The sequence below is a fragment of the Stenella coeruleoalba genome (assembly GCF_951394435.1).
Source record: "Stenella coeruleoalba genome assembly, chromosome: 2".
Taxonomy (NCBI): Eukaryota; Metazoa; Chordata; class Mammalia; order Artiodactyla; family Delphinidae; genus Stenella; species Stenella coeruleoalba.
The window spans coordinates 16,478,937-16,623,115 of record NC_137147.1 but is presented as its reverse complement, the minus strand read 5'-3'; positions in this window follow the sequence as shown (position 1 = coordinate 16,623,115).

Genomic DNA, 144,179 nt, shown 5'->3' with positions numbered 1-144,179 from the left:
TGCCGATGCAGGGAACACGGGTTCGTGCCCCGGTCTGGGAAGATCTCACATGCCGCGGAGCAGCTAAGCCCATGCGCCATGGCCGCTGAGCCTGCGCGTCTGGAGCCTGTGCTCCGCAACGGGAGAGGCCACAACAGTGAGAGGCCCGCGTACCACTTAAAAAAAAAAAAAAAAATCCCGGTTACCCAGGTGATGCTCATCCACGACACATTTTAAAAATGTGCTGTATTAAAAGATATGTAGATTAAAAGTATAGGTTACATAGAAAAAATATTTTAATACCTGTATGGAGTTAGACCCGAGATGAAAGCGATGGGGGGATATATATTTTATAAAATATATTGATGTTTACACTGAATGCTCCTGGTGTATAATGCAGCTTATTGCTGAAAAAGTTATAAGCATGAACATTACATTCAGGCCACATTCAATTTAGGTTCTGAGAAAACTAGCAAGAACTCAAAGCATTATGAGAACTCAATAAAGTTGACCCATAAAATTAATTATCTAAAATTTCAAAGTCATGTTCTCTCCACTGTGATTGAAACTGTAGTTTGCTTTCTACATTGCTTCTGTGGGAGTATTTTCATTACCTACACCCTGAAATTATTTGTGTGTCTTTTATAGGGTAGGTAGACATATACCTAGTTCTGTCTTGAACTATGTCTAACTCTTCTAACAGGAAAGAACCTACATCCAAAATTCTGTGCATAGCTGACTATTGCTGGGAAATGGATAAAATTGTGCTTCAAGATTTGCTGGTCTCTTCATTAAGTGTTCTTTTTGCCTTGGAATTCTCCTTTCATTCATAGTTATAATTTCATGTACTCTGGATACCTGTCTTGTTGGCCTAAATCCACTAGAAATGTAGTTTGCCCAATATTGGTCGGCTCTGAAGAATTGAATAAATAATAAAATTTACTTGACATGAAGTATTGATAAAGGATGCCCCTCTTTTAGAGGATATTTCCAACTTAATACTGCTAGCAGTGACCTGGACAGTCCTCTTCTCTTCATTCTTCATTCTATTAATATATCTGTCCCCCACAGTCATCAAATGACCCCCAGTTTATGGGATTACAGCCTTATTTCTTAAAACACCTATCTTAGCCATCTCCTGTGAAATTACTCATGGTTCTCCTCACTGACCACAAACCCCAAATGCAATTGTAATAACGCTAACTATGTCTAACCTCTTGTCTTTATCAAATTTAACCATTTCTCAAGCATTCCCCTGGGCTTTTCCTTTGTACAAATATAGTGACTGTATTTTTCTGGACTCTTTGTTTTCCCAGTTGTTTTGTCTTCATGGATACCTCTAAACCAGCCATGTTCTATTTATTGATCTTTCTTTCCTGGAAAGGGGTTCTACAAAACTTTTTAAAAAACAGTAACTCACGGGCTTCCCTGGGGACGCAGTGGTTGAGAGTCCGCCTGCCGATGCAGGGGACATGGGTTCATGCCCCAGTCCGGGAAGATCCCACATGTTGCGGAGCAGCTGGGCCCGTGAGTCATGGCCGCTGAGCCTGCGTGTCCGGAGCCTGTGCTCCGCAACAGGAGAGGCCACAGCAGTGAGAGGCCCACGTACCGCAAAAAAAAAAAAAAAAAAAAAAGGTAACTCATCACAATAGCAATGTCCTATTCATTTATATGGTATTCAATTTTAACCCTTGATCATACTCTGCTTTACCTTGTTATTTACTGTTTTGGGTGTGAGTCTTCTCTTTTCAAAAATATCATGAACTGGTCTTGATCAAGGGCTGTATCTTATACATATCCTTCATGGGGTCCTACACTCTGCACATTTAAGTGTTTAATAAATATCTAGCGAACTCAGTAAATGCAACTCTAAACTATTTTGCATAAAACTCCAGTTCTTTAAGTGAGTCAGGCATCAATAATCACCAAGTGGATCAGAAATTACTCCTGAATACTATCAAATCACAGAACTGAGTCTATTAGTATATTGGCCCTGGATGCTTATATATTATTTTATTTCTTCTATGGCATTAACGCTTCGTGTTTCACATAGGATAGAGCTTTCCATCATTTTTAATTTCTTAGTAGTTAACTTTGTGGTCCAGCTTGAGCCCTTCCTTACTTTTTTTTTTTTTTTTTTTTTGCGGTACGCGGGCCTCTCACTGTTGTGGCCTCTCCCGTTGTGGAGCGCAGGCTCTGGACGCGCAGGCTCAGCGGCCACGGCTCACGGGCCCAGCCGCTCCACGGCATGTGGGATCTTCCCGGACCGGGGCACGAACCCGTGTTCCCTGCATCAGCAGGCAGACTCAACCACTGTGCCACCAGGGAAGCCCCTTCCTTACTTTTTAATATCAGTTGTTTGTGTGCATTTGTATGTGTTTGTGCAGATCACGAAAGATGAGAAGGAGGTGAAAGGGTAGGGCAGTTCAACATCCAGGGGAGGTTCCAGAAATGTCTGGGTTATAAAGGAGAGCCTACAAGACTTTGTCTAATGCAGACTCAGGTTCAGAATTAATGAGATATTTTTCCACCTAGGATGCACTGGCTTTCAGAATCTTGGGGAACTTTATTTCTCAGGCAGTGAATTATCAGACCAAAGATGATTATCAGATTTATTACAAATATTAGCCTACACAAACTTTAGGAATTGGAATGGAACGTCATCTAGTGCTGGATTTCTGCTGATTGGAATGAGAGTGACAATGAAGAGAGTGTTTAGTATTTATTGTGGTATGCTTATCGTCAACGCTTACTGAGCAGAGAGTAACAGGAAATGCTATCCTAGAGCTTCTCCTGTAAATGATTGCTCTGGGGTATTACTTTGGATCCTCAGCATCTATTGGTGGTAAGTTTCTAAAAAAGGAATCAATTTAAGAAGCAGTGTGGTATAGTTTAAAGACCCCTGGCTGGAGTAAGAGTATTTCTTGTACTCAGTGGTGAGTCACCTCATTCCTCGGCATCTGTCTCCTTTCCTGCATTCTGGCACGTCCTAATATAGATCCTGTCAATATCACTCTCCTTCTAGAATAATCGATGACAGTGTCTGTGGCTGTGCAAGGAAAAGTATATTTACTGTTAGCACGCATTCAAAACTGGCCTTTTTATTTTAAATCAGAAAGTAATCTCAGTGGATGAGAAGCTTTGTCAATTTCTAGATACCCTCACCTGCAGTACTCACTGCAGTAAAACAGGCAAGTGATTAAGCAGGGAATCCTCAGGATCCATGAGCGGGGTATTACATGCAATTCAGCCTCTGGGTCTTAATGAATAAAATCCTCTCCCAAGCACAGACTGCCAGGCAGAACCTCTTTTGACACAGTTCTGTTTGGATTTGACAGCCAATTTGAAAGTGACTATCTGAGCATCCCCACCCCAAATTAAATTACCACTGCATCTGTTGTGATGCAGCTTGTGATGAACAAGCTGACACCACTGTGTTGTATTGCGGTTGTTGCCTCCCCTCCTTTATCCTCAGGCAGTGGCTTTGCATGCAGTCCGGCTTGTCATCACACTCAAGCTGTTAGATCCCTGCCATGCTTCAACTAGCAGCAAATGCTGGTCGCTGGCTGAAACAGAAGCTGAGGGAGCAGTTGCTGTTACTGATCTACCAGTCTCCCTGCAGGAGCAGAAAAAGAATGGGAGCAATGACAATTCGGTGACTATGTCCGTGATAGTAACTCACAGAATATGTTCAGTTGTCAGTATAACCCTGAACTCAACCTGAATGTTTTTGCCAATTGCCAGTTTAGTGTCCTGACCTGTGAAAGAATTGGCTCTTTCTCTCTCTCTTTCTTTTATTTCCCTTCTCTCATAGGCAGTTCATTATTTTCTTAATAAATATATGTATATTGAGCAGATATTTAGGGATTGTATTAACCCTTGTTTCACACTTACTGGTGCTATTTTTTTTTTTATTTTACATTAAGGAATACTTGATCCCTTAAACAGTCTAGTGCATAATTTACCTATAGACGTCATACAACTGATCTAGCAAGGCTTTCTTATTCATTTGAAATCAATACCCAATACCAGGGCAAATCTCATTAAAACTGGAGTCCTCATAAGGTTATCCAGAGTTATCATAAGGATCCTTATTTTTAGCCCTCCTCTAAAAACAATTTGAAGCAATGAATCCCAGCATAACACTGTATCAAAATACCAGAAAAATAATAAAATAAAATAAGAAAGAAAAAATGGAAGGAAGGAGGGGAGGGAGAGAGGAAGGGAAGAAGGAAAGAAGGAAGGAAGGAAGGAAGGAAGGAAGGAAGGAAGGACAATAAGCCTTCAGGGCATGAGGTGAAAGTCATTCTCAAGGTAAGTTTGGTACTTACAGAAGTAACTCTGGAAAGTTGTAATTTGGTTGTATATCTATTGTCCTGGTGTCTAAAAGAAGATGAACCATGTGTCAGACATTGATAGTTCCTCTCTGTGTAAAATTTGTATAATCTTCACAGTAAAACACCTTCATGGCATTGATTATCAATTTAGAGAATTGGAAAGTGAAGCTGGAGAAGGAAAACCACTTGCCTGAGTTGACACAGATACACAGATTGCAAATTCATAGCTAGTATGGAGTACAGTTCATCTTTTCTTTCTCTCTCACTGTCTTTCAGGTATTTTACATGCACATTGCAGTGGGGTTGCATATCTGTTCCTGTAAACTAAATTTTCTGTACTCCTTGATCCAAAAATTGTTTTAGTTCAATTTTTGATACATGGAAAACTGAAAATGCTTAGGTGTTCCCCCTTCACTGACAGGATTACAGAGCCAACCAGGAAAGGCCAGGTGTTCAGGGCATGGTAGTCTTTGTTCCTGTGGAGCCACAAACTACACCTCAAACCTTGGACATCAATGTCCATGTGCATCAAGGAAAGTTAGGCAAGGAGGCAAGACCACGCATAAGTCAATTTTTTGCTATTTACAAAAATATGTTGAAAATATGTTTAGTTTTATCAAGGGCCTAGAGGAACAAAAACCTGTATAATTTAGAGAATTTTCTTACCTCTAACAATAGATTGTGTACTCTATTTTCCTTTAGAAATGGGTAGACTCAAAATATTTTTAGATATTTTCCATGTTACCAAATTCTTTCCACCAATGTGTTATGTAGTTTATAAGAATTTACTCATTGTATTTGATATTCTTTCTACACACCAGGAAGTGAAAGGCAATCACATTGCTGCTGGTTTAAATAAAATGTCATGAAATAAAATTAGACCCTACAAGTTTCTTTTTGTTCTCTTATGTTTGTCGAATAAAGTGGTAATGCTCTTTATTTTATCTATGTAGGTGCAGCTTAAATGTTCTGTTTATCTGCTTGTTCTGACAGTCATTTGTTCCCCAGAATATTTTGTAAGTAAAAAAGTATCACCAAGTTTTCAAAATTTCTAACGCCAGAAATATGCTGGCAAAATGCAGTGAAGAACTAAACTAGACTTTTTGTTTGTTTTGTTTTTGTTTTGTTTTATTTAATTTTTAGTCATAACCTCCCCCCCCCCCAAAACTACTGGAAAATTATACCACTTAATAGCTATGGACAAGAAATTTGAAGTCAGGTAGAGTTGGGTTTTAACTCTTGCTCCTGCATTTACTAAGATGTTTCAAGCAAGTTATTTTACCTCTCTATTCAACACTTTGGCATTTGTTGAATAGGGATGTTTCTCCTTTTGTATATGCTGGTTATAAAAATTAAATGAGATAATATAGAGAAAATGCTAAGCAAAGTAAAGTAAGCAATCAATAACTGTTCTTATATAATGATACAATTTTCTTTAATTAGATGACTTTTGGGAATGGGGTAAGACATTTTTTGTTTGAGTGTTGTACAGTTACTAACTAAATATCATTTGTTTTAGTCAAGCAATTTTTATGGCTCAGTAATCTTGATGGTGATTATACTGGTGGGATAAATACCTCTGTCGCTTTATTATGCTTTTGACTTTTCTGTTACATACCTCAAAAGCTATTATCTATCTATGTATTGCTAATTTCATTGTGATACTTATGTGTTTTCTTCTAATATTTCTGCTTACTCATGATAAACATGAGAATATCAGAATACAAAACTAATGACAACAGGAAATATAGAACCAAATAGAGCCTATAAGAGACAGGAGGTTAGAATCTCTGACATCCATTTCTTGATCTGTCATTGAGCTGCTACTGAATGTAGACAAAATCTTTCACTGGACTAAATAAGAACCTGTCTTCCAGAAAAGCTATCCTCATTGTCAGATCCATTTTTAAGCTTACAAAGGCAGTCTTGCAACTTTACTAGTTTATATTTTTACAAGATAACTGCATTGACTGGCATTTCAATTGTATTCTACTACAGTCTCCTTTCCCAACAATAATATGGAAACACTTAAATTATACAGTAGACAGTTAAGTGTAGAGTGAAACTTTGCTATTCAGAGTACCAGAAAATAGGGGCACCAACCTAACAGAACTCAATTTGTTTTTCCTAAGAGATTTGTGAGAAATTTACTGCACATCTCTAAGAATTAGTCATAAGGCATTAAAAATAAAATATTTGTTTAAACTTGAGGCACTTGAAGGATTTTACTAGTATTTTACTTTATATTAGACTTCTTTCTTACAAAAATGAGTCCACACATACAATTATTCAAAATAGTTGATAATGGTGAGTGAAGTGTCCTTGCAAATGATAATGGTACAGATATGAGTTATATTGTTGCAGAAAGATTGAGAAGATCCAAATACTTTGTAAGACAGTTATACCCAAAGGATATTGAATAAATTATAGCCTCGGTGTTCTAAATCTAAAATGGCTGACCGAAAATGTCTCAGCAGACTGAAAGTGCATTGTCTCGTTTTTAAATTGATGGGCCATTTAAAAAATATATTTTGACTGCTGGCTGCCAACTCAACTTGATCTCTTTCTCTTATCTGTACTTAAGTAAACTCTTGACCAACAATATGTCTTTTAGGGTTCAGCTTAAACAAGGCGAGCATGAAGAGATCATAAAGTATGATCATATGGAAGTCATAGCAGTTAATATTGTGTAATGATATAATAATATAAAACATATATAATAAAATATGCTATAATAGTAAATAATTTTGAGCACTTACTAAAACCCAGTGACCATGTTATGAACAGATCGTGTGTTATTTAATTTTATGGTGTAGATGTGAACATAATCACATGTGACACTGGATATTGCAGGAAGCCTTCAGCTTATTTTTTTTTAAAGATTTATTGAGATGTAATTAACGTACCACATGATTCGTCCATTTAAGGTGGTAGCTATTTTAGATAAAGTGATCAGAAAAGATTTTTACATAGAAGAGTTCAGCATATGAGGATATCTTTGAAATACCATAGTGAGAATATCTTTTAGAAGGGCAATCTCAGGAGAGTGAGCAGCAAGCTTATAGCTTGGCTGGAGTGGAGCTCTAGAGAGGAATTTATTTTTTTAATCTTATTACTATGAGCTGTCTTTGGAGAATTTTGAATGGGGTTGACTTGACCAATTAGATTTTATTTTTGCAGTGACTGGGCCAGAGTCAATGGTGGCTTGCACTAGGTTAGGAACACAGGAAGTGTGCAGAATTGCCACATTTGTGCCATACATTAATATGCAGTTGCAACTAATTTTGTACCCACTAATAATTCTTGATGCAGCAAATGTAATTTATATCAGCTGTGTGTGGTTGTTCAGTGTCATGGAACCTGACATCTTACTGACTTGGCCTCCTTGTCCTTTTCTTAAACTTGTTGTTTACTTGGAGCAGTGGTTCCGAAACATTGCCATACATGAGAATCCACTGTAGGGCTTGTTCAAACACAGGTTGAAGGGCCCGTCCGCCAGAGTTACTGATTCAGTAGGTCTTAAGGAGAGCTGAAGAATGTGCTGTATTTCTATTTCCTAGCTTATAATGATGCTTACTGCTCTGGGCACCACGTTTTGAGAACCACTGTTGATATCAGGAATTGACAATTTGTTTCTATAAAGGGCCAGTAGTAAATAATTTTGAGTTTCTGGGTCATAGAGTGTCTGTCACAGCTTCTTAATTCATAGACAACATGTGGACCCATTAATATGTAATAAATAGATAATTTATAAGTGAATGGGCATGGCTGAGTGCCAGTAAAATGTATTTACATAACAGAGGCCATTCTGATCCTTGCTCTAGACAATTTAGTCCTAGTTACCTCCCTCTGCCTAATATTCTAATACATACCTATTAGAAAATATACATATATACTCACATATACCCATGTGAATAGCAACCTTTCCTTAATATCTCATTTTTCTCTAGTTTATTTTTTAATATCTTACAGATGATACAACAAATGAATGTCTCTAATAACATATTATGTAAGTGTGATTATTTTATGTCTTCAGTATTCCACTTGAAAAGTAAGAAGAATAAATGGAAATCATTTTATGAACTGTCAATTCTGAAAAGTCAAAATGCATTACCAAGGTTATCTGTTCCATAATAACAATTTTCCATTATAATTAGTTCTCTTGTATTAAGAATAAGTCCATTACAATGTGCCAAAAAATTATATAGTCTAGGGAGGAGAGAACAATATTAAATAAAGCTAGTATACTATCATTTTGGCAGATTATAAATGTAGATATAATGAGATAACTAATGGGAAATATTTGTGGGAGTTTGCTGAAATGAGTGTGACCTTGGTTTTTCAGATATTTTTTCAAGAATGCAAAAAAAAATCCCCACCTACAGTTCTCAAAAAGACTGATGACAGTTTGGCAGTTTTGCTAGTTATTTATGAATCTACAAAATACATGTCTTATAGCTGCCATGTTTCAAAGTAATAATGCAACTAAAATAGTAAGATAGGCCACAACACAGGAACACTAATTAAACAAACACTGCAGTATTGCACATAATTTGTATTTGCTTGACATTTTATCCTGTTTTGTAGTATTAGATTATCATTACCCAATAGTTTTTATATTTTAAGGTGTGGATACTGAGGCTTTCTCATTTTGCAGATAGCTCTTCTGTACCTACAGGTGCAAGTCAAAGAAAACTAAATTATTAGGCAAGATGACATCGTATGTGTGAGAGTCAGTTCACAAACTCAAGTCCATGGAATCTCAATTTATCCTTTAACTATGTGCTGCTGGTTTCCTGGGTATTTAAGGATGGACTGATGGTAAGAACACAGAGCGACTTCCCCGATGTATAGTAATGTCTCCTATGGGTCATGTAAACCTGAATACGGGTGTGGGCCATGATGTCAGAATGTGGTTTACAGGAAAAAAATATGTTTAAAACATTTTTATTTAAGTACAAGATGTATACATGAAGATGAATTAATATAATGCCCAACTCCACAGATTATCACAGTGACTACACCAATAAAACTATCACGCCCCTTGGTAAACGTCTTTCAAATGTTACATCTAAGTTTCTTGCTTGAGCAAGGAGATTGATAGTGATGTTGGCATATTCTAAGATGCGAAACTTGCAGGAAGAGGAGGTTCACTTAAGGGATACTTACTTCTATTTCTATTATTTTTATTATTTATACAATTGAAAAAATATTATCTTATTGAACTAAAAATTCATCTTTTTATTTATCTGTAATGGAGGTACTATTTAAGTATGCAGTCAATGAAGAGACACTTATGGAATACACTGCCATTTAGTGCAAAGTAATGATGGGGGTCACTAAAAATAAGTAAGCATGTTCTTGCCTTAATGAGACTGCAATCTAGTGGATAAAACAAGGCCAACTAAACATTATGGGAAAATACTAACATCCTCAGGTCTCAACCTTGCTACTGAATGTCTTGGGAGTACTCACTGAGTTTTTCTGTGTTACTAAGGTTCCTATTCTTTTTCTCAACAGTATCTCATATCCTCTTAATTTGAAAACGCTGTAAATCCAGAATTCTATCTGTTTAAAGTAGAAAACTGTACTTGCTAACTGAGTAGTAGAGGGACTATCTGAGACTGTATATTCCAGGAAGGAGTTCAAGGAAGGGATTGTCTGGGATCCAGGTAAGTAATTCATTGATTCTTTCATTCACTTAATGCCTATTTATTGAGCAGCTACTGTGTCCTAAGGTCTTTTTGAATCTAATTGGGAAATCGTAAAAGAAAATGTGAGTTAATATTAGAAACCTGAGGAATTATATGGAGCTGAAGCACTTGAGTGGCAAAGTGATTGTTTTAAAGGACTTAACTAAAATCTTGGCTTTTGACATTATTCAAAAGTTTGTTAAAACTGAAGATATACCAGTATTATGTTGTGTTAAGTATATATACATAGATAATTAAAGTGAAATATTTCCATCTTATAAAAATGGAAGGGAAAAAATCCCTTTCATATTGACTGGCTCTAACAGAACACAAGCATTATCTGAGAGGTGGAATCCCTTTTCAAATCATTATTATGAGCAGAAAATAAGGAATATATTACAAATTACTCTAATTGCTATATAAATGCTAAGTCATATTTATACAATTCCATGAATAGTTTTATATTATAATATATATACACATATATATTTACAGTCTATAGATTATAAAATATAAACTGCATTATATATAGTATTTTCTTTGACCAATTAATCAAATTGTTTTATTTATTTAACATCTTTACTGGAGTATAATTGCTTTACAATCCTGTGTTATTTTCTGCTATATAACAAAGTGAATCAGTTATACATATACATATCTCCCCATATCTCTTCCCTCTTGCGTCTTCCTCCCTCCCACCATCCCGATCCCACCCCTTTGGTGGTCACTAAGCTGATCTCCCTGTGCTATGTGGCTGCTTCCCACTAGCTATCTATTTTAAGTTTGGTAGTGTATATATGTCCATGCCACTCTCTCACTTTGTCCCAGCTTACCCTTCCCCTCCCTGTATCCTCACGTCCATTCTCTAGTAGGTCTGTGTCTTTATCTTTATTCCCGTCTTGCCCCTAGGTTTTTCATGACTTTTTTTTTTAATTCCATATATATGTGTTAGCATATGGTATTTGTTTTTCTCTTTCTGACTTACTTCACTCTGTATGACAGACTCTAGGTCCAACCACCTCACTATAAATAACTCAATTTCTTTTCTTTTTATGGCTAAGTAATATTCCATTGTATATATGTGCCACATCTTCTTTATCTATTCATCTGTTGATGGACATTTAGCTTGCTTCCATGTCCTGGCTATTGTAAATAGAGCTGCAATGAATATTTTTCTGCACAACTCTTTTTGAATTATGGTTTTCTCAGGGTATATGCCCAGTAGTGGGATTGCTGGGTAGTATGGTAGTTCTATTTCTAGTTTTTTAAGGAACCTCCATATTGTTTTCCATAGTGGCTCCATCAACTTACATTCCCACCAATAGTAGAAGAGGGTTCCCTTTTCTCCACACCCTCTCCAGCATTTACTGTTTGTAGATTTTTTGATGATGGCCATTCTGACCGGTGTGAGACGATATCTCATTGTAGTTCTGATTTGCATTTCTCTAATGATTAATGATGTTGAGCATTCTTTCATGTGTTTGTTGGCATTCTGTATATCTTCTTTGGAGAAATGTCTATTTAGGTCTTCTGCCCATTTTTGGATTAGGTTGTTTGTTTTTTTTGATATTGAGCTGCATGAGCTGCTTGTATATTTTGGAGATTAATCCTTTGTCTGTTGTTTCGTTTGCAAATATTTTCTCCCATTCTAAGGGTTGTCTTTTCGTCCTGTTTATGGTTTCCTTTGCTGTGCAAAAGCTTCTAAGTTTCATTAGGTCCCATTTGTTTATTTTTGTTTTTATTTCTATTTCTCTAGGAGGTGGGTCAAAAAGGATCTTGCTGTGATTTATGTCATATTCTGCCTATGTTTTCCTCTAAGAGTTTGATAGTGTCTGGCCTTACATTTAAGTCTTTAATCCATTTTGACTTTATTTTTGTGTATGGTGTTAGGGAGTGTTCTAAATTCATTCTCTTACATGTAGCTGTCCAGTTTTCTCAGCACCACTTATTGAAGAGGGTGTCTTTTCGCCATTGTATATTATTGCCTCCTTTATCAAAGATAAGGTGACCATATGTGCATGGGTTTATCTCTGGGCTTTCTATTCTGTTCCATTGACCTATATTTCTGTTTTTGTGCCAGTAACATACTGTCTTGATTACTGTAGCTTTGTAATATACTCTGAAGTCAGGGATCCTGATTCCTTCAGCTCCATTTTTCTTTTTCAAGATTGCTTTGCCTATTCGGGGTCTTTTATGTTTCCACACAAATTGTGATTTTTTTTGTTCTAGTTCTGTGAAAAATGCCAATGGTAACTTGATAGGGATTGCATTGAATCTGTAGATTGCTTTGGATAGTATGGTAATTTTCACAATGTTGATTCTTCCAATCCAAGTACATGGTATATCTCTCCACCTATTTGTATCATCTTTAATTTATTTCATCAGTGTCTTATAATTTTATGCATACAGGTCTCCTTAGGTAGGTTTATTCCTAAGTATTTTATTATTTTTGTTGCAGTGGAAAATGGGAGTGTTTTCTTAATTGCACTTCCAGATTTTCATCATTAGTGTATAGGAATACAGGAGATTTCTGTGCATTAATTTTTGTATCCTGCTACTTAACCAAATTCATTGATTAGCTCTAGTAGTTTTCTGGTAGCATCTTTAGGGTTCTCTATGTACAGTATCATGTCATCTGCAAACAGTGAAAGCTTTACTTCTTCTTTCCCAATTTGGATTCCTTTTATTTCTTTTTCTTCTCTGATTCCTGTGGCTAAAACTTCCAAAATTATGTTGAATAATGGTGGTGAGATTGGGCAACCTTGTCTTGTTCCTGATCTTAGTGGAAATGGTTTCAGTTTTTCACCATTGAGGACCATGTTGTCTGTGGGTTTGTCATATATGGCCTTTATTATGTTGAGGAAAGTTCCCTGTATGCCTACATTCTGGAGGCTTTTTATTATAAATGGGTGTTGAATTTTGTCAAAAGATGTCCCTGCATCTACTGAGATGATCATATGTCTTTTCTCCTTCAATTTGTTAATATGGTGTATCCCATTGATTGATTTGCATATATTGAAGAATACTTGCATTCCTTGGATAAACCCCATTTGATCATGGTGCATGATCCTTTTAATATGCTGTTGGATTCTGTTTGCTATTATTTTGTTGAGGATTTTTGCATCTATGTTCATCAGTGATATTGGCCTATAGTTTTCTTTCTTTGTGACATCTTTGTCTGGTTTGGATATCAGTGTGATTGTGGCCTCATAGAATGAGTTTGGGAGTGTTCCTCCTTCTGCTGTATTTTGGAAGAGTTTGAGAAGGATAGGTGTTAGCTCTTCTCTAAATGTTTGATAGAATTTGCCTGTGAAGCCATCTGGTCCTGGGCTTTTGTTTGTTGGAAGATTTTTAGTCACAGTTTCAATTTCAGTGCTTGTGATAGGTCTGTTCATATATTCTATTTTTTCCTGATTCAGTCTCGAAGTTTGTGCATTTCTAAGAACTTGTCCATTTCTTCCAGGTTGTCCATTATTGGCATATAGTTGCTGGTAGTAATCTCTCATGATCCTTTGTATTTCTGCAGTGTCAGTTGTTACTTCTCCTTTTTCATTTCTAATTCTATTGATTTGACTCTTCTCCCTTTTTTTCTTGATGACTCTGGCTTATCAATTTTGTTTATCTTCTCAATGAACCAGCTTTTAGTTTTATTGAGCTTTGCTATCATTTCCTTCATTTCTTTTTATTTCTGATCTGATCTTTATGATTTCTTTCCTTCTGCTGTCTTTTTTTTTTTTTTTTTTTTGGTTATTTCTCTAATTGCTTTAGGTGTAAGATTCAGTTGTTTATTTGAGATGTTTCTTGTTTCTTAAAGTAGGATTGTATTGCTATAAACTTCCCTCTTAGAACTGCTTTTGCCACATCCCATAGGTTTTGGATCATCGCGCTTTCATTGTTATTTGTTTCTAGGTATTTTTTGATGTCCTCTTTGATTTATTCAGCAATCTCTTGGTTATTAAGTCGTATATGGTTTAGCCTCCATGTGTTTGTATTTTTTACAGATATTTTCCTGTAATTGATATCTAGTCTCATAGCGTTGTGGTTGGAAAAGATACTTGATATGATTTCAATTTTCCTAAATTTACCTAGGCTTGATTTGTGACCCAAGATATGATCTATCCTGGAGAATGTTCCATGAGCACTTGAGAAGAATGTGTATTCTGTTGTTTTTGGATGGAATGTCCTATAAATATCAATTAAATCCACCTTGTTTAATGTGTCATTTAAAGCTTGTGTTTCCTTATTTATTTTCATTTTGGATGATCTGTCCATTGGTGAAAGTGGGGTGTTAAAGTCCCCTGCTATCAGTGTGTTACTCTCAATTTCACCTTTTATGGCTGTTAACATTTGCCTTATGTATTGAGGTGCTCCTATGTTGGGTGCATAAATGTTTACAATTTTTATATCTTCTTCATGGATTGATCACTTGATTATTATGTAGTGTCCTTGTTTGTCTCTTGTAATAAACATTGTTTTAAAGTCTATTTTGTCTGATATGAGAATTGCTACTCCAGATTTATTTTGATTTCCATTTGCATGGAATGTCTTTTTCCATCCCCTCACTTTCAGTCTGTATGTGTCCCTAGGTCTGAAGTGGGTCTCTTGTAGACAGCATATATAGGCGTCTTGTTATTGTTTCTATTCAGCCAGTCTATGTCTTTTGGGTGGAGCATTTAATCCATTTACATTTAAGGTAATTATCGATATGTATGTTCCTATTACCATTTTCTTAATTGTTTTGTGTTTGTTATTGTAAGTCTTTTCCTGCTCTTGTGTTTCCTGCCTAGAGAAGTTCCTTTAGCATTTGTTGTAAAGCTGGTTTTGTGGTGCTGAATTCTCTTAGCTTTTGCTTGTCTGTAAAAAGTTTTAATTTCTCTGTCAAACTAAATGAGATCCTTGCTTGGTAGTGTAATCTTGGTTGTAGGTTTTTCTCCTTCATCACTTTAAATATGTCCTGCCACTCCCTATGGCTGGCAGGGTTTCTGCTGAAATATCAGCTGTTAACCTTATGGGGATTCCCTTGTGTGTTATTTGTTGTTTTTACCTTGTTGCTTTTACTATTTGTTCTTTGTATTTAATTTTTGATAGTTTGATTAATATGTGTCTTGGCGTGTTTCTCCTTGGATTTATCCTGTATGGGACTCTCTATGCTTCCTGGTCTTAACTATTTCCTTTCCCATATTAGGGAAGTTTTCAACTATAATGTCTTCAAATATTTTCTCAGTCCTTTCTTTTTCTCTTCTTCTTCTGGGACCCGTATAATTTAAGTGTTGGTTCATTTAATGTTGTCCCAGAGGTCTCTGAGACTGTCCTCAATTCTTTTCATTCTTTTTTCTTTATTCTGCTCTGCAGTAGTTATTTCCACTATTTTATCTTCCAGGTCACTTATCCGTTCTTCTGCCTCAGTTATTCTGCTATTGATCCCATCTAGAGTATTTTTAATTTCATTTATTGTGTTGTTCATCCTTGTTTGTTTGCTCTTTAGTTCTTCTAGGTCCTTGTTAAACGTTTCTTGTATTTTCTCCATTCTATTTCCAAAATTTTGGACCATCTTTACTATCATTACTCTGAATTATTTTTCAGGTAGATTGCCTATTTCTTCTTCATTTGTTACATCTGGTGGGTTTTTGCCTTGCTCCTTCATCTGCTGTGTGTTTCTCTGTCTTCTAATTTTGCTTAACTTACTGTGTTTGGGGTCTCCTTTCTCAGGCTGCAGGTTCGTAGTTCCCGTTGTTTTTGGTGTCTGTTCCCAGTGGCTAAGGTTGATTCAGTGGGTTGTGTAGGCTTCCTGGTTGTGGGGACTAGTGCCTGTGTTCTGGTGGATGAGGCTGGATCTTCTCTTTCTGGTGGGCAGGGCCATGTCTGGTGGTGTGTTTTGGGGTGTCTGTGGCCTTATTATGATTTTAGGCAGCCTCTCTGTTAATGGATGGGGTTGTGTTCCTGTCTTCCTAGTTGTTTGGCATAGGCTGTCCAGTCCTGCAGCTTACTGGTCATTGAGTGGATCTGGGTCTTGGCTTTGAGATGGAGATCTCTGGGAGATTTTTGCCATTTGATATTATGTGGAGCTGGGAGGTCTCTTTTGGGCCAGTGGCCTGAACTTTGCTCTCCCACCTGAGAGGCACAGCCCTGACGCCTGGCTGGAGCACCGAGAGCCTGTCATCCACATGGCTCTTAATAAAAGGGAGAAAAAAAGAAAGGAAGAAAGAAGATAAAGTAAAATATAGTAAAATAAAATAATGTTATTAAAATAAAGAAAAATTATTTAAAAATTTAAGTAATAAAGAAAAGAAAGAAAGAAGAGAGCAACCAAACCAAAATACAAATACACTAATTATAACAAGTGCTGAAAAGTATACTAAAGAAAAAAACAGAAAACAAAGAAAAAAAATGGATAGACAGATCTCTAGGACAAATGGTAAAAGCAAAGCTATACAGACAACATCACACACAGAAGCATACACATACACACTCACAAAAAGAGAAAAATGGAAATATATATATACATCCTTGCTCCCAAAGTCTACCTCCTCAATTTGGGATGATTCGTTGTCTATTCAGGCATTCCACAGATGCAGGGTACATCAGGTTGATTGTAGAGATTTAATCCGCTGCTCCTGAGGCTGCTGGGAGAGATTTCCCTTGCTCTTCTTTGTTTGCACAGCTCCCAGGGTCCAGCTTTGGATTTGGCCCCGCCTCTGCATGTAGGTCACCTGAGGGCATCTGTTCTTCGCTCAGACAGGACGGGGTTAAAGGAGCCGCTGATTTGGGGGCTCTGGCTCACTCAGGCCTGGGAGAGGGAGGGGTACGGATGCGGGGCGAGTCTGTGGCAGCAGAGGCCAGCGTGACGTTGCACCAGCCTGAGGCGCGATCACGGTACCCTGGCAGCGGCGGGCGGCAAAGGCTCCCGGGAGGGTAGGTGTGGAGAGTGACCTGTGCGCACACACAGGCTTCTTGGTGGCAGCAGCAGCAGCCTTAGCGTCTCATGCCCGTCTCTGGGGTCCGCGCTGATAGCCGCGGCTCGCATCCATCTCTGGAGCTCCTTTAAGCGGCGCTCTAAATCCCCTCTCCTTGAGCAGCAGGAAACAAAGGGGGAAGAAAAAGTCTCTTGCCTCTTCGGCAGCTCCAGACTCTTTCCCGGACTCCCTCCCGGCTAGTCGTAGTGCACTAACCCCTGCAAGCTGTGTTCACGCAGCCAGCCCCAGTCCTCTCCCAGCGCTCCGACCGAAGCCTAAGCCTCAGCTCCCATCCCCGCCCGCCCCGGCGGGTGAGCAGTCAAGCCTCTCGGGCTGGTGAGTGCCAGTCGGCCCTGATACTCTGTGCGGGAATGTCTCCGCTTTGCCCTCCTCACCCCTGTTGCTGTGCTCTCCTCCGCAGCTCCGAAGCTTTCCCCCTCCGCCACCCGCAGTCTCCGCCCGTGAAGGGGCTTCCTAGTGTGTGGAAACCTTTCCTCTTTCACAGCTCCCTCCCGCTGGTGCAGGTCCCGTCCCTATCCTTTTGTCTCTGTTTATTCTTTTTTCTTTTGCCCTACCCAGGTACGTGGGGGGGTTTCTTGCCTTTGGGGAGGTCTGAGGTCTTCTGCCAGCGTTCAGTAGGTGTTCTATAGGAGTTGTTCCACATGTAGATGTATTTCTGATGTATTTGTGAGAAGGAAGGTGATCACCGCATCTTAGTCTTCCGCCATCTTGAAGCTCCACCCCTCAAATTGTTTTAAAATACAGAATCATTCTTAAATTTTAAGTCATTTTAACTACTACTCTATATAACTAAAATATGAAAGAAAAAAATCATTTAAACAAGAGAGACAAGGATGGAACTACCCAGAAACTCCCTTACAATAAAGAAAGATGTTTTACTTAAATCACAGAGTTAAGAAGAGGTACATATGAAAAAATGTTGCCTTAAGTCCTGCCACGGGAAAAATCATTTTTCACAATGCTTGTTTTGTTGCTTTAATCAGTCTTGTTTAACTGTCTTAAAGAATTGGGTCCAAGCACCTCTCACTTTGCTAAATAATTTACTACCTTACTAGTTTGGACTCTGTAGTGACCTAATCTCACTGGCGAATGATGGAGGCTAATGGGTTTATGCACCATGAATAAAGATAAATTAAGTAGCTTTCATTAGTTCAGCTGGCACTGGTAAGAAAATAAGCACAAACAAGGACATAGTGTTCCAATAATCCATAAAGGTTACTTTTAGATTTTTTTTTCAAAGGAAGGAGAGGTGCTTTAGTATAAACTGAACAGAACATATTCTATAAACTGAACATAAACAGAACATAAACTGAATAGAACATGTTCTATTCAAAGAGCTTTAACACCACATCATCTGCTCTTTTTAGGTCAATACAACCAGAAAGCAGACACTCATGTGGCATCCCTACAGTGTTTCTAAGGATCTGAATATAGTAAGTGGGTATCCCTGCTCTCTCTCTGTCTCTCTGTATGTGTGTGTGTGTGTGTGTGTGTGTGTGGCTTCCTATTGATTCCTTTCCTATGCTAAGCAGCCTTCAAAAGGTGTGCAAGATGAATATTATTAAATCAAGTGAAAAAGGTACATGATTTCATGTTAAGTGAAAATATAGTCTGCAAAACATTTATATAGAATGTGAAACCAACTTTGGAAAAGTATTATATGTATGCATATTTAGACACAAAGAGAAAGTCTACATTAAAAGAGAAATTTTGGAAAAAATATATCCCGTGTAATTACTAGTTATCACCCTTAGGCAATAATGTTATGGGTGATTTTATTTTTAACTGTAGTAAATTCAATTAATGATAGTTCATTTTTTTCTACAATAAACATACTTACTTTCATAATTTAAAAATATTAATTGAATTGCTCCCCAGGAGTATCAACTTGTGGCTATATACAAGAATGACCAAGCTCCCAGAACTTAGACAGTGAGGTGGGATTTTGAAATCAAAGTATCAATACAGTTCTTGAATAAGGCATTAAAGGTAAATGAATAAAAAAATAAATTGCTTAATTATAAATCAACTTTGCTCTGCAAAGAAGAGACATTGAAAATAAGATAGTGCCCAAAAGGCCTCATCAGACATCACAGTACCAGTAGTTAAGTTTAACATCTAGTAATACCTACAGAATAGATGGATTCTATAGTATACATTCACTCAGTTGTGATGATATATAGAGAAAAATGCCCCAAATATAGCATTTTGTCAATAACCAGTGAATTAGAAATATATACCCTTTGTATTGATATTTCAAAGGACAGATCCAATCCCACTTCTTCATGAATATATTTGTTATATTCAAATCAAATTTACTTACTCTAATTTCTGTAAGAAAAAAAATCTCCTGCAGTATTTTGAGACTGTTACCATTTCACGTTTTTCTTTCTTTTTTTTTTTTTTTTTGCGGTACGCGGGCCTCTCACTGTTGTGGCCTCTCCCGTTGCGGAGCACAGGCTCCGGACGCGCAGGCTCAGCAGCCATGGCTCATGGACCCAGCTGCTCCGCAGCATGTGGGATCTTCCCGGACCGGGGCACGAACCTGTGTCCCCTGGCCTGCATCGGCAGGCGGACTCTCAACCACTGCACCACCAGGGAAGCCCACCATTTCACGTTTATACCTAATTTCTTCTTGAGATCTAAACACTCACTGAGAGCAGAGACTAATTTTAACAACTTTTATATCAAAATATAGTATTTTTCATATAAATATTTTCATGCCTGTAGAAGACAGTAGCAATTAAGATTTGGTCCCAAACTGTTTAGGTCCAAGTAGTAGCCTGACACTAATTAGCAGAGTGACCTTGGACTATTTCATGAGACTTTCTGTGCATCAGTGTCCTCATTTGTAAATGGATCCAGCAGGTGTTGTGTTTTGTTTTTTGTTGTTGTTTTGTTTTGTTTTCGTTTTGGCTGGGGAAGGGGTTCCACGTGTGAGACAGTATTTTATATATTTACCATGTATTCACCCTTTGAATCCTTACGACAGTACAATAGGTAATATTATTATTATTTCCATCTTTCAGATGAGGAAGTTGAGACTCAGAGAGTTTCAGTAATGTAACAAAAGTATCACAGCTAACAGGCATAAGAGCTGGGGCTCAGACTAGACAGCCTGTTTCCAGCGTCTACATTCTGAAATTCTGCATTATAAAGCCTTGAACAGAGTAAGTTCACAATAAATATTCGTTGTGGTTATTATGTTTTGTCAGAGGTTTAATTTTACCCACCAGTTTTTAAAAATATATTTACCTTCCTTTAGTCAAGTCATTCCCTGGGCAGTTTGCACAATCCCTCTTACTCCCTATTGTATTCTACTAATATACCTGCTTTGCTTGGACCCTGAAGATTTGGCATCAGTTATTTTGTAAAATATCCCTCCATTTGCATTTTTTAATTTGTCTAATTATATTTGTGTTATACATGTTTGACAAGAATATCACAGAAGTAATGCTGCATTTTCATTGTATCCTATCACATGGCAGACAATTTTGATATGTTCCATTTATGATGATGTTACCTTTGATCTCTTGATTAAGAAGGTGTCTGCCAGGCTTCTCCAATATCAAATTACTATTTTGCCCTTTGTACTTAATAAGTGTGTGTGGAGAGGAATTTGGGAATATATAAATATTCCTCTACTCATTAAACTATTTATTCATATATTAATTTTTTCATTCATTCATTTATTTCAGCATGGATTTAAAAGATTCCTGTATAATTTAACACTTGTAACCCATGTCTATTAATACTTTATCATTGTTAAACTTTTTAGTTTGGAATAACTTTAGATTTACAAAAATCTTGCAAAAATAATAATAACAAAGTTCCTACATATCCACTCACCCAGCTTCCCCTTATATGAACATCTTACATTACCAAGATACATTTCTCAAAACGAAGAAATCAACATTCATACAATTCCATTAACTAAATGATAGACTACATTTTGATTTCATCAATTGCCTTTATTAATACAACATTTTATTCCAGAATCTAATCCAGGATAGGATTTTTAGGTTAGCCAATTTAGTCCTCACGGCTTTTTCGTCTCCTCTGATCTGTGACAGTTTTTAGTCTTTCTTTTTGTTTTATGATCTTCTCACTTTTTAAGAATCCTGGCAAAGTATGTTATAGAAAGGGCCTCAGTTTTAGATTGCCTAATGTCTTCTCATGATTAGACTGGGATTCTGGGTTTTGATGAAAAGTATCACAGAAGAGAAATGACCTTCTGATTGCCTTATATTAGAAGATATGTGATATCAGCATGACTTATTATAGGGGGTTTTAACCTTGATCACTTCGATAAGCTGTTTTCTACACATTTCTTACCACTAAGTTACTGTTTTTCATTTTCCACACTCTATTCATTAGAAGTGAGTGATTAAGTTCATTCCATATTCAAGGGGAAAGAAATTACGAGGACAGAATATCAAGTATATGTAGAGAATCATAACTTAATTTTAAGCATGCAAAAATAGGTCTTTCTCCAAATGAATGCTTTGAATGTTTTTATTTTTTTTTCCTGAGACACATTATTTGATCAATGGCAAAATTTGCTTAGTCATTTCATTATGTATTACAAATTCTTCATACAAATTCATCATATATCCCACTCTCATTTTCACCTCTAACATTTAATTAGTCAACCAGTCACGTAATTTTTACTTCTGAAATAGTTTTCTCCATCATCTTGTATTGATATTAACTGTCACTCTCAAAAAATCCATGTACTCCAATGAGCATGGTTTGGAGCATTAACTATACAAATACATAGGTGAAATGTTATGGTTCTGTGATAAAAAATATTTTGAGAAACAGAGATTAAATAAAATGTGATTACTGTTGAAAGACCTCACAGCCTTTAAAAAATAAATATGCATTGAAATGCTTCGAAGGTAGACATATTAGTAATTCAACACTTAACTGCCAAACCTCCCTCTTTTTTTTTAGGGATGAACCTTTGGAAAAGTGTTCCAGGGAACTTTTTTTGGAAGTACTATACTTAACTTGATTAACTGTCGTCTTCACTGTCTTGCATCTGTGTAATACTCTTCTGCTTGCAGAAAGGGAAAGTTGTCTCTCTGGGAAAGATGGCAGTCTCCAGTCTTCTCTGCTTTGGTGTGCCAAACTAATTACTTGTTCTACTCAACTCTCAAATCACTTATTTGATATCACTTGAGAATAGCTATGTTCATCATTATTTAAAATATGTATTATTCATTCTATAGTTATATAATGTCTTTGCAACTAGATTATCAATGCCTTCATAATAGAACTTATTTTATGTGCCTTTGTGTCCTCTGGCTGAGTGTTTAGAAGGCACTCACTCCACAGTTTGCTGATCACTGAATAACAAATATCTTGCACTGGATAAGATCCCTGCTTCATTTTCAGCAGGGCCTAGCCTGAGATTCAGATGCTCTGAGTCTCAGGTTTGTGCTTGCTCAGATAAATAAAACTTATTCCGATTATAGACAACATGCAGACATGAAATTTCTTTAAGGCCATTTTGACCATGGTAACAATTTTAATATGGCCTATTTCACGCATCACTAACAATTCCAAGAGTATGAACATATTTTCAAACTTCTACATGAAACCAAAAATGTATTTAATTCCAAAAGCAGTCTTTACCTCAAACTTATTTGAAACCACCTGTGAAGGAAAATGAATTAGTCTTTTTCAACCAAAAAAACCTAAATTATGTGGCAATTTGATTTTCATTTGAATTTTCAAGTCCTCTTCATGTTTGTTTGACTCATTTCAACTGTAGCCATCATTTTTAGGCCTTCATTGATGTGTAAAACGTACACTTTCAAATTTTTTTTTTTTCCGGTATGCGGGCCTCTCACTGTTGTGGCCTCTCCCATTGCGGAGCACAAGCTCCGGACGCGCAGGCTCAGCGGCCATGGCTCACGGGCCCAGCCGCTACGCGGAATGTGCGATCTTCCCAGACCGGGGCACAAACCCGTGTCCCCTGCATCGGCAGGCGGACTCTCAACGACTGTACCACCAGGGAAGTCCCACAGTTTCAAATCTTAAATGATGCCTTACAGCTAAAGTATATCTCCAGATATTCTTCCTAGTTGCCAGGAATTTAGTGTGTTCCTAGCATTTAGTGGGTTTAGGCCAGAAATGCTAAGGTAATGCAACACATAAGGTGCTCTAATACAACAAAGCTATTTTCAGTGTTCTGCAGGACTTTCAAATATCTGGCCAGATATAGCTTTTAACAGATTGATTGTGTATAATTGTATACAATAATAGTAATAATTATAATTGTAATAATATTAATTATAACTAAGAGAATGTCATAACTCAGTGAAGCTGGGGGAGAGAGAGAGAGCTGAGCTGTCAGGTATCAGAGTAGCCAATCAAAGCCACAAACCTAAAATGAAACTGTTAAGCCTTTAATCACTCATTGCGAAGACATAAGCAAGAGTATGAACTTGAGAACATGTCAGGTCTTCTGATTCCATACTGGTGGAGAGTCAGGTAGATGAGCAAAGACTTGGAGATCATCTCACTGTCAAGGGAGGCTCCAAACAAAAGGCTTCAGCAGTTTTAGGGACCCTAAGTTTGGGGTATCAGAGGAGGAAGAACCAGGAGTAAAAATGTTCTGGGTACTGAGTCAAAGTGGAGAAAACTGTCTTTGAGGTTTCCTCCTTCGCCTTTCCCTTTGCCTGGAAAGGATCTTTGCCCAGGCTTTGGATAAGGGAACCTGGGAATGAAGACGTCTGGGCTAGGATGCAACTGGTGTAAGAGCATGGCTGGCTAATGGGGCCTGAGTCCTTGACTGCATCTCCTTCAGGAAATGTTAGTATTCTTGCTGTGTACCAAGTCTGGTGTGAGGAAGGCAGCTTTCCCCTGGGATGCCTACCAAGTATAGCCTTTATAATTGCCTATAATCAGGCCTGAGAAAACATACAGGTTTTGAACCAGGAGCCAAAATTCCTAGAGAATGCATCTAGCACTTCGTATGGGCAAGGCACTTTCTAAGTGTTTGACAAATGATGTGATTTAATCCTCATAAAATCCAACTGGACTAATATTACCATTTCCATTTTACAGATGAGAAAACTGAGGCACACAGAGATTTAAGTGATTTGCCCAAAGTCACAAAGCTGGAAAGTAGGAGAGCCATGATTTGAGCCCAAGAAATCTGGCTTAGAAAGTCTCTACTTTAAATCACCACGTGGTACTCATTTTATTTATGAGCCTAGAATTGAATTCTATTCTCATATCAAAACTAAACATTGTTACAGGTTTTAATATACATTGAGTTTTCTAGAAGTGTAACTCCTATATAAAATATGGAAATGTTATCCTTAATTTTTAAGCTTTCCAAGAATTGTCCATCATTGCAGAAAATCAAACCTTTAATGGCAACACTGTTTGTAGTTTTTGAGTTGTCAGTACATCACACCTGTACCACTGCATTTGTAGCAAACTACACAAATATAAGCATCTGACTGTTTAATTGTAGCCCCTAGTGTCATGCTGAGTATTGACATATTGAATTGTGTATTATTTTCTGGTTTACTCTGTTCAGGTTTTTGGTCAGGTTTCTGTCTAGTAATGTTTATTAAAATATAATTTAATACACTATAATTCAGCCTTTTTAGTGTGCACAATTCTATGAATTTTGACAAACACATACTTTTGTATAAGTTTGATATAAAATAGTTCCATCAACCTCCAAAATTACCCTTTTGCCCATTTGTAGATTAGAGCTCCATCCATATAACACACGTACAATACACACATATAAACATTAATTGCATAATTTATAACACTGTTAATCAGTGTGTATCAGTAATCCATTCATTTTTATTGCTGAGGAGCATTCCATTAAACGGACGTACCTCAGTCATTTATTTATCCATTCATCCACTGAAGTCCACTTGGTTTAATTCCAGTTTGGGGTAATTATGAATAAATCCTTTACAAATATTTACATACAATTTATGGTGTGAACATCAATTTTCATTTATGTTGGATAATGACCTAGGAGTGAAATGGCTGGGATGTATGATAACTGTGTATTTAACTTTCAAGAAACTGTCGAATGGTTCTGCAAAGAAGTTGTATCATTTTCCATTTCCACCAGCATGTATGGTAGTTCTACATACTGTACGTCCTCACCAAGACTTCATCTAATCACGACTTTTTCTCTTATTGCATTTTATGAACCTTTTGTGTGTTGTACTGTGGTTTTAATTTGAATTTCTCTATTGACTAATAATGTTTAGCACTTTTTCATAAGCTAATTTTATATCTGTATATCCTCATCTGTCAGCTGTCTGTTCAAAAATTTACCCAATTTATTTTGGGTTGTTTATTTTCTTATACTGATTTCTGAGATTTCTCAATACATTGTCAATTCAAGTTTCATCAAGTACTTGTTTTATCAATATTTTGTCCCAATTGGTGGGTTGTCTCTTCATTTCTTTAACAGTGGCATTTGAAAAGGAGCTTTTAATTTTGATGCACTAATTTTTCTTTTCTTTATAGGCCATGCTTTCAGTACTATGCCTAAGTTATTTTTGCCAAATCCAAGATCAAATATATTTTTCTCCAATGGTTTCTTTCAGTAATTTTATATTTATTATGTTTGTTTAGGTCTTTGAGGTGTGAGATATGAGTAAGGCCATTTTTGCATTTGGATAGTCAATTGTTTCAGAATCATTTGTGGAAAACATTTTTCTTACCCTATAGGATTGCCATGCACCTTTGTCCAAAATGAACTGACCATATTATGTGTGTCTATTTTTGGAGGCTTTATTGTGTCCTATTGATCTCGGTATCTATCCTCTGCCAACATAGCACTGTATGGATTACAGTGGCTTTGTAGTAAGTTTTGGAATCACAATTAGTATGTTTTGGAGTGACAATTAAATAAAAAGATAGATAATGTGATTTTGAAAAGTGTGTAAAACATTTGATTAGGCATTTCACAGAGAATATACCTGAATGATGAATAAGCAAATAAAAAGTTTCTCAACATCATTAGTCAGTTATTAAGAAAATGCAAATTAAAATCTCAGTGAGATACTTCTCTATAATTATCAAGTGACTGATAATTAAAAAAAACAAAAACAAAAAAAATAGATAATAGCACAGGCTGACCTGAATGTGTAATGACAGGAGCACCCATACTATAAGAAGGAATGTAAAATGATACAAGCCCTTTTATTTTTTTTAACATTCATGGACAAGTTTTTTTTGTGGACATATGTTTTTATTTCTCTTGGAACAGAGTGGAATTGCTGGGTTTTAAGATAATCTATGTTTAACATTTGAAGAGCTGAATGATACAATTACTTTTGTAACTCTTTGGAAGTTTCAAAAAAAGTTAAACATATGTTACTTTAAGAACAACTCATTGTAGATTTTTTGATAAAGCAGAAACTAACATACCATTGTAAAACAATTATATTCCAATAAAGATGTTAAAAAAAAAAAAAGAATAACTCATGGGACTCCTAGGTATTTACTCAAGAACAATGAAAACATGTATCTACACAAAGATCTTACTTGAATATTTTTAGCAGTGTTCAAAATAGCCAACTATGAGAAACAATATAAATTTACAAAAGTTTGGGTAAACAATTATGGTATATCCAGACCACAGAATACTGCCTGGCAAAAAATATGGTCAAATTACTGATTTGTGCAACAACATGAAAGCTTCTCAGAGCCAAATAGAATACATACTATCTAATTCATTTACATAAAATTTTAGAAAATTCACATTACTGTATAGTGTCAGACAACAGATCAACAATTTTCTCTATCTATGTGGGAGGAGAAGATGGATTACAAAGGGGCATGAGAAATTTTTAGGAGTGAGAGAAATCTGTATCTTAATTGTGGCAGTGGGTTCATGAGCATACACATTTGTCAAAACTTATTTAATTGTACAATATAAATGGATGCAGTTTATGTAAGTTATACATAAAGTTGATTTAATAAAATGTTGTATCCAATAGGTATGAGAACTTTATGTGTAGATGGAAAACAAGCAAATGAAAGACATTAACTTTGCAATAGAAATATAGGTATTCTTATTCTGACTATTTATTATAGCCCATTAAATCTGTAATATTCACCAAGTAACTGAACCCGCCCACTTTTTTTCTCTCTGTAAAAGGGAGATAGTATCTACCCATCAGAGTTACCCTGTGGCTGAAATGAAACAAAATATGTAAAGCACTTAATACATAGTAGATTGTTGTTTCTTCCATTATTTTTGAAACACTATTATTTTTGTTTTTCTTGAATGTTTCTTGTGTGTTTCCTGTGTGATTCCAACTGCCTGGGACAGTTTTCTTGCTGCATAACCAAACCTTTTAAATCAAAACATTGTTTTTCACTCAATTTAAAACATTACCTTTTCCCATACCATTCACATTTTTATTGACCAAATGTGATTTGCTCATAGCATAATAAGTTGCATTATTTTCATGGTGAGGGGGAATACCTGTTTATCTTTTGAACTGCATTTACTTACCTGGGTTGCAGAAACTGTGACTCTGTTTCCTCTGACTTCCTAAATGCACAATTTCTTTGCCTTCTGCCACCACCAAAATGAATCCTCAAAACAACTTGAAAAGCCAGTTGTTAAAGAGGAAGTAAGTAGTGCAACATGTTGACCTAGAATATGTATGGGAATTAAATCCTCAAAGCCAATCCATTTAGAAAGGAAGTAAATTTATGATTCAGTATCACTCAACCACACTACTAAATGTCATAGTGAAGAGCTACTGTCTGAGAAATTACTCCAGGCTCAGCACCCACAGAAGGAAGACTTCACTATCTTGATTTGTGGACCAAGAAGGGGGACATCAGTAGCTGGGAAGTGCTCCCTTTAGCAAAACAATTTTGGATCTTCTAGCAGATCCTAAGGCATACTCTGTCAGCTGAGTGAGATGTTTCTTTTCTTTTCTTTTTAAACTGTATTTTCATTTTCCCCTTTCCTCTAGAAATGTCTCAATAAGCAAAGTCTTGTTTTGTTGTGCATCACTTTTGAGTGTGTGTCACAATTTATCTGACATGAACATTAAATAAGGATCATAATAACATAGTTTCTATTTATTGACCACTTCCTATATGCCTTAACATATATCACATTTACTTCTCATGGATGTTTTGGGATATAAATATTCCCTATTTCTTTCATCTTACTTATAAAAAAAGTGGAGCTTAGACACTTTTCTCAAGAGCCCACAACTAGCTTGAAGGTTGGAATTTGATTTCAGGAATATTGTCCTTATTTTTGTCCCTGCAGGATCCAGAGGCAAAGGCATTAGGTGAGTACCAGATGATGGAGAAACTGACCAAAGTATGTTTTTACAGTGAACAGTGATAGCTCCCCCAGAAATAAAAATAGTCAAGCATGTGGCTCCTTGGAAATCAATGTTTCTCATTCTAGGCACATATATGGTCTGTGTCCCATTTGCCCAAAGCAAAACTCAAGTAGTGTAAGAGATTAATATTTGCCCAATTATTTCCAGGTTGCATGCCTGCTGTCTACTAATATCCTTTTGACATTTTGATGGATATGGGTCAGAAAACTATTGCAGGTCCATAATTTCATTTAGCCATAGGTGGTTTGAGCTTTTTCTAATTCATTACAAGCACATCTGGGTTGATGGAATACTTTCTCTTGGTGCTCAGTTCTCTTAATATACTTGAGCAAAAGTATATATTTGTGATTCAGGAAAGATACAATTATTCTTCTTTTGAAGTCATAACAAGCTGGGGTGTACAGTAGAAGGACGCTTTAGGACCCTATTCTTTCATTAACTCAGCTTTAGCTAGGCTAAGAAACACTTATTTGAAGTCTCATTATTTCAGTCTACCCAAATATCTAAGTATCCCAGTTAACTCACTGAGACTCTTCACTTCTAGTTGAGAAAATTTACCAAGCTCTTCTTTCACAGGACAGCTGTACAATTTGGGGAAATCAATCTTTTAGGCCCTTCCAATGAATCTCAGTCTCTCCTTCTCTGACATGGGAGGGCTTGAAATAAGGCATGCATCTGGTCATCTTCAACTCTAATGTCCATTGATTCTATATTCACAATTTCAAGTGGAAAAGGGGTGATTTCAATCCTATTGCATCTTCTATGATGATATTATTGTGGTTGCTTCTTTTCAGATAAATAATATGCTTTTTATATGCCTTAGCTCTCCATGAATTAATGTCTCTAGAAAAATTACTAGTATAAGTGCATGTTAACCCAGTGACTTGAAAACTGATAAGAAAAAGAAAAAGAGGGAGAGAGAGGGAGAGACATACATATACTGCCTTGTTAAAAAAGATAAACTACATGTTCACTAAAGCCAAAATTGCCACCTATATCTATCAATTGGTTTATTTTATTTTCTCATAAACTCTAAGGGTTTTAAACAACTGGAAAGTCCTTTTTTATGTTTCTTATCTTTGGTAATTGAATCATAACCATATTATCTGAGTAACTTATGCAATAATCCATCATTATTCAGATAAAAAAGGAATTGGAGCAATACAGAGGTTAAAAGTTTGTTTTGCAGTAAAATAGGCTGTGTTCAAATTTGGTTTCTAACAATTACTAATAATAATGCTTTCTCAACCTTGTTATAAAAAATAAATGAGATTAATGTGTATAAGCTACCTGGTGGCTATTTTCTATTACTCCTACCATATCTTTGAATAAGAGCATTGACTTGGGAAGTCATCAATCCTCTCCTTCCCCAGAGATTTTGATGGACTCAATGAGAAATTCCACAGACTAAGGGGGTAGTAGTGCCATAATTGAGCCAGGTTTTATTTTGATTATTATAAGTATCACCCCATTCCTTTGTCTGGAAGGTAGTAAAATAAATCTCACTTGAGCCACATTATAAGGCAGTGAATTTCTTTCTGGAGACTGCACTCTAGAGACAAAGATCGTAAAAGTCTAACGTGTTTGAGCAGATCATTTTTACTGGCAGAAAACTACTGACAATAATAAATATTCCAAATAGAATTATAATTGTGATATATTCATGAACAAGACACATACATCTTTTCTTCCTCATTCAGCCAGGATAAAAAAAAAAGCAATATCCTATTGCTAGATATGTATTTTGTTTTTTGTACATATTCATTTTTTCATGTAGGATTATGCAATGCTATCCCCACAAACAAGCCCAGTACACATTACTAATCTGATAAATCAGCATAAGTAAATGTGACTACTTAGTAGATAGATCCATAGGTTCTTCTATTTACTGTAGAGAGAGTACATTAATGCTCACTTTCAGAGTCATTAGAGTCATTCACAAATCTCCTCTTTTTCTAGGTAAAGAGTAACATTGTAGGGCTCTGCCCCCTTTGAATTTTGTGTGGGTTTATGACATGCTTTGGCAAATGTGAGAAGAAGTGATGTATCACTTCTGGATGGAAGCTTGAAGAAACAGCATGGCATTTATACTCTGTTGTCTCTCTGCCATGGTAATCATGGGGGCACACATCAAAATGTGTATTTGCTTCACAGCTCAATCTGGTTCTTGCATAACCACTGTGCTCAGAGTCCTCCTGTTGACCCAGTAGAATATAGAACCTGAGGGAGAATTATGTTTTTATGTTAAGCCACTGGGATTCGGGGTAGCAGAGTGGTGTTTTATATAGTCAACAAACTAAATGCTGGTATATTTGACTTTCCTCATCTTCCAGTTTTTACAAGTCCTCCATTTGTTCATCATTGCATGTAGAATAAAATCCATGTTTCTTGTTATGATATATGACACTCTACCTAAACTTCTCTAACCACCTCTCTCCTTTCACATTCTCACTTCGGTCACAGTGGATCTTAATTTTGTCTTTTCCAGTCTAGTACCTTAAAAACAACACCTCAATGTATTGATGGTTTTAACTGGCTTTTCTGTTACTAAGAATAAACTTGATCATCCTTTCATATATTTAAGAACCACTTATCTTTTATTTGCTGTGTGGTTCAAAAGGAAAAGCTTCAACGCTGTGAAGATATCACTCAATTGTCTTCTTGTATTTAGTCTTGTTGTTGACCTGTCTGCTGTCAGTCTTGTTTCTTGTTTATTCATAGGTAATATGCTTTTCATTTTTGTAGGGTTGTAAAAGTTCTGTTTTGATATTCTCAAGTTTTATTGTGATATGCATTGCATGGATGTGTTTCATAACTTCCATGTTTAAATTCTGAGTAAATCTTATTAAATAGTAAATTTTTTTTGATAATTCTGGAAATCCTTGGTCTTTATTTCTTGAAGTGTTTCTCCCTTTGTTTTGATCAACTGTGAAAACTATTCTAAGAATGTTGACTTTTCTAATCTCTATTTTTTTTAACATTTATTTTATATATTCTACCACTTGATTTCTTTCTGATATCTTACAGGAAATTTCTTCAAATAAGTAATTTAACTCACTGATTTGTCCTTCAGCTGTATCAATTCCACTCTTTAATTCTTTATTGATTTCTTTCTGTCAACCATTATAGATTTATTCTGAGTTAAACCATGTGATTCATTGTTCCTGGTTCATCTTTCCAATATTATAATTTCTTGGATGATAATTAATTTGTTTTTATAAAATTTTATTTTATCTTCTACATTAATTCTTCAGAATACCCACCATCCGAATTTTCTATTTTATTAGTTATGGCATTTAGTGATATGTACTTGAGGTAAGATTCTCTAGCCTTAGCTTAAGTCTCTTCTCGTGGATTCCAAGTGTGGTAGTGCATGTCTCAGGGAAGAAGGGCTTTAACATTGCTCTCAGCACCTTATTGTGCCCTAATAATTTTTTAAGAGCTTGCTGCCTCAGTTGTAATTACATAGCTCTTTGAGTATAGAAAAAATATATAAGGAGGGTAAAATTTTCAGGAGATTACTAGCCCTTTTGCCTCAGATGTTAACTGCTTTCATCATACTAGGACCATTGTATTTTCCAGGCTCAAGTTCATGCCAAGACAGTTGCTGTTTCTCTGTCTGCAGTGACCATATTCAAGCACAATTTCAACCAAGCAAAGTGAGAAATTAAGGGCATATCAATAAACCTTCTTCCACCTTATCTTTGGTTAGATGTTCAAGTATTCTTCTATTTGGACCATTGTTTTCTTTCCTGTGTAATTTTACCATCTTGCTAGGTAAACAAGATTTCTCATAGAAATTGTCATGGGCCTCAGCAGCAATTATGTTTGCTAATATATATATTACACTGTCTTAAGTTTCTTCTATAATAATACACCAAAGTTGCTTCTTGTCTTTAGTTTGAGATTGGCTGTGTATATTTAAAGACTTACATGTAATCATTTGTGTGTATTTAGAATTTGTGGGGAATGGTTCTCTTCATCAGTGTAAATTGCCATGTTACCAAATATTTCTTTGACTTTACCAGTTATATTTTTGGAAGTTCCTATGAGAATAGGAATACAGGAAATTAACTACTTGGTATTATTAGTTCAATGTATTACTCCCTACCTATGATTACTTTATCAAAAGACCAAGCTAACAAAAACACATTGTTAAGAGCAGAACTAAATAAAATTAAAACCAGAAAAACAATGGAGTAAATCAATAAAACAAAAAGCTGATTCCTTGAGAAGATCAGGAAAATTGATAAATCACTAGAAGACTAACAAATAAGAGAGAAGTCACAAATTACTAGTATCAGGAATAAAACAGGTGATGCCACTACAGAGCCTACCAACACCAAAAGGATAATAAGTGAATACTACACACAGCTCTACACACAAAATCTGATAAATGAAATGGACGAATTCCTTGAAAGGTACTAAGTACCCATTAAATACAACTCAACAATAAGTTTTTTTCAAAATTTTAGCATCTCTATAACTATCTTAAATGTATGTATTATAAGCTCCTGAAAAGTAAATCTCCAGGACCAGGTTTCACTGGCAAATACTGCCAAAGATTTAAAGAATAAGACTAATTTACAGAAAATAGAAGAGGAGGGAAGACTTTTCAACTCATTTTATGAAACCAGCATTACCTTGGAATGGAAACCAGAGTTAAACACTATAAAAAGCTAAACAAAACAAAACAAGACAAAAACTATTCACCAATATCCATCAGGAATATAGATGAAAAAAAAATTTAATAAAATATTAGGAATTCAGCAATATGTAAAATGGATTATATACCATGACTAAAATGAGGTTTATTTTAAAACTGTAAAAGTAGTTCAATATTTAAAAAATCAATCAATGTAATCTACTATATATTTTAAAATGATTAAATATTAATTAATTAATATATATTAATTATATATTATATATTAATATATAATTAATATATAGATATAAATTAGGAATGAGATTCAGAAAATAGTTACAGATTTAATCTAAATCTGGAGATTTAGGCTGGAGAACTAAGAAGAGTGGAAGGACATCTATTTTCTGTTGCTTGTAGCTGAATGAATGAGGTTTACCAATTTTATGGAAGGTACTCTTCTTTACTCAAAATCCACTAATTTAAATGTTAATCTCATCTAAAAACACCCTCCCAGAACCATCCAGAATAATATTTAACCACATATCTGGGCACTGTGGCCCAGACAAGTTGACACGCAAAATTAACCTTCACAGAACTATTCAAATACATTGTGACAATGCCAAATTTCTGATATTGAACTATCTTTGCAACTTCCTCTAAATCTATAATTATTTCAAAATAAAAAGTTGTTCAAAACCACGTTGGATGTTTACTAATCAAAGAACATAAAGTCCAATTAACAATGACTATTTCTCCATACCCTCATAAAGTTCATATTTGAAATTAAATTGAAAATTGAATTGGATTGCTGCTCAATTTTACAGTGGAACTAAAACTGCTCTAAAAAAATCAAACCTACTCAAAAGGGAAAAAAAAATGGATTGGAAATTCCCAGTTCCTTTTACTCAATATTTCAGTTGGTTAATTCCCTATTGAGGAAATTCACTGGTGTTTCTCCCTTTGCCTATGGAGCTGTATTTTTCTTTATTCAGGCAACTCTTACTTATTGGATTTCAGTTTAAATGTCATTTCCTCAGGAAATATTTCTCTGTCACTCAGATTTGTTCTGCTTTCTTGATTAGTTATTCTCCTTGCACCATATATTTTTCCTTTGTAACAGTTATCATGGTTGTAATTAATTCACAAAAGCTCTTTTTCATAGTATCTTTCTTTGATGGCATAAACTTTATCCATTTTCTTAAGCACCAATTAGTACCAGTCTGGAAATTATAAAACACTTAGTAGGTATGTACTAAATGTTTGTTAAATAAGTTATTCAATCAGAGTTCTTCTTACACAGAATTATATGTGGAAATACTCTGAGAATTTAATAAGAAAACTCTAAGACACTGTTATAGTTACTGATAACCACAAAAATGGAGTACCCTGTTTTTCAATAAGAGTCATGTAGCAAAACAAGAAAGACATAAAAGAGGGCTTATAATATTGCTTTAAAATGATGCCTTTATTGAGTTGGAAATGAGGAAATTCTACAGCCTTATTATCAGGACACAGTTATAGCCAAAACAGTAATTTAGGAATTCTCTTTCACCTTAATATGCAGATGAGAACACAATAATCCTAAAACAAGCTGACCAAGTAGACTTTAAGTTCACTATTATCTAGTTAGTTTCATATTCACAGAAACCTACACCTACATACCTGCACACACGAGGTAATCAATACTTATGTGTTGAATGAATTAATAAGACCATACTTATAGACAAGGCCTGAGGTCTGAGAATTGAATGGGGTACTGGCTGTGAGACTGTATTTGAAGGAAGGGAAGTGTGGGGCAGAATATCAAGTGATTTTTACCAAAGCTCACTGGCCTATGTGCTTTTTTCAGGTAAAATTTGTGCTAAACCAATGATAAATAACCTAGCTTTGTTATAAGTATGATGATCAAAGGTACAGAACTGTTATCATCTACATTGGCTATGGGAAGGGCAAACATCTTTAACTTTAAATTATTGTTAGAGCATCATTCAATATGTGGTAAACAAACAATTTGTTTCCAAAAATGTAACTGTGACTTGCTTTGCTAGTGAGTTTCTGAGAGCAATATAAGTGTTATAAACAGGCTCACACTGCCCAGGAATTTGTCTCACTCTCTGACAAGTGGTTCTTGTTTACTTTTATTTTTTTTTCCAAGATGAGCAAGCCTGTTTTGAAATAAATGAGTGATGCAAAGCTGTGCTTTTAGAAGAAGCCTCTATTTTATTTCCCAAAGAAAGAAAAATAGTAGCTCAGTTCAATAAACCTTTATTTGTATTATTGATATTTTAAAATTTGCCTCTTTCTCCTAAAAGAAAAAAAATGCAAGAAAAATTTCTATTAATTACAGGTATTAGAAATTATAGTTATGGTTTTCATGGTTAAAAAATTTCACAAAAACAAAAATCCAAATAACCAAGAAAATAACACCATAAATTAAAAAGATATATATATATATATATATATATATATATATATATACACACACATACACACACATATATGCCAGTTGTATTTTAAAATAAGAGTAAATAATGAGCTTTAGATAAATAAATTTGAAAACTTAGACCACAGGGGCAATTTTCTAGAAAAGTGACTTACCAAAATGTCACAAAAATAAATGTAAAACTTGAATAGCCCTAGGAGCATCACACAAAATAATTATAGTCAATAAACATTCACTTGTATAGCAAGTCAGGTCCAAATATTTTCCAGTATGTCACAGATAACATGCAAGATATTTCTATCATATATGAACTCTTTTAGAAATTGAAAACAGAGGGGATGATTTCCTCTATTTTGTGAGGCTAGAATAATTTGGGGTCAAACTAAATAAGTATGATACAGAAAAACAAAGTCCCATTTCACTTGTGAACAAAGGTTTTAGAAAAATACTTAAAGCACATATTAGCAAATTAAATTCAGCGATATATAAATAATGTAATATATCATGATGAAGTCAATTCAACTCTAGAAATGGAAGAAAGATTTTTAATAGAACATCACTTAATATAATTTATCACATTAACTTTTAGAAGAAAAAACATGATCATATCAACAGGCAGAAAAACAGTTGAAATAATTATTCCACTGAAGGATGTTTATTGAACAGCTACCTTGTTCCAGACACTCTGAGGTTCTTGAGATATAATGTGAAAACAATGTTTTTGTGGCATGAGACTGTAATGGATTATAAGATTAATAAGATTTAATGACCATTTAAGAAAAAATAATATTTAGTAAAGACGGAATAGAATGGAAAACCCTTAACTGCAAAAAGTGGTCTATCAAAGACATGTAGCAAATATATTTAATTTTGAAATATTGGATACACTTCTTTTAATGAGGAAACCAGGCCAGAGTGACAAATACCATCATTTCTAACCCACATTTCTTTGGAGGTCCTACCAAATTTTATGAGAATAAAAAATAAGGCTTTGAAAAAAAAGCAAAAAAAAAAAAATGTATGCATTAAGATTAGTCAATAAGATAATTCACTAAGATTGTTAAATGTAAGTACAACATAACCAAATAACTTATGTTCTAATCCACCAGCAACAAAAAATAAGGAAAAAAATTAAGGTAAAATATCATTTCCAAAAGATACACACAAAAATTATAAATCACTCAAAACAATATAATAATAAATAATGTTTAATTTTATGGAGAAAATATACATATATTCAAATTATATATTATTAAAATGGGTATATACAGTATTCATAGAAAGGAATATTCAGTATATGTAATGATGTTAATTCTATCTCAATTAAAATCAAATAATTCAATTAAATTTTAATTATTTCTGACACAAGTATTATAGAGTTATAGTACGGTTACTGTTATTATAAAAATTGTTATATGGTTAAATCTGTGAGGCTGGCAAAGGAATAGACAAAGATCAGTGGAACAAAATAGAAACCTCAGAAATAGACCAACGTATATATGAACACTTGATAGATGACAACTTTGATATTTCAGATGAGTGGAGAAAAGAGTGGATATTTGACAAGTGTTACTAGGGCAGAAATTTATGTATAGGGGAACCGTACCTAACAGAAATTAATTCCCAGAATTCTGTGATGATGACAGCTGCATAAGTTCAAATCTCCATGGGCTGAACTATTTAAGAAAAAAAAACAACAACTTTTTAAATCAAAAGCAAACATCTACATTAAACTAGAAATTATGTAATTGGAAAAGGAAGGTTTGCAAAGAAAGCTGACAGTATTTAGGAAAAGACTAATTTTTAAAATCATTTAAGAAATAATTATTTAAGAAATAAGGCTAAAATTGAAGAAACAAGTACAATAGCAAAAAAAAGTAATCACTGCAGATAATACTCTAAGGAAAAAAAGAGAGAGGGAAAGTGAGAAAATGGAATGTGAAATGAGGAGTATCCTGTTTAGATGTAGACTGTAACATGAAACAGTCATTCTCACCCTAACAGCCACAGCAAGCTGGATAATTTGAGAACTGAGGACACAAAGGTTCTCAGTGAACTGAACTCCAGAAAGTGAAGAGACCCTCATAAGAGAGAGATAACAATGCTGCTTTCACTCCTCTTGCAAATGCAAGAGGAGGAGGAATGGAATCTGACATACACAGGGGAGGGAGAAATGAGCTGAATTTTTAATGAAATATTAATAGCCACACGTGGTCAAGTGAGACAGATTATAATAGTGAAGGTTCCCTTTGCCATGGATATTCACAGAATGCCCAAGAAAGGTACCCTGAAAACAAAGCCAGAAGAAGAGAGTGGAGAAAGAGCACCCTGGGATGCATGGGCTGCCAGCAAGGGCAATGCATCCCCTGTCTGCAATCAGAGCAGAACTGAGAGAAATCCATTAGATGCACTCTGGGGTTGATACTGTGGATGAGACAGAATTGCTTAGGGAATCTCCTCCTTTTCCTCACACTCTGATATTTCACCCAAGTAATACTGAGACACAGTACGTGAGAGCTGAGAGAAAGCCTTCCATGGCATATTAGATTGTCACAGTAGCTGGGGCTGCCATCCTGAGAAGGTTCAGGCAGGACTGCAGGACAGAAAGAGACAAGATAGAGGAGAAGGTGGAGAGAATTCCCCAGGGACCAAAGAGTAGGCAGCTAGGTGACAAAGCAGAGAGAGATCTGCAACAGCCCAAGATTGTGCAGGCTCAGCTACAAAGCAGAAGCACCTCTGCCAACCAGCTTTTAGATTTTTAGTCTCTGTTAAAGGGAAGGTCTTGATTCACCCCTCAACATAGTTTAATGCAATCAAACAAGTCAGCAGCACAGTTTGTTAAGACCTACCCTCTATTGCAAATCAAATCTATTTGGCTCCTACTGTAGTGACATGACATAAGAAAGGGTGTGTCCCATTCTGGAGGTAAATATAATTTATGTTGATTTCTATTCTTTTAGACAAAATGACCGTTACAGAATTAAAAATACAATGATTGCCAAAAACAAAGAATATAGCTTCATTTAATGTGCATGTGAAACATTCACCTGTTTCAAGGAAATATTATTTACATAGTTTCTCCAAAGAAGATGTCAATAACTTGAAGGTATAGAAATAATAAAAATACAAAGATGTAGAGAACAAACGTATTGACACCAAGGGGGGAAAGTGGCGGGGGCGCGGTGGTGGGATGAATTGGGAGATTGGGATTGACATATATACACTAATATGTATAAAATGGATAACTAATAAAAACATGCTGTATGAAAAATAAAATAAAATTCAAAAATTCATAAAAGACAGAAATAATAAAAATAGCATTCTTTGATTATAATGAGATAAAAACTAGAAATCAATAAAAAAATTAGAAGGAAATGCTTTTCCATATTGAAATATATATACAAATAATATTAAATAATTCTTAGGTCAAAGGGTACATACAAAGGGGCTTTAGTATTACTTGAAAATAAGAATATAAAAATATGACACAAACGAATTTGTGACATACAGTTAAAACAGTTGTGAGTAAAAAACTATAGCATTAAATACCTATGTAAAAAAAATTAAGACAAAAATTAAATTAAATGAAGTAACTATCCAGTTCAAAAAACTAGGAAAAGAACAAAGTAATTCAAAAGAAAACTGATAGAAAACTTTTTAAAGATAAAACAGAAAGAAATGCATTAGAAAACTAATACACACTAGAACAAAGAAATAAATGCCAAATTTAGTGTGCTGGCAAACGCTATCATGCTTCCAAAGCAAAAATTTAAACCTTGACAAATAGATCATTTTCTTATAAAACTTACAAAAACTAAACAATATACAGAAAATATAACCAGATGAATTACCCTAGAACAAATGCAGAAAGTAACTAAAGAGCCCTTACCAAAAAGCATCACCCCCAGCTGACTTCATTAGGAATTTTACCAACTTTCTAAAGGTCAGGTGATGTTAATGCTACATAAACTATTCCAGAGCATTGAAAAGACCAACCTCCGAACTGCTTGATAACATGAATATAACATTTATGTTAAACACTGCATAAAATTGAATACATTTCACCTATAAATATAAATGCAAAATTATTAAATGTAACAGTAGCAAATAGAATCTAAAGCACATTAGAAAATACAAGATAAACAACTGTAGTTAATTCAGTAATGCAGATATGTTTCAGTTTTACAAAGGGCATAAATATGGTCATAAATAAAATCATATAAATAAATTTTAAAAGAATTACATCCAGAGATTTAGAGAAAGCATTGCCCAAATATCAGCAAACATAACAATAAAAATACATTTAATAAAATAAGACAATTGACATCATTGACATGATAAAGTATATCTCAATCAATAAGCAAGCACTTTATTTAAAAGCAAAACACTATAGGCTTTCCAACTATAGTTGGAATCAACAAATGTATCTTCTTGGCTGTCTCATGGTGCCAAGGAAAACAAGAAAATATCAGAGTATAAGATCCAAGGCTTCAAGTCAGAAACCCTGGGAGTAACACTCTAAGAGTATATATGAACCGGAAATTGAACATATCTTGCAAAAACCACAAAATGGTCTAGCGTCAGCTCAGGCTCCATCTGGATTAAGGTCATATGTTGTCACTTTATGTACCTAGTAGAGAATATGATGCAGCCTCTAGGGAAAGTAATAGAACCTGGAGATGTGGAGATTGCAAATTTTTCCTGCCCTGTGTTTATACACACACACTTACACATACACACACAAAGGGTCAAGTGAAAAAGGAAACAATAGAAACAAATCTTTCCACAGGTATTTGAGTAATTATAGATATCAAACATAGATATTAAAATAAGCGTGATTAAAATATTTGAAAAAATAGATAAAAAATAAAGAATTCATCACATGACAGAGATTCTTTAAAAAGTAAATAGGATAAAAGACCTAGAATTAAAAATACAACTTAATAGATGGCTTTAACAGCATACAGGACAAAATAGAGAAGAGAATTAGTTAAAGGGCTGATAGTTGAATAGAAAACATGCAAGAAGATTCATGAAAAATTTATAAGGTCAGAGAACACAGAAAGGAGTGTGAGAGACACACGTGAAAACACATGATGAAAGATCTGGCATCCCTGGTATCCAGCAAGAAAAAAAGAAGGGGAATAAGGCAGAAACTACATTAGAAGAGATAATGGCTAAGATTTTTCCAAAACTTATATGAGACATTAACGTAGTCAGAAGAATCAGGATAGATAAAAATAAATCCTGTTTGGGTGCACATCAGAACATCACAGTAAAACTTCTAGAAACCAGTTAATAAAAGAAAAACTCAAAAAAAATCTCAAAAACATTACAAGGGAGACATAATTAGAAAAATCAAAACAATATATCAGAAAATAAATTATAATAGATTCAATAAAACAAATAAAGAAACAAAAATAATCTTTGAAAAAGACAAAAATTAGGGACCTCTAGCAAGGCTAATTAAGAGCCAAAGAGAGAAGATACAAATTAAAAATTTCAAAAGGTAGATACATAAAGGAAAAAGAGAAACATCACTATGGATTCTAAAGGCATCAATGATAAGAGCATATTATGAGAATTTCCTCTGATAATAAATTTAAAACTTAGATGAAACAAACACTAGTAAGAAAAAATATTATGTCAATACCGAAAGAAAGAGAAAATGTTAAAGGTCCTATATGTGTTTTAGAAATGAATAAGTTATAAATATTACCACTGTCAAGGAGGAAGAAATGTTCTACCCTTCTAGGTTCTTCTGAATGGACTGAGAATTAAGTTGACATCAGACAGTTTAGCAGGAGAAAATCAAACACAAGTTTATTAACATGTATATATGGGAGAGATCCAGGAAAACTGAGTTAACTCCCAAACCTGGCTGAAATTCTCACCTTAAACATTATCTTCAGCTAAAGACAAAAGAGGATGTTGGGGATAGTGGTTTGGGACTCCAAAGGGGAGGAAGGCAATTTACATGGAGATGTAAAAGCAAGTGTTTTTTAAGCAAATGTTTGCTGGGCAGTCCAGAGACTGGACACAGAAAGGACTCTGATATCTAGGATCCCCATAAAATTTCCCCCACCACACTCAGCCCATATTCTTTGCAGATATCTCTGGTGATATCTTTATTCAGAGGACAGGCCCTTTATCTAAATTCTTTTAGTCAGTAAAGGGGAAGACAATAAGAAAAACCTCCTGAGTCTTCTTTCTCTTAAAAATAATCAGCCTAAATTAATCATCTTGCCAAAGAGACGCATTTGGGGGTGGCACATTTTGCTCACTTACACCACAAAGAAATACTTAAACCTACATGGTTTTGATTGTGAATTCATCTAAAATATAAAGAAAAAAATAATCTTTGAAAAAATATTCCAGAGATTTTAAAAGGATGGAATACTTTGCAACTCATTTTTGAGGCCAACATAAACTTGGTACCAAAGTGTGACAAAGACAGGAGGATGGCTGGACAAACCTTCTTAAGAAAACAGATACAGAATTTTGTTTTAATAGCAAATCAAATCCAGTAATACATAAATAAATTATATGTCACAGCTGAATTGGGCTGACTTCTGTAATTAATGATTGGCTCAGCAATTTTTTTTTTTTTTTTTTTGCGGTACGCGGGCCTCTCACTGTTGTGGCCTCTCCCATTGTAGAGCACAGGCTCCGGACGTGCAGGCTCAGCCGCTCCATGACATGTGGGATCTTCCCGGACCAGGGCACGAACCTGTGTCCCCTGCATCGGCAGACGGACTCTTAACCTCTGCGCCACCAGGGAAGCCCTGGCTCAGCATATTTAAAGTTTAAGATATAAGATTAACAGTAAAAGTAGAAAAATTTCAAAATAAATTAGATAGTCTAAAGCTATGCTGAAAATAATGTTTGATAAAATTCAACACATTCTGGTATAAATATTAGTAGCAAGCTAGAAATACAAGGCTCCTATTTGAGAGAAAACATGAAAATTAATGTTGAAATATTGAAAAATTCCATATGATTTATAATGAATCAAGAGTGGCCTTAAAACTATTTCTATTCAGTGCAATAGATACAAAAAAAGAAAGAAAAAATTGTATCAATGGAAAGTAATGAACTTAATAGTCATTATTTGTCCATGACGCAATTGTATATGCAGAAAATACAAAAGAAAAAACTAAAACATTAGAATTAATAAATGAGAAAATGTCCCTAGGTTCAGGATCATATAAATAAACATAAGAAAATATGTGCAAGGTACCTAAGCTGAAAATTATAAACTTTGACGGAATTTAAAGAAAACTTCAATAAACAAAATCATACATCATGATAAAAAATTAGAGAAGTCGATATTATAAACATGACAGTTTCCCCCGAACTGACCTATGTGAAATCTCATTCAAGATCTAAACTGTATGTGAGTATATGTATGTGTAAATGTTAGTAATGATTCAAAATTTATATGGAGTTTCAAAGGACCAAGAATAGCTAAGAAAATTTTAACAAATAAAACAAAACACAGGACTTTGACTATCAGTTATCACTTCATTATTAAGATAGGAAAAATATGTGCATACAGATCCACACATATACAGTCACTTGATTTATAACAATGGTGACAGTGAGATAAAATTTCTTATCAGTAAGATAAGAAAAAAATCAAAGTTTGGTGACATATTTGTTGTCAAGGCTGTGAGAAATAGACACTCTTGTACATTGGTGATAGGAATAGAAAATAGCAAAACTTAATATGAGGGAAAATTTGGCCATATCGTCTCCAAACAGAAGTTCTTTTACCTTCAGAATGAGAAATATCAGCCCTAGAAATCTTTTCTAGGGTTAAACTGGCAAAAATATGGAAAGGCATATAAAGGGCTATTCAGTGAAGTGCTAGATTTAATAGAATAAGCCACAAAACTACCCGTATGCCTATCAATAGGGGATTTTAAATTAAGTTACAGTGTATAAACAAGTTGATTACTATGCAAACTGCTAAAAACAAAAAGTAATAAAAATATTTAAGAGTCAGAAAAATGGGGTATGTTACATTTAGGGGAACCATAAAAAGAACGATAGCTAACAGAACAAATAACAAAAGCCAGAGGAAGACAAATAATAAAATCAATAATGATAAAAATTAGAATTTTTTGGAAATTGAGTGAGATACATGTAAAAACTCATGAGTGAAAAAGAAACCATTAGTAAAATTGGAAACTATTTTGAACTGAATGATAATAAAAATACATCTTATCAAACTTCATGAATGTTTGCTAAAGCAAAGAATAGAAAGAAATGTATAGTTTTTAAAACCTCATAGAAATATGAAAAAAGTGTAGAATTAATTATCTACACTTTAAATCTTTAATGAAGTATTATCAAATTGATCCAATAATATAGAAAAAAGGAAACTACATCATATCCAATTAGCATTTATCTCATGGATGTAAAGTTGTTTTATTTTTCTAAAATCAATCAATATAATCCATAATCTTAAGGAAAAAAAAGGAGAAAAACGTATATTTTTTTCAATATCTGCAGAAAATCATTTGGTAAAATTCAATACCTGTCCTTCTTAAGAACTCATCAAATCAGGACAAAATGATAATTTCCTGAACCCAATAAAAGGCATCTGGCAAACCCTATAGCTAGCACATGCCTAATGGTGAAAGACTGCACAATGTGTAAGTAATATCAGAAACAGAGCAAGTATTTCTTCTTTTTAACTCCTTCTATTCAATGTTGTCCTGAAGGCCACATTTAGTACAATAAGCCAGAAAAATATATATATAACACATATAATTTGGAAAGGAAAAAGTAAAACTGTAAAGACACTTTTACTTTGCTTTCTGAAAATGTAGAAAATCTTAGCTCTATTCTAGAGAATTTAACAAAAATTAAAAATTGTTAGAATTTATGTCACTCTAACAAGGTTGTAGCATACAAAGTCAGTACATGAAAATCAATAATATTTATGTATATGAGCAAAAATTTAAAATGAAATTTTAAAAACAATTTTATTTATCATAGAAATATAGCAAGTATTTTAAAGGGCACTTCCCCAAAAAGGAAAACTGAATAGTGATAAAAAATAAATATACTAAATCTCAATCATCAGGACACTACATTTTAAAACACTTATGATATTATTACACATCACTAGAGAAACAGAAATGTAAAATTCTGATAACATTCAGTGTTGGTGAAGAACTGAAATAATGGTGACACTCAAAGAATGCTTGAGTGTAAGTTAACTAGAAAAATTACTTTGGAAAATAGTTTAGCATTACCTTAAAAAGCTAAACATGTGCTGTCCATTTCTAGGTATATACACTAGAGAAAATGTTCATATCTGCATATGCTTGTCAGTAGACATTTATAAGCATTTTTAAAAGAGCACTATTTTCATTTGCTTTGGGTATATACCCAGGAGTGGAACTGCTGGATCATAGGTAGCTCTATTTTTGATATTTCAAGGAACCTCCATACTGTTTTCTATAGTGGTTGCACCAATTTACATTCCCATCAACAGTGTAGAAAGGTTGACAGGTCCTTTTTTTCCCACATCCTTGTCAACATTTGTTATTTATGGTCTTTTTGATGATAACCATTCTGACAGGTGTAATGTGATATCTCATCGTGGTTTGATTTGCATTTATCTGATGATTAGAAATGTTGAACATCTTTTCATGTGCCTATTGGCCACCTGTATATCTTCTTTGGAAAAATGTCTATTCAGGTCTTCTGCCCATTTTTTAAATTGGGTCGTTTGCTTTTTTGATATTGAGTTATATGAGCTGTTTATATATTTTGGGTACTAACCCCTTATCAGTAATATCATTTGCAAATATTTTCTCTCATTCAGGAGGTTGTCTTTTCATTTTACCAATGGTTTCCTTTACTGTGCAAAAGCTTTTAACACTAATTCTAAAAGATACATGCACCCCGATGTTCACAGCAGCATTGTTTACAATAGCTATGATATGGAAGCAAGCTAAGTGTCCATCAGCAGATGAATGGATAAATAAGATGTGGTATATACATAAAATGGAATATTACTCAGCCATAAAAATAATGAAATTCTGCCATTTTCAACAATGTGGATGGACCTAGAGAATATTATATTTAGTGAAATAAGTCAGGTAAAGAAAGACAAATGCTCTGTTATCACTTATAAGTAGAATCTAAAAAATAAAACAAACAAATATATATAACACAGCAGAAACACTCACAGATATAGAGTACAGACTAGTACTTACCAGTAGGTTGAACAAAGGGAGTAGGGGCAAGACAGGAGTATGAGATTAAGATATATAAACTGCTATGTATAAAATAGATAAGCAACAAGGGTATATTGTACAGCACAGAGAAATATAGCCATTGTTTGATAATAACTTTAAATGGACCATTGTCTATAAAAATATTGAATCACTATGTTGTACACCTGAAACTAATATAATATTGTAAATCAAATATACTTCAATAAAAATAAATAAAATAAAATCATTGTTTAAAATAGCCCAAAATAAATAAATTAAATGTTAATTAAAAATAAAATAGGTAAATAGATTATCATCTAGTCATATAATTCTAAACAACAATGAAAAAGAATAAATTATAGCTACAACTGCTAACATGAGTTAAACTTATAAATATTATGTTGAGGGAAAGAAATGAGTAATAGGAAAATACATATATACCATCTGACTGTATTTGTTTAAAGTCCCAAACCTAAAGTCCTTTAAAGGGAAATACTAGTATTTCCCTTTAAAGGAATATATAGTAAAATACTATACAAAATAATATATAATATACAGATATATACTTATGTGATAGAATTATAAAGTAAAACACAAAATCAAGAAAGTGATTACCCTGATTGAGAAGGGAAGGGTATGTGACCCAAACACAGCTCACAGAAATCACCTCAGTTACTGGCAATGTCTTAACTTGGGTAATGCTTATGGATCTTTCATTTTGTTAATATTTTTAAAACATTTTATGAACTTTCTATATTCTTTAGAATGCATTTTATTAGAAACATTTCCAAATACAAGATTTTTTCAAATTTAATTTTTATTTTATATTGGAATATGGTTGATTTACAATGTTATGTTAGTTTCAGGTGTACAGCCAAGTGATTCAGTTATACATATACATATATCCATTATTTTTCAGATTCTTTTTCCATATAGGTTATTACAGAATATTGAGTAGAGTTCCCTGTGCTATACAGTAGGTCCTTATTGATTATCTATTTTATATACAGTAGTGTGTATATGTTAATCTCAAACTACTAATTTATCCTTCCCCCCCATCTTTCCTCTTTAGTAACCATAAATTTGTTTTCAAAGTCTGTGAGTCTGTTTCTATTTAGTAAATAAGTTCATTTGTATCATTATTTTAGATTCCAAGTTTTTAAAAAGATTGCTACCTCTAAAAGTTTTATAGTGTCTAGTCTTCCGTTTAGGTTTCTAATCCATTTTGAGTTTATTTTTGGGTATGGTGTTAGGGAGTGTTCTAATTTCATTCTTTTACATGGAGCTGTCCAGTTTTTCCAGAACCACTTATTGTAGAGACTGTCTTTTCTTCATTGTATATCCTTGCCTCCTTTGTCATAGATTAGTTGACCATAGGTGCGTGTGTTTATCTCTGGGCTTTCTATCCTGTTCCATTGATCTATATTTCTGTTTTTGTGCCAGTACCATATTGTCTTGATTACTGTAGCTTTGTAGTAGAGTCTGAAGTCAGGGAGTCTGATTCCTCCAGCTCCGTTTTTTTCCCTCAAGACTGCTTTGGCTATTTGGGGTCTTTTGTGTCTTCATACAAATTTTAAGATTTTTTGTTTCAGTTCTGTAAAAAATGCCATTGGTAATTTGATAGGGATTGCATTGAATGTGTAGATTGCTTTGGGTAGTATAGTCATTTTCACAATATAACCCTTTGACATAAATCACAGCAAGAACTTTTTTAATCCACCTCCTAGAATAATGGAAATAAAAACAAAAATAAACAAATGGAACCTAATGAAACTTAAAAGCTTTTGCAAAGCAAATGAAACTACAAAGAAGACAAAGGACAACTCTCGGAATGAGAGAAAATATTTGCAAATGAAGGAACAGACAAAGGATTAATCTCCAAAATATATAAACAGCTCATGCAGCTCAATATTAAAAAAAAAAAAAACAACAACCCAGTCAACAAATCGGCAGAAGACCTAAATAGACATTTCTCCAAAGAAGACGTAGAAATGGCCAAGAAGCACATGAAAAGCTGCTCATCACTCATTATTAGAGAAATGTAAATCAAAACTACAATGATATATCACCTCACACCAGTTAGAATTGGCATCATCAGAAAATCTACAAACAACAAATGCTGGAGAGGGTGTGGAGAAAAGGGAACCCTCTTGCACTGTTGGTGGGAATGTAAATTGATGCAGCTACTATGGAGAACAGTATGGAGTTTCCTTAAAAAACTAAAAATAGGGCTTCCCTGGTGGCGCAGTGGTTGAGAGTCCGCCTGCTGATGCAGGGGACACGGGTTCATGCCCCGGTCCGGGAAGATCCCACATGCTGTGGAGTGGCTGGGCCCGTGAGCCATGACCACTGAGCCTGCGTGTCCGGAGCCTGTGCTCTACAATGGGAGAGGCCACAACAGTGAGAGGCCCACATACAGAAAAAAAAAAAAATAGAATTATCATATGACCCAGCAATCCCACTACTGGACATATACCCAGAGAAAATCATAATTCAAAAAGACACATGCACTCCAATGTTCATTGCAGCACTATTTTCAATAGCCAGGTCATAGAAACAACCTAAATGCCCATCGACAGATGAATGGGAAAAGAAGATGTGGTACATATATACAATAGAATATTACTCAGCCATAAAAAGGAACGAAATTGGGTCATTTGTAGAGACATGGATTCATCTAGAGACTGTCATACAGAGTGAAGTAAGTCAGAAAGAGAAAAACAAATATCATATATTAATGCATACATGTGGAACCTAGAAAAATGATACAGATGAACCGGTTTGCAGAGCAGAAATAGAGACACGAATGTGGAGAACAAATATATGGACACCAAGGGGGGAAAGTGGCTGAGGGGTGTGGTGGTGGTGTGATTAATTGGGAGATTTGGATTGATATGTATACAGTGATGTATATAAAATTGGTGACTAATAAGAACCTGCTCTACAAAAAAATAAATTAAATAAAATTCAAAGAAAACCTCATACTAAAAAATAAAAATAATGCTACCAGTTTAATTTAATTTATAGATCTGTTTAATTAATATTGAATTTTTTAACTGAATGAAGTAGTTAGTAAATTGTCCCTCTCCTTAGAGTGTAAATAAATAGAATTTAGATATAAAAAATATTTTACATAACAGATTAAAAATCATCTACCTCTGAAACTATGTGACTTTGTGTCTAATTATTCTCTCAAAACTATCAGTGTTAAATAGAACTAATGTTGTGCCAACTCCAACTCAGCAAAGCCCCTATGTTTCTATTTGGGAGAAAGTGTCATATCTAGACAAGAATGAAAGAGGAAATCAACATTTATATAACCATCCCAAGACAAATATCCATCTCACATCAAGAGAATAGAGGTGTTCCATCCAGAACAAGACCATCCCATCCAGTAGCTATATTTTTAACTATTAGAAGGAGAATTTTCTCTTACAGATCACTAAGTCAGGGGAAGAAGCAAAACTGGATTCAAGGTAATTTATTCAAATAAATATTGTTTTTAATTGAAGGAACATTTACTGAGTACCTTTTAGATGCAATGCAGGAAAAGCAGTAATAGCATGCCGTGATCTACACCTCAAGGAGTTCACAAGCTGATCAATTGCAACATATCATTGCAACAACTATAAATACGGAAAATGAAGTACGTACTCCATGCAGGGACACCAGTGATAAGAGGTAATAGACTTTATTCAGAAAGGAAATTTTGAGCCAACCTGAAGAATGATGCATTTGGAGTTTTCTGGGTGGAAGAACATGGTATTGCTTAATAATATTATAAAAATTATTATATAACAAATAGCAAAAGTGACCATGGCATTGTTTAATAATAGTATGAAAGTCATAATATCAAAGATTGCAGAAATACAGTATCATTTTACCTTATTTTTCAGTTATCAATTATCAAAGATAAGTATTACATCCTGAAAAATGCAAACTTTCCATTTATCTATTCACTCAACATATATTGAGGGCCATCTGCATTCTTCAGTTGGGGCACTGACAAAATCATGGCCCCTGGCCAGCTTCCTAGTGCTCACAGATCAGTAGTTATGAGTCCATAGATTTTACTGTCAGTTTCTTCATACTTTTATTTTCTTATTATTCACCCTCACAATCCATTTACATCTTCTCATTTGGAGAAAAGTCTTTTATAAATAGAGCATAGTCACCCTTTTGGTCCTGGGCAGGTTCACAGAGGCTACAAATTATCCTTTCTTTATAGAAAAGCTGGCCTCATAATAATAACTCCCTTTATAGAGGCCTGCAAAGACTTGTTCCTTTCCATGTGGTGTTCAGAGATTAATGGGAATGGTGTCCACATATTTGTGTTCCTGCCAGACTACACCACTTATCTGAAGCCAGTGTCAGGGCCTTATGACTATTAATCACCTCTCCAGTCCCTGAAATAAAATCTGCATTGTATACTGCTTGGACTGAGCAAGGGGAAAGGGAATGGTTTGTTCTGAGGCTGCTTCTCATCATTAATTTTCAATTATGACTGCAAGAACTATCCCAGCTAAGCAGGAAGTAAAACAGCCCTCAGGGAAGACTAATAAAGGTCACATGGAACGGGGGAAAATCTGAGACTTATAAACTCTGTTTTGGAAAACAAAATTAATAAACAATTTATAAAATTCCTCACAGGGAGGTATAAAATATATCCTTGCTAACTGGGAAAAGTCATATAAAGGACAAAACAAGCAGGCCTTTTAAAGGCATAAATAAAAATGACTAAGCCACACCTTTGCTTAGAGCTAAAATTATGAACCCAAGTTTCTTCACTAGTTAAGATAATTGTTCCATTTTTGAAAAATGATTTTATGACGGCTTCTTCAGTTCTACTGACACATCTTTCTCAGCCAAAAGAAAATGTTTCATAGTCTTTAAAGGCCTGTTCAGGAGTCCTTCTGGTGTGAAATGAGCAAGCAAAGAAGATCTATGTTTAAAAGGGAGAAAAAAAAAAAAAGAATCAGCCTCCCTCATTAGACCCAAGAAATCTGAATAATGAAAATTCGCTTTGTGTATGGTGTTTTGTATTTTAGAAATGACTTTAACATAGAATATTCTCATCTCACAACATTCTATGTTGTCACTTTTATATAATCTCATCTTTCACCTAAGGCACCTAAAGATCAAGAAGCAAAATCACATGCTCCAGATCATAGGTTAAAAGTAACGTTGTCAGGATTTCGATTGCAGTCTCCTGACTCTAAACACACACTTTGCCTGACATCTTGAGCCTTTAGGAATTGGATGTCGATATATCTATATGGAGTTATTAGTTTATACAAGCATTCAGACATTATTCTTATGAATAGAAAAAGCCATCGCATACATACACACACACACAACCCTCACATCATTTCAAATATCAGTCATGTTTGCATTGTCCTTCTTCTCATTCCATGCCTATCCCAACTTTCTTATTTCATTTTGTTCTCCTCGAGGAATAATTCCTTATTTTAAATATTTTTGGTGGGGTAGTGCCTTCATCTGACTGCAAAAGCTCTGTAGGTCAATTCATTCTGATCCTATTTGGGTTTAGCTAATCACACATTCACCCTAAGGACCTTGAATCCTGAACGAGGAAAAGAAAGACCTGAGATTTCCTAAAATGTGAGACCTGAGCTCTTGTTCTTACTCCTTAAATTCTAGTGCGAAATCTTGGCTCTTGTCACTTCACCAAGTTTACTGTTCCAGCATCCTATCAATTCAATGAATCCCTCATATTCTTCCAATGTATTCCCTGGTTGTCTGAGAAATCAATCCTCAGTTTTTGTGACTTACAATCAAAGATATGACTGATCCATTCTCTTCTGCAGCCTTGAATATTCATGGATTATGAAGACACTAGTTTGATTCTTACACTGTGATTTCTTTCATATATGAAATTCTTAACTCAAGACATAGACCAAGTAAACTGTTAAAACATCTCTTGGAACTATGATGGAATGCTCACAGACTAAATATTGAAGTGCTGATGTCATTATAACATTTTTATGAAGTGTTTCCTTCTTTATCTCTGTTTGACTCAAGACATAAACAGTTTATGTATGTGTAGAGTAATTCAAATGCACTGTTAAAATTGACCGAGAAAGGTAAAAATTCAAGGGTGAGCAAACATTGAAAGGGTTTAACATTCTTATTTGAAGACGGCAATACATAAAATATAAGATGAACAAATCTATTTCTCAGTATTTTTTATACGTGTCAGACATGAGAAACTTCCCATTTGTGAATTAGACTTACGCATCTTTTTTAACTGCCCGCTAGTTGGAAAATTTTACAATACAAGCTATTACATGTTAATATTTTTATTTATTGTTCTAGGAATAATATCTTTAGAAACACTTTCCCTTGATTAACCTTGAACTTGATTCTAGGACTGAAACTGTCAACTTTATGTGATTTTCCCATTCCAGACTGCGTCTTGATCTAGCTGTCTAATTTCCAAGTAATAATTCTGGCTTGGGAGATAAAAATGGCAACTTTTATGAAAAACAATCCTGTGTTTTGGAATTTTCAGCCTTATTTTCAAGGTTAATTATTACTATTTATATTGCTACGTCTTTGTTACCAAATGGGCTTTTCTAGTAGCATAATACCAAAGTAAAACCTCTGGAGAACAGGAGATTTACGTAGTAAGTGTGTTAGAGGCAATCCCTCACCGAGTGGCAAAAGCACGTGTTAAATTTCAAGTTTGACGAGAGTGACGTTAGCCTTTATTTATAACGACAGCTGCTTATAAGCTGTGGAGACAAAATAGATTAAGAATTTCCTGATGCTTTTGCTCTGAAGATCATGTGGCAGGAAGGACCCTGGATTTGGATATTGAAGGTGAAAATATAAATTTAGTTTCCCACTTACCCCTAGGGGTTAAGAGTAGAGGCTGACTGGCAAAGGCACTTGATTAAGTAAAAATGGGCCTAGATACAAAATCAAGGCAACTTATTCACATGGAGTATGCCCTACCTCCATCTCTGGAGAATATATGTGTCTCTGGAGAATACATCAGTAAGAAGTGACTATATTTTTCTTGAATCTTTAATGTGGATTTGTATTAGCAAGAATTAAGTTCTTCAGTGAGAAGGTGCATATAAAAATAAAAGAAGTTTGTATTTTCTTAGTTTTACTCCTTAAAAATCCTAGGAAAGAAGAAAGGAAGAAAGAAAAAGGAAGAAAACAAGGAAGGAAAGGTATGGAAGATAAGTAGGGAGAGGAAAGGAAAAGAAAGGAAGTAAATGACTAAATGCTTAAGTATCAAACCATGTAGTTCAAAGACTCTGAATCCTCACTGCCTGAATTTAAATCATGATCTGAGTGTGACCCAAAGCAAACTACTTAACCTCCTGGTGATTCAGTTTAATTGCCTGCAATATGGAGTAACATAGTACCTAGTTCATAAGGTTGTATTAAGGATTATAAACATTGAAATAAGTAGAATGCCTAGAACAGTGCTTAGCACACTATAAGAATTACAAGTGCTTATTATTATGAATGTAGTTTCCACAAATCTGATGACTGCCTCAAGAGCTTCCATAGACACTCAAGGCAGTTACAGAGCTGAGTCGAGGCCTCCTGGTGCCCCCTCAAATCCAGTATTTTCACAAGCCAATAGGCTACCTTCATAGCAAAGACAGACAAAAATCCCCCCTCAGTCATTGCTTGCCTATCCACATCTACTGTATTCTTCTGCTTCTTTGAAAAATTGTTCCCTTATAAATTGTATGTCCTTCTTTGAAGAGCTTTGGCCTCTGTTATGGGTTGAATTGTGTCCTCCTGAAGTTCATATGTTCAAGTCTTAACTCCCAGTACCTCAGAATGTCATCTTATTTGGAAACAGGTTTGTTGCAGATATAACTAGTTAAGTCAGGATAAAGTTGTACTGGAGTAAGCTGAGCTCCTAATCCAATATGTCTGGTGACCTTGGACACTGATAGAGACAGAAGGAAAACACCATGTGAAGACTGGACTTATGCTACCACAAGCCAAGGAACAAGAAAAGTTCTGGTAAACCACCAACAGAGGCAGGTAAGAGATTCCTCTTGACAGTCCTCAGAGGGAACCAACCAGGTCAACACATTGACTTCAGACTTCTAGCCTTCAGAATTGTGAGATAATGTACTTCTGCTATTTAACCACTCCATTTGTGGTACTTTGTTGTGGCAGCCCTAGCAAACTAGCAGACCCTCACTGAGGAGAAAATTAGCTTCCTATCCAACTTGCTGAAGTTTGTGCACATTGGAAACCCCCTTGTGTCTGGAAGCTTCTCCTTCTGAAGATGGCATTGAAGCTGTCTTATGGCCCTGGGACACTGACAGAAAGTGTACTGGTGCCTTTTCCTCAGTCTGAGAAAGATTCGTAAGTGAGTGCCACACATCCTCTATCTAGACAAGCTCCTTGTATCGTTGCATGAAATCACTTTATATGGGGAAATAGGAAAAAAAATAATGGGACTTGCAGTTTGAGTTTGTCAGTTTTGCCACTTGTAAAAGTGTAAGCTTGAGCAAATTATTTAATGTCCTCTTTCCCACTCTGACAAGTGAAGATGCAAGTAGCCTCATTATTGCCCAGAAATAAAAAGATAAAGTTATCATTCATGCAAGTAGCAGATATGTATTGAGTATCTACCAATAGACATTAAACAAGACCTTGGGGAAAAAAAATGTGTAAAGCAAAGCCTGTGCTTGAGATATTTGAAATGCAAGAAGAGAGGAAGACACATGGACATGTAATTACAATATACAAAAAATGCTTGACTGGAGCTGAAGCTACAAGTTTCTACACGAACTCAGAGGAGGAAGGTATTGACATTGAGCATAGGTAGAGGACTCAGAAAACACTTAGCAAGTATGTGTGGCTTAGGGAAATCTTGACAGATTCCATGACATTTGAACCAAGCTTGGAAGAATTAATGGCAATTTGCCAAATGGAGAAATGGCAGCAGGGAGTGGGTGCCCAGCATGTGCATGGTGCAGTGATGCTTGTAGAAGCATTGCCTCAGTCTATGTGGCTAAATCTTATGATGCATGTACTGGCAAGTGGATAGAGATAAAGTTATGAAAAAGATAAGCCTCAAGACTTCCTATCTTAAAGGGTTAGATTTTCAGGAATAAAAATTTCCTATCTCCAAGTTCAAGAAAAGGAAAGACTGTCCTTTGGTCATGGCCTCAAGCCTTCATCAGAGATATTTTTAAACCCATTTCAATCTTTTGGTAGCAACTTATCTTCTTAACCTGATTTCTCAGCCAGTCAGCAACTGCCTGGCTCCAGTGACTATGCCTGTAAGAGGCTGAAAGATCAGGCAATCTGTAAACACTTCTGCTTCTGAATGCCTGCAGATGCCTGAACTCCATATTTCCCAAAGCCCAGCTTAAGATAAATTTCTTATTCAGTTCTTTGTTTCTTTGTTCAGAGATATTATACAACTACAGCTTGCTTAGCAAGCAATACATTCAGCTCTGATTTCATATTTTGACACTATTTAATGCTGTTATTATTACACCTCTTCACCTCTTTCATTTTCTAAAATATTTAATAAGGACTGACTCCATGCCTATCTCAGTGTGGCCTGAGGATGCACAAACTTGGTCCATGACATGTGGGAACTGGTCCAAGGATTCACCCAGAGAGGCATACAGATGCTAAAATACTTTAATTAAACGTGCCGCTCCACATATGAGTGGGTACAGGAGAACTAACAGTTGTTGACTGTCTGCAATGAGACATGCATTATATTGCTTGCTGTGTATAGTTTACTTTCATTAAATATCACAGCAATACCTCAAGATGGATGTTTTCATACCTGTTTTCCAGACAAGATCTAGTATGTCAAAAGTTTTAGTCACTTTCTCAAAGTGAGAAAGATCACAGCAATGTGATCTCATTTTGGTATGGTTTGAAAACGTGTGGTCTCGTCCTTATAAGATCTGTTATCTCCAACATCCAAAGGGAAAGGTTCTCAATGAAAGTAGCTTTTCCCAACTCAAGGAGGTACTCTATTGCTAAACACAAAATTTAAACATAGCCACCTAATGCTAAACTACCAGACTGGTAGCTGAAATCAAATCTCACTCTAGAGTATGTGTACGTACATTTGCTGATATTGCAAAAAAACAAAATAGTTTCTCCCTGGTGTTTTTTTCTTTAAAAATTGCTATCTTTTATAGAATTATAGACTATTGTTTTTCACATTTTAATTTGTAAAGAAATATATAAAAATAGCTAAAAGACTACTTACACTGATAAATGTTAAGCACCTACTTAACCTTTATACATTTTAGTCCAATGATATTTTGGGATTTAGAATTATATTATTCCTATTTTACAGATGAGAAAACTGAGACACAAAGAGGTTATGTAAATTTCCCAAGGACATACATCTAGTACACAGCAAAACCAAAATGTGACATTTGCTTTCCATGATTATATTTTTGGTTTAAAAATTAACATCTCATAAAAATACACTTGTGAATGAAATAATAAACAAATAGGTAAAATGAGTTTTGACAAGGTTTTAAACACTTTTCAGTGATATTTCCTTACAGCTAAAAGCAATTGAATTTCTTCTTTTGGTCAAAAATCTCTTGAAAGATGCTAGAGATTTATGTGTATTATCCTCAATTTCATATTGAAAATGTGAGTGTTTTCTCCTTGATGACTTCTCATTGTGATTAAAGATTAAGTAAGCCACATCCAAAATTCCATATGCATATCCCTCAGAGAGGGATCTGAGGATGAGTAAATTAATTTTGATGCTTGATATAGTCACAGAAAATGCTAATTGTTAGGCAGAAAGTGTTTCCTGTAACACTTTCTCTTGAGAAGGTCTAGTAAAATCTGCATAGCTTATAAGATTAGAAAATATGAAGAAAATACAACTATTTTTATAAAGCACTGCATGAAGTTTCTGAATGATGGCAATGAGTTAGTCTTTTTTCTTGTATTATGACTTCTGCTGTTGCATTCTAAAATAACTACTTGCTGACAGACAGGATTAAAGACGCAGACATAGAGAATGGACTTGAGGACATGGGAAGGAGGAAGGGTAAGCTGGGACAAAGTGAGAGAGTGGCATGGACATATATACACTACCAAATGTAAAATAGATATCTAGTGGGAAGCAGCCACATAGCACAGGGAGATCAGCTCGGTGCTTTGTGACCGCCTAGAGAGGTGGGATAGGGAGGGTGGAAGGGAGATGCAAGAGGGAGGAGATACGGGGATATATGTATATGTATACCTGATTCACTTTGTTATAAAGCAGAAACTAATACACCATTGTAAAGCAATTATACTCCAATAAAGATGTTAAAAAATAAATAAATAATAAAATAAATAACTACTTGCTGAAACTTGTAGGAAATAGTACTAAATGGATAACCCCCCAAATAAATATGTAAATAAAATAATTTGTCCCTTTCTTGCTCTGGGTCTTTTGACATAAGTCTTTCGGGACATAGCCTAAAGGAACAACTTTTCAGGCCTTTATTATGACAGTATCAAAGAACTTATTAGAATGAATTACTTGAGAGGAATCAATGATTACATTTCCCTAACCTACAAAAACAAACCAAAAATTTTAAAAAGGCAGAAAACAATCTCTAAATCATATGGGAACATATTAGGAGGTACCATGTCCCTGTTGCTCAATCAAATGATAGGAAAGTATGTTGATAACTATAAGTTCTGACATATACTCTCTGTCATTGAATTGTTAACAAGCCCTCTACATATTTAAACACATTTCATAGCTTTATGAAACAATTTTAACAAATAATGGGAATGCACTTTAAAACACTTTATTTGAAATAATTTTATATTGACAGAAGAATTGCAACAATAATGGAGAGTTGGTTTAATTCTTCATCCAGCTATAGATAATATTGTTATACCTATAACTAGGCATATTCATCAGAGCTAAGAAATGAGAATTAGTATGATATTTATTATTAACTAAACTTCAGGCTTATTTTGAATTTTACCAGATTTTGTACTAATCAATCTAGGATAACATTGTTTATGGATGTCATGTCTCCTCAATCTCCTTCAAATAGTGAGAATTTCTTTCTTCCTTTCTTTTTCTTCTCCTTTGTCTGATGTTTCCCCGTGACTGAATGAGAGTTTTTGAGGAAGAATACCACAGTGAGGTGCCTTTCTCATGGGATATCAGCAAGAACCTGATAATAACTTGACTTACTGCTGTTGTTGTCAACCTTGATCACTTGGATCAAGTGCTGTCTGCCGGGGGCAGTAAGTAGTTACCACTTTCTCCTTTCCATTCTCTAGTCGCCAGTCACTAAATCCAGTCCACACTCAAGGGGAGGGGAATTAAGCTCCCTTTCTGGCGGGAAGAGTGTGAATGAATCTGTAGTCCTATGTTAACACCACCACAGTGGTTAATAAATATTTTGGAGGAAACACTTTGAGACTAGCCAAATACCTTGTTACTCTAAATTTTGCCCACTAATTTTATCATTTATCAATTTACTGGAAGAATTATTACGGTGCTGTTCTTATGGTTATTTTCTATTTCTCTCATCCTTTCTACATTTATTATTTGGAACTCTTCTATAAGGAAGATCTATCTTATTTCTCTCATTTATTCATCCCTCATTTACTCAATCCTGTATTTATGTCAATATGGACATAGAATACTAAACTCATACATTAATTTTGGAATTCTTCATTAGGGACTTGGAATACTTGATTGCTAATATTAACCATTTAAGAAATAGTTATGTTGTACTTAACATTACACATTTTATCCAGAAAAAAAAGCTCTTTTTTTTTTTTTTTTTTTTTTTTTTTTTTTTTTTTTACTGTACGCGGGCCTCTTACTGTTGTGGCCTCTCCCGTTTTGGAGCACAGGTTCCGGACACGCAGGATCAGCGGCCATGGCCCACGGGCCCAGCCGCTCCGCGGCATGTGGGATCTTCCCGGACCGGGGCACAAACCCGTGTCCCCTGCATTGGCAGGCGGACTCTCAACCACTGCACTCTCAACCACTGCACCACCAAACCTGGAAGCTATTCTTTTTAATGAATAGGCAATTTTGGTTTGGAAACAAAAATATCATACCAAGTTATCGTCCACTCCCATTCCAAAGGAAAATTGCCAGTGTTTTGCTGCTTTATAATTTATTTTTAACTCCCTAAAGGCACTTAAATTCTTTTTTTTTCTATATGAAAGGGCTAAGAATCAAAATTTCAGAGTAGGTACACTTGACAAGGTCTAAAGAGAAGAAAGGATTAAAATACAAGGCAGGAAGATGATCAGGATTCATTTCATTTTCTGTATAATGTAAATGTCCAGGAACGGGGAATTTGCTAAATAAATTATGATTACCCATAGGAAGAGATATTACACAGCCATTCTAATAATGTTTTTAAAGAATTTGCAATAGCATTGGAAAGGTCACCAAATAAAATAGAGCAAAAATTGGCAGGATTAAAACTAGACATCCAACATGATCCTGATTTTGTTTTCTAAAAAAACAAACAAAAAAAAAAAAAGAAGAAAGGAATATAAAGAAAATAAATGTATGTAAAAATATGCAAAAATATTCTAAAATTTTAAAAATTACTAAACGATATACAACACCTAGTAGAATATCATAATACCTAATAGCCTACTTGTCATCTACTGAATTAACTATTGAATATAAGAAAATATGAATAGTATCAATAGTTATGGCTGGGCGGTAGAATATCTGATGATACTATTTCTTCTTTCTGTTCTTTGTGTATTTTCCAAGTTTTTTATTCTCAACATGTATTATTGGGTATTGCAATAAGGAATTGCAATTTTAAAATGTCAGATCACAGTTGGTTTTCAACTGTCCTCAAGCCTGCAAAAGTGACCCTTGATAAGAATAATTTTGCTACTGTATCATCTAGAGATTATTTACAGAAAGAAGCAATATTTAGGAAAAAATAAATTAAAACAGGTCTTTTCTAATTAATCAACCCGAGAACTTGGCCGCTCAATATGAGTCGTGTAGGTCGCTTGAAAAGCAAACAGAATAATCATAACTGCTTTAAGAGTCTTTGAAGTTATAGATTAAGCCAGTGGGAAATTAGCCAGATTGCCATTATTGCTGAAAAGTGCCAGAAGGCCGCGGCAGACCGTGTAATTATGCAAATTTTGTGAGCCTTGAAAATTTTGTGATTGTAATGCGTGCTCTCAGCCTTCATAAAGTTCTACACCAAACTGTATTCTTTAAACTGCTGTCTAGCCCAAGGCTGGGTGATAAATTAGCAGAGAAAAACAACTGTCATAGCAAACCCTTCCTTCATATCAGAAGTTTCTTTACCTGTTGTGTTCCTAAATTATGTGCAATAAACTTGTTTCACCCTTCAGTGACTAACACCGCTTGGGTAGGATGGAGAAGCTGCCCTTCCCATGGGATTTTTCTTACTGGGCAGGCACCGGTATACACACAGCTGTGTCTAATTATGGCTGGAATCTCAATTATAAAAGAGGCCAACTGGGTGCAGAGAGGGGTCACCGATAACATTAAGGGCTCATCATAGAGTGGTAAAGTTTCAGGGCACTGTTCTAAGGTATAGGAGAGGTGAGTCTAAAATGATGCTCTGATAATCACCCTAGGTAGATTTTTGGGGGGCTCCCTTGAATATGAATGCTGCTTTCTACTCAAATGCCACTCAAAGACAGAGTGAACTGAAAGAAAAGGAGGTATACTGCCATGTGAATATAAACCTTTACTTAAGTAGTGAAATAATTAAGGGAATGGGTGGAAGGGAGAACAGACAATTAAAATATCTTCACAATTGTACAAGGACAGAACCAGAAGTGATAGGTTAAAGGTGACCCCCAGAAAAAGATTTTCATTCCCATTTGAAGACAAGCCTCTGAAGATAACAGAGGTTGAAGGAGAACTCCAAGGAGGAGTCTCCGCTAAGAACAAGTGCATTCCATCAAACTTAAAGAATAAAACCTTTCTTGTGTGTGACCTTTGATTCTTCTACAGATTCTTTGCCAAAGACAGCATTTCAGACAAGTAGCATCTGGTTTGGAATATCTAACAAAAAATATTGTGTAGGATAGTGGCCTTAACATTTGAGGGGCACAGATCACATTAAGAATTTAGTAAAAACTATCGACTCCTCCCCAATACATATTTCTCCATACATCAAAAAATGCACGATTCTGGATGTTCACAAACACCTCCCCCCACACACACATACACACACTCTACTAAAGCACATGAACCTATAAGCCCTAGATTAATCATCTCTGATGTAGAAGATGATGATATAAAAATTAATGAACAGAAACCTCAATTAAATAGAGTTGGGAGAGCAGAAGGAAGAGCTCTCACACACTATGATAATAGCAGAGCCCAACAAGAAAAAAGACTTCCTCTTCTTTCCTGGCAAGAGCTCAGTCAATGAGAAACTCTCACCACTCAGCCAATGAAAACACATGGACTGTTTGTTTACTACAGCCCTCTCAATGTTCTTTTCCCCTCTATAAAAGCATTCTCTCCATTTTTGCTGGAGACTTGCACATGGCTCACCATTGCTGCAGACTCTGAATTGCAACCTTTTGCTGATCTTGAATAAACCCATTTTGCTGGAGGAATAACTGGCAGACTATTTGTTTTAGGTCAACAATGACGAGTAATTTTTTATAACTTTTCTCCTAGGAATTGAAGAAACACCTCAAATCTTACAACTAACCTAGTTTACTTCTTTAAAAGAAAGATAGTTCTTGTTGGTGGTGGTGTTTTTTCCCCAATGGATTGAGACAAAGGTAAGGCAAATGTCATCGATGGCTATTTGGCTGTGATTCAAGGCTGAGAAATGCAGTCATCTATTTCTTTTTCTATTGTTCGTGCAGCTATTCTTCATGTCCAATCTACCAGTTGGTTTGTGCAAATATTTTGGAGTTGGTGAAAGGAGTTGGTGAAAGTTGCCTCCAGTTGGTGGAGGCAAGGATATTCAGTTCACAAACATGAAATATAGATAAACTATTCCTTAGTGTTTTGACATAACTTCACATAATATGAACACAAAGCTACACAGCTCATTTTAAAACATTTATGTAATTAAAATTATTTGACAACTAAAAATTTTATTCTCAAAATTACAAAAAGAACAATTTATTTTTAAATGGTTGATTTAGTCACATTTAAATTTAATATTTGTGTGAAAAAGAAAATGTAGCTCCCAACTATTTTTAAAAAAACACAAAATCTAAAACAATTAACAAAATTTGATAGGGCTTTCAAAAATAATAGCCCCAAAGCAAATTTTAAAATAATTTAAATATAGTATTCTCATCCTACTCTTTCCACTGCACTCAGTTGTCTCACTTCATAACTGAAGATGAATGCCCATAACAAGTTCCCTAAAATGCTTTTATGTATATTCTTCCCTATCCCCAAAGAAATTGCAGAGTTTACAGAATATCTAATTAACCTTGGAATCTGAGACATTTTATAAAGCTATGTACACAACACACTCACATACCATATGTGTTTCTGTTAATATTGTTATTCAATTTTACCATAATATTTATCATTTTATTCTCTGAGCATTTCATGTTGCTTCATAGACAGCTGGAGAAGAGAAATGGTTCTTGATGTTTATAATAGAGATGATGGTGTCTTTCCCCGAATCCCCACCCAACTTCCCTCTTCACAGCCAAACCCTTCCCCAAACTGCTAAGTGTCAGCTACTGACTTTTCGTAGTTGGGCCCTCATGTAGACTTGCTCAGGATTATGGTTCTCCCAGAAGTAAGCATTAGCCAGTGACTGACTAAAGCAAGAATGCCTCATCTGATAACTCTAAAGGGCCATCACAGTTCCAGAGCTCCAAGTGGGATCAATGCAAGCCTCAACTGCAAGTGGAATTTGATCACCTACTGTCCAACTCAACTTCCTCACTTTTTATTTTGTATCCAATTCACACTTATATACTCTTTTACATGTTATGTTTATGTATCTTTATCTTAATCAATATAAAGCATTTTTAAAAACTAATGTAAAGACTTTACTTGGATTTTATCAGTTTCCACAAATGTCATTTTTCTGTTCCAACATCCAGTCTAGGACACCACATCGCATTCAGTAGCTCTATCTTCTTAGTTTCCTGCAATCTATAACAACTCCTCAGTCTTCGTTTTTCATCATCTTAACAATTTTAAAGACTCGTGGTCAGGTATTTGGTAGAACGTCTTTCACTTTGGTTTGTCTGATATGTTCCCATCATCACACTGGAGTTACTGATGGGGTAAAATTACCTCAGAGGTAAAGCGTTCTTGTCATTGCCTCCCGTGGGGATACCTGATATCAACAAGATGTTACTTGTGGCTCTAACCTTGATTATTTGCAATAAGTAGCATCTGTCAGGCTTCCCATTGTAAAATTGCTATTTTGCCTTCTTCTACTTCTCTCCTGAATAAATAAATTCTCTCCTCACAATAAAACTCCTGCATGTAGCTCTCAGTCTCATAGTCTGTTTCCACAGGATCCAAATTAAGAAAATATTTATTGTAACATTCACTGTAACTTGGAAAAATAAATACTGAATAATTTGGTCCTTGAAATTTAATTTTGTCAATACGTATAGAATAGGGGCAATATAATCAAGTTAATATTAATTTTGCAGCCATACTAATGTTACACCAAGAAGGATATACATTTATAAAGTTTACCAGATAATTTAATAGCTTTTTTTAATGCAATAGCTTTAATTCAAGGAGCTCATAGAAATAAAAATATATATTCAATATTCACATACATATTTTCACATGTATGTTGTTCTTGGCTGTGATTTGATATGCAAAGTATACAAAATTCATATTACATAAAATTGTGGTACAAGGATCTAAACCTCTATCTTTACCAATTGTCCAAACTACTAATTAACCACACCAAAAATTAGCACAGCCCACTCGGAATCCTTTTAAATCACTTCAATGAGACCATATTTTATGAAAATCACTAGCATTAGTAGAACTTACATTGAAAATTATTAGATCCAACATTCTAATCATTGCCACATCAAGTTCTCCACTGGAAAAATCTTTACAAGAAAGCTTAATCAACTATATAAAATCCCTGTCACTTCTGTTTCAATGACTTTTTCTTTATTTTCAGAAGAGAAATACTTTTTTTGAGAAGAATTATGTTATTAATTTTTTTTCTCTAAACTTAATTTATCGAAACTGGAAGTTTTCTAATAAAAACTTTCAAATTATCTCTGGCTCATCTTAGCTCACATGTGGTATTTGAATATATCTGTCAAATTGTTAGGTGTACCATAAATTCTCTATTTTATGCTCATTCACTAAGTTAAATACTTTGTGAAAAGTCATGCATTTTTTCACATATTTTAAAAACACAGTAGTATCTAGCCTCAAAAAAGCCACCTTCCTCCCCCACCACCAAAGGAAGGAACAAGATACTTGGTACTTTTTCTTAAAAAAAAAAAAAGAAAAGCACAAGAGAGGTGATGATTTAGACCATAGGCTTTGATGAGGTTTACTGCAATCACCTCAGAAGACAAAGCATCCTTCATTTTTGTAGGCAGTCTTGAGAAAAGTGTACACTGGTACAGCATATTATGTGTGATCATGATACCAGATTACTCTTCCTTGACAGAAGACACAAATCCTGAATTTTCTCCCCTTGGCATGGCAGGGTCATCCTTGCTATAAATCGAGTCACATATATCAAGTTAAAATAAGTCTCCTTCGGGATTGAACAGAATGATTTCCTTCATAGTTCAATGAAATCATCCTGGATAGCCATGTGGCTTTCCTCACGACACTGCTTTCTTTGGGCCACTGCTCAAATGTGACCTTATCAGTGAGGACTATCAAAAAACTCTGTTTAAAATAACTCACTCTCCCAGCAATTACACCACTTCCTTGCTTATTTTTTTTTCCATAGCACTAATTATTACTATCCTAATTGGCTCTACATTTTGCTTATTTTTAAATGTCTGTCTCCTTGTTCTAGAATGCCAGGTATTGTACATGAAGACAGAGACTCCTTGTCTTGTCCACATTTTATTCGTAGTGCCTACAACAGTGCCTGACATATAGTAGATGCTTAAAAGTTTTTAATGAATACATAAATTAATACATTCGTTTAACAAATATATGTGGATTGTATGCTACTCTAGATCCATACAGGGAAAGGAAACGTCATGTTGACCTTTATGTTACTTTAAAACAAACAAAAAAACAGATATTATCAATTTTAATCTACTTCCAAAGAATTTTTTAGTATTATACTACAAAGAACTTTACTTAAAACTAATAGCTTATCCTTCTCTCCACCTCCTTCACTACATACTATGAATAAAAGAACCAGTGTGACACTGTCTTTGTCAGACTCCTTTTGCTATAGCATTCAAAGTGTCAAATTAATTTCAATAATTCAAATAGTAAACAACTTCTTAGAAGGCCCATTTTTCTTGAGTAAATTCATAGCCTACAAGTAATCTGTTGTGTTTTTCCTTGTCAGAGCCAATATTTTTCAGTATTTCAAGTTAAGCACGTGTATTTCTACATAATTGTGTTGATCATTACCATAGGATTACTTATGGCCTCCAGGGTTATACTGTGTTTTAAATAGCATGTTTTACTCATTCTCTACCCATCTTGTTGCATCTTCCTGAATGTATTGAGGTTAATTCCGTTTGACATTAATTCTTGCAACCTTAAAAAATACAGTAAACAACTGAAAGGAATAAACATTTCTTTATATCTTTTTTCCCAAATAGAAAGTTTGGCTGTGTCACAAGATATGTTCTACAAAGACTGATGTTATCAGGACTATAAAAGATCAGAACCAGAAGGCAAGTCTTCACAATTTTATTCTAGTTACTTATGGTTGTTAGCGGAAATTTATGGAGGAAAATATCATAGTAATATGCATCATCCTCCTTAATACACCAGGTCAGTCTTATGAATGATATTTATATTTGAAAGGTCATTTTCAGGTGAGACAAATAGTATGATGCCACACCAATTTCAGAACCTCATCGTTACTGATACGATTGTGTTGCCAAAACTATCAACTTGCACTACTTTTTTAAAGTTATGATGTAAAGGTTTTCTTTAGGAAATTTGAAACTAGTGAACTTGGCTTTGTCTATAAGTTTGCAAGGGCCATCTCCAAAAGGATGTGTCACAGGTAATAAAATAGACCAGATGGTAAAAGGAAGTTGAAGCGACAGACTTATTCATCTTTTGGGCTATTGGAATAGTTATAGCTATGGCAATTTGTTCCATATATACATTCCCAGTCTCGATATTTCTAATGCTATTATGAAAATTGCCTTCAGACTAGGATGACGCACAGATCTTTCCTGTCACTTTGATAGTAGTCATCACCTGAAGAGATGAATAGCAGCTCTGAATTAGCCCTTGCTGGAAATGTCTTCCTTTTACTTTGGTTATATTATATTTAGTTTACTGTGTTCCCCAAAGTGCCACACATTCTTCCTCTTCCAGGTTCAATAGCTTATTATTTCAATTAGACTTTCTTATTACAGGAAACTTTCCATTAAGGAAGATTTCAATTTGTGAACATTTACTTTTAATATGTTTTTCATCACTTTTCTTGTCACTTTTCTTCATTGTCAAAAGAAACAGAATAACCCTATCTACCCTTTCAAAGGTAATTACTCATAGGACAAGGAGGATGGAATTTATTTCACAATGTTTGAAAATTGTGTCTTTTCTTTGCCAATCCCATGTCCTTTTTCCTACAGTGAAATAATCATATTAAATACAGTCCTAAACATGGGATTATAACTATTTTCATTGTAGTATCCCATCAGCATTAGGGTAAAATATTTTATAACTTGGAAAATTTTACCTTTTACTATAGAAAAATTATTAAAAGTGCTTGTACTATAATTTCTCTTGCAATTATAAAGGTTACTGTATGAAAAAATATCTCAGTTAAAGTGTTACTTTGAGAACTTACCAGGAGATTAACAGAGTGACAATCTCAGCTCCTTTACATAAAACACTTGAAATATCCATCCTAATGAATTCCCTAAAAAAGAAAAGTATTGCCCTTAAAATATTGAAGCTTATCTTTGAGGTGAATTGTTTTAGAAATTCTCCTTTGTTGGGAAATATTGAGAAAAGTTGAATCACTTCTTAGTAGTGTCTCTTTCCGTGTTTTATCAGTTGCAATATAAATTTCACTAGAATAAATCAAATTAGTCCATTTAGGTAGGGGTATTATTTCTCACAGGTACCCTTAGCCCAGATATTTTCCCATTGTCTTACGTATAATAGACATCCAATGAATATTTTATAAAAACATAAGTGAACACTAATTTTCGAATGCACTTTCTAATGTACACACTATAGTAAATAATCCCTGCCTCATGACACATATTCTAAGAAGTCACCCTTGATGAAATTAATTCAATTGAGTAGTCAACACATTTTTCACTGTCACATATCATTCTCTGCAGGGGAGGAGAAGAGTAAGGTGCATCTGGTAGAAAGAGTTCTACATTTTATATAAATACATATATAAAAGTTGGTGGAATACTGTGTACATATGACATACAATATGATCAAATATGGAACTATCATTGAACAAAATATATTTTAGGGAATAGGTGAGAAGAGATGATCCTTTTCTCATGTTAAAGTATCCTCTCAGTCATTAAATACTTTTTTTTTTTTTTTTTTTTGCCGTACACAGGCCTCTCACTGCTGTGGCCTCTCCCATTGCGGAGCACAGGCTCCGGACGCGCAGGCTCAGCGACCATGGCTCACGGGCCCGGCTGCTCCGCGGCATGTGGGATCTTCCTGGACCGGGGCACGAACCTGTGTACCCTGCTTTGGCAGGGGGGAATCTCAACCACTGCGCCACCAGGGAAGCCCAGGTACTATTTTTTAAACATATTTGTAAAGTAGTTGGCTTTCTTTGAATGCTGTCCAACACATTGGTCAGCCTACAGGCTCACCCCCACTTAAATATACATTGGCTGCCATTGACTGGCACCATCTGGAGAGAGCAAAAGGAGGTTATTTTTAACACCTGGAAGCTTTTCCTCTGGGTAATGGGCTATAATAACTATTCTGTCAGGCATATATCTCAAGGTTTCTACCACCTTCTCCAGTGAGTTCCCCTGGGGAGTAGAGTGTCAAGGTAAAATAATTGCAAGTGACTTCCTTTTGTTAACTTTAATCCCAGGAGGCACCAACAAACTGCCTGGTAAAGTGGAATTACACAGGTATAGATTCACAGGCAGTTCTGAGACTTCAATATTCTGAACTATATTTTGCTCTTCTTATGAGTATCTTAAAATTATCTTATTATGTTGCTGTGATGATAAATTCAGATCATCTATCTCAAGTGGTAAGCACAACTAGCATATTATTAAAATGAATAAATATATTAATGTTATTTTACTATATCAATTTTGAGCAAGAGGAGAAGGGAGAAATACTTTAGTTTCACCTCTCTGAAATGATGATACCTGTTGGTTGGAAACAAGAGAATATATAAAAGTGTAAAGATAAAAAGGAAATTACTCTGAATATTCAGTCGTTCACATTTTGATATATTGAATATTTCTACATTTTCTTCAAATAGTATGCTATTTTTAAAAAGTGCAGCAATTAACACCTCATCAAGTAATCTTCATTTGTGTTTCTAATTATGTCCATAGGATAAATTCCTAGATGTAGAATTGATTTTAGTTTTAAAGTTAACATTTTAAAGTCTTTTACTGTATATTATCATATTGCTTTATGGAAAAGTTTTATCAATTTACACTACAGCAATATAGCAATTCCTAGGTGATCTCACCCTGGCTAGTGTCTCTTAATTGTTATCCATTTGGCAAAGGAAAATTGTACTCTGGTGTTTATTTGTTTAATTTTACATTCTCATATTATTAAGGCCATCTTGACTTTGTTTATATTTATTTGAATTACTTTTGACTGAAATATGTTTTTTCTGTTGGAGTTTAAATATTCTTTTTGACTATCTACATGTGCTTCATTTTTATTTTTGGTTCTAATCAGTTTTTTACAACGTTAGTCAAAAAATACATCTTCTAATTTGCTAATTGCTTTTTACTTTTGCTATGTAGGCTTTGATAAACACTCCAATTTTTGGTGGTCAACTTTTTCTTTACTTTCCTTTTGATTTCTTCTATTATACATGTCTTGTAGAAGTCTTTCTGCATAGGAAGATAAAATACATTTCATGCTATATTTTACTCATTTTTTGGTACTCTTTTAACTTTTTCCTACTTAACTTTTTTTTTTTTTTTTTTTTTTTAGCGGTACGCGGACCTCTCACTGTTGTGGCCTCTCCCGTTGCGGAGCACAGGCTCCAGACGCGCAGGCTCAGCGGCCATGGCTCACGGGCCCAGCCGCTCCGCGGCATGTGGGATCTTCCCTGACTGGGGCACGAACCCGTATCCCCTGCATTGGCAGGCGGACTCTCAACCACTGCGCCACCAGGGAAGCCCCTATTTAACTTTTAAATCTAATTGTGTGAACATAAGAGCATGTATATGTGTTCTTGCACCCATTTGTTAGTTAATATGAAAAGAGACTTTAAATTTTTCTAAAAGGCTAAATTTTCCAAAAATGTAGACTTTGTTTTGTTTAATTCTTTCTTCTTCAGTGGCTGAAAGATCTGTTTGTTGTTTTTAAGTCTATTAGTAGTTCTCTTTGTTCTTCATAAATATTCTTGAACTTTCTTTTTTCATCATAACAAAATAATTAAACAGGATACTTTTAAGACTCGTACGATCTGAAACTTAATATCAAATTCACCATTGTCTTTTTTTAATTTGGAGTATTAGATTCTTATTCTGATTAATAAAGTATTATTATTTTTTTTCCTTTTATATCTTCCCTTTCAAATGTATAAACTGGCATTTGTAGTTAGACAATTATCAGTACTGTATTACATAACCAGTTTTAGTACTCAACAGCAAATCTTAAATTTTTAATTTTGATTGATTTTTATTTGTCCATCTTTTATGATTTAAGAAATAGTTTCAAAAGGGTATATGGTAGAAATGATTCCCCATTTCTTTCCTAGACAAATAACCTAGAACATTAATTATAAGCCACATTTCTTGACTTCTTTAAGCATCACATCCCTTCTCTGAGAAAAGGGGGACTGGCCATGTTACCTAACTCATAAACTTGGTGTGGGAATTAAGTGAACTGAAGCTAGCTAACAGTTAACCACTGCATTTGACACTATTCAGTTAATATTATTATCCTGAGATTCTTTTAATTTCTTTAATAAGAGATGTAACTTTGTTAGCAGGAAAAGTCTTTGGCTATAGGATTGATCCCTCAAATATCTAACTTCTCTTTTAGCATTTAATATGCTAGAGAAACCTGAAACTTGCTTGATTTTTATTCCATTTTTAATATTATGTATTTGGTTATTGTGGATCGAGGCTTACTTCTTTTCACATTTGATGGGAGGACAAGTGGCTTTCTCAAGACTGATTTTCCCTGGTTCATGATGAGGCATTTCAATCCACATAGCTACAGTTAGATGTCTTTTTCATCTTTGGAAATTCTTCTTCAATTATATCTGTAAGTATTGTTTCCATTTCAATTGTTCTGTTTTCTGCACTCTTCTCCAGATTCTCCTTTATTTCAAAGGTTGTCTTTCCATTATTATTATTATTATTTAATCACATCTGAACTCTTTGTCCTTCTGGGAGAACTTCTCTTATTTATCATACACCTACTGATTTCATCTCACACTGTATTTTCTTCCTTAGATGCAGCATCTATCTATTTTTGATTTTACCTATTGTAGTGGGTTGAATTTTATTCCCCCAAAAGTTAATTTCAGATATTAAACCCCAGTACCTGTAAATATGAACTTATGTGGAAATAAGGTCTTTACAGATATGATAAATTTAAAGATTTCAAGATGAAATTATCTTGAATTTAAGAATGGATCCTAAATCCAATGACTTGTATTTTTTTTTTAAAGAAAAGAGAGTGATATCTGAGACACAGAGATATAGACAGTGAGATCATGTGAAGAAGGAAACAGAGATATAAACCAAAGAACACCAAGGATCACATCACTGGCAACCAACAGAAGCTAAAAGAGTAGCATGGAAAATATTTTTCCTCAGACCTGTTTGGATACCTCAATTTTGGACTTGTTGTTTTTCAGAATTGTGAGATAATAAATTTCTTTTGTTTTAAGCTGCCAGATTTGTGTTAATTTATTGTGGCAGCACTAGGAAACCCAATTTTTATTTTATATTTTTATAATTCATTTGCATCTGTTTCGTACTAAATGAGTTCTTCCAAGAGTCAGGAAGTAAGTTGTCAGTCCTATTGTTTATTGCCATTTTTTCATTTCTTATTTCCTTACTTATTTTTTCTTTCAAAGATATTTTAGTAGGCAATTATGGAGGTCTCATCAGAGGATAGAAGCCAAATACTATTTTAAACAAAACCTTTACTTATATTGATAATGGAATGCTTACATGCTTAATTATAAATAAGGGATACAGTGAAGACTAAATCACATTGTATAGGAAATGAGAAAAAGAAAATCTAATATACTGCATGATATTTAACATCAACTGCTAGAATAACCCTTTATATTTATAACTCTAAAAGGAAAATCGTATTAAAGATGTGCATCTTTTAAATTCAATGCATAAAAGCTGTCTTAGTTTGGATTTTCCCAGAACAAAATCCTAAAGCAAAGATTAGAGTAGATTTACTTTATTTTGGAGGTGATCCCAAGAAACACTGGTAAAGAAGTGAGACCAGGATGGAAAGTCAGCCAATAAGGGTTGCTATCAAATAATAATATGACTGTAGATATCCAGAGCTTAGCCATGCAGGGAACTCTGGGCACTAGTGTAAACCAAGTTATTTCACTCAAGAAGGAAGTGTTTATACACCAACTGCCTTCTGTCATTGGTTGAGGTCTGCTCTTATAGGTGGAAATGACAGTGTTCCCCTGAACACTTTTGGTTTGCTAATTGGGTGCGAAATTGGGCTCTGATTAACTGAGAAAGCTCTTAGGGAAACAATACAGATTTTGTCAATTAAAATCAAGCCAAGGCATGCTAAAGTGGTAGAGAGCATGGGCAGGGCACAGTCACATCTGCTACAGTGGCATTAAAATACAGGGACTCTCTCAAAATATCTGAAAGCCCAAGATTAGCATTTGCTAGCATTGATTCTATATCAAAAGAGCAATGACACAGTGGGAGCTCTGGATGGCATTTCTGTAGTTCTCTTGACCTTCCTGTCATGGTTGCTAGTTGACTGTAGTATCTCCAAGCTTTGTGTTCTTTTAACTTTAGTCAAAGGAGAAAAAAGAAAAAAAAAGAAAAAGAAAAAGGAGCAATGCTCAGCAGAGATTTTCTCTTTTTTAACAGGAGAGAAAAATCTTCCCCAGAATTCCCCCAGCTGACTTCTTAATACCTCACTGATCTGATGCAAAAAGGGATGGACCTATTTTTCTTCAGATCAAGGACTCTCAATCTAGTATCTGAACAAAACTGAGGTTTGATAGCAAGGAAGATGGAGAAAATAGAGATGGCTTCTGGAACAAACAGCCTAGCCTGCTATAAGATGTAAAAGAAAAAATGAGCCTGAAGATGTTTTAGGTTCAAAAAACACTTGCCTCAGTTTTATTTTGTTAACTATTCTTATATATAATGTTATTACTAGAGGTAACAAAATAACATATACTTACCTACTATACATATACTTACATACTCTCTCTTTCTCTCTCTCTCTCTCTCTCTCTCTAAATATATATATATATACACATATATATGTATATATATGTATATATATATACATATATATGTGTATATATATATATATATATATATATATATAGGTATGTGCATCTTTGAATTAGTTTCAATGTGACAAGTTCAAGTTTTTCAGTGTTCTCAAAATTCAAGAGAGATTATCTCCTACTTTTGCAGTCCCTCAGGTCTCTCTTGTTACTATTTTCTGGCAGTTGGTACTCCATGTAATCACAGAACTTAATCATGATTCCCAACTAAATTTTTAAGTCTCAGAGATGCATAACTAAAATATATACAATGAAAAGACATATATTATTTTGAAGACTTTAAAAGGACAGAGAGTCTCTCTTCTCTATAACTTTTGGTCTCATTTAAATAATAGAAAATGCTGTAAACATGAGTGGCTTCTGTCGTCTTTCAAATATTAGTATTGATGTATGTGCTGTCTTAGAGAGGTCATGTTTTTCCTTTCCACTGCATTTCATTCAGTAGTTCCCCAGAACTTAACAAGATTTATAAGCTTAATTTAAACTTAATTTAAATTATATAAAGAAAAACAAATTGTTCAGAAAATCATGAAGCATTATCCTAGATTCGTATGAACTTACTTTCTAGATCTAAAAAATTCCCATTCCATTTGATTTGGGAATTGTTCACTCTTCTAACAGATAAAACTCCAAATCTCAGAGGCTTGACATGATACAACCATTCTTACCTAATTACTGGTACAAAAGATGTAAATACGCCAACTTTTATGGAGAAATTTCATACTTTATATTTATTCCAAATTGTATTCAATGAAGAGCACAATTTACTATAATTCAATCTAATTCACTCAGAGTTTAAAATTTAGTGCTCATGCAATATAGTCTCAACTTTTGGAAAAAATTTAAAACTGTGCCCTTGGTGAATTGTAAAGACATGAATATTTAAAGCAGACTTATTCTCATGAGTAGCTTTTGTTTATTTTGTTTTTGTTTTATTTACCTGTTTTTTTGTTTTTAATGGCATAAGTCTGTATGGTAAATACTTAGTATTAGCACTAAAACACCTTCACAGAAATTTAATATTACAAAGTTTCTTTCATCACATTCATTTACCTAATGAATTATACCTCTAGTTAGTAGTTGTTGATATTATTTTACTTTGTCATTTTCTTGTTGGAATTGAGAAACAGTGAAGCCTTAAGCCACATAGTGGGGAACTCCACTTATTCCAAGATGTTCCACCTTGATTACCAAACAATCAAAATTCCTGATCCAGATAGAGGCTGTTTCCCCAGAACAAAGAAGATAAAGAATTAAGAATTGCACACACACACACACACACACACACACATACACACACACAAACCTGAAAAATGCAAGAGATAATTTAGGAACAAGGCATAGGCATATGTTTCCTGGTCTCAAGTCAGAATTTTTTTCATTAACCTTCTTTCTGCTAAAAGCAAAGAAGTATCTATTTTATTTTTTCCTGTTAAATGTAAATGGAAACCTCAAACTGACAAGATTTGTTCCCTTGTCCCTTTTTTTTAATTCACAATACTTGAGTAACCGCTCTTGTATGGTCTGCATAACATAAAAAGAGAGATAATTGTTCCTTGGAGAATAGCATCATATATATATATATATATATATATATATATATATATATATAATATATTATATACAATAAATCAATAAGCAGAAAATGTACCTAATTATCTCTCTTTATATTTGTGAAGAACTTTTTGGGAGGGTTGGGACTAGGGGCTACAAATCTATTTATATGTTTATTTTTTAAAGTATGAAGTTAAGAGAAAATGGTTGATGAATTACAGAGTTGGATAGTTCCCATTTTGTAGCAAAGGTATCTGAGGATTATGACACAAATATACGTACACACTCAGAATAATTACCAGCAGCACCTAGCGTGAGGTCAAAAATAACTTACTGACCAAATATTTAAACATTTTGTCAATGCAAGACTCTTCATGTATTGTTTGTAGTCTTATACTGTATTATATATTTGAAAATTAGGCAGTCAGTTCTATATATTTAACAAAAGAGAGTATGAATGGAGTTGAGGGTCCATATTTTGAAAAACTTTCCACCAGACCTACTTAGCATGGAAACCTGATCTGTTAACCCATTGTGATAGCCAGGCTCCAAGATGGTCCATAGTAATTCTCACCATCTGGTATTTATACCACAATGCTATCCCTTTCACAGTTAATATGACTGACCTGTTCAACCAAGAAAATATTGAAGTATTTATGATGTGTGACTTTCTAGGCTAGGTCACAGAAGATAATATTACTTCACATTGCTCTCTACCATATGATTCTTCTATAGGAAGCTAGACACTAAGGCCAGCTCCCAAGCCTTGAAGGTTTTCAAGCAGTCTGTGGAGAGGTACCCATGACAAGGAACTGAAGCCTCCTGTCAATAGCCAGTATCGACTTGTTAGCAATATGTTAGCCATCTTGGAAGAATGTCCTCCAGACTCAGTCAAGCTTTCAGATGCCTGCTTTATTACCTAACATTTTTAAAACAAATAGTTGGACTAGAACCATCCAGCACAAATACATGTGTAAAATCTGGAGTCAAGAAAGAATATTCCAGAACTGAAAGGTATTATATTTGCCTTGGATATAGATTTCACTCTGTAGCTTCAGTTTAAAAACTCCTGGAAAGATTGGAAAAGACATTCTCAATGATTACATAAGAAATAGTCTTGCATACAGTTCAGGTTTCCTAGGCTCTTTAGAAGACAGGACAACAAAGATCCCCATATGTCTCTCCTCTCTTTGACTTGCTTCATCTCATACCCACATGTTTCACACAGATCCATGTTGGATTGTGTCTTTGAGTGGGATGAGATGAGAGATGCATTGCTGTAATATCCACTTCAAATACAGAAATGACTTCATGTGAATTCTCCTCAACTCCCCTCTGTGTCTTCTTTTAGAGGCTGGTCAGTTTGGAAAGATTTTTTTTTTCCTAGTTGAACGTCTGCTTTCTTAATCTCAATGCATTATTCTTTGGTAAGCCTTAGAAATTTAGTTGCTATAAATGATTCTCCATACCGTCACAATTAATTTGTACGCTCAATGTAAGCAAACTTGTGCTAGTTTAAGCAAAAGTGGGAAGCTTATTTTAAGGCATCTAACTGTGGCTAGAAGGGTTAAAATTATTGCATAAACAAGACTTCCAGGTCATTGCTTTTGAGGGTTGTGACAGTTAACAGAATTACTGTTAGCTCAGTAATACTGAATGCTATTATAAATGTAAAGGTTAAATTTTGCAAGAAAGTTTATGACAAAATGTTATAAAGATTACTTTTTTAAACATATATTCACATGAAAATGAATCACTGTAGTTCCAGGAAAGTTATCTGTAAAACTAATAGATATTGGATGAATCTATGTAAATATGATATATTGTTGGTGGTTTTTAACATTAAATTTTTTCTAAAAATAAAACTCAAAGAATTATGAATCTCTGTATTATATTGAGCTGCATTTCCTATACATCCTACTGTTCTATTTGAAATTTAGTATTCTATTAAAATACAATTAATCTATCAGCCTTTTTTCTGCAAATTTCTTAAATCCTAATTGGAAATTTTGGTCAAGCAAGAAGAAAAAAATCTTTATTTATGTTGATAAAATATCTGCACATTTTTAGTTAATGATATCAGAGAATTATAAGGACACTAAATAAGTAAAAGTCCTTTCAAACTGAATGCCAGTAAAGGGTCAAATACATAAAATTCATCTACCTATCAATACAAATATGCATCATTCTATTAATACCATTTTCTCTTATAGTTATCTTAATTCACAAAGTGGGACTCTTCTTTATGGAAAACTCTATAGTTACTGAATATATTAACGGCTCCTAAGATAAAATATTCTTAAGCAAAGGAGTTATGTGATTAATTGGTGATGAGATATGCACACTCTTTCACTAAGACCTAATCAGAAAATGGGATCTCTTTGGATGCATAATTTTAGTAGCCTGGCCTATATTTGAACCAGTGATTTGAGGGATACAACTCTTCATGTTTTAAGTTTAGGAGAGTATATAGGAAGAGGTCAGATTTTTTTCCCCATAGAATATTATCTAAAGGGTTTTTCATGATTTAGGGGAGATTGTCAGGCTGGGAATTATCTCTCTGGGTTAAGGTCTGCGTGTTCACTCTCTAGTCTGTCCTTGCCTGTGATGACTCTACGCATCACTCTATGCATCTGTGACCCATTGTAAGAACTGTATATAATGTATACACACTTCAAATAATTACAATGTGTATATATTGGCTCCTATCTCCTCAGTCTCCCCTGACTTTGCTGTTGATCAGCTTTAGAGATAAGATATTTTTATCCTCTTCCCTTATCTCACAAATCTCCAGGAACACAAGTCCGTAATTTATGAGAGGTTTTGTGAACATTTGGAGGCAATGGAGACTAGAGCATAAACAGCACACAACTTTAAGAAGAATGCCAAATATTATTGCTCCTTGAAAATCTTGATCCATTTCTCACTGCAGGGAACTTCTTGGTGATCATGTCCTTCCTAGGCCCCAGCTGCCAACAGAACATTCGAATCTCAAGATCCTCTCATTTTCTTTTTCAGGTTCCCAACACACTTCTCTGGAAATCAGAGAGAAAGCACAAATCCCTAATACTGGAATATGCCTGAATAAAAAAATACTTTGGGAACTTATTCCATCTAGACTATAACCAGAGACATTTTCTTTCATAGCCATTCGAATTATTTTCTTTAGCAAATGAGTAATTCTCTTTGTAAGAGAATATTATTTATTTATTCAGTGTTTCAAGGCAAGATGACTCAAATTGTAGCCCTGTGTTAATAACATTTACATACCCCTGCTTATACCATACAGAGTGGAGGATAGTGAAGCAGCATGTAACATCAATATGGTTGCCCAGTATCTCCAGGTGGCCAAAATAAAAACATCAAATCTATTTTAGTTCCTAGGGGGAAAATTCAAAATAAATTAAAAAATATTCTTCTTATTCTAGAAGCATCCATCGTTTTTTACAAAAATAGTATTCACTTAATTTGATAAATATAGCCCAGGCTTGAAAAAAATTATTTTCAAGGTGTCTAACATTTCTCAGGTTAGCTGATGGGTTTATGTCACCTGACTTCATAATAATATTTCTATGTAGTCTATGTTTTTCTTGAATATTTGATGAATTTTAATTGTTTTTTTTTTTGTATGACCATCTGAGTGGAATTTTACAAAATGTTAATTTTCTGAGCATTTAAAATGAAAACTTAGTAACTTATTTTGGATAGAATACCCCACTATCTGGGGGCATAAATGGAATTAGATATTAATACAATTGTCTTATTTTTTGTACATAAACACAAGGCCAAAATCATTTGCAGATTTAACTCGAGGAAGCAATTTCTTCCTCAGGGCATTTTGGCATTTTGGCAGGGATCTTGAGTTGCTTTTTCCTCTCCTCTTTGGTCGTTCTCCCCAGGGCTCAGAGCAGGGACTATCCATTAAGATCAGATGCATGTAATCATGATCAATTTCTTGCAAGAGCAGAAGGGGTGGGCACTCGGATGCTTGGCCTCTCATTTTTTATTCTGTTTCCACTGTAGTATTTTTCTATGTGTAATAGCAGCTGGAATCCAGCTATGTAGTGGAGAGGAGAAAAGGGAAAATGAAACTCCTCTTAGTTATGAGTATTCTCCATTTCTCTGTTTTTGTTTTCTTTAAGTGAATTTTCCACAGTTCCAGTTTCTCTACTACATGCAATGTGATGAAAGCTATGGGAACCCAGACTCAACTCAAATGTATACGTATTTGATGCTACAAACCTGAAGGAATGTCACTTTATTTCAAATGTTAGTATCCAGTGTCTCATGGAGAACAAATCCGCCATACAAGTCTCCAAAGTACCTGTAACTGGCTGTTGCTTGCTTAAAGTCTCAGCTGTGAAAAAGTATTTTCATTTTTGTTGGCACTCTATATATTTGCAGCTATAAGGACACCTGGTACATTGGTAAGTTATATAAAGAATAACAAAAAGAGAGCAGAAAGGGCTTTCTCTTGTTGTATAGAACATATATGTGTATGTGTACAAACATACATAACTCTATATATTATATATATACTTTCATATATGAGTTGTGTATTCTATGGTATATACTACTTATTTTATATACTACCTCAGTTTTCTCATGAAAATAAAGATTCTGACTTAAAAAAAAGCTTCCTGAAAAATCAGATATTTCAATACCTTGATGTCATTTTCTTTCAGTTCCCTTCAAACTACTTTCCTAGACCTACAATTTTCTGATTGTACTCTTAGATTCATATCAAGAATAGAGATTTAAAAACATGTCATATGAAGAATATTCTGAATCTTTTATGAAACAGTTCCTTCAGAAATTATTCATTATGATATTCAGTTCCTTTAATATGTAGATCTACACAAGTAGCAGCACTAGGAAAAAGCATCTCTCATTGTGTAATCATTATTATATAAAGAGAGTACATAAAAGAGTTTCCTTCTCGTTTGGCAGGAAGCTCATTGCTAAAGTTTAAGCTTACCTGCAGTTACTCCCTTTAGCTCAGACATCCTGATAAAACTTTCCACCTCATCTTATTATTATTATTATAATAAGAAGTTTACTTCCTTCACCAACTCAGCTAGACCCTGGTATAGCTGGAAAAGTCACGGTTTGCCTTCCATGGTTCCTACTACTTAACAGCTGGACAACAAGAAGGCTTGGTGCAAACAACTGGAAGTCTGATCCCACATAGAGACTGGGTGGTTTACTGGGCCGGTTTCTTAATCCAGGTGATATTAATTTTCCCTCTATAACAGCCCAGTCAGTTGGTGAAGTTTCCAAGGCATTAGAGCTTCTGAGAATGCAAGCAGTTACCTCCTCACGGTAGACTTTCTGTTAGCCAGACTCTTTCTGACACTTTCTGGACAGATGTTTTCATCTCAAAACAATTTACTACTTGAGGCTCCCCATCAGTGAAGTTTCGCAACTCTTCTTCCTTCCTTCCAAGCCTCTCTGGCTTACACACTCACCTCTTATCCCTGCAGACCACAAACCCTCGTGCCGTCTTTACTTAATTGGAAGGTCCCCATGACTGTTCAACATGAACCTTAATTACCTGTGAAAATTAGACCACAAATTATTAGCAACAGAACATTTGCCTCTCCTGTTCTTGAATTCAGAGAGGATGTGGTTTTCAGCAACATAACCAAGTGTCATCTTCCCTGAGGGAATGAATGAATTTTTTATTCAGCATGACAAAAGTGTCTCTCTGCTGTAGGACGGTATAAATCAATTAGCATAAGGGAGCAAATAAAGAAAATAAGTTGAATTTTCATATACAAATAATTTGAAGATTGAAATTCTGCTGATTTCTAATGATCATCAGTGCATTACTCTTCATAATAAGATTTTATACACTTTCCCTTCATCCACATAGAAACATGATTAGTTATTATTATCCTCAATATACCAATGAAGACATAGAGGTTCAGGGAAATTGTAACTTGTCCAGGAGTGCAGGGCAGAGATTTGAAAGCTAAATATCTCAGTCTGTTTTCTTTTTATCACATATCTAAACCATACAGAAGGCTTCTCTTGATAACCCTTCACCATACTCATTTTGTATTACCATTTTTAGTACAGATTTTCTCCTTTCTTTTTGTTTTTATGGAAACTCTTGAAGATTATTTTGAAATAAAATGGAGTAAAAATATTAAGTACAGTAAAGAATGGTGTTTATGTGTAAAAAAAAATGAAAAGTTCACCAATACTTTTAGTCAACTAAACTTCCAAACTTCAAAAGATGATACATTGTTTTGGAGGGAATGGAAATACTATCCAATATGTGCTTTGAATGTTTTAAATATGATTCATGGTTAAAATTTGTCCTAAAGTAATGGTACCTGCAAAACTCACTATACTTTGTAAAGCAGAGAATCAACCTCATGGATACTTCTGAGCTTAATTCTAGCTCTCTCTGAGGATTTTACTCGTTCACTTTAATTGGATGGACTTTTAGACTCCATCATTCACCTTGAGAGACTTATGAGAGGCTCAAATTAAGTAAATGACTAGAAATGTCAGGTAATTAAATGTCTGTTTTTTAATATAAAACAAATCAGTTCATGCCTGTGATCTCTGTCACTTGATCCTTCCCAGGGCTCTCAGTCTTTAAGCTGCTTCTGGCTACATTTAACCTCTTAGTCAAGCCAGACATAACTCCATGTTCCTATAGTTTCTTGGACATTCTTTTCTCCAAGGCCTTTACCTAGGTTTACTGAGTCTGGGGTTCAGGCCTGAGTTTAGAGTCTAATTTCTCTCCTACTCTCCCTAGGTAAAATATAGCTGAAAAAAAACAATACTTATATGTGTTTAACTTAAACTGGTACTTTTAATTTTTCTGAGTGAGCAGAGTAATGGAGGAAACCTCCACCTCCTCCAATCCAACTAGTACCCTTTCTTGGGAACAATACACTCTCATCTGATTTTTGAGATGGTATATTTGTACCTCTTTTCATAGTTTCTTTAAAGCTCTTTAATTGGATACATTTTGGAAGGGTTCCACTATCTGCTAAAAAACAAAATATTTTCTCACTTGTACTTATTACAAATGAGGAAGATTTGGGGCACTTCTTGGATGCACTGTACATAATGAGAGTCAGTGGAGCATGGATTCTTCTCCATGCCACACATCCAAAAGACATCATGCCTAAGAGGTTGACAGCTAAGTTTTGCCCCTGATAGGGAATATTTGTTAATTTTGTCATCCAGGAATCTGTGATTCCTCCTCTGGTTTATGTTTAGAGACCACAGCTCCTTCAATCTCTCTCCATGGGTTCTGTGGGACGATCTCCAACCTTGTTTCAAGGCTAGACCTGTATAATCAACTATTCCATCCCTTGGGCATAGTAACCAGTTCAGTCATGAGAAAGTGAAGAATTAATGCAATTTCAATAAGATTCAATCCTGGGATTTTTCTGGAAAAATTAAGAAGGGGAAGACCTTGTTTTGTTGGACTTGCTGAAAGGAGAGAACACAAGCAAGAAGTTTCTTCTGGTCATTTTTTCTACCAGAGGCAAAAGAATCTTGCTTTAATAACATGAAAAAATAAAACAGACAGGGAAGATTATGCAAAATGGAGTATATTAACTAGACACAACCAGAGCCTCTCTTTATGTGTTTCAATAGAATAAATCAATGCATTCCTTTTTTGTTTAAAACAATTTGATTTGACTTGAAGATATTTTGGTTGTTGTTTTTATTTTTGTCTTTTACAATCAGAAGATTCTTGACCTATATAACTTTATGTCAAACGCTCAGATAATTTTAGTTTAGAGGTAAGCTCCATTTGGGCAATGGTATAAATTGAAGCTTCTGAGTCCTGTTTTGAGCTCACTTTGTTTTTTGGTCTCTATTTTCAAATAAAATGGAGGGGAAGGAGTTAATTAGGCTTTCTGAAACTTCCAACATCCCATGACACTTTGATGCCTCTTTTGTAAGGGATGACTGGGTACAATTTTTCACTCCATCACAAAACCTCTGTTTATAGTGGCTCACCTGGGGTTGCCCATTTGCTTCCCTGATTGTCTAATGTGTAAACTTACCTGATAAAACATAGGCATGGGTCATACTTAAAGATTTATTTGTTGTTTATTTGAAATTCAATGATAACTGGTGTCCTCTATGTTTATTTGTTAAATTTGTCAACTCTACTTATTGTACTAATAAAACCACAGAAAAAGCTATCACTTACTCTGGTTTCATTTGAATTAAATGTTAATATCCTTTAATTATAGATCTAGTTCCACTATTATCTATACTAGCAAGATTTTATCTGACTATTGCTTTTTCTATTTACTGTGTTTTAATCAAGACTTAACTGTGAAGTCTCCAGGGAACTATGAAAGAGATATGGAAAAATGTGAGGCTCTTCAGCATTCTGGGGTTATTTACTTTGGATAAAAGAAAATTAAGGGCTAGTGATGGGGGAGACATTTTCGCCAAATAACCAAATGTGTCTTATGTAAAAGAGGTGGCAAATACAATCCCTATTTCTAAAAAATATGCAGCTCAAATTATAGGGAAAGTTACAGGATAGCATGTTAGATTCTATTGTAATTCCATCTGAAAAGAAAACAAGTGTTAAAGTGGGCATTTGCTATGGAATGAAACAGAATAGATTTCTGCTTATAAAGACTGCCGATGTTTCAGGAAACAGACTGTCAGGACCATTATAGAAAAATGTCCTTTCAGTGTTGTGTTTTGCTGGCAGATCATGGAAAATAGTTTTGGGAAGTCCATGGACCTGAGAAAAAAGAGAGACTGAACATTTCTGGACACAGAGTAGGTGAAAATTGTTCCCACAGAAAGGCATGTGTATGGGATTATGGGGAAAAAATGGACAGTAAAATATTTGTCACAGCTGGATAGCCAGAACTCTTTAAGAAAAAGGCAGACAAATATTCCATTTAAATTGTTTCTTACTATTTGCTGGAATGTGGTTTCCCTCTATTATCTCAAAACCTTCTCTTAATGAGGTGCAAGCACAAGTGTTATGTTAGTGGAATTTTGGGGTATCAGGGGAGAGGAGCAGTAGCTATATGTGGAGTGAAATTCTGAGGAAAGGGGATGGCAGTCATAGGTCTTGAAAAAAAGAAAGGAAATAAGGAAACTGGCAGAGAAGAAAAGTTAGACAGGATGAAGTTAGACAATTCAAGCTGTCATTTGGAACCTCAGAAATTTAAGAAGAAATAACAGATGCTATGGGAGATAGTGTCTCAACACTCTCACCCCATTTTTGAGTATTAAAATGTTTATATTTTTAAGGGAAGAGTGCTTGCAGCTATGCCAATGACATGAGGAAAAGCTTTATAACTTTTAGAACTGTCCATCAAGGTGATGGGCTGCTTTCTATTACAGTGGAAGCCTGTACTTATACTTTCTGGCAAGAACGTTTTAGAAGGCATCCTTGCATTGGGTGGGGAAGTAGATGGAGACCTCTATCATCCTTTATATTCCACAATTCTTTTATTAAATTCCCTGCAATTTTGTATATGCCTACCCTCTGACCATCTACTACACTGTGCTCAAATTCCCAGAGTATCCTCAGATGGATTTCAAGCTTCCTGGAAAACTATATTTTATTATATGTCTCTATAGCACCTATAATACAGTGTTAGAAATCATGTACTAGAAAGTTAATGAACAACTCAATGATTAAATATAAATTCTTACAACTCTGACAACAAATCAAGAAAATCGTAGAGGCAAAATCAAAACAAGAAAAAAATGACAAAATGCTGTGTTCAATTTACTAAAGATTAAGATACATCTATAGGAACATGTAATTCTAGAATAAGCTAATATATTTTTAGAGCAGAATTGTGAAAAAGATAGGAAGATAATTACTTCTTTCTCAAGCTACAAAAACAACATCTAAAATATTATTCTTAGTTTAGCTCCCTTTAATAGTTAGGTAAATTATGTCTTCTAATTAAAAGATATAATGATAAATTGCTAAATGCAGAAATACTAAAATTTGTAAAGAAAAAACTATTCTTATATCCATCTCCTCATTTAGCCAATTTCCACTTACGCATTTCCTCATTTCCTTGAGCTGTTTAATAATCTTCAATACAATTGCAGTGTGTAAAATGAGCTTTTTTTTTGGCCATGCTGCATGACTTGCAGATCTCAGTTCCCTGAACGGGGATGGAACCCCTGGGCCATGTCACTGAAAGCGCCGAGTTCTAACCACTGGACTGCCAGGGAACTCCCTTAATGTTTTATATTGCCTTTGTTCTTGGTTGAATTATTTTTTAAATTGTGCAATTTAAAAATTCTTACCACTTTAATGACTCACTAGTATACCATTGTGTGGATATAATACTATAGTTTAATGATTCCCCTACTCTAAGTTTGTATGTTTTTAATTATAATTACTATGAAAATAAATTCATTTGTAAATCAACTTTTCTATATTTTAAATTATGTTCTTTAGATTTACAAAAGTAGAATTTCTATATAAGTAGAATAAACATCTTAAGGTGAATATAAATATAATCTTACTCTAATTAAATTGCCCATATTAATATATCAGGTATTTTAAAACATATATTATTATTATACATAAATAATATATTATTATTTCTGAGCTTTTAAAATTGAAATGATTTAAAATATAAATTTTCATTTTTTAGGATACTGGTGAGTTTTAAAATTTTCCCCAACGTGTATTAGCTATTCATATTTTCTTATTTCTTAGTTGTTTGTTCAAGTTTTGCATATATATTATTGTGGATTATAATATTTCACATCAGTCTGTAAAATACTTACTTAGAATACATTAATTCTGTATGTTTCAGTTATTTTTTTAACATCTTTATTGGAGTATAATTGCTTTACAATGGTGTGTTAGTTTCTGCTGTATAACAAAAGTGAATCAGCTATACATATACATACATCACCATATCTCCTCCCCCTTGCGTATCCCTTACACCCTCCCTATCCCACCCTTCTGGGTTGTCACAAAGCACCAAACTGATCTCCCTGTACTATGTGGATGATTCCCACTAGCTATTTTACATTTGGTAGTGTATATATGTCCATGCCAATCTCTCACTTTGTCCCAGCTTACACTTTCCCCTCCCCGTGTCAGCAAGTCCATTCTCTATGTCTGCGTCTTTATTCCTATCCTGCCCCTACGTTCTTAGACTCCACATATATGTGTCAGCATACGGTATTTGTTTTTCTCTTTCTGACTTACTTCACTCTGTATGACAGTCTCTACGTACATACACCTCACTACAAATAGCTCAATTTCATTTATTTTTATGGCTGAGTAATACCCCATTGTATATATGTGCCACAGCTTCTTTATCCATTCATCTGTTGATGGACACTTAGGTTGCTTCTATGTCCTGACTATTGTAAATAGAGCTGCAATGAACATTGAGGTACATGACACTTTTTGAATTACGGTTTTCTCAGGGTATATGCCCAGTAGTTGGATTGCTGGGTCGTATGGTAGTTCTATTTTTTGATTTATGAGGAACATCCATATTGTTCACCATAATAGCTGTATCAATATATATTCTCACCAGCAGTGCAAGAGGGTTCTCTTTTCTCCACACCCTCTCCAGCATTTATTGTTTGTAGATTTTTTGATGATGGCCATTCTGACAGGTGTGAAGTGATACCTCATTGTAATTTTGATATGCATTTCTCTAATGATTAGTGATGCTGAGCATCATTTCATTTGGTTGTTGCCAATATGTATATCTTCTTTGGAGAAACGTCTATTTAGTTCTTCTGCCCATATTTGGATTGGATTGTTTGTTTTTTTGATATTGAGCTACATGAGCTGCTTGTATATTTTGGAGATTAATCCCCTGTCAGTTCCTTCATTTGCAAATATTTTCTCCCATCCTAAGGGTTGTCATTTTGTCTTGTTTATGGTTTCCTTTGCTGTGTAAAAGTTTTAAGTTTCATTAGGTCCCATTTGATTATTTTTGTTTTTATTTCCATTTCTCCAGGAGGTGGGTCAAAAAGGATCTTGCTGTGATTTATGTCATAGAGTGTTCTGCATATGGTTTCTTCTAAGAGTTTTATAGGGTCTAGCCTTACATTTAGGTCTTTAATCGATTTTGATTTTATTTTTGTGTATGGTGTTGGGAAGTGTTCTAATTTTATTCTTTTACATGTAGCTGTCAGTTTTCCGAGCACCATTTATTGAAGAGGCTGTCTTTTCTCAATTGTATATTCTTGTCTCCTTTATCAAAGACAAGGTGACTATATATGCATGAGTTTATCTCTGGGCTTTCTATCCTGTTCCATTGATCTATATTTCTGTTTTTGTGCCAGTACCATACCGTGTTGATTACTGTAGTTTGTAGTATAGTCTGAAGTCAGGGAGCCTGATTCATCCAGCTCCATTTTTCTTTCTTAGGATAGTTTGTCTACTTGGGGTCTTTTGTGTTTCCATGCAAATTGTGCAAATTTTTGTTCTACTTCTGTGAAAAATGTCATTGGTAGTTTGATAGAGACTTCATTGAATCTGTAGTTTGCTTTGGGTAGTATAGTCATTTTCACAATGTTGATTCTTCCAATCCAAGAACATGGTATATCTCTCCAATTGCTTTTTTTGTTTTTTTTTTTTTTTTGGTTGTATGTGGGCCTCTCACTGTTGTGGCCTCTCCCATTGTAGAGCACAGGCTCCAGACGAGCAGGCTCAGTGGCCATAGCTCACAGGCCCAGCTGCTCTGTGGCATGTGGGATCTTCCCGGACTGGGGCACGAACCTATGTCCCCTGCATCAGTAGGTGGACTTTCAACCACTGTGCCACCAGGGAAGCCCTCTCTAACTGTTTTTATTGTCTTTAATTTCTTTCATCAGTGTCTTATCAATTTCTGCATACAGGTCTTTTGTCTCCTCAGATAGGTTTTTTCCTAGGTATTTTATTCTTTTTGTTGCAGTGGTAAATGGGAGTGTTTCCTTAATTTCTCTTTCAGATTTTTCATCATTAGTGTATAGGAATGCAAGAGATTTCTGTGCATTAATTTTGTATCCTGCTACTTTACCAAATTCATTGATTAGCTCTAGTAATTTTCTGGTAGCATCTTTATGTATAGTATCATGTCATCTGCAAGCAGTGACAGCTTTACTTCTTCTCTTCCGATTTGGAATCCTTTTATTTCTTTTTCTTCTCTGATTGCTGTGGCTAAAACTTCCAAAACTATGTTGAATAATAGTGGTGAGAGTGGGCAACCTTGTCTTGTTCCTCATATTAGAGGAAATGGTTTCATTTTTTCACCATCAAGAATGATGTTGGCTGTGGGTTTGTCATATATGGCCTTTATCATGTTTAGGTAAGTTCCCTCTATGCTTACTTTCTGGAGAGTTTTCATCATAAATGGGTGTTGAATTTTGTCAAAAGCTTTTTCTGCATCTATTGAGATGATCACATCATTTTTCTCCCTCAATTTTTTAATATGGTTTACCACGTTGATTGATTTGCATATATGGAAGAATCCTTGCATTCCTGGGATAAACCTCAGCTGATCACGGTGCATGATCCTTTCAATGTACTGTTGGATTCTGTTTGCTAGTATTTTGTTGAGGATTTTTCCATCTATGTTCATCAGTGATATTAGCCTGTAGTTTCCATTCTTTGTGACATCTTTGTCTGGTTTTGGTATCAGGGTGTTGGTGTCCTCATAAAATGAGTTTGGAAGTGTTCCTCTCTCTGCCATATTTTGGAAGAGTTTGAGAAGGATAGGTGTTAGCTCTTTAAGTGATTGATAGAATTCATCTGTGAAGCCATCTGGTCCTGGGCTTTTGTTTGTTGGAAGAATTTTAATCACAGTTTCAATTTCAGTGCTTGTGATTGGTCTGTTTATGTTTTTCTATTTCTTCCTTGTTCAATCTCAGAAGTTGTGCATTTCTAAGAATTTGTCCATTTCTTCTAGGTTGTCCATTTTACTGGCGCATAGTTGCTTGTAGTAATCTCTCATAATACTTTGTATTTCTGCAGTGTCAGTTGTTACTTCTCCTTTTTCATTTCTAGTTCTATTGATTTGAGTCTTCTCCCTTTTTTTCTTGATGACTCTGGCTAATGGTTTATCAATTTTGTTTATCTTCTCAAAGAACCAGCTTTCAGTTTTATTGATCTTTGTTATTGTTTCCTTCATTTCTTTTTCATTTATTTCTGATCTGATCTTTATGATTTTGAGGATTTTGTTCTTCTTTCTCTAGTTGCTTTAGGTGTAAGGTTCTGTTGTTTATTTGAGATATTTCTTGTTTCTTTAGGTAGAATTGTATTGCTGTAACCTTCCCTTTTAGAACTGCTTTTGCCGCATCCCATAGATTATGGGTCATCGTGTTTTCATTGTCATTTTTTTCTAGGTAGTTTTCGATTTCCTCTTTGATTTCTTCAGTGATGTTTTAGGTTATTAAGTAGTGTATTGTTTAGCCTCCATGTGTTTGTATTTTTTACAGATTTTTTCCTGTAACTGATATGTAATCTCATCGCATTGTGATCAGAAAAGGTACTTGATACAATTTCAATTTTCTTAAATTTACTAAGCCTTGATTTGTGACCCAAATATGATCTATCCTGGAGAATGTTCCATGAGCACATGAGAAGAGAGTGTAATTTGCTGTTTTTAGATGGAATGTCCTATAACTTTCAATTAAGTCCATCTGGTTTAATGTATCTTTAAGGCTTGCATTTCCGTATTTATTTTCATTTTGGGTGATCTGTCCATTGGTGAAAATGTGGTGTTAAAGTCCCCTACTATGTTATATTACTGTCAAATTCCCCTTTCATATCTGTTAGCATTTTTCATATGTATTGAGTTGCTCCTATGCTGGGTGCATAAATATTTACAATTGTTATACCTTCTTGGCTTGATAACCTGATGATTATATAGTGTCCTTCTTTGTCTCTTGCAATAGTTTTTATTTTAAAGTCTATTTTTTCTGATATGATAATTGCTCCTCCAGCTTTCTTTCAATTTCCATTTGCATGGAATATCTTTTTCCATCCCCTCACTTTCAGTCTTATGTGTCCCTAGGTCTAAAGTGGGTCTCTTGTAGACAGCATATTTTTGTAGACAGCATATTTTGCTTATTTTTGAATCTATTCAGTCAGTCTATGTCTTTTGGTTGGCACATTTAATCCATTTACATTTAAGGTAGTTTTTGATATGCATGTTCCTACTACCATTGTCTTAATTGTTTTGAATTTGTTACTGTAAATCTTTTCCTTCTCTTGTGTTTCCTGCCTAGAGAAGTTCCTTTAGCATTTTTGTAGAGCTGGTTTGGTGGTGCTGAATTATCTTATCTTTTGCTTGTCTGTAGTTTTTAATTTCTCCATTGAAGCGGAATGGGATCCTTGCGGGGTAGAGTAATCTTGGTTGTAGGTTTTTCCCTTTCATCACTTTAGATGATGAAAGGCTTGCAGGGTTTCTGCTGAAAGATCAGCTGTTAACCTTACATGGTTATGTTATAAAACATAACATAAAACATAACATAAAACAAAACAAAACATAAAATAAAACATAAAACAAAACATAAAACACAAAACATAAAACAAAACATAAAATAAAACAAAAACAAAACATAAAACATAACATATAACCTTATGTTATGTTTTATGTTCCCTTCTGGCTTGCAGGGTTTCTGCTGAAAGATCAGCTGTTAACCTTACATGGATTCCCTTTTATGTTAATTCTTGATTTTCCCTTGTTGATTTTAATATTTTTTCTTTGTATTTAATTTTTGATAATTTGATTAATATACGCCTTGGCATGTTTCTCCTTGGATTTATCCTTTATGGGACTCTCTGTGCTTCCTGGACTTGATTGACTACTTCTTTACCCATATTAGGGAAGTTTTCAACTATAATCTCTTCAAATATTTTCTCAGTCCGTGTTTTTTTTTTTTTTGGGAACCCTATAATTCGAATGTTGGTGTGTTTAATGTTGTCCCAGATGTCTCTGAGACTATCCTCAGTTCTTTTCATTATTTTTCCTTTTTTCTGCTCTGCAGTAGTTATTTCTACTCTTTTATCTTCCAGATCACTTATCAGTTCTTCTGTCTCACTTATTCTGCTATTGATTCCTTCTAGAGAATTTTTAATTTCATTTATTGTGTTGTTCATCATTGTTTGTTTGCTCTTTAGTTCTTCTAGGTCCCTGTTAAATATTTTTTTTGTATTTTCTCCATTCTATTTCCAAGATTTTGAATCATCTTTACTGTCATTACTCTGAATTCTTTTTCAGGTAGACTGCTATTTCTTCATTTGTTTTGTCTGCTGGGTTTTTACCTTGTTCTTTCATCAGCTGTGTGTTTCTCTGTCTTCTCATTTTGCTTAACTCACTGTGTTCAGAGTCTCCTTTTTGCAGGCTGCAGGTTCATAATTCCCATTGTTTTGGTGTCTGCTGTCAGTGGGTAAGGTTTGTTCAGTGGGTTGTGTAGACTTCCTTGTGCAGGTGACTGGTGCCTGTGTTCTGGTGCATGAGGCTGTATCTTGTCTTTATGATGGGCAGGACCATGTCTTGTGGTGTGATTTGTGGTGTCTGAGACCTTATTATGATTTTACGCAGCCTCTCTGCTAATGGGTGGTTTTGTGTTCCTGTCTTGCTAGTTGTTTAGCATAGGATGTCCACCAATGTAGCTTGCTGGTCGTTGAGTGGATCTGGGTCTTAGCATTGAGATGGAGAGCTGTGGGACAGCTTTTGCTATTTGATATTATGTGGGGCTGGGAGGTATCTGGTGGACCAATGTCCTGAACTCAGCTCTCCCACCTCAGAGGTTCAGACCTGACACCTGGCCAGAGCACCAAGACCCCGTCAGCCTCACAGCTCAGAAAAGAAAGGAGGAGAAGTACAAATGAAGAAAGAAAGAAAGAAAGAAAGAAAGAAAGAAAGAAAGAAAGAGAGAGAGAGAGAAAGAAAGGGAAAAAAATAAAATAAAAGTTATTAAAGTAGAACAAAATTATTAAGAATAAAAAATTTAAAAAGTAATAGAAATATAAGAGAGAAAGAAAGAATAGAGCAAGGAAACCAAAAAACAAATCCACCAATGATAACGAGCACTAAAAATTATACTAAAAAAAAAAAAAGACAGAACCCTAGGACAAGTGGCAAAAGCAAAGCTATACAGACAAAATCACACAAGAAGCATACACATACAAACTCACAAAAAAAGAGAAAAATGAATAAAATATATATATATAATTTAAAAAAGAAAAGAATAACCAAATCAATAAACAAATCTCCCAATGATAATAAGCTCTAAACACTAAACTAAGATAAACAAAAAAAACAGAAACAAATTAGATGCAGAAAGTGAGCCATAAGTCTACAGTTGTTCCCAAAGTCAATTTTGGGGTGATTTGTTGCCTATTCAGGTATTCCACAGATACAGGGTACATCAAGTTGATTGTGGAGATTTAATCCACTGCCTCTGAGGCTGCTGGGAGTAATTTCCCTTTCTGTTCTTTGTTCACACAGCTCCTGGGGTTCAGCTTTGGATTTGGCCCTGACTCTGTGTGTAGGTCGCTTGAAGATGTCTTTTGGGAAGTCTGAGGTCTTCTGTCAGTGTTCAGTAGGTGTTCTGTAGGAGTTGTTCCACATGTAGATGTAGTTTTGATGTATTTGTGGGGAGGAATGTGCTCTCCATGTCTTACTCCTCCTCCATCTTGAAGGCGCTGCCTATATGTTTCAATTTATCACATTTATTTTGACTCTTTGGCATTTGCATTTTAAGCTCAATAATGTTATAGGGGCACAATTATCAAACCTTTTATGAGCTGAAATTTTTTATCTATTTTTTTGGTATATCTGACATTCAATATAACATTAGATAATTTTTCCTTTCTATGAAACAGTTGGATGTTTTTACTTTTAGAGTTAATTTTTATTTTATCTAATATCATATGGTTAACCTATTATGTTTATGAAGTAGGAGATACAGATCTACACTTATTCTCTTCTAAATGATTAATTAACTGGCCAAGCACTGTTTATTAAATTACCTTTGCCTTCCTTATTTATTCAGGATAAGTTTTTCATCTATTTAGTTATTTAATAAAATTAAATATGTTTCAATCAAACTATTTTTATTACCCTTGAATTTTGAGTCCAGTATTATTATTTTAAATAATTTATTAATTAAAAAATGTAAAGTTCATTAGTATTGAGCTATCTATCATTACTCCTCTATTTCCAAATTCCTGATGCTATTCTCATATCTTTTTTCTCTCCACATTAATTTTTAAATTATTTTATTAATAGAAAAATTACCATTAAGAAATCACACTAGAGCAGGCTTCCCTGGTGGTGCAGTGGTTGAGAGTCCGCCTGCCGATACAGGGGACACGGGTTCACGCCCCAGTCTGGGCCACAGAGCGGCTGGGCCCGTGAGCCGTGGCCACTGAGCCTGCGCGTCCCGAGCCTGTGCTCCGCAACAGGAGAGGTCACAACAGTGAGAGGCCCGCGTACTGCAAAAAAAGAAATCACACTAGAGTAGCTGGTTATCCTCACATTTGGAGCATATTGAAGTCTATAATTTCTAGCTTCCTTGCAGGTAGGCAAGGCAAAGTGAGTAGCTCTGGTCACTGGAATCTGGGCAATGTGACCTGTGTTACCTCTAGACCAAAACATGGGGGAATAAAAAGGAGATCTTCACGGACTTTCTTCCCTAGAAAATTGAAAAAGGAAATCACATTTTCAACATGGAAGTCTCTATCAGCTTAGAGTCCTGAGCATTATGGAAGATATCATTGTCCATAGACCTCCATTGGATATGCACTGTGAATGGAGTTAAGCCTTTTCTATGTGCTAGGACTGATGAATAATTGCTTACTCCAACATAACTAGGTTATCCTGACCTGTGTAGCACTGTTTTTGAATTATATTTATTTATCCTTGAGGAAAGTCCTACAGGCATACTTTTCCTTTCCTTTGATGTAGACTCGCCCTGCTCCCCCCCCCAACCCATAGGCTATCTGTGTTTCTTTTCATTTTACTAATCTTTAAGAGAAAGATCAGTTTTTCCTTTTATAATAATAAGTGAGTAGGAACTCTGACTGGTGCTGCTACTTCATAAAACCAGCTCCCAGATGTGATCTAATTTTAGGGGCATGACTAGGCTCACAACATCAATGTGAGTCAAGAAGTAGGGTCTGTTGGCACCAAGGTGGTCAAGATGTAGTATTCCAATGGCCCAAACTATGCTGGATCCTAGGGAACTGAGGAATTTTAAGCTAGGAATGGGGACAAGAGCAGCTAGGATTTAGAGAACTAAAGAACATAGAACTGGCTTGCATAGGTAGGAGTATAGGTTAAAGAAATTCCTATATCATTATAGTAGTGAAGAATATTGATATTGAAAAAGGAATTAGATAAGGAGCTGAGTCTGAGGCTCTAATCTTTCACTAAAACATTTAAGAAAGGTTAAGGTAGACCTCAATTGGAGTTGTCCTCTGAATACTCTCAGAGTCAGAAGCAAATTCACTTTGTTGTAAGGGTTCTTCATGGAAGGTCCACAATATTCTCACAGATTAACAACAAGCATAATTTTACAAAGATTACTGAATGTATAAGAAGTCAAGCCACTATGCTTGAAGCTCAGGAAAAAAAGAAACAACAATTTTTGTTCTTTGATAACTCAAAATGTTAGTTAAGGTTCAAAATAAATAGTAGATATGTAATTTTTTAAGTAAAATTGCAAATACAAAGATAACCTTAAAAACAGAAACTCTTGGCAATGAACAGACAAACATTAAAAGCAGAACTTAAGAAAATGTAATATATAATTGTTAAATTTAACTGATGGGTTAAGCAGGAGGAATATAAACAGTTGAAGAATAAATTAACAACATTGAAGAGTATGTAGATATATAGTATGTAGTATGTGTTAAAGAATGTTTATGAGGTGGAAAGAATGAAATAGAAGTAAGAGTCATGAACGTCAAAATAAATTCTGACATCTGATGAAGGCTTAGAATGAGAAAGAGAAAGAGACTATAGGAGAAGAAATAGTTTAAGAAATAATGTTGTTAATTTCTAAAAATTGATATAACACATATACAAGAAGCACAAAACATTCCAAGCAAGATTAAAATATACGTATATTTCTACTTATATTGAGAAACCATAGAATATCAAAGAAAAATAAACTATATCACAAGCTCCTAGAAAGAATGAAGAGACTGATTTAAAAAATGATATTAGAATGACAATTGCAATCCATGACACAGTGGGATAATATTTACAAAGTCTTGAGCAAAATTAACTGTTCTTCTAAAATAGTGTACACTGCAAAACAATAAAAATGAAATTAAAATATTTATAATTACTTCAGGGAGTTACCACCAGGAGAATTTCTTAAAATAAAATTCTACAAGGAGAAAATCAAAGATCAAAAAATGATCTTGATCAAATAAATAGAGAAATTCAGACAAATTTTTTTTATAAAATATTAATATTGAGCTTAAGAAAGGACAGTATTTAAAAAATAGGTTACAATACCATGTAAATAGGGATAAAATATTTTAGAGCTAAAGATTTTTCTTTCTCTGGGTGGGATCCTAGACCATCAATAATTTATTAACTTTAAGTCTTAGTTAAGGTCAGTATACTTGACAAAACTATAAGTATGATAATTTAATTGGAAAAATAGTGTAAAGTCTCAAAACTATTAAAATGAAAATGAAAAAAAGGGTGACAGTAGAACAAGAACAAGCTCCAGTACATGCAAAAAAGGAATGAAAAAAAAAATTAAAAAAAGAAAATTAAATGAATGGAACATGAAAAGTCAGATGGTAGCAAAAATTCCAAAAGTATTCATCATTATCAATGTAAATTTGAATGGACAAAATCTGTGAATTAAAAGTCAGGATTGTCAACCAGAGTAAAACAAAAATATGGCTAAATGTTATTTACAGGAGATATAATAAAAGCATAAACTTGGGATGTGAAAATATTTATCAGATAATAGCTTTCAAAATAAAGCTTGAGAAACTATGTTAATTTCAGGTAAAATTTACTTTTTGATAAAAATAACAATCTGTAACAGAGAGAGCAATGAAATAATAGCACAGCACTTAATTTTAGCTTAATGTCAGAAAGTTATAGTAATTTTGAATGAGTGTGTACCTTTTGTATGTGAGCCAGTACTATAAGAAGAATTAGGCAAATTATTCTTATAGTGGAAATTCAACATATTTCAATTTAGATAAGCTAAAAATCATCAAAAATATATAAATAGGGCTTCCCTGGTGGTGCAGTGGTTGAGAGTCCGCCTGCCGATGCAGGGGATGCGGGTTCGTGCCCCGGTCAGGGAAGATCCCACATGCCGCAGAGCGGCTGGACCCGTGAGCCATGGCTGCTGAGCCTGCGCGTCCGGTGCCTGTGCTGCGCAACGGGAGAGGCCACAACAGTGAGAGGCCCACATACCGCAAAAAAAAAAAAAAAAAAAAAAAAAAAATATATATATATATATATATATATAATTTATATATATATATACATATATAAATAGTTAAATTTATATTGAGTTAATTAACATACAGAAAGCTCTACGTCCAAAAATAAGTACATATTTTTTCTCTACATATATGACACATTTACAAAAATTGACTTCATACTAAGCCATAAAGTAAGCCTCAACTTATTTCAAATAATCGGTATCATTCAGAGAACTATTTTGATATAAACTGCTTCCTTCCATGTATCTCACAAGAGAATTTAATCATGTTAGCACAATCATTTAGCAGATATTTCTTATAACTGAAAATATTAAAGAAGCCACTTTTGAAGAAAGGATAATGGGACCTCATTTATCAAAGGCTAGGAAAATTCTGGGTCAAGCAATCAGAATTTCCTGAGCCTTTTATAGCCTAATGTAGGGGGCAAAAGAGGGAAGTTAAAGACCTCATCCCTGGCCTGAACCAAGCTTAAATCCAGCTCTGGCATTCACAGTGCTATAGACACCTGGGACAGGATACTCTACCTCATAGCACCTCAGTTTTTTTATTGATAAAAAGTGAACTCTACTATTACTGTAAAACTTCAGTGTGAAGATACATGTAGAGTCTTTAAAACAGTGCCTGGCCCATATTAAGCAACTTAGAGATCTCAACTTCTGTTATGCATGTTCATATTGACTCTTAGAGAGGATTCAGAGTACCTAACATTCTCCAAAATTGGTTCCACCTGGACTCCTTTTTATTTTTTATTTTACTTATTCCCAGAAGCAGTGTAAGGAAATAGCATACACAACACATTTTGGGAAATGCTCTTGTAGAGGGATCTTTCTCACTTTATGGTTAGGATTCTGCACCCAATTTCAAGATATGTATGTTTCTCCCACACTACCAGGCAATTCTTGAACACCAGCTAGGTGTCCTACAATTCAATTCTGAAACTATCTACCTGGAAACAGCATTAGATCCCACAGATGAAGGACTCAGTCCTACAAGACTGTACCCCCTTTCAGGTGCCAATGGCAATTCCATGTTATTACCTGTGCTTTCAACCAATCAGCTATAGAGTGAAGGTTCCAATGACCCCCTTCTTGCATTCAGTTAATTTGCTAGAGCAACTCACGGAACTAAGAAAAACATTTTATTTACTGGATTACTGGTTTATCATAAAAAGATATGTCAGGAAGAGCCAGATGGAAGACATGCATAGGGCAAGGCATGTGAAAAGGGCACAGGGCTTTCCTGCCCTCTCCTAGAATGCCACTCTCCCAGCACTTCCATGTGTTCACTAACCTAGAAGCTCTCCAAACCCTGTCCTTTTGGAATTTTATGAAGTCTTTATGACTTAGGCATGGTTGACTAAATCATTGGCCATTGGCAATATTTTCTACCTCCAACCCCTCCTTTCCAGGGGGTTGGGACTGAAAGTTTCAAACTTCTAATCACAGGGTTGCTTCTCCTGGCAACCAGCCCCCATCCTTAGGTTCTTTCCAAAAGCACCTCATTAAGGTAGCAAAAGACACCTTTGTAGTTCTTGTCACTAGGAAGTTCCAAAGATTTTAGGAGCTCTATGCCAGAAAAGGGGGACTAAGACCAAATATACATTCTTTTTATAAATCCCAATGTCACAGACTCATTAAATAAAAATTAACTTAGCAAATTTTCCTTCCTCCAACAAATATTTCTTGAGCTCCTACTGTGTACTACATTTGTAGGTGGATCCTACATTGGCAGGTGGGAGTTAAGGTAGAGAAATCTTGTAGTATAGCTAAAGAGCAATACTTTTCGAAGGGTATGTTTCAAAAAATGTCAGAAGTCATTAGCTAATGGTCTCTGAATTCAGAAATTGCAAAGATTTCCTTCTCCTCCTTAGAAATTATTTGATTCCTACATAGAGAATTATGGACTTTTTGTGTTTACTTTTGTTCCTCATGTAGTTTGCTTATGCACTATCCCCATGCTTTTTTGATGTCACACAATTAATACTTTACTCAACAAATATATTTGTGCCTCTGCTATGGCATTGTGCTAGATGCTGTAACTAAAACAGTAAGTATGAATGACACTTCTTCATTCACTGAATTTAAATCTGTTTGGGGAGAAATCTGTCTTAATTAGCAATGCAAATTAATATTTGATTAACTTATATAATCCACATTATTTATTCCAAAAAATACTCAAGAAAAACAAAACCTTTCTTTGACTTTAAACTTACAATGCAATTTGTATTATTGACTAGAATGATCCATCGTTAATTTGAAGACATTACAGATTTAAAAGAAGACAAAATGAAAACTCTGTCAGGGACGTTAACAATTACAAATCTCATTTCCAAGGCAAATACTGGGAGTCTAAGGACATTTGGAAGACATTTCAAAAGTCTTAGGCTTAGAGACACTCATCCAGAAGCACTAGGTTAAAGCAACTGGAAAGCAATACTAAGTATGTGCGTATGCCTATGTGTGCTAGACACACAGGCATTTTCTTTAATGAGGTAGTATTGACAGCTTCCTTACCATCTCTCCATCTGAGACTCTTTAAAAAACTCTTCTACGTTTTTGGCTTCCTGACAACCAAACAAACTGAGAAACAAGATGCTCATTTGATTATGTAAAAGCTGGCAAGGTAGAAATCAAGTATATCCCCTTTAAGTGACCTTTCTAATAAGATTTTCTCCAGGTCTCTCCTCTCTGTGGGAATCAGCTGTATATTACTAATTAATTTCTTTATTAGCTCACCTTTTCCTGTTAATTGGCACTGATCACTTTGCTTCTTACCACCTCCCTTCCGATATAATATTATTCATTAAGAATAGTTACAAAAATAATTATTCATGCTTATGTATTCAATTTGTTGGTTTGGAAAGGATTCAATATTGGCAATTAAATATAGGCAACAACCTTTGGAAGAAAGATAATTATAAAGACATTTTGATAAGTAGTGTTTATGGGTGTGGCAAAACATGCAATTTCCGTCACCTGATTGCCCAGAAAATTTGAGTTGGAGATTGAGACTCTAGGGGAGGAAACATATCTTCTTCCTCTATCCTTCTAAGTTCTCAACTGAGATTCCTGTAATAAAACATAGATGAACAAGGGAAAAACATTTACATTTATCTAATATAAATTTTATGTGGCACAGAAACCTTCATAAGGAAATGGACACCCAAAGAAATGGTTAAAACTGTTTTAAAAATGAGTGTTTTTTATGACAGTTTTGCCAATGAGTAGAAAGTTCTGGAAAGATATGAGGCAAAGGTTATGAGTTAAGTGTAGTAAACTGGAAGGAACTTGGTACCTATTGGTTCAGATAGCTCTCTGTGTCCCTTTGCCTTCTGAGCTAAGGATGCTTCTTTCCTCTGTGTATAGGGAGAACACCTCTCACATGAGGGTTTTATCACCTGCTTCAGAGAAGGTCAGAAATTCCTTCCTAGATTTTATGACCTGCTTTAGAGGAAGGTCAGAAGTTCCTTCCTGAACATGCCATTTCTCAAATTCCTTCACCTTGAAATATTTAATATGCCAAAACTCCATAATTGGGGTAGCAATTCCTGAACCTCATCAGACAGAATCAGAGTTTTGTGGACACCCAAAAGTGGTTCATGAAATCCTAAGTTCATGGAGACCCACTTCACCAATTAGTTGGAAATATATAGGTTATGTCATAGATTTATGTAGAAAATCAGTGGTGCTGACTTTGAATAACTAATGCTGTAAATGATGTTTCATTTCACAACAGGTACAAAGAGCAAGTGATTGCTTATATAAATGCCTTACCTTTTTAGAAATTCTTCTGTCACTCTGTCAAAGATATAACATATGCCTTTATAGAAAACTAAAGTATTTTTTCTAAATATATACATTTACCTGTGTTCACATGCTTATATTATGTGTGTGATTCTTTTAGAGGTATAGAAACCCCTCTCTTTTAAATGCATCAGGTTATGAATGGGTGTTTTAACTTGGTGACTGAGACCTCCCCTTAATTTTCTGGTCTGAAAAACCCTCCTAGCCACCTGGATCTTCAAATGTAGCTTATTTTGATTTCTGCTTTATTGTGCATGACTGGATTTCTCATTGCTTTGTTTTGAACATTTTCTCAGCCCAATCCACCACATAAATGTACCACTGCATTCCTGCCACTGCCTGCACTTCAATGGTGGATAGGTCTGCTCAAAAATCAGGAACTCTAAATCAGATCTTTGGTAAGGAAGTAACTAGAGGATAACATCCAATCAAGCCTCCAGTGTTCAGAACTTCTAACGATATTAGGGCAGGATACCCATCATAAACTCTATTTTCCACCCAGTTTTCTCTAATTTTTTTGTGGTGGAAATCTTTTCTCAAAACAAAATTTTATGGGCAAGCTTGATATAGAAAACATATAAGGAGCATATTCAATGCTATTGAAAAGAAAAGAAATGCTACTAATGGATATAAGTGCTGAATGGAAACAGAAAATATGTCATTATTTGCAAATGGTCTATGCTCATCTATGTTGAAAAATGAATATTATCAACAGAAAATCTGTTGGAACTTATAAAATAGTTCAGAAATTTGGTGAAACAAATGATTAACCTCTAGAAAGTCAATACTGTTACTTTACATCATCAAACACCAATGAAGAAATATAGAAACAAATTGGCATTTACAGTATCTACAATGAAAGTAAATAACTAACAAGTACTCCCATCTCTATAGAGAAAAAAATCTAAATCCCAAATAAAGGATGTTAAATGACTGAATGGAAAGAACATTCTTGCTCATGAATAGGACAGCTTAACTAAGGCAGAAGCTAATCCTCTCCAAATGAATATATAAATATAATATGGATTCAATCAAAATACCAGTTGAATATTTTTAAATATAAGTACAATTATACTAAAATGTAAAATGAGTAATAAAAGTCCCCAAGTAATTGAATATATTTCACTAAAAAAACCTGATGAATGAGACTTGCCCTAGCCAATACTGACATTTAAAAAATGATATAAATAATAAACACAAAACCACCATGACTTTTGAAAATCATTAGGCAAATAGACAAAAGGAATATATAGAGAGCTCAGAGCCAGACTTTTATAAAGACATGTGAACTTACATGATAAAAGTGGTTCCATGAATGATGAGGAAAAGTATTGTTATGGAGAGAATTGAGAATATGATAAATAACATGGAGAAGAAAACCAACAAAACAAACAAACACAAAAACAAAACTTGATCCCTGTCTAATAGCAAATAAAAGGCAGAATAGAATAAAGATGCAATTATGAAAGGTAAAATTGTAACATTAATCAAATAAGTTATTGACAAAAAATTTTGTGACCTAGGGGTGGGGAAAGAACTTCTTAAGCAAAAGTTCAAAATTATAAAAATATAAGATATATAAGTTGGGAAAAGCCTTTAAACCAAAACCAAGATATGTATCCAAATGTATAACAAGGTCATTAAGTAAATCAATGGGGAAAGATATGTACAATGCCTCACATTAACTTGTAAAATGAATTCTCACGTATGTCTACAAGGGGACTCAGAGATGTTCAGTGGAGTATTGTTCACGGTGTAAAGGAGCATCAGGCAGAAGCTAGGAGCAATGCATTAAATGCCTATATAACAACAGTGATAAATCTTAAAAAACAGAATCAAATGAAAAACAACAACAACAAAGCAACATGATGCTAGAGATAATACCATAAGACTTACATCTGTACAGAACATAACAATAGACATTTGGCTAGTACACAAATATTGGGTTGACTGAAAAGTTCATTCAGGATTATCCATAACATCTATGCATTAAAACCTTTGAAATGGTTCTTAAAGATAGAATGGCCAAATCTCTCCATTTTCCTGGGACAGTCCAGTTTATATCTGTTTAGGACTTCATTGTTGTAACAAAGTATTTTTTAAGTTATTGTTTTAAAATAAACCAGAGTGGGTTTGGCAGACCTCTGCTTTGTACTTCCAGCTTCTGGCATGGACTCACATAGTGAACACACATAAAGTGAATACTCTGAGACCCATTAGATGGTGGGAAATTGATATCTGATAGGGTGGCACCAATGCAATAAAGTATGGTGTTAGGAAAATTTACTCACAATACAAAAAAATATCAAACTAAATATACATCATTTTGTATAATCCTGGATTTCATTTGAATTAACCTTAAATGTGAATATTAGGTACACAGTTATTAGAAGAAAATGTGAATATTGTGACCCATGGGTAATAAATAATTTCTTCAGCAAGATCTAAAAAGCATAAATGATAAGGATAAAATTGATGTGTATGTGAGTATCTCAAAAATAAGGACTGCTGTTCACATTAAGGTTAAAGCAGAACTTGATGCAGAATGTAAGAGTCAAAAGTCTTCTTTTTATAATAAATATTGTGTAAAGATTTTCTTTCAATAAATAAATAACTACTAAATAACCAAGAGATCACCGAATAAATCAAAGAGGAAACAAAATATACCTAGAAACAAATTACAATGAAAACGTGATGACCCAAAACTTAAGGGATGCAGCAAAAGCAGTTCTAAGAGGGAAGTTTATAACAATACAATCCTACCTCAAGAAACAAGAAACATCTCAAATAAACAACCTAACCTTACACCTAAAGCAATTAGAGAAAGAAGAACAAAATAAACCCAAAGTTAGCAGAAGGAAAGAAGTAATAAAGATTAGATCAGAAATAAATGAAAAAGAAATGAAGGAAACAATAGCAAAGATCAATAAAACTATAAGCTGGTTCTTTGAGAAGATAAACAAAATTGATAAACCATTAGCCAGACTCATCAAGAAAAAAAGGGAGAAGACTCAAATCAATAGAATTAAAATGAAAAAGGAGAAGTAACAACTAACACTGCAGAAATACAAAGGATAATGAGAGATTACTACAAACAAAGTTATGCCAATAAAATGGACAACCTGGAACAAATGGACAAATTCTTAGAAAAGCTCAACCTTCCAAGACTGAACCAGGAAGAAATAGAAAATATAAATAGACCAATCACAAGCACTGAAATTGAGACTGTGGTTAAAAATATTCCCACAAACAAAAGCCCAGGACCAGATGACTTCAAAAGTGAATTCTATCAAACACTTAGAGAAGAGCTAACACCTATCCTTCTCAAATTCTTCCAAATATAGCAGAGGGAGCAGCACTCTCAAACTCATTCTACAAGGCCACCATCACCGTGACACCAAAACCAGACAAAGATTGACAAAAAAAGAAAACTACAGGCCAATTGCACTGGTGAACATAGATGCAAAACTGCTCAACAAAATACTAGCAAACAGAAGCCAACAGCACTTTAAAAGGATCATACACCATGATCAAGTGGGGTTTATCCCAGGAATGCAAGGATTCTTCCATATATACAAATCAATCAATGTGATAAACCATATTAACAAACTGAAGGAGAAAAACCATATGATCATCTCAATAGACATAGAAAAAGCTTTTGACAAAATTCAATACCTATTTATGATAAAAACTATCAAATAGTAGGCATAGAGAGAGCATAATAACATAATAAAGGACATATATGACACACTCACAGCCAACATTTGTCTCAATAGTGAAAAATTGAAACCTTTTCCTCTAAGATCAGGAACAAGACAAGGTTGTCCACTCTCACCACTAGTATTCAACATAGTTTTGGAAGTTTTAGACACAACAATCAGAGAACAAATAGAAATAAAAGGAATCCAAACTGGACAAGAAATAAAGCAGTCAACTGTTTGTAGATGACATGATACTATACATAGAGAATCCTAAAGATGCTACCAGAAAACTACTAGAGGTATTCAATGAATTTGATAAAGTAGCAGGATACAAAATCAATGCATAGAAATCACTTGCATTCCTATACACTAATGATGAAAAATCTGAAAGAGAAATTAAGGAAACACTCCCATTTACCACTGCAACAAAAAGAATAAAATACCTTGGAATAAACCTACCTAAGGAGAAAAAAGACCTGTATGCAGAAAATTATAAGACACTGATGAAAGAAATTAAAGATAATACAAACAGCTGGAGAGATATACCATGTTCTTGGCCTGGAAGATTCAACATTGTGAAAATGGCTCTACTACCCAAAGCAATCTACAGATTCAATGCAATCCCTATTAACAACCAATGGACTTTTTCACAGAAGTAGAACAAAAAGTTCCACAATTTGTATGGAAACACAAAAGACCCCGAATAGCCAAAGCTATCTTGAGAAAGAAAAATGTAGCTGGAGGAATCAGGCTCCCTGACCTCAGACTATACTACAAAGCTACAGTAATCAAGACAGTATAGTACTGGCATGAAAACAGAAATATAGATCAATGGAACAGTATAGAATGCCCAGAGATAAATCCACGCATATATGGTCACCTTATTTTTGCTAAAGGAGGCAAGAATATACAATGGAGAAAAGGCAGCCTCTTCAATAAATGGTGCTGGGAAGACTGGACAGCTACATGTAAAAGAATGAAATTAGAACACTCCATAACACTATACACAAAAATAAACTCAAAATGGATTAAAAACCTAAATATAAGGCCAGACACTATAAAATTCTTAGGGGAAATCATATGCAGAACACTCTATGACATAAATCACAGCAAGATCCTTTTTGACCCACCTCTTACAGAAATGGAAATAAAAACAAAAATAAACAAATGGGACCTAATGAAACTTAAAGTTTTTGAACAGTGAAGGAAACTACAAAAGAGATGAAAAGATAACCCTCAGTTTGGGAGAAAATATTTGCAAATGAATCAATGGAGAAAGGATTAATCTCTGAAATATATAAACAGCTCATGCAGCTCAATATTAAAAAAAAACAAAGAACTCAATGACAAAATGGGCAGAAGACCTAAATAGACATTTCTCCAAAGAAGATATACAGATTGCCAACAAACACATGAAAGGATGCTCAACATCACTAATCATTAGAGAAATGTAAATCAAAACTACAATGAAGTATCACCTCACACCAGTCAGAATGGTCATCATCAAAAAATCTACAAACAGTAAATGCTGGAGAGGGTGTGGAGAAAAGGGAACCCTCTTTCACTGTTGGTTGGAATGTAAATTGATACCACCACTATGGAGAACATTTTTACATTTTAAAAATGTAAAAATAGAACTACCATACGACCCAGCAATCCAACTACTGGGCATATACCCTGAGCAAACCATAATTCAAAAAGAGTCATGTACCACAATGTTCATTGCAGCTCTATTTACAATAGCCAGCACATGGAAGCAACTTAAGTGTCCATCGACAGGTGAATGGATAAAGAAGATGTGGCACATATATACAATGGAATATTACTCAGCCATAAAAGGAAATAAAATTGAGTTATTTGTAGTGAGGTGGATCGACCTAGAGTCTGTCATACAGAGTGAAGTAAGTCAGAAAGAGAAAAACAAATACCGTATGCTAACACATATATATGGAATTAAAAAAAAAAAAAGTTCTGAAGAATCTATGGGCAGGACCCATGTAAAGACACAGATGTAGAGAATGAGCTTGAGGACATGGGGAGGGGGAAGAGTAAGCTTGGACGAAGTGAGAGAGTGGTATGGATATATATACACTACCAAACGTAAAATAGATAGCTAGTGGGAAGCAGCCACATAGCACAGGGATATTAGCTCGGTGCTTTGTGACCACCTGGAGGGATGGGATAGGGAGAGAGGGAGGGAGACGCAAGAGGGAGAGTATATGGGGATATATGTATATGTATAGTTGATTCACTTTGTTATAAAGTAGAAACTAACACACCATTGTAAAGCAATTATATTCCAATAAAAATGTTAAAAAAATGATACTATAGTCTACTATCACATATTTTTAGAAGCACAATATATTACTGTAATATCAAGTGAAATAAAATAAATTTATATTAAACTATTTAGTACTTGAAATCATATGTGCTTGGTCAGGACTATATTAGCATCTATTCATAGACTAACCGTGACTTCCAGACTACAATGTTAATTATGTAGAAGTGATTCATTTGGTTCTCAAATATCAAGCAGCTCATTGACATCCATTATTTACTTATTTAAAAGATTAAATGATGCACACCTAATATATAAAAACTACAAGTATTTAATGTATACAGTTTGATGAATTTGGACATATGCACATCCATGAAACCATCGCCACAATCACAGTAATAGCTGAGTACATCACCTCCAAAAGTTTCTGTATCTATCACCTCCCAAAGCAAAGTGTTTCTTTGCTTATTTTGAGGTTTTGTTGTTATGTTATTTATTTGTTGTTATTGTTTTGTTTTTTTGTGTTGAGAGAACATTCAACATGTAATCTAACCTTTTCCCAAAATTTTAAATGCACAGTAGAATATTGATAACTATATATACTGTGTTACACAGATTTCTAGATCTCATTCATCTGCATGACTAAAATTTTATACCCAATGAACAACAACTCCCCATTTCTCCCTCCTCCCAGCCTCTGGCAACTACCATTCTATTTTGTTTACTAAATGGAAGGAAGAGAGAAGTGATAATATATGTGAGGCAAGTTGAGAAGATATAAATTACTATTATGGCCAGTGGAAAGATTTTATTTAGAAAAAAAAAGATTTCAAGATAGTTATTTTCCAGATACCATGCTTTCTATCAATCTAGTCACAAGGAAAAAGTAGTTGCAAAGATGATGAAAAACAAGGCAAAATGTTTTGGAAACCAGGTTTATACAGCTAGAGCAAAAAATACTAGATTTGGGACCACAAGTGTAATGGAAGAGTGGAAAGAGGTGATGCTTTCCCAAAAAGAGTTTATGTCTACAGTTATAGCTGTGTATGTGTGTATAGTTGTGAGTGTATAAAGTTATGTCTGTCTATCTATCTACTTCTCTGTGTATCTATATATTTATATCATATATCTATGACAATTTATCTTAATAAATAACACTGCCTTGGGTTTTTTGTTCTCATATACCTAAAAAACAGTGGAATCCAAATATTAGGATACAAATTACAAACCAAACACAAGAAGTTTTATAATGAAATCAGAGAAAAGTAGGAAAAGATTATTTTAGAAATATGGTTCCTTGAATGCTGTTTTTTTAATATTTACAAAAAGCCTCTGCTCACATTGCTTTTGTGCTTTTGAAATCTGCTGAATCCTATTAAAAATGCATGTATATTGATGCATTTTATTTTCCATGGCCACTTATATGACTTCATTCATTGTTAATTTATAAATTTCACAATGGAATAATATGCCAAAATGCATAAAATGAGTTAAATTGTATCTTTATCCAAACTGTAATTTCTTTTACTAATTAAATAATTTTATTGAACAAAATACATGGAATAATTTATAAGCCAATAAAATTATGAGAATGCAAAAATGTGATCAGCATTACTATATAACTTCTTTGGAATACAGTGTCTAATATTTTCTAATCCATTGAGAATTACCAGATTTTACTTTCAGTTATAAACATTAATGTTTTAAATTTTCTGGTTTGTTTTAAATGTAGGAATGTGTGGACACAGGCAACACAGCCCACTAACCCTTGGTTCTAGCCTCAGGTCTCTTATATATTTTAATACTAAGTAATTTTTACTGCTCTGGACCTTAATTTTATCATTTATGAAATGATGGAATTAAAACAGATTGGTGAACTCAACCAGAAATTAGGGATTCACTGTACTTATGATTAAGGATTGATTAAGGAGTGAGGTAGACTTTGCCCTGGTTGAATTAGATATGCTCCACGTGTGCTTGAAATGAATAATTCTGTATCTTGTATATGCAATACCTTGGACTTATTAATGCTATTTTTCAGATCTTCAATATTTCTACTATGTTTGTCTGTTTGATTGATCAGTTAAATCAGATGACTTTCATATTCTTCCCTGTATACTATATTGCAAAAATTTATTATTAACTAAATATCCATTTATGATGGACGTGTCTTCCTGTTCTAATTTTTCTTTTACTATTATGTATTATAGTTCTCTTTCCCATGTGATATATTTGCTTTAAAATTTATTCTGATAGATTTTAAGAACACTATTCTCCTGTTCTTTTTATTCATATTTGCCTGGTATGCCTTCCTCCAACATTTTATTACAACTTTTTTGATTGTTGAACACTTTTCTCTTATTTATGATAAGGTCTCTGAAATCCAATTTGTGGTATTTAAACTTAATGGAACATTGAGATAGCGATACATTGGAAATGAACTAAGTATCCATTAGAAGGACAATAACTATACAATTTTATGTAATACAGTACTACAAAAGGACTAGATGAAATAACATGACAAGAGCTAAAAGAATAGTTTAAGTAAAAGAGTAGCACAGCCTATGTATAAGGTAAAATATGTTTTATGTAAATTTCTAAAAGTTCTTTTTAATTTAATATAGTGAGCATGTAAGCTTTCCATTGCTCGAGGTCCAAAAAGTACTTAATTTTTATGTACAAGTAATTATTTTTTAAAAACTATCTTAAAATCAAAATGATAAAACATAAGCATGATATTAACTTTACATGGTGGTAATGTGAATGTTTATTATAGATATTGTGTATCTATGTATTTTCAAAATTTTCCAAAAAATAAGAAAGTCCACAAAACTTAAGTGTTAAAAACACTGAATAGAGTGAGTCCATATAGGAAATCCTATATTAGTATACACAATAATTTAAATAACTGACTGAAAAGTAGGATTTAAGTTGGTAATAATGAATCCCAATGTGTATTCATTTAAAGTTTGACAAAACTTATTACATAATAACTTTATTCACATTGTTTGAACATCAAGGGTTTCTGAATGTAAAATAGAAGTTCTCTGACTCTAAACATTCTTATTAATTTATTTAGTTCTTGCTAACTAGTTCTAAATACCATGAGGGATCTTTCCAATCAATTTAGATTTTTATCAGAAATAATATCTAAGTATAAAGGCATTTTCTTTGGTTTGAAATAAAAAGTAACATTCTCAGGGAATTGTTTGTCATAGTACTGCTAAAAACACATCCTCCCCCCCAAAATAAATATTTAGATATCTTAGAGATTTTCCTCCCATGTGTCATTAAGCAAATAGGAAATAACCCATGTTTAACAATGCACTACTTCCTGAAGTAGTAAACCCATCCAGGTTTGGAATTTGAATCCATCACCCACTAAAGACCAGGTTCTTCAATGAATTAGTTTTATGCAAGAAATTTATCATTCGTCCAACAATGACGTTTAAAAAAAAAAGATTACCAGGCAAATTTTAACAATAACATAATTTTTTTTTACAATAACATAATTTTTAAAATTACTTTTTAAATTCAAAATCCAGTGTCAACTTCATATTGATGGTTGTATCAGTCAGAAACTATGAAAAGAAAATTTTGTGCAACTGAAGTTAAGGCTACAATGAAGACTTCAAATTGACCATTGGGTTTGGCAACATGGAAGATGAAGTTCATCTTGACATGGGTGGTTTTAGTGGAGAGAAAGGCTTGATGTGGTTAAGAACCAAATGGAAAGAAAGAAAGTGGAAATAATGGCTACAGACAACTCTTACAGTAACTTTTACTCTAAAGAAGAAAAGGGAGATGGAGAAGCACTAGAGTAAGCATGGAGACAATAGACAGATTTTGTTTCTTTATTTAGGATATTTTAGGCTGAAGAGAATGACATTTTAGCAAGAATAAAGCTTAAGATCCAGTAGAGAAAAGAGATCCTTTGAATAGCCAGTTCCCAGAGTTGGCACGAAAGAATGGGATACCAATCTCAAACATAGAATGGATTTAATAGGAGTAAGGATGGTTTATTTATTGGGATGAAAGAAAAATCCATCTGTGCTAACACAGATGATTATCCACTGGTAGATTTAGTGGTGGTGCTATGAAATATTTTTCTTCTACTGCTTCTACTTTGTCAATAATGAAATAAGTTGTTGACATTTTGAGACAATGATATTAAAGAAAATGTAAAATAGTTTTCTCACTGATGTGGAGAAGCCCTTAATCACAAAATTTTAGTAGTATTGCTTGATACTGTTTAAGGCCCACTTGAGATTTGTAGATATAATTTTAAAATGAAGTTTATAAATTGTTATCCAAATACCTTGAGTTATTGTGCACTTGGGTGCACACACAAACTAAACAAAGACTTAATTTAATCTAGGTTGTCATGTTGGCTGAAAAACATGATAAAGGGGGAAAGGGATAATAAAATTAATTGTGCATGTAAAGAATGTTTAAAGGGCTGGAGAACAGAATACGAACTAGTCATTCATGCTATAGAATGCTCTGTTTTTCAAAATTTCACTGAAGTGTCAGATTTACTACAAGATCCAAGTTTAAGAGTGTACTCTGTGTCAGATCAGGAATTGTAGAATAGGAAGAAAAGAAGGGTCAGAATGAAAGTATGGTGATTGACTGCAATCAGAATATAGTTCAAAAAATGTATGAACAACTAAATCAGAAAGTTTGGAAATTAATAAAGTAGGAAAAATTCTTGGTAAAAATATTTAGAAAAAAACACGATAATAAAAAAGTATCATTAAGATTTTGCAGTTCTAGATAAACTCATAGTTGACCTATGGTCAACTAATCTATGACAAAAGGGGAAAGGATATACAATGGAGAGAAGACAATCTCTTCATTAAGTGGTGATGGACAGCTACATGTAAAAGAATAAAATTAGAACACTCCCTAACATCATAGACAAAAATAAATTCAAAATGGATTAAAGACCTAAATGTAAGGCCAGACACTATAAAACTCTTAGAGGAAAACATAGGCAGAACACTCTATGATATAAATCACAGCAAGATCTTTTTTGACCCACCTCCTAGAGTAATGAAAATAAAAACAAAAATAAACAAATGGGACCTAATGAAACTTAAAGCTTTTGCACAGCAGAGGAAACTATAAACAAGACGAAAAGACAACCCTCAGAATGGGAGAAAATATTTGCAAACAAATCAATGGACAAAGGATTAATCTCCAAAATATATAAACAGCTCATGCAGCTCAATATTAAGAAAAACAAACAACCCAATCAAAAAATGGGTAGAAGACCTAAATAGACATTTCTCCAAAGAAGACATACAGATGACCAAGAGGCACATGAAAAGCTGCTGAACATCACGGATTTTTAGAGAAATGCAAATGAAAGCTACAATGAGGTATCACCTCACACTGGTCAGAATAGGCATCATCAGAAAATCTACAAACAACAAATGCTGGAGAGGGTGAGGAAAAAAGGAACCTTCTTTCACCATTGGTGGGAATGTAAATTGATACAGCCACTATAGAGAATAGTATGGAGGCGCCTTAAAGAACTAAAAATAGAACTACCATATGACCCAGCAATTCCACTCCTGGACATATACCCTGAGAAAACAATAATTCAAAAAGACACATGAATTCCAATATTCATTGCAGCACTATTTACAATAGTAAGGTCAGGAAGCAACTTAAATGCCCATTGACAGATGAATGGATAAAGAAGATGTGGTATATATATACAATGGAATATTACTCAGCCATAAAAAGGAATGAAACTGAGTCATTTGTGGAGACATGGATGGACCTAGAGACTGTCATACAGAGTGAAGTCAGAAAGAGAAAAACAAATACTGTGTATTAATGCATGTATGTGGAATCTAGAAAAATGGTACAGATGAACCAGTTTGCAAGGCAGAAATAGAGACACAGATGTAGACAACAAACGTATGGACACAAAGGGGAAAAAGCGGGGTGGGGGGGATGAATTGGGAGATTGGCATATATACACTAATATGTATAAAACAGATAGCTAATAAGAACCTGCTGTTAAAAAAATAATAATAAAAGAAAACTAAAAAGTAAAAAAAAGATTTTGCAGTTCTGAGAATACCACATTGGTCTGTTTTTCTGTCCATGCCTTTGGCAAAATGCATTTTTCACTGTGTACCTTCCTAGGCTGAATAAAATATTGAACTTAATGAAACTGAAATCATCGTCTTGAGGAAGACCATTAATCAACTATCTCCCACTATTACATGTGGTGATTTATGTATTATATTTGCACAAATTATCACTTAATGATGACTGTGCTCCATAGTTTAGGCCACTGAGAGTACATAAAATTCAAAGGGATATTGTTTTAGAACAGAATACCATAGATTATGTGGCTTAAACAACAAACATTTATTTCTCACATTTCTGGAGGCTGGGAAGTCTAAGATCAAGGCTCCAGCAGATTAGATATCTGGTGAGAGATTTCCTCCTGATTTACATGTTGGCCACCTTCTTGTTGTACAGTATCTTCACATGGAGGAGAGAGATGATTTCCCTCATATCTCTTCCTATAAGTGCACTAATTCCATTCATGAGGCTTCACCCCATGACCTAATTACCTCTCAAAGGTCCCACTTCCTAATGTCATCACCTTGGTCATTAGGGCTTCAATGTATGAATTTGGGGGACACAAACATTCAAATCTATTGCAGATATTTTAACAGAAATGATATATCTGGGGAACAAAGAAGATATTACAAACATCTCTTCTTTTAAAGTTGGCATCTCCTACTAGCCCTAGAAATCCTGTGTGACAGTTTGTTAAGGAAGTTTTTCACAAAAAATGTTTTCTTGAAAAGCAATTAATCAACATATTCAAAGTTTGAAAACAATGTTTCCTCTGGTAGCTGAACTTATTTTCTGTGCCTTACAGTCAAACTGGGAGATGTGTCTAAAAGGTCTCAGAAATTACTTGGAAAGATGTGGCCATACCTAATAACTAAAGGATTTTTCTACTGAAAATATGTAGCAAATCTCCAAATAGTTTTTATGGAAGTGTTTGGATAAATTTACTGCACCATTAGTGGTATTTCTTAGTAATAACACAGAAAAGGAAAAAATACAGAAATCCCCAAACGCATAACTAGTCAGAAATAGCTATGGACACAATGATTTTTGTCCTCACACCAACTCAGTGGAAAAATGTTCTTCAAAAGAGTTCTGTCAGCGTAACATTAATGTAATTTTAAGAGTCTGTCTTTCTTTACAACAAATTTGAGTTGAATGAATCCATCTGGCTGGGCCGCTGCTGATGAAAAGATATGTTGCATGAGAAAAAATGAGTGTGCATGTATGTTTGTGTGTGTATTTGGTTGGATCATATGAAATTACCATTTTTATAGGTAAAAAACAGTCAAATATAATTAATTTTATATAGTTCATACTAAAAAAAATACATGCATCTACTTGAATATATGGGAAATATAACATATTTGTTATTATTTAGAACTGTGTTATGACAAAGAATATTTTGCATATATGCAAAATATGGTATCTGACACATGTACACCATTTGATAATTTAACCTTCTTAATCTTGCAAATTTCTTTGTACTTTTACCCCATCGCCATGATAGCTTTATGATAACTTGCTTGAAAAGGAAAACTAAAACCAGCACTCAAACTATTTGATTTAACCAGAATAAAAAATATTGTATTTTTGAAGATAGAAAGATATGAAGTTGGCAAAATTCCAAGATATTTTCAAACAGAACTATCTCCTTTCAAAGCATTTTTTATGCTATGAAAACTAAATTGTGCCAGTTTTTGTAGGACTACATTGTCATAAAGTATTGATCATACAGGGAATTCTCTGGTGGTCCATTTGTTAGGATTCCATGCTCTCATTGCTGAGGGCCTGGGTTCAATCCCTGTTTGGGGCACTAAGATCCCACAAGCCATGTGGTGCAGCCTGCCCCCCTGCAAAAAAAAAAAAAAGTATTGATCATATAGAGAGAAAAACTGAAAGAGAGAAGAGAAGCACCAAGGTCAATCTTATGGAAAATGTGAGTAGCTGAATTTGTCACTTTCTTCCTTCCTCTTCTCAGATAATATTGTTTTGTGACTGGTAGGTACAAAGCAATTAACCCAAAAGGACACCATGTGAAGTAAACTTAATTAAATCTCTGTTGACTTTGCTATGTTCTGTCCATACACTTTCCAACCTAGAGTAGTCTACAATCAAATTAGAAAGACTGAGCATATTTTTACAGTTATGTGCAATTAAATAAAACTTACAGTATGTTAATTTGTGAAGTATGTAATCAAACCCTTCATCTTTTTTGTCTATATAGTAATTAGACATAAATGTAAGTAATACGCATAAATGTCATATAATATTACTATGTTATAGCCAGTCTGTGTAGGGTTTTATTTTAATTTTGTTAGCTCCACAGTGTACATAAATTCATTTAACAACTTTCTGTGAGCCCCTCCTGTGTGCCGGAATAGTCACAGAAATGGGGGAAACAGTTCTAAACAAGGCAGCTTATCCATGTAAATGTCATGAATAACAAGTCTCATTTCCTCTTTAATTTCATTACTATCATAATCAGTAACACATATAGCATAAGTATCCTCTTGTTCTGAATCAAAAGCCCCAATATGCAGTCTTCATTTGCTTCCACCTCTGTTTTTCCTTCCAGCCTTACCTAAGCACACCAATACATAAACCTCTGAGGCAGAGATTACAAACCCATTTCTCTTTTTTCTAGGCACACAGACAAATTATTTTCTGATCTTTCTTTTCTGGATAAGTGAAGTTGTTTTACTGAGTTCTTGTCAATGGAATATGGATAAAAATGATGAATGCTACTCAGAAAACTGATTTCCCATCTAGATACAGAAAAAATCATGAAGAATTCTAAAGCACTAGAAGATGACACAGCAAAATTATGAAAAATTCCAGACCTCCGAACAACCAACTAGAATCTTATACCCCCAACCAACCATACTGGATGGTGACTTGAATTAGAAACCAACGTTTTTTCTTAAAACTTAGAGTTCTTTTTTTCTTAAGCTATTAAAATTCTAAGTTTTTTGTTTTAACTGTTAGCCTACTATGACTAGCACAACCTTTGTGACAAGGATTTCTGGTTTTGGAATGCACAATCTCAGCCTATGATGATATTCAACCCCTGGAGATAATGTTAAATTCACAAAATAGAATGAACAATTTAGAGTTTCTCACTGTGTTGACTCCTAAAGTGACATAAAGCTGGGGTTTGAAGAAGATGGGACATAAGTTGACATTCTCTTAAAGTTCTTATTCAACTGCAACTGAGTTTTGTTGCAAAAGTAATTGATAAAGTCAAATCGTTTTATGGAGGAGAGAAGACAAATTTGGAAATTCGTTGAAGAACTTCTTTGATATCAGGATTGAAACACATGGTGATGGCTATTACAAATATTTGGAGAGGACATATATTTATTCATTATAACTACAGAGAGCATAGCAAAGATTCATGGTTATATTTAGTGGAAGGAGAGTCCTGCTTAATATCAGAAGAAATTGTTGCTAATTAGAGATATCCCAATTACTGGAAATAAGTAGTGACTGAATGACTAACTCTCAAGTAGAGCGCCCTTGATCATCTCTTGGCTTTCTTGCTGTACTTCCATTTCCACTGCTGTGATCGCTATTTTGGTACCCTTATTAAAGCCCCCAAATCTCCTTCCTTAGGAGGGTCTGTGCTGTGCTCAAATGCCTTATACGTTGTAGACATCTGATTCATATGCCATGATCCCCATGCCTCATTCTAGAATCTTACTCTATATTAAATATCTTAATGTTTCAAGGCATTTGCCACGTTCTTTGTGTAAATATAGTTACCTTAAGAAATAAACAACAAAGACATATTTTTATTTTAGAATCCCTTCTACCTATGCTCACAAAACAATTTGAATAAATCAATTAATTTCTGTCCTTGAATTTAGGGCAGACTAGATGCCTCTGAGACACTTACCAGTTCTAAAGTTTCTTCCTTGCTAAGGTGGAAAATAAAAATTTAATCAAGTGTCTTTTATTGGATGGTTTATAGACTTCAGAAAATTTTCAGAGGCATCATGTGCTTCTAGGAGGCTGGAACACTCAATAGACCATTTTAATTTCTCACTTCCTCCCCTAGCTTGAAACTTTTCTTCTCCTTCACTGTCATACCATGCTTATTTTATTCTTTCCTCTACCCAATTTTATCTGAACTGTTCTCTGAATATTAATAATTTCTCCTTTATGTTATACTTTTCATGTCTGTCCCAGTTTTATACTTCTAAAAGTTATTATTTTGCTTCCATAAATGAACTTTTTTCTCTCTCTCTTTCCATATATATAAAATGCATATGTGTATAAACAAATAATATACATGTAATATATATAGTACATATACATGTGTATGTATATATATGAATATGTATACATTTCTGTCTTTATCACATATGATATGTATGCTATTCTATTATTCTATTTGATATATATTAATAAATATGTTATATATATTATTCAAGATGTACATAAACAAAATATATGCATCATTATATATATACCATATGTGACATATATTGCACACTATATAATATATATCATATCACCATAATATATCATATATAATATATATTTTTGGAGTATAGTTGATTTAAAATGTTGTGTTAGTTTCATATATCTTTTTCATATATTGACAGTACATATTTGTCAGAGACTTGTTATCTGCTAACCATCATGTATTAGCTGTATGATGAAAAATATATATATAAATTAAATTCTCTATGTCTCAGTTCCCTTATCTGTGAAAGAGGAAACACTATTTATCTCATAAAATTGGCAAGAGTATTAAAAGAGACCATACTGGCTACATACTGAAAAAAGTCTCCTTCCCCATAGCAGGCACCAAATAAATTGTGGTTGCTTACTAATATCAAAATCACTTCTAGGGTTCAGGTATTGGAGAGCCAGACAGCTAATGGTGCTTGAGAATACTTGTTGAATTGAGAGAGACCACACCCTTGACTATTTATAATCTTAGTGAAAACAAACTATATCTCAGGTCTTATGTACCAAATTGGTTAAGAAGATCTCAGCTTCCAGGTAATTCTATCGCAGTAGGCATAACCTTTTATGCCTTTAGCTGAAGTCTCATTCTAAAGCTACATAATGTTTATTCCCACTATCTGAGTAAGTGCAGGATGAATCAAAATAGAGGTCTTCTTTTAAAAAGTGACTTTAGGTCCTATAAGTTTGACACCTAATAAAGCAGCTTACATATTATAACAATTAATTCTCTATCACAGTGAGTAATGAACCATACACAGCTCACTCATTACCTGCTCAAATGATGCTGCCAGTTGTAATTCCTGGTCTCTCACCTTGTAGCTCATACTGGCATATAGCACTATGAGTCTCCTGGGCAAAAAACATTGTTGAATTCATTAATCCCCCTCCCCAAGCATCCTCATTCATCCTCCTACTAAACTGTGAGGAAATGACCTGGGGCTGAAAGACCTTCCACAGACCTTCTCTGCTCTTTCTTAGCCTGGCACATACAACAAAGTTTACGGTACACATATGAGCCTGTTGACTGAGTATTATAGGGAGAACATTTTTAATGCAACCTGATAGGGAAACTAATGTGGTAGATATGTTTTAGCTTGTGGTTACCATTCATGTGTGTTGTTAGGAAAAGAATTCTATAATTTGCTTGTAAAGAATGAAAAGATACATAAATTCTTTAGTTCATACTTAGTGAGTTTGTAAATTAGTATGTGAAAATCCACATAACTTGACAGTGTGTAGGCTAACGTAGCTTGGGAACTGGTCTATAATACACACTGGACTCTTTAAATCATTTAAAACATTGTTTGGCAAATGGTTACATGGACTTGACAAATTGGGAATCATTATTAGTCTCAGTGTTGCTTTTGGCTCCAGTCTCCTCCACCCTGCCCTCCACTCCTAATTTCAAGCTGCATAATAGCAGTCTTGGACATATTGCAAATGTTGTGGGTGGTGGAAATAGGGGGTTGGGTAAGATAAGCAAATTGTAATGTATTAAAAGTTTTAAAGTGTATTAAATGAACTCTCTTTGAATAGTGCAGAATATGCCTGATCAGAACCTTTTTTTTTAACTTTCTGGAATCCTTCAAACACAGAATCAGCTTACATATCAAGAGAAGAGAAAGTTGCTGACAGTGAAGTCCTGCCTACCCCAAGAGATGGGATAGTCACTTATGAGCAAGTCATACTGAAAACTTCCAAATATGTCCAGCTCCTGAGGGCACTCAACCACAGGGATGGGACTTGGCAGTGACAACCGTTCCACTATCAACTAAGCCAGGTTCTGACATCAGCAGGTCAATTACAGTCAACCATAATTGATGATTAGAAGAGTACAGAAAGGAGAGTATTTTAACACAGAAGAGGCCTTCAGAAATCATTGTTCCTGATATTTTTATTTTGTAGATGTGGTAATATAGGCTCAAAGACATTAACTGACTTGCTCAAAGTGAAAAAACTAAGGACAATGCATGTATGAGTCTTCCATAAAATGTTGTTAATTTAAGTTTTAAATAAACTTTTCTAAGACTAGATTCAGATCTCGTAAAAACAGTATACAAATTTCCTTTTATATAATGGAGTTTCCAAAGATTAGAAGCCAAACTACTTCTGAGAAATAGCACAGCATAATTTTCTAATATTTTTCCCAGTGTGCCTTACTTAGACATTCTACTAAAATTAAACTATCAACTTAATGTATATCATAGTACTGCTAATTGTACATTAGACACAAGAAAGCATAGATATAATCATACTCCTGGAATGTTAAAAGTCTTAAGGAAAGAAATAGATTTTTTAAATTACAGCACAGAAGTTAGAGAGTAAATATATTAAACATATTCAGCCTCTCACAGAGATATGAACATACACTGAAACAAGCTGTTGAAAGGAATATAGCCAAGTGGGGATGTACCTGGAGAAATTCATGAAGAGAGTGAGTATGTAATGATACTTTGAAGAGAAAAATATGCTAATAACTCCTAATAGCTGACAGAAGAGAGGGAAAAATATGGGAAAGTTTTGTTTTAAGTGAGCAGTTGTGAGTTCAGTGGCAGATTAAACTTGGGAGGGAAGCCAATGGATAGAGGAACTTGAAGGCTTTGAATAGTCATTCCTCTTTTGTAGGTCAGAGAGTTTGGAAAATGTGGTAGACTTGTACAAAGAGTCATAAGATCTGAATCTTTAATGCAATGATTTTCACTATTATTCCTAAATCAAAAGGTAATCAAGAAAATAGTGGAGGCTGTGCAGTCCACATAACTATGGTTGGACTCGTTGAAACATACAGCCATTAAGACAAGGAGAAGACACATTTTTCTGGATTATAAGTGATGGACTTTGATGAGAGACTAAATGCTGTGTGTGTAGTAAAGATTCAGCTTAGCAAAGCGGCCTAGGGGAGAATAATGCCTAGCTGAATGCAGTGAAATGGCAGTGTTGATGTATATGAGGGAATGCATTTGGAAGAGCAATGGAGAAAACTGAAATGGGTGTACCATAAATCTCTTTATCAACACTGTTTAAAAAAAAAGACCTTCAAGGGCTTCCCTGGTGGCGCAGTGGTTGAAAGTCCGCCTGCCAATGCAGGGGATGCGGGTTCGTGCCCCGGTCTGGGAAGATCCCGCATGCCGCGGAGCGGCTGGGCCCGTGAGCCATGGGCACTGAGCCTGCGCGTCCGGAGCCTGTGCTCCGCAACGGGAGAGGCCACAATAGTGAGAGGCCCACGTACCGCAAAAAAAAAAAAAAAGACCTTCAAGATGTGGAGTAATGAGCTTGGCAGACCCTCTACCCCCAAAACAACAGTTTAAATGGTAAAGATATTTTAAAGCCATCACTTAAAATCCAAATTGTCTACATGGAGAAACATTCATTCAAGAAAGTCTACTAAATCTTGGTGAAAACAGTGAAATAACCTAATCCCTGATTTGCTACTCAGCCCAGCTCCATGCTATGGGGACTCTACCCAGGGCATGTACAGAAGAAGAAAAGGGATCCTTCCTACCCAGCTCCAAATTTGGGATTACAGTTTTACATTAGAAGGAGAATATTGTTTTTCCTTCACTGTCTTGCTTTCCCTGCCCCCAATCATAGACCCCCTTTTTACTCATCCCCCCTCAGAGGGTGGAAACTTTATTTCAGGGGCTACAGACCAATAATTCAGAGTCCTTGCTCACCCATACTCCCGCTATCTCTTAGAATAGAGGGTCCAGGTGGAAGAGGCAGACATACTTCCTCTCAGTGCCCCTTAAAGGCAAGGGTGTCACTCCAGGCAAGGCAGGTTCCCCTTTGGCCCCCAGCTCCAAACATTGACCCAAGGAATTTGCCTAGAGTGAAAGGAAGTCCCTAGGAATAAACAGCTTCAGAACTCTGCCTGAGGGACTGACTTCATTTAAAACAAAGAGTGGAGAAAGCCAGGCCTAAGGGTACTGTTGAAAGCAGTGGAGATCTTGGTGGGGAGCAATTAAGAAGACATGGGTAGCTTATTTTTACAATATTAATTTTTATTAGAGTACAGTTGATTTACAACATTATGTTAGTTTCTGCTGTACTGCAAGGTGAATCTGTTATACGTTATCAGTTATATATATATATATATATATATATATATATATATATCCACTTTTTTTAATCGATTCTATTCCCACATAGGTCATTACAGAGTAGTAAGTAGAGTTTCCTATGTTATACAGTAGGTTCTTATTAATTATCTACTTTTATATATAGCAGTGTGTATATGTTAATCCCAAGCTCCCAATTTATCCCTCCCGACCCCTCTTCCCCCCTTGGTAACCACAGCTTGTTTTCTACATCTATGACTCTATTTCTGCTTTGTAAATAGGTTCATTTGTACTGTTTTCTTAGACTCCATATATAAGTATTATCATATGATATCTGTCTTTCTCTGTTTGACATACTTCACTCAGTATGACAATCTCTAGGTCCATCCATGTTGCTGCAAATGGCATTATAAATGGGAGCTTCTAATGCCAGCAAAATGGAAGAATAGCAGGAAGCTTAATAGAGAGCCAAGAAAAGAGACAGCCAAGAAGAGCCCTCCTGAGATCATAGGCAACTCTGGGACAGGAAGACCATGCATTTGTGATAGGCTGTACCCACTCAGGAGCAATCACAACAGGGCCTGGATCAGATTTAACAGCATTACCCAACTTCACACAGACTCATTAAGACAGGACAGAAGATTCACTGGCAAAAGGGATTAAGTGCAACTCTAACCAAACACTGGCTGAATGAACTACTCTGACTCAAAGGTAGCTTCTAGGAAACCAGGTTCAAAAATAAAATTACAGAACTTTTTTTTTTAACTTTCTGGAGTTCTGGAAGACTGTATGCATGCCCGAGGCTATAGCCTCTCTGGAGATATCAGAGAGGAAACACCCAATCTAAACGTCCCTAACTAAACATGGAGCATAAATAAACACATAAACTCACTGAAACTTGAGAGTAGCCTATAAGCCGCATATATGTCTTATGCTAATAGGTAAATATCTGACTGACTAAGAGGCTTAAGCACAACCTTTGATCACTAAGTGGACTATGTTGACACAGGGGCAATCCTTAAGTAGTTAAATTAAAAGGTAAAAGCAAGGGGGGGGGGGCGGAAATCTGAGCAGAGACATTGAAGAGTGCACATTTTGGGGGGAAAAGATTTCACAGAATTAGTTCAGCCAAGTTCTAAAGAAATAAACAAATGATTAAGCAAACAGCAACATCCTCTGGTGGGGGAGCAGTCTGCAGTTTCTTAATGTACTATCTAAAATGATCAATTTTCAACTTAAAATTTTGTCATACAAAGAAACAGGAAAGTGTGGTCCATACACAGGGCAGGGGGTGGGGGAGACAAGAAGTAAAAACTGCTTTGAAGGGGATGAGATGATAGACTTAGCAAAGACTTCAAAGCATTATAATACATATGTGAAAGGAACTAAAGGAAGCCATGCTTAAAGGATTAAAAGACAGTGTGAAGATAATGATATTGATAAAGGGTCACTCCATGCAGAAGACCTAACATTTATAAAAGTATATTCATCTAAAAAACAGCCTCCAGATACATGAAGCAAACACTGAATTGACAGGAGAAATATACAAATTCAATAATAATAGTTAGAGGCGTCTATACACTACTTTTAGAAATGGGTAGAACAATTAGGGATAAGATCAACAAAAAAGAGACCTGAGCAATGTTGTAAGCCAACTAGAATTAGCAGAAATCTGTAGAACACTCTACCCAGCTGCATCAGAATACATATAGTTTTCAAGCACACATGAAATATTCTTTAAAATAGAACATATTCTATGCCATTGGTAATTTGATAGGGATTGCATTGAATCTGTAGATTGCCTTTGGTAGTATAGTCATTTTCACAATATTGATTCTTCCAATCCAAGAACATGGTATACCTCTCCATCTGTTTTTATCATCTTTAATTTCTTTCATCAGTGTCTTATAGTTTTCTGCATACAGGTCTTTTGTCTCCCTAAGTAGGTTTATTCCTAGGTATTTTATTCTTTTTGTTGCAATGGTAAATGGGAGTGTTTCCATAATTTCTCTTTCAGATTTTTCATCATTAGTGTATAGGAATGCAAGAGATTTCTGTGCATTAATTTTGTATCCTGCAACTTTACCAAATTCATTGATTAGCTCTAGTTGTTTTCTGGTGGCACTTTTAGGATTCTGTATGTATAGTATCATGTCATCTGCAAACAGTGATAGTTTTACTTCTTCTTTTCCAATTTGTATTCCTTTCATCTCTTTTTCTTCTCTGGTTGCCATGGCTAGGTCTTCCAAAACTGTGTTGAATAATAGTGGTGAGAGTGGACATCCTTGTCTCATTCCTGATCTTAGAGGAAATGCTTTCAGTTTTTCACCATTCAGAATGATGTTTGCTGTGGGTTTGTCATATATGGCCTTTATTATGTTGAGGTAAGTTCCCTCTATGCCCACTTTCTGGAGAGTTTTTATCATAACTGCGTGGTTGAATTTTGTCAAAAGCTTTTTCTGCATCTATTGAGATGATCATATGGTTTTTATTCTTCAATTTGTTAATATCACATTGATTGATTTCCATATATTGAAGAATCCTTTCATCCCTGGTAATCAGACTCCCTGACTTCAGACTATACTACAAAGCTATATTAATCAAGACAATATGGTACTGGCACAAAAAACAGAAACATAGATCAATGGAACAAGATAGAAAGCCCAGAGATAAACCCACACACCTATGATCAACGAATCTATGACAAAGGAGGCAAAGATATATAATGGAGAAAAGACAGTCTCTTCAGTAAGTGGTGCTGGGAAAACTGGACAGCTACCCTAAATGTAAGACCGGACACTATAAAACTCTTAGAGGAAAACATAGGAAGAACACTCTTTGACATAAATCACAGCAAGTTTTTTTTGATCCACCTCCTAGAGAAATGGGAATGAAAACAAAAATAAACAAATGGGACCTAATGAAACTTCAAAGCTTTTGCACAGCAAAGGAAACCATAAACAAGATGAAAAGACAACACTCAGAATCTGAGAAGATATTTGCAAATTAATCAACGGACAAAGGATTAACCTCCAAAATATATAAACAGCTCATGCAGCTCAATATTAAGGAAACAAACAACCCAATCCAAAAATGGGCAGAAGACCTAAATAGACCTTGCTCCAAAGAAGACATACAGATGGCCAAGAAGACATGAAAATCTGCTCAACATCACTAATTATTAGAGAAATGCAAATCAAAACTACAATGAGGTATCACTTCACACCAGTTAGAATGGGCAACATCAGAAAATCTACAAACAATAAATTCTGGAGAGGGTGTGGAGAAAAGAGAACCCTCTTGCACTGTTGGTGGGAATGTAAATTGATACAGCCACTATGGAGAACAGTATGGAGGTTCCTTAGAAAACTAAAAATATATTTACCATATGATCCAGCAATCCCACTACTGGGTATATACCCAGAGAAGACCATAATTCAAAAAGACACAGGCACCCCAATGTTCATTGCAACACTATTTACAATAGCCAGGTCATGGAAGCTTCCTAAATGCCCATCAACAGACGAATGGATAAAGAAGATGTGGTACATATATACAATGGAATATTACTCAGCCATAAAAAGGAACGAAATTGAGTCATTTGTTGAGATGTGGTTGGATCTAGAGACTGTCATACAGAGTGAAGTAAGTCAAAAAGAGAAAAACAAATATCATATGTTAACACATGTATGTGGAACCTAGAAAAATGGTACAGATGAGCCAGTTTGCAGGGCAGAAGTTGAGACACAGATGTAGAGAACAGACATATGGACACCAAGGGGGAAAAACTGCGGTGGGGTGGGGGTGGGGGTGTGCTGAATTGGGCGATTGGCATTGACATGTATACACTGATGTGTATAAAATTGATGACTAATAAGTACCTACAGTATAGAAAAACAAACAAACAAACAAAACAACTAATACTAAACTTTCATTGGGTTATTTGTATGGAAATATGTTAATATAAATGTTTCAGACATTACATGTAATTTCTAAAAATCTTATGTGTTCTGGTATAATGTTATAAGTCATAATTCTAGTTATTACTTTAAAATGTATATCTCAGAAATAACTAAATTTCCTTGTCAATTACATTATCATGAACTTTCATCAAATCTTTAACCATGGTCATTTTTAAGTCTTTTGTCATTTATGGACAGTTCTGGGTATACTCTGATGCTTTTGCAAATATGTTCCTATAAGAGGGTTTCACCTTCAAGGAATTCATGGAAAAGACTCTTGCAAGTACAGGTTTCTTGTAACTGTACTGCTGAACTGAATGAATAAGCATTTTCAGAACTCTAATGAAAAACTGATGAACTCATAAAAGTGCTAACAAAAGATCAAGATAAAAAAAATTAATTACATGGGACTGAGTGCACTGATGAGGATGATTATAATTTTTGTGACTTTCTGCTTGATTTAAAAAAAAAATCCCACAAGGACTCAGAGGCAAAGAATATACAAATCAATTTTCACTGCAAAGTAAAGGAGCTGTTACAGTGGAGGATTACTGGACTGAATGTCAATACTATGACATAGTGTGAGTGTGTTTCGTGTTTGGTAATTGCAATCATTATTGCTTTTGTTGTGGTCATCCATTTGCAATGCTTGGTGTCAGTCTATTTATCTCTTGTAAAAATAAAATACAGTGTGTGTGTGTGGAAAAAAAAAGATAGAACATATTCTAGGCCATAAAACAAGCGTCAACAAACTTAAAAGCATTTCAGTGTTACAAAGTATGTTCTCCTACCACAGTGGAATCAAATTAGAAAGCTATACAGGAAAAAGTGTTGGAAATTCAAATTACCTGGAAGTTAAATGACTCACTCCTAAATGATCAATGGGTGGAAGAGGAACTCACAAAAGAAATTAGAAAATAATTTGCCATGAAAGGAAATTAAAACACCACTAATGAAGACTTATAGAATGCAGGGATATTAGTGCTCAAAGGGAAAATTTTATCTTCAAACACCTACAGTTTAAAAGAAGACATTTCACAAAAAAGTAATCTAAACTTCCACCTAAATAAGCTAGAAAAATAAGATTAAGCCAAATCCAAAAGCAAGCAAAAATAAGAAACAGTAAAGTTTAAAGATAAGTAAAATAGGGAATGGGAAAAAATAAAGAAAATATAGAGAAAAATCAAAGAAACACATTTTCCTTTGCAGTTTGAGATGGCATCAAAATCCTTAATTTATGCTTTGTAAATTCACAATAAATGTAGGGCATGATTTTCATATTAGAAAGGCAGAGAAGAAGCAAAGCTTGGGTTAGGTGTGTCCTCTGTTTAGGATATCACCAGGCTGAAATCAAGGTATCAGCTGGGAATGCGATATTGCCTGAGGCTTGGGCATTTCTTCCAAGATCACTGTTTCTGCTCAGAATTCATTTCCTTGTAGTTTTGCGACTAAAGTTCTTATTTTTTTGTTGGTTCTTGGCTGGGGATGCTCTTGGCTCCTAGAAGCCTCCTTCCACTGCTTGCCACCTGGCCCCCTACTCTTACAACATGGCTCTTTACTTTCTTCCAAGCCAGTAGGAGACCAATAAAGTCCTCAACTGACTAGGTCGACCCATTCAGGCTAACTTCCCTTTGGATGAACGCAAATTCAACTGATCAGGTATTTAACTGCATATGTGAAATTCATTTTGCCATATAACCTAACATAATTGTATAAGTAATAACCTCTCATATTCATAGATTTTATACATATATAAAAGAGATTATATATATATGTATGTATATATATATATATATATGAATGTATGTATAATAGCTGTTGCCAAGTCCAACTAATAGGTTCATTTTTCTTCATGAACTCACAAAACAGCACAAATGGAATCATCAGCCTTATGAGTGATCAAATAATTTCTGGCAACCAAAAACTTCATACATTCAGTTGGGAGAGAAATACTAAAATGATCTTCAGTGTATTTATATACCAGTTGAAGGATGAATTAGCTGACATTCTCTTGTTAGCCTGTCTTAATTATGGGTAAAGAATAATGAAAATTTTTAGTTGTATATTAGAGATGTAGAGCCTTTTCATATGTATTTTATCATTTCATATTAGTTAAAATAAGGAATGTTTCCAAGCCATGGGAATTACTTATTTAACATTTAGATTACAAATTTTATCTATTTCTATGACTCACATTTCCTCAACATGGTCCTCGAAGTATTAACAATAAATCACATGCTTGTTTTAAAAGCATGGAGTACCCTTTCAAATTTATAATTCATTATATTATAAGGAGTAATACAGGGGGAAAATGGAGGGAAAATGGGAAAAAGAAGAAAAATAAAGAAGGGAAGCAAGAGACAAGAAAGAAGGTAAAATAAGGAGAAAAAGATAAAACTCAGTTCATAACTATTTAGAAATAGGTTCAAGTTTCAAGTCCCAAAGCACTCAGGATTCTTTGCTCTCAGATATGTGTCTCTACTCTGAAAAAGAAGCCCTAAATTCTTTCATATTTATTTTAAATTGCCTCACTTATAAGAACCATTCGTTAAGGTATTGCTGACTTTTCATAATTTGCTACTACTGATGATGATCCTAGCCAGAATATTTGAGTCACTTAAAGCTTGTTTTCATGCCTATTTATCTTCCACATTCATTATCCTTCTCTTGTCCTTTCCTGCTTCTGGCCTCAGATTTCCACAACACTCTAGCTACCTATCTATCTTCATTTTTAGACAGCACTGAACAACTAGACTTTTTTCTAGTCTCAGCTTTTCTCTTCTCAATCAAAATGTGCCTGTTCTGTGGAGCTTCAGCTGAGAGCATTTTATTGTATTTCCTATTGCTCTTTGGTTGATTGGTAGATCAACGAAGTAGATCAGATCAACGAAGTACAGAACATTCCGGTCTTCAGATCCTTATTGATGTAGCTCTAGCATTTCATTTTATGTTTTTAATACATTCCAGAAGATACAAACTGAGAAAATCCTTTGTACCCCACCCCACCCACTTAAGAAGGTGGTCTTCTATGAGATAACTGGGTGGGTTCTAGACATTTTGTGTTTATTAAAATGTAAAGAAGAAATATATATACATATACACACATGTATATATGCCCATATATGAAATATATATAAACCCATACATGAAACATACAGCTGGATTTAATGTGACAACTTTTAAAGCTATAGATGAGAATATTTACAAAACTTAGGTATTATTTAGCCAAGGGGTTATAAGATATACAAGCCTTAAAATTTCCATTTTGCTCAAGTGAGGTATTTTCACTTTCTCAGGGGTAAAGAATAACTTCATAAAAGAAAAGAGAAATTGTAGCAGGCTATGTGTGTATAGACAAGTACTCTACTTCCTTCTTGAGGTTCCAGGTTTCCTATCCTCAGGACAGATGTTGACCTAGTTATTGACATTTTTTAAATTAACATAACAGGGGTGGAACAAACCGTAGGCTTGTCCTACTTCAGAACCAGGAGGGCAAGCCCTTCAGAATACAAGGCTGTGGACATCTACAAGGTGAGTAGATGCCCTTGGATTGCTAACAGGGAGGCTCAAAGTGAGGAAGTAAATTTACAACATGGTGTTCTCCTCTTAACACTCTTTGCTTGTTGCATATAAGACCATGTTTTATCTCTGCACTTATTTCTTGGCATACAGAATGTTGAATATGTTCTAGGCGAATTCATTTTTTTTTTCATTTTGAAATAATGTCAACCTTAAAGAACAGCTGAAAGAGCAGTACAAAAAATTCCCTTCACCTGGATTCCCCATAGCTGAGAATTTATTATACTTCATCCATTTAGAGAGATGCACAAAAGAGAGAGTGTAATGGGTCAACAGATCAAGCATCTATATCTATATATCAGAATAGATACTTGTGGGCCTCCCTGGTGACACAGTGGTTGAGAGTCCACCTGCCGATGCAGGGGACACAGGTTCGTGCCCTGGTCTGGGAAGATCCCACTTGTCGTGGAGCGGCTGGGCCTGTGAGCCATGGCCACTGAACCTGCACATCTGGAGCCTGTGCTCTGCAATGGGAGAGGCCACAACAGTGAGAGACCCACGTACCACAAAAAATATATATATAAAAAGTAAAAAATAAATAGATACTTGTTTTTATGAAGATATACATTTATATGTCTTCAACAAATATTAGCAAACTGAATCCAGCAACATGTAAAGAAAAATATATCATAAATAAGTGAGATTTATCCAAGTAATATAGGGTTGGATTAATATGCAAAAATCAGTTAATGTAATATATATTATAAATAGAATGAAAGACAAAAAACATGTGAGGATCTCCAGAGCCACAGAAAAAAGTATTTGACAAAATCCTACACCCATTAATTGAAACAACAATGACAACTCTCAAAAAGATAAGAATAAATGAAAAATCCTTCCACCTGATAAAGGACACTTAATACAGATAAAACACCCTTAATGGTGAATGTAAATGTTTCCCTCCTAAGATCAGGAACAAGGCCAAGTTGTCTACTCTCATCAATGTTATTCAATATTTTACTGAGGATTCTAACTAGTGTAATCAGGGAAGAAAAAGAAGTAAAGTTATCCAAATTGGAAAGAAAGAAGTAAAATTGTTTTAATTCACAGATGATATGACCCGGTATGGAGAAAATCCTAGGATCCACAAAAACACTATTAAAAGTAATAAACAAGTCAGAAACGTTGCAAGATGAAAAATCAATGCGCAACATATTGATGTTTGACAGGATGAAAAAACCTAACAAGAAGCAAGGTGGACAAAAATGGAAGGGAGAGGAAGGTTAAAAGAGTGAAGAAAGACCCCCAAAATGGCAGCAACACTTAAGAAAGGGAGTGTTCTTCCCTCAAAATATGACCTGCAAACATCCCAGGTAGGAGGAGAGTTTTGTGGCTTTTTGAGGGGAAGTCTTGGAAAGACGTGGAAAAATTTTTTAAAAAGTTTTATTTTTCAAATTAGAAGAATCAGAAGAGCATTTTTGCACCTTATTTTAAATTAATATCAGCATAAAAATAGGACAGGCTCCACTGGTGATAAAATTGAATGTCAAGGTCAATAATATAATGTCTGTTTTAAAGTAACCAAATAAAGAGGCATTAGACTGGGGTGGCTCTAAAGCCTTGGCTGCTTATGTAAGCAAAGCAAAACCTAAGCCAGAGTCAATTCCTGTAAATGACTCAAGGTCAAGAAGAAAACCAATCATAACCAACTAGCCTTTCCTAAATAATGAAACCGCTTAAGCTATAGCCATTCAAATAATTCCCTTGCTTTATTTCATGGTCTTCTCTATAAAAACCTTCCCCTAATTTCCTTTCAGTGGAGCACTCCTAATCACCTCCGTTTTGGGACTGCCAAGGTGAATCCATGATAGCTCAAAATAAACTCTTCAAAAGGAAAAGTCAATACTGTGAAAATGACTACACTACCCAAAGCAACCTACAGATTCAATGCAATCCCTATCAACTTACCAATGGCATTTTTCACAGAATTTGTATATAGTTCCAAAAAAAAAAATTAAAATTTGTATGGAAGCACAAAAGACCCTGAATAGCCAAAGCAATATTGAGAACGAAAAACAGAGCCGGAAGAATCAGGCTCCCTGACTTCAGATTATACTACAAAGCTACAGTAATCAAGACAGTATGGTACAGGCACAAAAACAGAAATATAGATCAATGGAACAGGATAGAAAACCCAGAGATAAACCCACGCACATGGTCAACTAATCTATGACAAAGGAGGCAAGGATATACAATGGAGAAAAGACAGTCTCTTCAATAAGTGGTGCTGGGAAAACTGGACAGCTACATGTAAAAGAATGAAATTAGAACACTCCCCAACACTATGCACAAAAATAAACTCAAAATAAATTAAAGACCTAAAGGTAAGACTGGACACTATAAAATTCTTAGAGGAAAACATAGGAAGAACACTCTTTGACATAAATCATGGCAAGATCTTTTTTGACCCACCTCCTACAGAAATGGAAATAAAAACAAAAATAAACAAATGGGACCTAATGAAATTTAAAAGCTTTTACACAGCAAAGGAAACCATAAACAAGATGAAAAGACAACCCTCAGAATGGGAGAAAATATTTGCAAACAAATCAACTGACAAGGGAACAATCTCCAAAATATACAAACAGTTCATGCAGCTCAATATTAAAAAAACAAACAACTCAATCAAAAAATTGGCAGACGACCTAAATAGACATTTCTCCAAAGAAGACATACAGATGGCCAAGAAGCACATGAAAAGCTGCTCAACATCACTAATTATTAGAGAAATGCAAATCAAAACCACAATGAGGTATCACTTCACACTGGTCAGAATGGCCATCATCACAAAATCTACAAACAATAAATGCTGGAGAGGGTGTGGAGAAAAGGGAACCCTCTTGCACTGTTGGTGGGAATATAAATTGCTGCAGCCACTATGGAGAACAGTATGGAGGTTCCTTAAAACACTAAAAATAGAACTACCATATGACGCAGCAATCCCACTCCTGGGAATATACTCCAAGAAAACCATTATTCAAAAAGACACATGCACCCCAATGTTCATTGCAGCACAATTTACAGTAGCCAGGTAATGGAAGCAACCTAAATGCCCATCGACAGACGAATGGATAAAGATGTGGTACATATATGCAATGGAATATTATTCAGTCATAAAAAGGAACGAAATTGGTTCATTTGTAGAGATGTAGATGGACCTAGAGACTGGCACACAGAGTGAAGGAAGTCAGAAAGAGAAAAACAAATTTTGTATATTAATGCATATATATGTGGAATCTAGAAAAATCTTACAGATGAAGCTAGTTGCAAAGCAGAAATAGAGACATAGATGTAGAGAACAAATGTATGGACATCAAGGGGGGAAACAGGGAGTGGGATGAATTGGGAGATTGGGATTGACATATATACAGTACTATGTATAAAATAGATAACTAATGAGAAACTGCTGTACAGCACAGGAAACTCTACTCAAAGCTCTGTGGTGACCTAAATCCAGAAAAGAGGGGATTTATATACACATATAGCTGATTCACTTTGCTGTATAGCAGGAATTAACACAATATTGTAAAGCAACTATATCCCAATAAAGAGAAATTTAATGTGCCTCACTTTATCTTTTAACATCTGTTTGTGAGAACTTATGTGTCTTAACTATTAAAAAAAATGTATTTCTTTGGCAAATCTCCTAATTCAGGGTACAATTCTCTGATATCTCCCTTGAGGCTAGTAATGATTTTAACTCATTTCATAATCAACAAACCTAGGGAAATAGAGCAATGAAAAAAAAAAAAGGAGCAGCAGTAGATTTAATATCTTTAACTTGTAACAGTCCATGAAATGAAAAGGAAAACACTCCTCCCATTTTGTCCTCTTCTCTAAATATTCTACTGTGGCACTGCTACACTACTGATGTCAGATGTGTGGGTTTTTCACACATTAAGCAATTCTGTGACAGCAGCTAGGGGTCCTACAAATTTAATACTATCTACCTGGAGATAGATAGCATCAGATTAAGGGCTCAGTCTCAAAGTCTGCCTCTTCTGTCCACTTCAGACTCCAACAAGAAGTCCAGGTTATCACCTGTGCCTCTGACTGACTCCCTGTAAACCAGAGTTCCTACAAGCCCTATCATGTTCATTTAATTTGCTAAAGAGGTTCGCAGAATTCAGGAAAGCAATTTACTCACTAAAATACAGGTTTATTACAAAGGATATTAAAGGATAAAAATCAACGGCCAAAGAGTGACATAGGGTAAGGTCCAGAGGGGACTGATGCTTGTGTTGTTAGATTGAACTGGCTTTATTAATACCTGAAAATGATCAGAAAAGCAATGCAATCTTCCTGAGAATGAATCTAAGGGAAGAGAAGAAAAATTGAATAGAGAAGGTTTTAAAAGTCAACTTCGAACTAATTCAATAAATATGTTTTTTCCATGTTCAGATAATAAACAGAACATATATGAGTATGATTAATACATTAAATATAGGCACTTAAATAAATCAAATGAGCCATATTCAAACCACTATAGTAAAACCAGAATTCAGCCACATTTTGGTCAGTTTCTCTTTCATTCATCTTTCTATGAACTTGTAATTATATTGTAAATCTAGTTTTGCATCCTACTCTTTTGCTTAATACTACATTATAAGACATTCCTATATGATTAGATCATATTTATATTATTTTTAGTAGTGGATCACTACACAATGCTAAATTAATGTGCTATATGTTAGCAAATCATACTTCTACCTTAGAATATCTTAAGTAATTTTGTATATTTCCAAAAAATACTGCATTAAGCATATTTTTATTTAGAATTTGTTTAAAATTTATTTTCATTTATTAATTTAGATATATTCCCAGAATATTGTTAAAATTTTTAACAAATATGAAAATTCCTTGATTACTTTCCATAAAGATTATATCAATTTACACTGTCATAATCAGTGTATGCATGTCCATATTGCTGTATTATTGATAACATATTTTTCAGAAAATTTGAAGGTCTAGTTAGATTTCACTCTGAGAAGAAATTAAAGGGATGTCAGTTAATTAGTAATCAAGTATTGGATGGGATTATGACATAGACTAAATATTTAGATTTCCCCCCTATGTACAGATATATAAACTTCTGTACAAGTGTAGAAACCTTCACTTTTCAAAGAATGTATTTTCTGATACTGGCCTACATGGCGTCTGTTTTTGAATTTACATCATATATAACTGATATGTACCATTGGGTCTCAAACTTCTCTGGGTAACTAGTTAACTGTAGCAAAACGAAGTTATCTTTCATAGAGTAGGAAGAAAATGGAATAATAGTGTTCCCATTTAGCTTTGTGGTTTTAAAAGACTGTGCTAAAGTAAAGCCCTAAGCTACATATCAACCACTTGTAAATATCAGTATAACTAGAACCAGCATTTTTTCCCCTCTCTTTCTAATGAGTAGCTGTCCTTCAAATATTACTCATAAAGACATTTTACAGGATGGTGTAAAATCAGTTCCAGTTTTAGGGTATCTAATTTCATGGTTTAAAAAATTAGAGTATGCATTGCAGTTTTCTCTTTAATCTGATACACAATGCCTGCAAATCAAAGTGAATTCTTTCTAATTTCAACTTGGAATTGGTGAAAATGTAAAATAAGAAACTGAAAAATAAGAGAGGAAAAATAGGCAGAAAACAAAATTGAAGGAATCTTATTAGATTCTTTTTTAAAATCGTTTACCTAGAAATTTTATTCCCTAGCATCAATCTTACAACTGTAGGTTCCTTGCCATGAAATTAGTTCTCCTTTACCCCCTCAAGTTTAAAGAATAGAAAATGAAGTGCATCATGTGGATTTCAAGCTGTAATTTCCTTTGAAGTTGTTGAAGTCATAAATTGTAAGTGGGAACCGAAAGATGAAATTACAACCCTTCTGATATCCCAAGCAGGCACTCTTTATTTTTATATAATGGGTGTTTCCACCAACTCCACCAACACCAAATTTGCACACAATTGCCATTAAAAATAACTTTTTTTCTTTTATACAAAGAAAAAGATGAGCGCACCACTGAGTTTAAAACTGTTGCCGCTTTCAATAAACTGTTTCAGGCACACATTATTTTTTTTAATAACTAAAATCAATAGCAAAGAAAAGATGACCATTTAAAGAAATAGCTCTTCATTTACCACACTTGAGATGATATAAGTAGATGTTTATTAATTCTTTTTGCTTCAGGAGAATCCTTGATAAATGACAGTGTGCAATGAAATAAGGAGAGAGCAAATATAAAGAGTTTGAAGGTATTTTTTAACTAATTTTTAAATAAATAAATAGATAATTTCATTATAGATCTAATATGAGTATTATTTACTTCCTAAAGATGACAATACTTTTAACATCATTATTGTACAAAACCTTTTTTTTTTTTTTTTTTTTTTGTGGTATGCGGGCCTCTCACTGTCGTGGCCTCTCCCGTTGCGGAGCACAGGCTCCGTGCGTGCAGGCCCAGCGGCCATGGCTCATGGGCCCAGCCGCTCCGCGGCACGTGGGATCCTCCCATACTGGGGCACAAACCCATGTCCCCTGCATCGGCAGGCGGACTCTCAACCACTGCGCCACCAGGGAAGCCCTGTACAAAACCTTTTTAAAACACAATACCAATATTCTGTCACCCAAAATGTTATGCTTTACTTAATATTCTGACAAGTATTCCCCAAAACTGGACTATATAGGGTAGCATACAAAAGGGAGGTTGAAGATGAAGATATTTAGGTCACTCAAGTACACATTACAGCTGCACTTTGCGAATGGATAAGTCAATTAAAGCACACGTATTATTTTTTAAATGATGAAAAAAGACATTGGAAAATACCCATATTTAAGGGTCTGGCAAAAGTAAAAAGCAGACCCCAAAATAATCATACCAATATAGAATATAATACATGACACAGGAAAGGGTTATGCAAATGTTGGGATTCATAGATATCCACCCAAGAGAAATGAAAATATATATCGCAAAGATTTATATATGGAAGTTCATAGCAGAATTCACTTTAGCAAAAATGTGGAATGTCCATCAATCTGTGAATGGATAAACACAATGGTGTGTCCATACAATGGGATATTGTTCAGTAATAAAAAGAAGAGAGCTCAGATACATGCTCCTACTTGAATAAACCTCCCCTCAAAATAAATAACTGAAAAAACTCAGCTGTAAAAGACCACTTACTGTATGAATCAATTTATATAAAATGTTCAGAAAGGTAAATGCATATAAAGAGAAAGTAGACTGGTTGTTGCCTAGGACCAGGGGTGGGAACAAAGAGGGGGTGCTAATGATTTCTTTCTGGAGTGATAGAAATGCTCTAGAACTGGATTGCAGTGTTGCCTGGCAACACTCTGAACTTCTCAAAAATTACTGAATTGTGTACATAGAATAAGTCAATAATGTGATATGTATCTTATAATCAATAAAGTGGAAATACATTTGGTTAGGATTTGAAAGACAGAATTGTAGTTGTAGTTATAGGAAGACCTCATAGAAGAGGAGATATTTCAGAAATATTTTAAAGCTTTAGTGTGATTTCATTTTATTTATTTATTTATCATACTTGTCTACTTACAAAAATGAATAAAGGTAGCATAAATAAAAGTTGTATTTGAATTTGAGTTAAACATTAATACAATATGAAAGATGAACATCTAAGCATAAGGGATGAGGCAAATAAAAAGTACTCAAAAATATCTAAGTTTAAGTTATAAACCTTTGCCTTTCAGTACAGCGTGTAATGCCACGAGGTTATATGGTTCTAATTATCTAAGCCAGGAAGAACTTGGTGATGTGAAGTTCACCTATACAAGTGGAGGAGAGGGTGGGTGGGGACATCTGAGCAAAGAGCAGAGAAGCTAGAATTTATGAGCATGAGTAAGAATAGTTCATTAACAGCAGTCAGAGTTTACTAAGCTCTTTATTATGTTTTATCCCCCAAGCTAAATGCTTTCTGTGCTGTAACTCTTTTAATCCCCATAACCTATAGCTAACCCTATTAGCTATATACTATTATCACATTCATTCTACAAATGAAGGAACTGATGCAACACCTTTTTATGTCGATTCAAAATTCACAAAAGCTGGTGTGTGTGAGAGCTGAGATTTAATCCAGGCAGACACTCCAATACTGCTCACCTAACTATTCAACAATACTGCTCCTTGCATTTCATTAATCAGGATGTTCTTTCAAGTGTGAGGTCATGATCACCCTCCAACATGATTTCTGATGCCTTACATCGGCAGATTTTATTGTTCACTTCTACATTGTCTTCATGGGTCTACCATGATTTTCAACATTTTTCTACATTGACCCCCTCATTCAGAATCTCCACTCTTTACCATCAGCCTTTTCTCAACTCAGCTTGTGATCCAGACCACTGGTGTCTGTTTACCTAGACTCATGGAAAATAGTTCATGGTATAAACAATCCCCATCATATACAACTGGTTTAGATGCTTTCTTTTACATTTTAACCCAGATATTAAGAAGCTCAGAATTGTAATTTGATTTTGGTGAACAGCTTAATTAGCACGCTTTCTACCCTTAGTATGCCACTTCCAAAAAGCAGTACTATAGGTCTTGAAGGGTAGCCATTTTTATTAGGATCATTCACCCTGAAGCCCAAATCAGCACAAGAATGTGTTCTTCCTGGTGCAGGAACATTACAGGAGATGTGATTAGAATTTCTATGGATGTTTTCTAACTTCATGGCGAACAGAATTTTAAAACAGGAAAATGAGACAGATTAAACATAGTTGATTATCTTAGCTCTTCTGAGAAACTCCCCTCAAAGAAAAAAAAAAGAGGAAATTTTAAATGCCTAAACATACAAACCAAACGGGAATAGAAAATGTGACAACAGTAAATGAGAGATATCAACAGTTTTCTGAGGATGGAAATCAAACATAGGAATCATGTTATTTGACTTAATAGAGAAGAGGAAATTCACATAAGTGTGTGCAGAAGCATGATAACTCACAGAATCACAGAAAGTTTATGGACTCTGAATATCCAGTAGAAGCAACTATAAAAGGGATTCATAGAACAGAAAACATAGGAAGGAGTTAAAAGATGTGCAACGATCTATTTCTCAATTCTCCCCAACACACAAAAACTCCAGAAGTTAGGTGGATACTTCTTGCCCACCCTAGAAAGATGCTAGATTTTTTTGGGGGGGTGTGGAGAAACAAAACCTAAGAGGATAGGTGCTTGGACATACTGAACATAAGAGAGCAGAGAGGTCAGAGCCAGAGAAAGGAAAGGGGGGATTGAATAAGTCGGCATCCTGAATGGGGAGTTATGCTCCCAACGTCGTCAGTCATTCAGAGAACTCCAAGCAGATGAGAGAAGCATTTTCCTCTGAAGAAAATGGAAAGGCCTCCAAGAAAGAACAAAGCAAAATGCCAAACTTTTGAGAGATCTGCAAAGCACAGAAGACTTTATATGTGTATCATCTTGCAGTGAAGCAAAAATGCTTTCATATAAATATCAAGTAAGAAGATTTTTAGTGATTCCCTCTTAAATATTGTGGAAGGGTAAACATCACTAGTCATTTGAAGAAAACCTCCAAACTGACAGAGATAAAAATAAATAGAAAAAAATCAGAGACACCACAGGAAGCAGAAGAAAGCTTTTTAAAAAATGTCATCAGGGCTTCCCTGGTGGCACAGTGATTGCGAGTCCGCCTGCTGATGCAGGGGACAAGGGTTCGTGCCCCAGTCTGGGAGGATCCCACATGCCGCGGAGCGGCTGGGCCCGTGAGCCATGGCCGCTGAGCCTGCACGTCCGGAGCCTGTGCTCCGCAATGGGAGAGGCCACAACAGTGAGAGGCCCGTGTACCGAAAAAAAAAAAAATGTCATCAATACTCTCAAAAAAAAGTGCTTTTAAAAGAACACAAAAACAATCCTTATAAATCATATCATTATAAATGAAAAAAACTCCCCTATAAGCTAATACCAAAAGCAGACACAATAGGAGGTAAAAGTTTAATAATTGGAAGAACCATACAGAAAGTTTAATGTGTAAGTAACAGGAATTTTAATGTCATCTCAGTAATTTCTAAGGATTGAAGGACACAAATCTCTAAATGGTAAAAACACACCAAGTGCCTAGCACAATGAATAAAATCTCTCACAAAGGCACTATACTGTGAAATGTAAGAACATAAAAAATATATATATTAAAAAATGACACCAAGATCTTCAAGGGTAAGAGAGAGATAAGGCATATCTCATAAAAATTGACATAATTCAGAATGGCATCCAGCTTCTTAGGAACAAGACTGGAAGCCAGAAATCAATAGATTGAATTCCTTTACAGTTCAGTGGGGAAGTAATATACCTAGCTAAACATGAATAAAGCAGGTTAGAACCAAAACATTTTCAGACAGAAAACATTTCTTTAAAACTTTAACCCAATGTGTTTTCTTAGGGAGCTACTAGAGGATCTGGTTCTGAAAAGTGAGTCAAACCAATAAATAAGAAATTATGCTGTCCAGGGAACAAAACATTACACAGGAGATTGCTGATTGAAATACCCAGGTGAGCAATTGTGTACTTCAACCAGTAAGCACCCAATCTAGATTGGAGCGGGAGAATAAGGTGCTAAGGAGGGAGATCTCCCAATAAAAGGGATGAATGAAGGGAGGAAGAGAGGGTGGTTTGTTTTTTTTGTTTGTTTGGTGGTTTGTTTTTGTGTGTGTGTGTGTGTGTGAGAGAGAGTGAGAGAGAGAGAGAGAGAAAGCTTGGAGATGGAGATGTTTGGAGTTGTGTTTGAACATGTATGAAAATAATTGTTGGATGATACAGTAATAATAATAATAATAATAATAATAATATAATAATAATAATAATATAAACACTATCAACTTAACCAAGTATTGTAATAGAAATACAATAAGAGAATATAGTGAGGGTAAGCAGTCCATTTGGTGGAGCAAGTGTAAGAGAGCTGCATTAACAACTGTTAAAAGGAAGTCAGTAGAAAATATCCAAATTTGAAAAATCAAGAAATAGCAGTATAGGCATTCATTTAAAGATACAGAACTGAGGAGTAGAAAAGCATATTTAAGAGCTGAAAGTCATTTTGGGGGAACTGAATTTGAATAATAGGGAGGACTGAGCAGCTGAAAGAGTTATTTTACTATATAACTAATAGCTATTTAATATTCCTTTATCATATATATATTTATTTAATGTAAATACAAATTAATTATAAGGAATAAGAAATACAATATAAGAAATCTCAGTTCTGTTGATGATATTACAGGCAAAATATGCATTGACAATATTGATTAGCTGTTTGTGTTAACATTCGTGGAAAATCTCCCAAGCCAATACCAACAATGAGAAATTTTCAAAGGGGAAATTAGTTTAGTGCTAAAAGAATTAACACTGTTTAATTCCAATAACTGGGAAAATTTTGGATGGACAAGAATAAATAACACTACATTTTAATGATACAGAATATATTCTCAATAATAATATGACTTTAAAACATAATACTTAGAAGGGAGGGGGTAGGGTGGGCAAAATAGGTGAAGGGGATTTAGAGGTACATATCTCCAGTTATAAAATAAATAACCCATGGGGATGGAATATACAACAAAGGAGATATCATTAGCAATATTTAATAACTTTTGTATGGGGACAGCTACTAGACTTATCATGATGATAATTTCACAATGTATGAAAATGTCAAATCACTATGTAGAACACATGAAACTAATATATTTGGATTTTGACATCAAATCCACTGATCTTACACCTTAACCTCAAATGGAAGAAATGAATTTTATCAAAATTTTAAAAGAGAAAATGGTTAAACTATAAAGGATGTAGCATAATTTGCTCTGAACTTTATTATATTTTCTAGTATTATTATATTTTTAAATTATATAATAGTGTAATAGAAAGCTGGTCTATAGGAAGAGAGAATTTCAGGCTTTTATTATGTTGATGCTATAAATTTAGGTACAAATACAGATATTTTATATTACCAACTTTACATTGCTTATTATTACTAAGAAACATTGTTTTACATTTCGTGTCATATAGTCACATTCAATAAATGTTGAAGATACATAGAGAGAATGTTTTCTGTGATGTGTAGGATTGTTTTTATGTTTGCTTTGTTGGAAAAACTAGTTAGTGTTTATAATTTTAAAAAACTGTAGAAGAGCAGTTTATCCCTTTCCATATTTCTTTTCTGAAACCTTAAACTACCAGTCATCAACACACACACACACACACACACACACACACACACACACACACACACACACACACACACACACACACCCCTCCCCATGTCAGTGATAGATTAAGGCAAGGAGAAAAGACAAAAACCTCACTCCTTTTCTATTCTTGGTAGTACAACAACCCAGTGATATTCTTCATAGTTTTATGTGTGCTTGTCTGTGTCAAGAGGCTTAGCTAACACATTTGTTATATGAACTTGTTTCTTCCAAATTAAACAGTCTAAATAAATATGGGGAATGATAAATAATAAATTTATTTAAGGGGAAATAGCTGATAATTATGCATAACATAAAAAAGGAGAATGTATCACTGTTCTCTAAGGCACATCTATATCTGTGGCATATCTATCTATATAGCAGATAGATGGAGGATAGATAACAAATAACTCATTTCATAAATAAGAACCACAATATCAGAGTAAATTCCAGAGCTGGAATTGGGATCTGATACATAAACCGTTCCAGTATCTAATCAACATATGCATATACTAAGAGTATTTTTGTTCTGAATACTAAGATTAAACATAGCAAATAGTCATATTTCTAAGGTGTATATTTCTCACCAAATCTAAACTTTCAAAGACTTGTCAGGAGTCATACTGACAATCTTTTTCCTCCTGAAAAAAAAATCCTTTCTCTGTTTCATGTCAACAACTTTAATCATATTAACACAAACAAAATAAAATTAATCTTTTATTAAAGGTAAATCCATGCACCTGGACAAGAGATATTTTAATTCAAATGGGAAATTGTTATTTTATACTATTTGTATTTTTTCTGAAAGCAAACACAAATATTGCTACCATAACAACATCCATGTTTCTGATTTATTTATTATTTGCTTCTTAGTAAAAACTGCAAAATGAGTGCAGTGGTTGGATTTATATCTCCAAAGAGTAATAAAGAGGAGACATTAACTGGTAATTATTTCCACCTGCTGAACTCTATTTTGAGGAGATTTGATTAATTAACAACAAAGATCTGTCATCATTAGTTCCTGAGTCTTTGATTTTTTCTTTTTCAAAACATGAAAATACTATTAACATTAGTTTGGAACAGAGTCTCCTGTCCATTTTCTGGGTCATTGCTCCTGAACTCATTACCCAAATAATTGTAAAATATGGCTACTGTTAATCAATGTGAAAATGTGATTTCCCATTTAAAAGTTAATAGTAATTTTGAAAAATGGAAAACTATATTTGAAATAAAAGAGGGAAATTGCATTCTTGGTGATTATACCAAATGGTTGACTTGTTATCATTCAAGGACAGGAATATTTTTTATTAAAATCAAATATATTTTTAAATTTTTTTGGAAAGAAACTTAGTAACAAACTGATGTATTTACTTACCTGTGTCCTGAAAGGACTTTTAATCTTGTTTCTTTTATTATATGAATGGTACTGGCAGTCTTTTAGGTCAATCAGATCTGGAATTCTTCCGGATTTGTGATAGTCTAGAAATGAACAGCTCTGGTCTCTTGGTTGTCTTTCTTTCCTCTCAGATTAATTCATTGCAAAACTGTATGAATTTTCTAATCAGAGCATACAACTGGGACATTTCTCATTTTTAATCTTCATTATGTATGTTAGGCAATAAACGAAGGCCAGCATGAGCATTGAAGCAAAAATGCAAAAGATTGCTTTTTCTTAAAAAAATCATGAACTTGCTGTCATGGTAGTCCAACTGTGAGTGTTAGCAAATTTCATAAATTTCATAAATCCAAAGTGACAAGTTCAATCTCACAAACGCTGTATGCATCAAGCTGAAGAAATTCATTGCACTTTGTATTTGGTTTGAAGAAAAAAAATGACATCCTGAAAAAGTATATAAAGTAATGAACATTTATACTTCTGAAAGCTTAATTTCCTCACTTTTGGATTCAGAGCATAAAATTTGCCTTTATCACTCTGAGTGTTGGTTGGAGGAGAGGAGACAGATTTCTCCAATCCTTCTTATGGTTTATTCTCTATATTTTATCAGAAGTCTTGCTCTGCTTGTCCTAAGTATGCCATTATGTTATGTATTTAGCTAACCTCTGCAAGAGCAGTTTGGGAGTTTGAGAAGTAACCCATAGTTCAGGTTTGTTTCTAATGCAATCTTGAACAAGCATGAGACCATATTTCAAAAAAATTAAAAATATAATAAGCTCAGTTCATATGCAGATGACTATCCTCCTCATTAATCTCTTTCCAGGGGAAGATTCTTATTTACCCTACCTCTGTTTTTTTTTTGTTTTTTCTATCATCTTAACCATTTTTAAGTGTACAGTTCAGTAGTGTTAAGTATATTCAAATTATTGTGAAAGAGAGCTCTAGATGTTCTCACCTTATATATCTAAAATTATACCCAATAAACATTCCCTTCTCCCCACTCCTCTCAGCCTCTAGTAACCACCATTCTACTTTCTGCTTCTATGAATTTGACTACTTTAAAAAGCTCACATAAGTGGAATCATACAGTATTTGTCTTTTTGTGACTCGTTTCTTCAGTTAAAATAATGTCTCAAGGTTCATCCATGTTGTAGCTTGTGGCAGGATTTCTCTCCTTTTTAAGGCCGAAAAAATGCCATTGCATGCATATACCACGTTTGCTTTATTTATTCATCCATCAACGGACATTTGGGTTGCATCCACCCCTTAGCATTTGTGAATAATGCTGCTATGAACATGGGAGTACAAATGCCACTCCCCCATTTTTTATTTAAAAGTGACAATTTATGCCATTTCCAGGTAATATCATACCTTTATTTTTCATTTTCTCCTAAACAAGTTCCTAATGATCAGAACTGAATAAATATTTGGATTTAATGTGATTATCTCTCCATAATAGGGGTTATAATATTGTTATCCATATTTGTAACACACACACATAAACATTTAAAGTCATAGCTTAAACTGAAGTGGAAAAGTGATTAGCTTAGATGTTCCTAAATTTCACAGGTCTACAGTTGAAAACCTTACCTGAAGCTTCCAACAAATTCCTGAACCAAGTTTTAATTAAAAAATATTTATTTATTTATTTATTTATTTATTTTAGTCATTGAATTTCTAAGAGAGATCTGGGCCTACCTAAAATTATAGTTCCTCCCCTCTCCTTTCAATTGCTTGTCTCAGTTATTATCCTAATGCCAAAATAAAGCATGTTTATTTTTCTCAGTGATGTCATATTCAAGATTCCAATGGTATCATATTCATCATATCAATGATAGCACACTTAAGAGATTTTAAATTTTCAGTTGATTTTATGTGAAGAAATAGAAAGAGAAGAAGAATGAGGAGGAAGAAAGAGAGAGAGGGAAAGAAGAAAAGAACATGGGTTCACTATAAGCAATATGGTTTTTAATGTTTAAAAATGGGGGATTTGGGGTCTGACCACCTGGGTTTGCATCCAGTAGCTGCTGGTTTATAGGTGCCTGAGCTTGGGAAAATTACTTATTTCAGTTTGTGGCTCAGTTTCCTCATATGAAAAAGAAGTTAATTACCTACTTTTTGAGATTTCTATGAAAATTATATGGATTATTTCCATGAAAATTTCTTAGCCCAGAGTCTGGCATATAACAAATCTCAGTACATAGTCTCTTAGCTCTTAAATAATAACTCCATGGTCCTTATAAATAACCTTGGTCAGATTTAAATCTAAACCAAACCCAATTCAAGACTTTGCTTATTCCATAAGAAAACAAACCATCCAACATTAGTGCACTTTGTTCCTCTGGAATTTGGGCTCAAGATGAATCAATTTTAACTTAGGGAGTCACATTTTAAACACATAACTTAATTTAAATTCAGTTTCAAGGTGCCTTGATGACACATCTGGAAAAAATGTAATTCTTTGGCACAGAAATCTTTTCACATACAGTAATGTCTGATTTGTGATACTGTTGTTTAGCCTCACAGTTGATTGTGTGCTAGAACAATCCAGATGTGCAGCAAGCTCTATGTCCAACAGGGTCTTGCTAATGCATACACTGATGGAGCAAGTCCTGGTGATGTTATTGATAACCAGGCTGAAGAGTGATGCAAGGCAGATGGTGGATCATATTGTATGTTTACAGTGTAAAAATGACCACAGAACACATGTGCTTCACAATTGTGTTCTATGGCCTTTTGATAATATTTTAACAAGGTCTGCGTGAATAATTTAAGCAGAAGTAATCCATATCTACCAGGTACACCTACATCTCAGATTGAAAATTGAATCTGAACAGGGAAACATTTACAATGGGAAAATGCCAATGGGGTTTTGGCAGCAGGTTAAACATCACGTATCATTGGATCTGCCTAATTAAGTTCTAAAAGTCCTAATTAAGAGCTTTTGATTTCTTACTTCAAAGTCCAGCCTTGCTACTTACAGAGTGTGTGAACTTGGGAAACTTACTTATATTCTCCATGTTTCAGTTTTCACATCTGTAAAAAAGGGATGATATTAATAATCCGT